Consider the following 144179-nt stretch of genomic DNA (forward strand, 5'->3'; position numbering starts at 1 on the left):
ATGAAGATCATTATTCACATGGTTTCAAAATATTTCATCTTAAGTGCACCACAACAACGATAGACTATAGGGTAGGGGTTGTTTTATCTGAAATGATAGATAGTGTTGTGTATAATCTAAAACTATTCCCCATAATAACCCAAAAAAAGATGTGTAAAAGAAAAAACGTGCAGAATATTTAAATTGTTTATTTTCCGTTTGGTATAAGACTTTTGAAGACGTGAAACTAAAAGAGCAATCAATTTGGCATTCAGCGTCCAAAAAAACTCAACAATGTTACATATGAAAAAAAAGGTACTAAGTAGTCTCACACAGACTGCATATGGTGGGACAACGTATTCCATATAAGCCTATCCCAAGAAGCATACGCAAGGAAAATGATTTCATATGTAGTTTAGAAAAAAAAATATCACTACAAAAAAATTCTTAAATAAATGACTAATTTTAGAGACTATATTTAGATACTAGTTTACAAAATAAAAATTATTGATAATTAAAATAATTTATATTATAAATTTAGCTTTAAATTGACTATTAACATTAGTTATCAAGGTTTTAGTTACCAAAAGAATTGATCTCTAATTAAATAATTAGTATCTAAATATATTTTTTGTCACTAAAATTAGTCATTGTTTAAGGATTTTCGTGGAGTGAATGATAGATCATGAAAGGAATTTGACTTTCTTTACTATAATTTATTTTTGGCTTAAACATGTTTGTAGTCTTCAAACTTGGACGCTAAATTGAAATTTGTTCATATCCCACATTTTGATACATTTTTATCTCCAAATTTTAAAAATGAATAGATATATAGTTCCTTTAACCCAACGTCGTTAATTTTTTTAAAGTATTAAATTGTGTTTCAAATTGACATTTGAGTAAGAGCATGTCAAGCGAGATAAATAGATCACATGAAATATCTTTTGACACGTAAAAATGTTTAACTTGGTTAGGTTATGATGAATATATTAGGATGACTATATCTATTCATGTTTAAAGTTGGGGACTAAATTGTATCAAATTTTGAGCTTGAAACTAATTCCACTTTTGCGTCAAAGTTGAGCGACTAAAAACATATTTTAACCCTTTATTTTTGTAGTTTTTATTTGTATTTTTAGCTTGTTTTTCTATATTTTTGTAAAATATTGGAACACTCAAGTGTTTCCCATTTTAATATATTTTTGGTTAAAATACCTTTTTGGTCCCAATTTTTGTCAAGTTTTTTCAAATAAGTCATAATTTTGGTTTTGTGTTCAAATAGGTCCCAATTTTCGTCAATTTTGTTCAATTGGGTCCTTTTTTGCTAATACCGTTTAAATCATTAACGACCATGAACAGTGACTGCCACGTGTCACTTCGTGGTTTTTTTTAATTTTTTAATTTTATTTTAATTTTTTAAATTTTTTTAATTTTTAAAATTTTTTTTAAATGTACACGTGTCAACCCAAGAGTGTGTCACATGTCACTTCGTGGTTTTTTTGAATTTTTTTTTAAAATTTTTTTTACATTTTTATTTAAATGTCCACGTGTCAACCTAGTAGCGTGCTACGTGTCAAAGTCAATGTTCTAAATTCAATTTGGTCCCTATATTTGTTATTTTTGTTCAATTAGGTCCCAATTTTTGTTAACATTAACCAATTTGGTCCCTTTCCAAATTAAAACCAAATTTAATTTTTATATTAAAATTCAATTATTTATTAAATATTTTTATATAATATATTAAAATTCACATCATTATAACTTTGATATACAAATTTAATTTGGTCACATCTTTGATAGGGACCAAATTGGTTAATGTTAACAAAAATTTGGACCTAATTGAACAAAAATAACAAATATAGGGACCAAATTGAATATAGAATATTGACTTTGACACGTGACACACTACTGGGTTGACACGTGGACATTTAAAAAAATTCAAAAAAAATAAAATAAAAAATTCAGAAAAACCACGAAGTGACACGTGACACGCTCTTGGGTTGACACGTGTACATTTAAGAAAGATATTAAAAAAAATTTAAAATTTTTTAAAAAAAAATAAAAAAAAATAAAAATTCAAAAAAACCACGAAGTGACACGTGGCAGTCACTGTTCATGGTCGTTAATGATTTAAACGGTGTTAGCAAAAAAATCCCAATTGAACATTATTGACGAAAATTTGGATCTATTTGAACACAAAACCAAAATTATGATTTATTTGAAAAAACTTGACAGAAATTGGAACCAAAAAGGTATTTTAACCTATATTTTTTTTGCTGTTAAAAAGAAAGTGCGTTCCTACATTTCTTTCTATCTCCTTATTAAGTTTTTCTATGTAAAAATAAATGAAATAAATTTTTCTTACTTTTAGTAAAATAATTATGATTTTCGTATTATTTTTTTATCTCAACAAATTTATATATGCCAATGCTTATATGTAAAGCTTGGATGCAAAATAAGTGTACAATTTATTTATGTTGGTGTGCATGTTATGAAACAGTGATATATAAGCTGGACGTGGGGTGTGAGTATGGAGAATTGATTGGAGACAACATTCTTGAAAGTCATGGCATGACATGAATACATAAGAAGGATTAGTTAGGGTTTTGCATAAGTTAATTATGAGATGTTACTCTAATTATTTATTTATTTATGTGCTCCAATTAGAACATTTATCACTATTTTGTATGTGCATGATTGGTTATTCAGTAGGGCACTTCATCATCTAGCTTAATCCATAGCCTTTCTAGTTATTTTAAAGGCTGAAAAACTGTTTCTTTATTCCACTTTTCTGAATCTATATCTATAGTGTATGTGAAGCTTTCAACTGCTATGGTAATAATACTAGATAACTTGCCCATTAAATTTCATTAAATTTAGCTTATTGTATATGTTATTTAATCTTCTGGACTTTAGTTTCAATAAAATAAGAGTCAAACACGTATTTTATTGGAGAAGAAATTGCATAAAATATAAAAAGAATCCATGAATGGGTTTCGGAAAGCGAATTACTTAGCATCTTTGATAATGATTGTCTCAAGAAAAAAAATTCGGCCAGACAAGAAAACATGAAAGGCCATATAGTTATAATAAGTGCATTGACTGTAGTGGGAGAGGGTTTATGTCAAACTTGGGTCACCTAATATGGAGATACTAATTGAGAAACCATAGGAATAATTAAACTAGGACCCCACTATAGTTTCTTGTAGAAATGTCCCCATAACAATAATATATCAATGACTTTGTCAAAGGATTGATGAAATAAATATCAATAACCTTTTGTTTTTCAGTTTTTAGTGTTAGACTGTGATTCTGATTAAGTAAAGAAGGTTTACGAGAAATTACACAAAAAAATAAAAATGATTTTAATTTATTTAGTTAACTTTGGTACAACCATATTTTTTTTTATTTAAATTTCTTACTTTGATTATAGTTTTATTTTATTTTATCTTATTTTAAACATCATTCTTTTATAATTCAAAAATATATTTATAAAATAATAAAAATAAAGTAAAAGTAATTTTTGTATATGTTTGGATGGTGTATACATTTTGTGATCCTTGAAAATGTCCAAGAGTATATCAGTTGATAAAAGCTTTTAGGTTTTATTGCAATAAGTTGACATGAAACCAACGAAAGAGTGTTTGTGTTTAGGAAGTCATAGTTTGGTGCATTGTAGGATGAAATACAATGATCATGGTGGGCTTTAAGGAAATATTTATCAAGTAGGTGAATATTTTGATAGTCTAGAATAGCACAATGGACTAGGATATTCATAGACCAAACTTAGGACTATCTAATACCTTCTTAGTATTGCCAAGGATAGGTAATGAGGAAATATCTCTTTTTGTGTGTCGATAAATGACAAATATTCTTGAGAAAAAAAATAAGTATAGTTGTACCAAAGTTTTTAATGGAAAATACTCAACTACCTAATCCTAATCATTCAAAGTAACGTTTTTATGTTTACAGTGGATTATCATAAGTGGAATATGAATTCATAAGTCTAACAAAATGAGATCAAGTCTTATGGTTATAGGTCCAACCCCCACCATAGTTTGTTGAGTTTTTTTAAGATTGATGTTTAAGATTTCACTCTTTTCATATTTTTCTTTCATATGTACTTGTTGTACAAATAGAAGAAGAATTTGTTGGGTAAGTGTTTTGGGGGATATCCTTTAGAATGTTGACTTATGGAGATTTATATTAATATCCTTAGGAGATATTAAATATATAAATAGTTCTCTATTCTAGTGTAGAACTCTGAATATTATACAAAACATTTACATTTGTAATATACTATGAATAATTACAAAGATATAAAGTATATATATATATATATATATATATATATATATATATATATATATATATATATATATATATATATATATATATATATATGAAGTTATATTATTATTAATGTTCTCTCTAAGAAAATCTTATTGTGTAAAACAAATCAATTCCAATTTTTATAATCAAATAACAATTAGTTTTATAATTTTTGAAGCATTACATTTGTCATGTCAAAAGAGTTGGGTAAAGAAGCCACACATGCATTTAATGCTAAGTTAAGAGCACTAATTTATTGTGTCTCTAAGCTCCAAGCATGGATAAACACAAGTTGAAGAAGAAGAATTTCACTTTGTTTCACAATGGTTCCAAAAGGATTCCAAAAGAAAGAATGTTGATGAAACTCTCACAACCAAAAATATAACAAACTCTTGTAATCTTAAGTCATAAGCCTTTGAATTTGTCATAGGATGTTACCTTTTTTTTTTAATTAGCAACCTTGTGTTGGCAAAACAAGAAGGGTTATGCTGCAAAGATTTTGATGATGACAATCACAAGGAACTTCAAAGCATATATTGGAAGATTATTTGAAGACTATTTTTCTATTGTCTAAATCCTCTTGTAATAAGCTATTGTTTGAATTCAATATGTATAAGTTAGTCTAGAAACTCAAAACATGCACTTAACCATTGTGGGATGTTTTTATTTTTACAAAACGCATTGTGATAATCAATTATTACTTATGATAATGGATTATTGTAAGTATTTTTTAGTTTTTCAGAAACCTCTCTAGATTATCAGCACGAAACCTTGATTTTCGTAAACCTCTATGGAATAATCAATTATCTTTGGCTGTAACTTGTCTTTTTATCTCCTTAACCTAGTTTTCGAAAATCTAGTTATAGAGCAGTTAACCCATTTCCAAAACAAACCTTTTTAGCATCAGAAATTTAGTGTTGTGACTGCAAAGAAATTGTTTGAGTGTTTTGGAAAGGGGCTTTAAAAAGCCTAATGTAGGTAGAACGATAACTTTCACCAAGTGGGTTCTCAGGGTGTTGAGTGTTACTACTATTGCTAGGAAAGTTGTTCATCCTCTGTGTGATTCAGAGGAGGTGTTATTCATCTCTTGTGTCTTTAAGAGAGGTGTTCTCTAAACCCTTTATCTTTCTTAGTTGATTATACTCTTATTTTAGTGATTTAGTTAATCTCCTTGTTTAAGATATTAACAACTGGACGTAAGATCTTTTGATCTGAACCAACATAAATACTTTATGTTCATCTTCTTCCATACTCTCTTTATTAATCTACAGTTGCTTTAAATTAAAGATCTTTTAATTTAAATGGTAAATTTTGGAAAATTTATTTTAATTAAATGAATTCACCCCACGCCCCCTCTTGGTTTTTGTCCACACGCAAATATTTCACTACGTGATTCTAACAATTAGTATTAGAGCTTACTTTGATAAGAATTCAAATTTTTGAAAATAGTTGGACAAAAAAACCTTTGCTAAGGGTGCTACTATTAATAGACCTTCACTTTTTGTTGGTGAAAATTATCCCTTTTGGAAAGTAAGGATGCAAAATTTTCTGGAATTTATTGATCGGGGACTTTGGGATGTTGTTTTAAATGGTCCTTTTATTCCTACGATACCTATTAATGATGTTCAGGAAAATAAACCCTCTGCTCAGTGGACTACAGATGAAAGTAGAAGAGCCCAATATGATATGAGGGCAAGAAATATAACTCCATGTGCTTTAACCCTTGACGAGTTTTACAGGATAAACAATAGTGCATAAGAAATGTGGGAGATTCTACGAGTAACTAACGAAGGAATTGATGATGTAAAATGTTCTCAGAAGAACTCATTGATTTAAGAGAACAAGATGTTCCGTATGCAATAGGGGGAAACCATCTATGATGTGCAGAAGCGATTCTTGAACATCATTAACCATCCCACTGGTTTATGTAAGATTTTCGATATTGATGAGTTAAATATAGAACATCTTAAATCTTTGAACATGTTTTGGCCGCCAAAAGTGACGACCATTATAGAGTCACAAAACCTTGGAACAATGTCCACGACAACTCTCTTAGAAAAGTTAAGGGAACAAGAGCTTGAACTGGGCAGATTAAATAAAGAAGTAGACCAAGGAAGGAAGAAAAATATAGCTTTCAAGACCGAGATTTTCAAAGATAAAAAGCACAAAGAAGAGGAAGATTCAGATGATGATGAGAACTTGAGCCTCATTATAAAGAAATTCACAAAGTTCATTAAGGCCAACAATAAGAGTCAATTCAAGAGCAATAAAAAGGAGAATGAAGGATCCTCCTCAAATTTTAAATTCTATGAATGTGGAGAAACTGGATATGTCAAGGTAGATTGTCCAAATGCAAAATGAAGTGAAGAAAGGAAGGGAAGAAAGTTCTTCGAGAGAAAGGCAAACATCGCATGTGAGGATAATGCTTCAAGCTGATCCAGCTCTAGTGAGTTTGATGAGGAATAAAATGTGTTGATAGTTGACTATGACTCTTCTAACAGTTAGGTAAGCCTTTGTAGTAATGATAATGATTATGATTCTTTGTATGATGCATTTCAACAACTACTTCATAAATCCAGTAAATTAGATGTTGCTCATAAAAAATCAAAAACTGATTTTAAGGATTTACAAAGTAAGTTCGAAAAATCTCTTGAAAAAGAAGAAATTTTGAAAAATAAAATTTCAATTTTAGAAAATAAAGAGACTGAAATTTTGAGTGTGGATCTTACAAGAGCTGCCTATTTGATTTGAATATTCTTGAACAACAACTTGAAGATGTAACAAAGAGTACATAGTTTGAAAGACCTAATTTTAAGAAAAAAGGGTTCAAATAGAGCTGCTCATATTCATATGCAACATTTTAATAAATAAATTTATAAAGATTTAGTAATTCAATTGCCAAAAATAAAATTTGAAAAAGATAAATTGTGTTGCTTGTCAAAAGGGTAAACAAGTGAAATCTTCTTTTCATTCTAAAATTATTGTTTTTATTTCAAAACCTTTAGAACTTTTGCATATGAATTTATTTGGTCCTTCTAGGATAAAAAGTTTTGGTGGAAATTTTTATGCTCTTGTTAATGTTGATGATTACTCAAGATTCACTTGGACTTTCTTTCTCACATTGAAAAGTGAAACTTTTAAAAAATTTGAGAAATTGATTCAAAATGAAAAAGATTTAAAAATCAAAGTTTTGAGAAGTGATCATGAAGGGGAATTTCAAAATGAATTATTTGAAATTTTTGTGAAAAAAATGGAATTTTGCATAACTTTTCTGCAAAATTTGAGAAATTGATTCAAAATGAAAAAGATTTAAAAATCAAAGTTTTGAGAAGTGATCATAGAGGGGAATTTCAAAATGGATTATTTGAAATTTTTGTGAAGAAAGTGGAATTTTGCATAACTTTTCTACACTTATAACTCCTCAACAAAATGGAGTTCTGGAAAAGAAAAATAGATCCTTAGAGGAATTTGCTCGAACAATGTTAAATTTCTCTAATGTTCCTAAATATTTTTGGGTTGATGTTTTGTGTATTGATTGTTATGTTTTGAATAGAATTCTTATCAAGCCTATCTTGGTAATTACTCCTTTTGAACTATTTAAAGGTTGAAAGTCTGATTTTGCTTATTTAAAGATTTTTAGATGTAAATGTTTTTGTTTTAAATAAGGGAAAAGAAATTTTAGGAAAATTTGACTCTAAAGTAGATGAAGCCCTTTTCTTGGGATATTCTCTTACTAATAAAACATATAAAGTCTTTAATAGGAGAACTTTAAATGTAGAAGAATCTATGCATGCTGTTTTCAATGAAATTGTGGACCTTGAGGAGAACCCTCTTGAGTGAAGTAAGTCAAATGCAGGTGATGAAGAATATATTAAGGAGACACTTGATGAAATGTACTTAAATGAGAATCCACTCCTTTAACCTGAAGATCTTGCAAAATGTTGGAGGTCACCATGAGGATTGTCTTCATATTTATGTCCTCATTTGGTATTTAATAATGGAATTTTAATCAATTTTTGTGCTTAAAAGATTAATTAAATTAGGATTTCTTATAATTGGGTTTATTGAGCACGAGATACAAAAACATGTTAAAAATAACTTTTTAGTTGCATAAATATTTTTTTTGGATATTTTGACATGTGTTAGTGCGCCTGCAGCTAAGTTGAGCTCATGGAGGTGTGAAAATAATTTGATTAAAGTTTCATGACACCTTAGAGATAAATCCAAGAATAGGAAATTGTCAAAGTCACAAAAATCTAAGCCAAGCAGAAGAGGAAACAAGCAACAAAAATTGGACCTTGCGGTTTTCTCTATCTTTATCTAGAAAAAATGACTTTGATAATTCATAAATATTTATGGTAAAAGATAATTTGGGAAAGTATATCCTTATATATTTTATTTGATATTTTTAAATAATTATCTTATTTAATTATATCATAAGATATCAAAAGATAATAATTACCAAATCCGTTTAAATATGGCGAGATCTTCTTAAATCTTTTTAGATCTCCACAACAACAAATATATCTTGAAGATATTGAATTATTTAGAAGATAATTTGAAGAGATTGTAAAGGGCTAATTTGGAAATTTAATGCAAATATTAGTTGGTGATAATTTATCATATATCTTTAAGTAATTTATTTATTTAATTATATCAGATATTGATATTGTCAATCAACTATATTTGTCAAATAGTCTATATCTCTCCAAATATTTTTAAATATTCATAATCACTACAAAGATAAATAATATTTATCTTTATCTTTATTTTAAAAGACATTTGAGAGATTTTAGCAACAAAAAAGTCCAATCCAAGTCCTATATAAAGAGACCGAAGGGGAAGCGGAAGAGAAGGAAGCTTGGGACTTCGGAGTTTAGGAACCCTTAGGGGGGCTAATTTCGTTTTCTTTCTCTCTCTCTCTACTCTTTTCTTCTATTTTTATTTTATTTTGCATTCTATGGAGTGATAAACTTCTTGGGTTGATTTCATTGTAATTTCATTATGAATTATGATGTTAGAATGAAATAATTTGTTTGTTCTTTTTATTATTGTTGAGGTTTTTTCATCTGTCTTTTATCGTTGAATCACGTGAAAAGTAATGGTTTTTACATCATAGCTAATTAGTGAGATGTTTCAATCTATATGCATATCAATCATGAGTTCAAGGGTTTTTAATTTTAATTGAGAATGTACTTTGATTAAATTTAGAAACTTTTCATGTGATTGAATGGGTTTTTGCCAATGATTGAGAATGTACTTTGATTAGAGGTGAAAACTTTAACTAGAATTAATCAAGAATGTACTTTGGTTAATTAGCTTTTGACATGATTTTAGAGGTAAAAGAATGGACATGATTAAGGATATATAGTAATATTTAATTGAGAATGTACTTTGGTTAAATTTGCTATGATTAATCTACAAAGTTCTTGCTTTTGATTGAGAATTTACTTTGGTTAATAGTGAGAATGCCAACAAATTAATTGAGAATTTACATTGATTAATTTGAAAATCTACAACAATAATTAATTGAGCAATAATCTTTAGATAACCGATGATGGATCAATTTTGAAAAACAAGTGGAATCAATCTATTTTCTTTATTATTATTTTTTTATCTTTTTATCTTTTTAAAATTTTATTTCTTTATTCCTTATTTTATTTGATTAACCATTTTGTATAGTTTTTATAACAGCTAATTTGTTAAAAATCAATTTTGTGTTCGTTGGGAGACGACTTAGGGTTACTTTACCCTTTCTATTTTCTTGACTACTATCTTAACAATACTGAAATTGTTATAGTATAGTAGTATTAATTTGATCACGTCAACGATAACATTATCACATATCAAAGGGAGTAACTACTAGGAACCTGACAAATTTTTTTATTAATGTAGCTTTTGTTTCATAGATTGAACCAAAGAATGTGGGATAAGCTTTTCAAAGGAATGAAGTTTGGGAACTGATACAAGAGAGGACTCACATCAAGTCATTGGAACCAAGTGGGTGTTTAGAAACAAGTTAGGTGAAAATGGAAACATTACTAAGAAGAATATACGAAGAAGGTATAGACTATGACGAAACATATGCTTCGGTTGCAAGGTTAGAGAATATACGCCTACTTCTTGCCTTTGCCTTTATTATTAAATTTAAATTGTATCAAATTGATGTTAAGAGTGATTTTCTAAATGGTTTTATTAAAGAAGATGTGTATGTTGAACAATCCCTTGGTTTTGAAGATTGTAAGTTTCATAATTACATCTATAAGTTAAAGAAATCACTTTATGGATTGAAACAAGCACCTAAATCTTGGTATGAAAGATTAAGCATGTTTCTGTTAGAAAATTATTTTCAGAGAAGAAAAATGGATTCAACTTTGTTTATTAAACGAGTAGGTGATCACATCTTGCTTATTCAAGTATATGTGGATGATATAATTTTTGTATCAATTTATAATTCTTTGTGTAAAGGTTTTGCAAGTATTATGCAGGGAGAATTTGAAATGTCAATTATTGGTGAATTGACATTCTTCCTTGGACTGCAAATTAAGCAAATGGAAGGTGGAACTTTCATATCTCAATCTAAGTAATGTAAGGAAGTACTTAAGAAATTCAGAATGGAAATTGCTAAGGAGGTAGGTACTTTTATGGCGACACCTTGCTATTTGGATAAAGATGAATAAGGTAAGGAAGTTAATAAAACTATGTTTAAAGGTATGATAGGATCTATATTATTTCTTATTGCACGTACATATGAGTTATGTGTGTATGTGCTAGATATCAAGCTAATTCTAAAGAATATCATCTTTTCTTAAAAAGAATTTTAAAATAACTTAACCTTGTGTTTGGATGATGCATTTCAACAATTCAAAGAAATTGAAATGTATTGTATTTGAAATTCTTGTAATTGAATTCCCTTCATTTTTTAAATAATCTGTTTGGATAGAGTAATTGAAATACCTTACATTTCAATTTCTTGTTTGGATAAAATAATTGAATTTCTCTTATGAGATAAAATTTCATTTTAATAATATTTATTTTAATATATAAATTTTGAAATTAAATTTAACAAATATAATTGTTAACTTAAAATATTTAAATTCGGTCAAATTAAGGTCTTCGACTCGGCCCGAATCGTGTACATCATCGAGCTCGTCTAGTTCGTCAGGCTAGTCCTGCCCAACCCGTTAAGTTTATCGGGCCAGTCAGGCCCATTAGGATCGTCGAACTGATCGAGCCTATTAAGGTTGTCGGGCATATCAGGCCCGTTTGAATCGTCAGGCCGGTCAGGCCTTCGGGTCAGTCAGGCCCATCTTAGTCGCCAAGTCGATCAAGACCATTTGGGTTGTTGGGTCGGTCAGGACGGTTAAGGACATCGACCCAACCTGACCCGTATGCGTCGTTGGGCCCCCTAGCCCGTATAGGTCATTGGGCCTGCCCGACACGTCTTAGTTATCGAGCCTGTCAACCCGTCTTGGTTGTCGGGCTCATCCAACCCGTCTAGGTCGTCGGGCCTGCCCAACCCGTTTGAGTTGTCAGGCCCATCCAACCCATGTGGGTCTTCAAGCTCACCTGACCCGTCTTGATTATTGGGCTCGTTTGGGTCATCTAGACCGCCTAGCCTGTTTGGGTCGTCCGGTCCATTTTGGTAGTCAATCCTGGCCAGCCTGTCTTGATCGTCCACCTGCCTGACCCGTCTTTATCGTTGGACTTGTTTTATCGTCAGGCCAACCCGGTCCATGTATATCATTGGGTTGACCCAACTTGTCTCGGTCATCTAGGTCATCTAAGCCAAATTGACACCTCTAATCTTGAACAATGATGAATTTCACAAATTGTGAAATTTCAATTTCCTTCTTTTTTGAGTGAATTTCAAATTCCACTATTTTAGTGATTTCAAATACCTTCTTAAAATTACTCAATTTCAATTCCCTTCTAATTTCTTCAACCAAACAAGTCATTTTATTTAGAAAAAATTTAAATTCTCTAAATAAATGAATTACCCTCTTAAATTGCTTCATCCAAACACACCCTAATGGAATTGTCACATTTGGACTTGAGGGAACTATTAATATTATATAATTATTAATAGTATTATTATATAATAATAATAATAATTATTATTATTAACCCTAAATTTAAAAAAGCGTGGACAAGGTCAGTGCTAATATTTTAACTTTTTTAATTTTTTTAATTAATCGTGAAAAAGTGTTGGCCTGATTGACGCTAGATTTTTATTTCATAAAAAATTAAATAACACGTGACACACGGTCTAGAAATAGGAACCAAACAATGATTTTGAAAGTGCGGAGACCAAATAGTGATCAAGTTTCAATCATGGATCATTTCCAAATTAAGATCAAACTTCATAGACTAAAAGCATATTTTTCCATAAATATATATATATATATATATATATATATATGTATATATATATATATATGTATGTATAAATGTATATATATATATATATATATATGTGTATATATATATATATATATATGTATATATATATATATATACATATATATATATATATATATATATATATATATATGAAAATGATATATTGACAACCATTATTTGACAACTTCTCTCACTATCTGACGTGGCACTATTTTTTGAATTTTAATTTTTTTTTTGCACAATTTCCACGTTGGCCATGCTTGAGAGTGAGAGAGAAAGGGAGGTTGATTATTCGGAACAGGAGCGGGTGAAGGGCAAGGAGAGAGAGAGGAGTGGAAGTCGTGAGAGAAGTGGAGAGTAGTTTGTTCTTTCTCCATCCCCAGGTTTGTTCTTCATCCTTCCCCCAAGTTTTTTCTTCCTCCATCTCTGAAGTGTCTTCTTTGTCCATCTCCTTAAGTTTCTTCTTCCTCCATTCCCCAAGTTTGTTGTTCCTCCGTTTTTGAAGTTATTTTACGACAGGGTTCGTTATTTCCCCGTTGGTGGAGCAGAAAAAGTATTGGGTTTACCCACTACAACAAATTTGTGGTTTAGGGTTTAGGTTTGTGGAAAGGAGGCATTTTTGTTTCCCATTTTGGAGAATATTTAATAAAATGTGGATTTTTTTTTCTAACAGTGTTGTTCAAGAGCGGAAGCGGAAGGTCAGTTATAGAAAATAATCACTCTAAAGTGGAATTTGCAGAATTGGTGTTTCTAGTTTATGTGCGAAGCAGTGGGTTTGTAAATGCGAACCTGCATTTTTCTCCATTATTTTGTTATCCCTCATTGTGGTGTGCATTGTAGTCATCAGGTTTTGAGAATTTAACATGTTCGCATTATGGTTGAAGTGGGTTGGAATAAGGTGTACCCATTTAAAGAAATGGATTTGTCACTCATTATCCCACATGTAAGTGCAAAGTAATGATTTGGGTTCTGCTAACCTACGCTAAATCATTTGAACAAAACCTTTTCCTTGGTTGACTTTCTTTATAAGTATCCTTTTCGATAGTCCCCTTGGTGGCATCAATAATTTATAAAGTTTGTTAATTAAGTGACGTTATAGGAAGTTATAGCGAGAAATTTTGCAAATTGTGCCATACGTCTTACATAAAAAAAAAAATTGCAGTTTATGTGCAAATTGGTGTTATCGTAAGTACGAACTTGCACTTTTCTGCATTACATTGTTTTCCCTCACCCTCATTAAAGTAGTAGCCATTAAGTTTTTACAATTTAACATGTGTGGTTCATGGTTGAGGTGGAATGTAATAAGGTGAACCCATTTCAAGAAAGGGTAGTGTCACTCGTGATCCCGAATTTAAGTGCAAACCAAGGTGTGTAGTTTTGCTAACCTACGTTAAATGATTTGAACAAAATTTTTCCCATTCTTCACTTGGCTTATAAGTATCTCGTTGGTGGCATGAGTAATTTATACACTTCATTAATAAAGTTAACTCACACCAAGTACTAATGAATTATATTTATAAATTTTGCAGATTTTGTCATACGTATTGCATAATAAAACTTCCAGTTTAAGTGCAAAGTCGTGTTATTGTAAGTGTGAACCTGCACTTTTCTACATTACATTGTTTTCCCTCACCCTCATGAAAGTAGTAGCCCTTAAGTTTTGAGAATTTAACATGTTTGCTTCATGGATGAGGTGGGTTGGTATAAGTTGAACCCATTTCAATAGATGGTTGTGTCACTCCTCATCCTGGATTTAAGTGCAAACCAAGGTGTGTAGTTCTTCTAACCTACGTTAAATGATTTGAACAAAATCTTTCTCATTCTTCACTTGGCTTATAAGTATCCTGTTGGTGGCGTGAGTAATTTATACACTTCATTAATAAAGTTAATTCACACCAAGTACTAAGGAATTATATTTATAAATTTTGCAGATTGTGCCATACGTATTACATATGAAAAACTTTCAGCTTAAGTGCAAAACGGGGTTATCGTAAGTGCAAACTTGCACTTTTCTGCATTAAATTATTTTCCCTCACCTACATGAAAGTACTAGCCCTTAAATTTTGAGAATTTAACATGTTTGCTTCGTGGATGAGGTGGGTTAGTATAAGGTGAACCCGTCGGAAAATAACTTCGAAAATGGAGGAACAACAAACTTGGGAAATGGAGGAAGAAGAAACTTAGGGGGATGGACGAAGAAGACACTTCGGAGATGGAGAAAGAAAAAACTTGGGGGAAGGAGGAAGAACAAACCTGGGGATGGAGAAAAAACAAACTGCTATCCACTTCTCTCACGACTTCCAGTCCTCTCTCTCCTTGCCCTTTACCCACTCATATCCCGAATCAACCTCCCTTTCTCTCTCGCTTTCAAGCATGGCCAACATAGAAATTGTGCAAAAAAAAATTAAAATTCATAAACAGTGTCATGTCAAGTAGCGAGAGAAGTTGTCAAATAATAGTTGTTAATATATCATTTTCCATATATATATATATATATATATATATATATATATATATATATATATATATATATATATATATATATAAACAAAGCACTGATCTTGTAGGAGAAATTACTATTGCACAACGGTGGAAGAACGTTGTGACAAGGGAGCCTCCCCCAACCATTTTTTTATTTTTTTTCTATATATATAAAAAATAGGTTAAAATACTCCCTTCATCCATGTTTTTGTTGAAAAATCTCAAATAGGTCCTAAGATTTTTTTTAGTCTCAATTAGGTTCATATTTTTGAAAATGTGTAACAATTAGGCCCATTCCGTTAGGATGATATTAACGGTGTTAAGGATATGCCACGTGTCAGCTCCACATTTTTTTGATTTTTTTTTAATTTTTTTTTTAATTTTTTTTAATTTTTTTTTTAAAATTATTCATGTCACGTGTCACGTCAATATTGTGCCACGTGTCACGTCAGTAAGGTGACACGTGTCAAATTATTGTCTGAATCTCAATTTGGTCCATATATTTGTTATTTTTATTACATTTCAGTCCATTTTTTAAAAAAATTTTAAATATATTTATTTTAACCTTTTACAAAATTGTTTTAAAATTTTATATTTAAATTTATAATTTTTTTATTTTTAAACCAACTCTAACATTTGTATATAAATTATTTAAAACAATTTTGTAACAAGTTAAAATAAATATTTTAAAATTTTAAAACAAAATATAAAATAAATTTATATTATTAAAATTGTTTAATAAAAATATCATTATAAAATTTATATAAAAGTTAAATTTGATCTCAATTTGGAGAAGATGAAATTGAAAATTAAAATAAAATGGACTAAAATATAATTATAATAACAAATATATGGACCAAATTGAGATTCAAACAATGACTTGACACGTGTCACCTTACTGACTTGACACGTGGCACAATATTGATGTGACACGTGGCATGAATAATTTTCAAAAAAAAAATTAAAAAAAAATTAAAAAAAATTAAAAAAATAAAAAATTCAAAAAAATGAGGAGCTGACACGTGGCATGTCCTTAACACCGTTAACATCATACTAACGGAATGGGCCTAATTGTTACACATTTTCAAAAATATGGACCTAATTGAGACTAAAAAAAATCTTAGGACCTATTTGAGATTTTTCAACAAAAACATGGATGAAGGGAGTATTTTAACCTAAAAAATAATATTTATAAATTATTTTTTTTATATTAATTCATTTTTATAATATTTTTTATATATTTAAAAAAAATTATATATTACTACTTTATTTATATATTATTACTTTATTTATATATTATTACCTTATTTATATTAATTTAGTTTGGAAAATCTTTTTTAAAATTTAAAAATTACGTCTTTTTCTCTATTATTATTTTTTATACTTTTTTATTTGGTTTCTCTCTTATGTGCTTCCATATCTTTCTCTCATTTTATTTTCATCTCGATTTTTACCATCAATTCCTTATTATTTTCAAAATCAAATTGCACTACGGCAAAATTGAAGAGTTAAGGAACATTTTGGATCGAACAATTTCTTCTTTTGAGTAAGTTCATCTTTTCCTCTTTGTTTTTGAAGCAATATGTTTCCCTCTTGTATGTGATTTTTCTACGCTTTAGACATATCTTTATTTGTTAAAGATTATCAAATCATGCTTTAATTGTTTATCAAACTCTTCTTTGTGTAGATTGAGCTATTTTAGGCTTTGAAGTTGTGTAAGGGAAGAACAAGATTAGGAATCTACTCTAAGGTAAGGGAAGCTAATCATTTAGAAGTTATTAGTTTTCTTAAAATATTGAGGAAGACTTGTGATGAAGATGAAAAAAATGCATCTACGTCATTTAAAATTGAGAAATTTCATGAGAATCTAAATATTGAAGAAAACGAAAAACAACTTTCTAATGTTTCTAAAGTTACATATAATGAATTTGAAAATACTTTAGAATGTGATGCGGGGAAGCATCTTCAAATTTGGCAATACCCACCAAATCAAATTGATGAGTTACGGAGGACTTATCTAAAATGGAGTCCATATCAAATGCATCTGACTAGAGGTAACTTTTGTTTTTTTTTATATATATTATTATTGATGATAAACTTTATGTTACTCTTTCATATATATTATTGTTATATTGTTTGGATTTTATTGTCATGAGTGCTTATTTTGAATAAAAAAATGATATAAAGAAATTAATTTTTTTTAATTAAAAGAAATTATTATTTTTAATTAAAAAAAATAATTTATATATGATAAATATAATTTGGCCCTTAAAATTTTTGGTCAAGTTCCGCTACTGTTATTGCATTAATAGGTTGAATTCAAAAGAAGAGTATGATAATGATGATTATATAAGACAAGAAATATACTTATAAAAGTAAAAATAATGTTCCTTTCTTTTGTATGGACATTCTCTTAAATATGGTTATGATGATGTGGAGAAAGTTACGAGGAGCGTGTTATGTATGGAGAATTTCAACCGCGAGAGGCATTCCTGAGCATTATCATTATAATTCCTCTTGTCCACCCCCATTATGGCAAGGCAATAATTTGATCCCTAACACTGATATCGCCACATTCTTCTCGTGTCAAACTTTATGTTGTTTTTAGTAAAATCTACACACTTCAACTCTCTTTGCAAATTTTTCACTCACAGAACTCTTCTTCCCATCATCCATCAGAAGATTCCTCTTCCCATTAATTTCTTCTAACGGGGATTAAGGAATGTTGCTTTGCACGATGCATTAAACAAAAAAACGGGTTGTAATGAAGTAGGGTTTAGATTGGGGACCTCATTCTCGATCACTCAACTGATATAATAAATTTTATTTTGAATTATAATAAATCAAATTTAAAATTTTAATTCAACCTATTGTAGATTCCATGTCTAATTGGGATAAAATCAATCCAAAGCATAAGTGAAAATCATTCTTACCTTACAATCCATTTTTTTTTGAAAATAAATTAAATTTAAATTCAATTATTAATATGATATCAAAACTTATGGGTATTTCTTATACCACCCGCTATTAGATTTGTATTAAATCACCCACAAATATATGGTCTCACGCAAAATGTGTACATCAAGTGTGGTCATCAAATGGTTTTGGATGCCAAACTTATGTATATAAATTTGGGCGGACCAAATATATTAAAATTAAATATAATATTTTTATTTAATATAAATTTAATTTAATAAAATATAAATTAAATTTTAATTTTAATTTTTTATGGATATGAATATTATGATACTTGCACCTAATCCATTTATAAACAAATATTAAAATATTCGTTATCTGTAGATATTTATTATTTGCAGGTACCAATTATACACCACGGTTACGAGTATTTTTTTCATCTCTAATCACATGGTGGACTTAAGATCCACTGATGTGTGTTTTAATGCAAAGTGTGTGAAAGATGTCACATCAACTAGTGATGAAAATTTACACTATATAAATGAGATAATGTTCGAATATGTTTATAAATAATTAAATATTTTATGAATGAATATCTACTCCATTAAAAAATAATATTTTTAAAAATGATTTCAAAATTTATTTTTGTAAAAAACTTTAGAAATATATATTTATAAACTTTTAAGAAAAGTAAACTTATGAAAGATTTATCTATAAAAAACTGTTTTGACTAACTTTAATATGTTTCATATCGATAAAATGTCCATTCACTAACACAAAATAAGTCTATTAAATTAATTTACGTTTGACCAATAGATATAAAAAATGTACAGTGATATTTTTGTAAATAAATTGTCAAAATTACGTATTGGTTTTTATGTGCGACCCTTATGGGTCAGATATAAATTTTGTCTAAAAACATCCTAGCACACTCATTTTTCCTTTTTCCTAAAATACTCAAATACACTTATAGAAGAATTGAGTTTGCATGATAGTCATTGATGTGTGTCTAAAGGTTGTGTTTTTTGTCATTGAAGTTGGTTTTTCTTATCTTCTCCTTTATGTGTGGTTGTTTTAGCTTAAATGGTATGATCATAATTTTGTAAAATTCACTAAAAATATGTAGAAAATTATTTTGACTCAAATGTTTTTGTGATTACTTCTATTAGGTTGTATTCAAATGTAAAGTGTTCACATTTGACATATAGGTCCAAAATTTAGAGTTGTCAAGATTTGATAGTTAAAAACTTCAAATGGTCATAATTTTTGTTACGGACTTCAGACAGAGAAGCTCCAAAAATGAAAGTTGTTAGAAATGGAGATTAGAAGTTTGAAATTTTAAAAATTTCACCATTTACTATATGTTTTAGAATTTTTCATCTATTTTTCTATATTTTACATCTTTATTTGAGATACTCATACTACATAGAAAATTTTGAAAATTTTTGTGAAGTATTCTTGTATTATATATTAATTTTTAATGCATTCATAGGACTTAAATCTTAAATAAATATATAAAAAATAACCACAAATTTACGCATATTGCCTCTAAAATAAACATTAATTTACATATCGTATTTTAGCAAACATAATTTTACGTTTTACACAATTATTTCTGACATGTACCAGATGTAAAAAAATTTAAAAGAATAGACATAAAAGTTTTTTGTCTATGTTAGTGATTGAATTTTGAAAATATGAATGAATAATTAGTTGTCCATAAAATTAGATGGATATATTTTATTTAATAGTTTTTTTTTAAAATAAATAAATTGGATAAATTTACTTATGATGAATTATATATATATATATATATATATATATATATATATATATATATATATATATATATATATTAACTTAACAAATAGAACTTTTGAACTAAGTTGAATGCTTCTATTTTAATTTCAATCCACCTAAGTAACCTGATTTTCCTTTAAATGTGATAAACTAGATTTATTGTGCTATATCAGATTATCATATAAATTCACTTAGTTGTTCTTATTTTGTAACATATAGTTATTACACTATGTGATCACTGATCATGTTAATTAACTACACGTCAATGGTAATGATGAAGAATATATGTATTATTAAAAAGTGTCACAAATATAATGCTACCATCATTCGAACTTGAACCCTTACTAGTTACCTTCACTCTTTAAGAAAAAATAAAAAATAAAAAACGAAAAGAGAGAGAGATGAGGTGTGTGTATATAATCTGTTCAGTTATCTCTGTTTTTTCACCCATGGTAAACACTGCATCTGTATCAGACAAACTTGTCTTTAGGCATCAAACTTTGAAGATAAGAAATGTTTGCTCATGGATGGATGATTATAGTGATTGGATTGTAAATTGAGTCTTGTGGCATTTAAACTTAAAAGTTTGATTTTCGGGGAAAAATTAAGCTTAATTTTGACTTTTCTATTTAACAATAAATAAATATAAATTGTTAACTTCGAGACATCCATTTTTCTTCTATTTTATGTATCAACTAAAGTGTTTAAAATTTATTATTGGTTTTAAACAAATTTCATATTTTAGTAACTGTACTGAAAACTCATTGCTTTTAATAATCAATTTTAGTTTCTATGAATTTAGTTTTTAATAAATATTTTTATGTCGGAAGAAAAAGTTAAACAATATTCGAGACATACAATATAAATAATTCAAAAACAAAAAGATGGAAATATTAGACTAATTAACTAGAAAATCAATGTTCCTGGGTATGTGACTTAGAATTTTAGGGGGATATTGATTATAAAATACACGTTTAATATCTATATCTCACTAATCCTAACTATTCATATATTAAGCACACATTTGTTATAATTAAACATTCAGGCAAGTTTGAACTCTGTTTTCCAACTAAATAAACGAACTTAATAGTATTTAACGACTTAAGTTGGAATATTTTATTATTTCAATTTATTTATTCCCTTAGATTCTAAACACGACAAATAGCCCCTCAATGAGTAAAAACAAAATGGAATAAAATTATTCTCATAGATCATACTAACTTTCTTGAAGATTTGATAGACCCACCAAAATATTTACCCTAGGACACAATAATTTTACAAAGTCTAACCATCCATATATGCTAATTAGGTAAAAAAATCATCCTTCACATCTTCACATGTATGGTGTAAAGAGAATATCGGAAATTCTACACGTAAAATTGAATTAGATTTAAAATTTAATTTTTAATAATCAAATTCTTATATATGTTTTGGAGGGAACTATTTGAAAATAAATTTGAATTTTGAACTGAGTTTTTTATATTTTTTTCTTTTCTCATTTAAGAAAAAATAGAAAAATATTTTTTGAAAAAATAATTGTAAAAAATAACATAGTTCAAAATTTGATTCCTCAGTAACTAAATTTTGATTGAAAAAAAATGTTATTTGTGTAAATATTTGACATATTTTTTCATTTGGGTAAATTTTAAATTAAGGTGTGTTGTTTGAGTGAACAAATCCCTAAAACATGAGACTGGACATTAATGAGTGATTTAATAACAGATGATACGATCGGTCCAACAAACAAAAAATCTTAATATAATAGGGTTCACATGATTTTGAGAAGAGTAAGGTTTATTTGAGGGCTAAGTGAATTGTGTTCAACCAATTAAAGAATGCAAACTACGACATTTTAGTCAAATTCGACAAATTTTGAGCTCCTTGGACAATAATGAGAAAGCTCTCACTAAGCGGTTATGACGGAAAGACAAAGTCTACATGGTTAGTTTTAGGGATGTCAAAAAAATCCGTACCCGCGGGTATCCATGGATGAAACCCACAACGGGTAGGAAACGAATAATAAAAATGGATACCTGCTACCCGCGGGTATGGATATTTTTGATACCTGCATGTTAACGGGGCAGGTACGGGTATCATAATATTCGTACTCGTGGATACCTATACCCGTTAAACTTTAATTCACAAAAATACTCTTATATATATATATATATATATATTAGTAAAAAAACATTCTTAGTCTTCAATCAGTAATGGTGGTCGGATTCTTACCCCACATCGCAATAGATTACTTCCAGATACTATAGGGGCATTGATGTGTCTCCAAGACTGATTATAGACCAACATGGAAGGTAATGAAATTAACACTTTTACTTAGGTATTTTAATTAAGTGAGTGTTAGAAATTTTTAATGAACTTCCTATGTTTTCAGGCTCTTCTAGATTAAAATTGGACAACATGAAACTTTGTACAATGTTGCAAGATGTGGACATTGATGAAGTTAGTAATTTCTTTAATATTTCATTCAAAAATAAACTACAATATAAATTGTTAGTGATTTTTTATTTGTTTGTTTTTCAGGAATCAATAGGAGAAAGTGGGATTGTTGATCCAAACACTAATTAAAGAATTTCTATTGTGTTGAACGTCATTTTATGTTTACTTTTATAATTATTTGGACTTGTATGAAATTGATTTTATTTGAACTTTATTTCAAATTTATGACAGTGATGTGTTTTATTGTATTTTATTTTATTTAAATTTATGGTTAAATATTTGTTTTTTTAAATATTTTTGTAAATATTTGTGGGTATCCATGGATACCCGTGGATATAAAAAAAAAAGGTGGGTACCCGCATAACGAATACCCGACGAATATGGGTACGAGTACGGAGCAAATATTTATCTAGTAGGTAGGATACAGGGAAACTACTACCCGTACCTACCTGCCCCGTTGACATTAGTTCTATTACTTTTGTTAAGACAAAGATGCTTTTATTTTTTTTCATTTTACCACATTAATATCTATTTAGTCCTACTCTCAAGACATATATATTTTGGTATGAATAATTGTATTAGAGATCTCATATTAATTAGAGATTAAATGAATTTACAATTTATAAATTAATGCAAATATTATCTTATTAAATCTATAAATTAAATGAAAAGAATCTATAAATTAGATTATTCACTTGATATTGTGAATAATTTTTTTTTCGTTTAAGAGTTTATATTAAAGATAATTTAAATACATATATTTTTTTATCTTTTGATATATCTTTTAAAACTAAAATTGTGAAGAAATTCTAATCCAACGCCTAAGCAATATCCTGAAATTTCTAGAACTAACAATCTTCACGTGTTTTTCTGTTGTGGCTGAAGTACACTTGTATTCGAATTTGTTACTCAACATTTCTGTTTTTGCAAATTCATTTATTTTATTGTCCGAGTGCACTCCATTGTTGTCTATTGAAAATAAAATTGGAATCCTGATTTAACTAGAAAATTGGTTAACGGTTTTGAGTTCAGTTTAATTAAATCATATAGATTTAGATTATCATAGAACTCCCACAAAACAACAAAATCCGATGAAATTAGTAAAAAAAAAAATTCAATAAACGGTTTAAACCGGTCAATAAATATAATTAGCTCTTTTTGTTCTTTTTTGTCTAATTTTAAATTTACATTTCATATTGATATTAGACATAATTATGTGCATGTACTTCAAATGTAAAAACCGTACATAGTAAGTTCGATTTCAGTCATCTAAAATTTGAAAAAAGAAATATAATTTTAAGATTAACTCTTCAATTTAAAAATTAAAACCAAATTATTTTAAAGAACCAAAAAAAGGTTGTTTTAAATTTGACTACCAGAATTGTAATCACTTAAATTTGAAAAATAAAAAATATATTTAAACTTTTTATCAATATCAATTTGACCACAATTTGACCACAATTTAACTACAATTCCATATTGAAACTTAAGGGTGTGTTATTGTGAAGAAATGAATTTAGAGAGTGTGAAAATGAATTTGTGTAGATTAGAGTAGATGAATATTTGTATTTTTTTTTTATGTAGTTAGAGGGTAAAATGAGTGGATTTGAAAATGAATTTGTGAAAGTTAGTTAGTGATTTGAATGATGTGCTAGATAAAATAAAAAATTATAATAGATAAAATTTGAAGATTACTAAAATACCCTTAATGATAAAAATATATGAAATGATTTTTGGATTAGTTAAAAATATTAAATTTTGAAAACTATTACTTATACATTTTAATCAACAAATTAATAAACAATAAACAGATAAATTATATTAAATTATTATTATTTTTATAATAATTACTATTATTTAAAATGGTTATTATTAATTTATATATATATATATATATATATTATTTTTATTATTTATTGTTATATTTAATTACTATATATAATATATAATATTTATTATTATTATTTAATTATATATATATCTACTATTTAATATATTTATATTATATATATTTAATTATTATTATTAGTTATTATACATATTTATATATTTTTTATATTAATTATTATATATATATATATATATAATAAAATTATTATTAGTTTATTATTGGTTAAATTATACTTTTAGTCCCCATTTTCGTAGCAAAATTTGAATTTGGTCCCTCAATTAATTTTTATCTCAATTTGGTCCCTATTTTGGGAAATTTGACTCAATCAAGTCCGTTAGTGGTGAAGTAACGGTGTTAAATGGGTGCCACGTGTCAGCTTCTGGATTTTTTGAATTTTTTTTTATTTTTATTTTTTTTTTATTTTTTATTAATTTTTTAAAATTTTTAAAAAAATTAAATTTTTACCACATGTCAAGCTGACATAGTGCCACGTGGCAGTGACAGTGCCACGTGTCACTATTTGGGAGGTGTCATTTTCTCATTCTCAATTTAGTCCCTGTATTTTATCTTTTGTCTCAATTTAGACCCAATTTTTGTAAAAATTATGCAATTTCGTCCCCCTCCAAATTGAAACAAAAATTATAAAATGTTATACAAATATTTTTATTAAATTTGATTTTTTTATTCAAATTGATATTTTTATTATATATTTTCAATAAAACCAAGTTTCTTTAAATTTGTTTCACATTAAATTTTACTTAAAATTGTTTTCAAATTTTAAATTTATTTGTTTTTTATTGTTACATAAACTAGTTAATTTTTCTTAAATTATATAATTGTTATTTTTATACTAACTAAAATATTTGTATAGAAATTATTGAATTTTACACATTTTAAAAATATGCAATTATTTAAAATATAAATTCAAATAAAAAACAATATTAAAGTATAATGTAATAAAATATCAATATAATTTAGGAATTTTTTTATTAACATTATTTTCTATTAACAACTTTAAAACAATTTTAAATAAAGTTTAACGTAAAATATAAATTAAAATAAACTTAATCTTGTTAAAAATATTTACTTGAAATATCAATTTTGATAGAAATATTTGTGCATATTTATATAGAAATTAAATTTGGTTTCAATTTGGAGAGGGACAAAATTGCACAATTTTTACAAAAATTGGGACTAAATTGAGACAAAAAATAAAATACAGGGACCAAATTGAGGATGAGAAAATGACAACTCCCAAATAGTGACACGTGACACTGTCACTGCCACGTGGCACGATGTCTGCTTGACACGTGGCAAAATTTTAATTTTTTAAAAAAAGTTAAAAAAATTAATAAAAATTCAAAAAAAAATAAAAAAAATTCAAAAAATCCAGAAGTTGACACGTGGCACCCCATTTAACACCGTTACTCCACCACTAACAGAAAGGACTTGATTGGATCAAATTTCCCAAAATAGGGACCAGATTGAAATAAAAATTAATTGAGGGACCAAATTCAAATTTTGCTACGAAAATGGGGACTAAAAGTATAATTTAACCTTTATTATTTATGTATTAATAACGGGTGTTCTCTCACTTTCACAGATTTCACACAACACACACCAATACCGATTAACCAATCGCTTTGTCACTCTCACACACACCACAACTTCACACAACACACACAACACCAGTTAGCTAACTGATGCTCTCTCACTCTCACACACTCCACACAACACATACCACAACTACACATAACACACACTAGTACTAGTTAGCTATCTGGTGTTCTCTCACTCTTACACACTACATAACACACACCACAACTAGACACACCAACACTTGTTAGCTAACCCGTGCTCTCTCACTCTCATACACTCCGCACAACACACACCACACACCACACACCACACACTCTTTACGGTTTAAATTTGTTAGGTTCTTCTGATAGACTTAGTAAAAAGAGACTACGATATTTTGATATCCAAATTTTTTACATTTATCCTATATATTTTATTTCATTTTTTATCATTTGTATGGTTCTTACTCTTGAGAAGTAAATTTTGAGTCTAATTTTTTCTTACAAAATTAACTTGTAAGGTGAGGTTTGTCCCCACTTATATATTGTAAATTAACTTTATTTTTAATCGATGCAAGACTTTTAACATACTTTCCCCATGTTGAGGAATATACATAATGAGCGCGAGACTACACATTAATGGATGATCCGATAAACGTTCCATAGTGGATGAAATAATAACCCAACAAACAAAAAACTTCATTAGAATAAACTCTAACCTATGACTTTGAAAATATTTAAAAAAATAGATTTTAAGCTTAACTCATTCTTACAACACCGTATTGTAAGATATAATTTCCACCTACTTATGTATTATAAATTGACTTTATTTATAGTTGACATGACACTTCCAAATAGGGATGGCAATTAGGACCTGGCCCGCAGGCCCGCAGAAAAAACGCGGGACGGGCCAGAATAGTGAGCCGCAGGCTCACGCGGGCTCAGCCCGCATAGGCCCGCGGCCCGCGCGGGCCGGCCCGCAAGCCTGCATAAAATTGAAAAAAAAAAACTTGCACTTGTGTATATTAATTACTTCTTTTATGGACTCTTGCATTAACATTTCAAATTCTTGTATAACTGAAAAAGACAAGTATTATGTAATTTTTAATGTGCTAAAATTTAAAGAATACATTGTGTATGTCATAGTATGAATATGATGAAAATGTTGAATTATCAATTTATCATCTAATTCCCCAAAGTCTTTACTTAATTTTGTGAACTTCTTAAAGTTTTCCAATTTTTAAACATTGAAAGTTTTATCATAAAAAAATAAAAAAAAAATAAAAAAAAACGGGGGGCGGCTCGCGGGCCGGCGGCCAACGTATATGCGGGGCGGGCTAGAGTATGCGGCCCGCATAAAATATGCGGGGTGGGGCGGGCCGGCCCGCGGTGTGCGGGCCTTATGCGGGACGGGCCTAAACAGGGCGGACCGGCCCGCATTGCCACCCCTACTTCCAAACACTTACATAAGTATATATATTGATTTTAACAATTACATTATTCTTAAAAGTGATGATAGATAAAATATCAAAAACATCATTTGTTTAAAAGAGTCGATAACAAATCTAAGATATATGAATATGATGAATCTCAAGAACATAACAGAAAGAGCCGATATCAAACCTAAGAAACATAGATTCATTGAGTATTTAGTGATACACTTTAAAGAATTATATTTTTATAGTCTTTTAAGATACAAAATCTAAGCTATTTTATGAAACAACAATAGGACTTGGGCGAATCCAAGTTGGTATTTTAAAAAGATTGATGAATGGTAGTATGTGGGTATGAAAAGGAAAGTGGATAGTGAAATTGAAATAGTAATGGTGAGTGTGATGGCTAGAAAGACACTCAATTTGACCTTGGAGGAACAACAATGATGAGTGAAGCTCAAGTTTCTAAGTCCAGCTCATTTCTCAAAACGTGATTTCCTTAGCTTAATCAATTGGGACGTTTCATATTCTTTCATCCTTTTCTCTTTATTTTATTTTATTTTATTTATTTATTTTATTCAATTGATTGGTTGTCGGTTTCTTAAATACCCATGTCACACTTTGACTATTCATGGACAACACAAGTTAACGCAGCTGGCAAAGGAATAATAATCCATATAAAACACCTTTTCCTAAATTCTGGTTTAGACAATTTCCCTTAGTTATTTTGTAAAATAAAATAAAAAAATCAGACGGATATTAATACAAATTAAAATTAGTTTATGAATAGGTAATTTATAAAGCTTCCCTAATATATTATTTTAATCTATTTTTAATTTATTGAGAAACTTATGTTTTTTTCTAAAATCCCTTAAAATATATCTAAACATAGGTAGAACGAAGGCTATATTTTTTTTGTTAAGAACCTAACATCTAATTTTTTTTTATCAATAATAGAAAATATATCAGTAAAATAATAGGATGTTCTAACCCAAAATATTTATTTATTTACAAAAGATAAAAAATATTAATAAATAAAAAATTGTATAAATTCTATCCTCTACATAATCAATTCATTATAAATTAAAATCTCCATATTGCATTATATGTTTCTGTTGCCATTCATCAATACCCAACATTTTGAATACCTTTTTCTACTAAACGGTAAATTTTGTATCAATTTAATTATCTATTTTATGACTTTCATTTATTATTTAATAAAATTCACGTGAATTTTATTCAATAATATAATTATTTTATAAATGTTAAGATGAAAAGTATAATATTAAATAGTATTTAATATTTCTATTTAACACGGGAATTTTTCATTAAAAAATTGTATCAATCCCATTTATTTAATTTTTTAAAGAATCATATAACTTACGAGTTAAATAAATTTTAAAAACCATGAAATACACCGTTTTCACATCATTAATTTATTATTATTATTATTATTATTATTATTGACCCTATTTTTCATCGCATCTATTTCTCTTCTTATCATTATATCATGTAACTCGTCTGTACAACCGCAAAATGGGGTTTAGATTCATCATTTCCTATTCATTAAGTTTCGTGGCATAAAATGTATAACAATAAGTGCTTCTTTTAATAAAAGAAAAGAATATAAAATTTTTAAATTAGCTTAATCATAAATTCAAACTAAGTCATGAATAATTTAATTGGTAAAAAAATCATACATTTGTTTTTTGTAAATGTTTTATCTTTAATACATGTATAATTTAATTTTAGTTTATGGAAAATTTAGTAATTATTTTTTTCTTTTTCTTTCTCTTTTAAAAATATTTTATAAGAGAATCATGTCTAAACATGCTAGAAATAGATTTATGAACATAAGTTTAGTGAAAACCGTTGATGATTTATTGCATGGACTCTATAAATAAACAGAATTTGTACATATCTTGTACAAGTGTATGTTTAATTTATGAGAAAAAAAGTTAAAAATATAAACAAAGAGTAAAAATAAAATGGATAGAAAATTTGATACATTTCAGTTTTCAATATCTATTTTTTCTTTTAATCTACAATTGCTTCCTGTGTTTTGGTTTCATTTTTTATTTTCACTTTTAATATATAATCTATCATTTTCTTTTAATTTGTTTCCCCTTTTAAAGATTGTTCAACATAGAGTGAAAATAATTATTCATATAAGAATAAGATGATTAAGAATTTTATTATATAGCTCACTTTTTCTTTTCTCCCAAAACACAATGCAATTAGTCATTCTCACATTTTTTTTCCCATTCTTTCACGTTTCAAACTACGGAAAAAATGTGGAAGTTTTCTTTTCTGATTGATGTGTTACAAACATATCGTAAGAGTCTATAACACCAGTGAGACAAACAGCCTTTTTCTCATTTTTTGCATGCATCCCATTTGTTTGATTAAATGCCTAGACAATTTGGAAAATGAGCAAAGTAGTCTCATCACCCCATCACAGTTGGTCCTGTTTTTCCAAAAAGTCTTAGTGCACATTTGTTGCCGTTTGGATAAATGATAGGAAAGATAGATTCTTGCACTTGTCTCTCACTCTAGCAATTAACCTTCCCTTTCACCCCGGACCCCACCAATACATTTGCACAATGAGTCAATTTTGATAACATAGGGGTCTAGGACCCACATGTATTATATCACCTCCTAGGTCACCATTTATAAATGATCAGTGTTGCAGAAACCCAAATGCTCAATGTTCTCCGTAGAGAGAGTGTTTGCACAGAGCTTAGAGATGGGCCACCGCTGCTGCAGCAAACAGAAGATCAAAAGAGGACTATGGTCTCCTGAAGAAGATGAAAAGCTTCTCAGATATATCAACACTCATGGACATAAAAGTTGGAGTTCTGTGCCAAAATATGCAGGCAAGAATTTACTTTCTTCTTGTCTGTGTTGTTTTTGTGATGATGAACAGATAAAAGATGATGTTGTGGTTTTGCTGATTATGTGCAGGATTGCAGAGATGTGGCAAGAGTTGCAGGTTGAGATGGATTAATTATCTTAGGCCGGATCTCAAGAGGGGTTCCTTCACTGCTGAAGAAGAGCAGATCATAATTGATATTCATAGAATTCTTGGAAACAGGTAAAGGAGATAAATTTCAAGCACAGAAAGTATGAGAATAAAAGTAGTAAAAGGGGAACAGCAACCTTAATAGACCAAAAAGAAATGTATTATATGAGAGCAGTATTGTTTGTTTTATAAGGTTTAGCACACAACTAAGATTAAGGAACTTCTACCTCTTTTGATATCCACTTAATCTAATCAACTCTACAAATCTTTGTCAAATTTTTCTTCATCCTCTCTCATGTTAAGTTTTATCAGAAGATTACATTTAAATTGTTCTTGATAGAAGTTAAAAGAATAAGACATGCTTATGTGTATGCGAAAAGAGAAAAATACAATGAGTTATAACACGATTCATCGTACATACAGAAGAGAAAGTAGATAATTCAGTGCAAGGGCTTGCATATTCATCAATGCATGTGTTATTGGTATGCTGCAGATGGGCACAGATTGCTAAACACCTACCAGGAAGAACAGACAACGAGGTCAAGAATTTCTGGAACTCATGCATAAAAAAGAAGCTCATTTCTCAAGGGTTAGATCCACAAACCCACAATCTTCTATCTTCTCATAGAAGAAGCTCAGCATCTACCATCTCCAATATGCATAAAAAATCCAATTCCATCTTCATTATGAGTTCACACACACCAAATGCACCAGTGGAAACTACTTTTCAAACCTTTTCTTCATTACCTAAACCTCCACCAAACATTGTTCAAACTCCCTCTACCATTGTTACATCTGAATATCAAACATCAGCTATTGTTTCAAATAAATTCTCGTCAGATTTGCCTTATGATCTGTTAGTCAACAACGGCTCCAACATTTGTTCACCTTCATATATGAACCCCACTGCAGTTGAATTGTCGAACAATGAAAACATTGCCAATTGGGTTTCAAGAGTAAATGTTGATGATTTCAGCGGTCAAACACTTGAAGAGGTAACACAAGTGCAGGTGCAGCAAGAGAAGGACAAGATCTGTGAGGATACTGTAACTGATGTGAGAGAAGCTAACAAGGACAATCTTGAAAGAAGTGTTTCTTTCGAGAGTTCTAACTTTGATTTTGGGTTGCTGGAGAGTGTACTTTCCTCCGAATTTATCTCTCATGATCTTAGTTGTATGGATGAACTTGCATGGAACTTTTAGACCATACTTCAAATATTTTCATCGTTTATGTATATTACAAAGCAATTAGTTTTGTTCGCACATATGAGTATGATATGAATATATATATGGTAATCTCGCGTAGACTGAGACTAGTTGGAAGAAAGAAGAATGAAATTGCATGGCATAAAATTTGAAAAATGGTTTGAGGTGGTAGAGGAATGGGGTTTTGAGTCTTGTGGTTGTTGCTTGTGGTTTCTTGTTAAAAACTTAACCTACCCAGAAGAAAGCATTCTTAATGGAAATCGTGGTTCTTACGTCCCTTATTTGTTTAACTATTTAATCATAGTTTCAATCGTTGAATATCAAGAGTAATGGATATCTTGAGACTTAAGTATTACAGTCAATTTGTAGTTACCCAAATTACTATAATTACTGATTAATTGATGGGTTCATTTTAGGTGATATTTTAATGCAGTTTTTTTCGAAGATTTTGTATATAGTATCTGTTTCAATCCAAAATATTTCTAAAAATATGGTACTAATTTTCCATTATAAATACCTTTCAAACATCAATTAATTAATCCTTTTAATATTCCACTATGTACAAGTATATATAAAATCTTTAAGAAATCATAACCACATCAAAGTTTTATTTTGCTAGATGAAATGGACTACATGAATCATGCAACGTAATTCAAAACGGTTAAAAGTCACAATTTTAGAAGAATTGTTTAGCGTGAAATCTCTCCTAAGAATATTTTGAGAAGTGATAGGTTGACACCCACATTTGACCACTTTTTTTACCATCTTCATAGATTACAAGTTAATTTGTCTTGAATTACAAGTTAATTTTAAAGTGGTAAAAAAATAGTCAAATATGGGTGTTAACCTATCATTTCTCGAATATCTTACATTATACTTTTGACTTTTCTTCTCTTGTTTTCAGAGACTAAAATTCATACCATCTGCGCATTTTGTTTCATCTTTTGTGTATATGTCCAAAGCATCATAAATCTTTTTCTATCATTTTTTCATCAATAGATGCTACACTAATATTTTCTTCCATATTTTGTTCTTTTATATATGACTATATATATTCATCTTAATATTTTCAGTTTTGTGACCAATTTTATCTCATATTGTCCCTTTAAAGTTGAATATCACTACCATGTAAAGTATAACCGTTTGGCCATAAAACTTGTTGATAAGTGTAATAGATCCCTTACAATTATAAGTAATCCAATGCTTTATTTCATTCAAGTGACGTGACTTGTATCTTGGTATCTGGTATGCCATCCTCATTAATTTATCAACCATATATAATATGAAAATTATGTTTTGATAAAGTTTTATTAACAAATTTTTAAAAAAGTACACGTATCAATACTTTAATAAATGAAATAAAAGTTTGATATAACTTAGAAAGAGAAAAAAAAATGTTTGGTGTGTGTTAAAAAACAAACTTTGTCAAACTTTGTTAAAAAAAGTTTGTCAGAGGATCATAATCCTATTATATAATTGATTTCATATATTTAAGCTTAGAACACTTTTTCATTCATGTTTACTTTTAAATTATATTTCATCTATTAAAATTATTAAAATTGGAATGCATGTATACCAAGAATTAAGTTAAGAGTTACGCATTGAATTTCTTAAAATCTTTTTTAATATCTAATACTATATACAATTGTGAACTAACAAATGACAACTTCTTGAATATTTTAATATTTCTGAACCATTTGCATTCAAAATTTACTTTCTACTACGTGTCAACTTTTCATAATTTTGAAGATTAAAAAATAAATAAAAAAGAAATCACTCTCACACTATTTTGTTCTCACACTCCGTGTCCCGCACACAATATCATCCTCTTTCAAACTTCTCTCTCTTTCTCAAACTCTTCAGCTTCTTCATCTCTCTCTGAATCACTCACACACAACACCATGACGAACACCACATCTCCAGCTTCATCTCTCTCTTTCTCACTCACACAGAACACCATCTTTCTCATTTTACATATGTCCTCACCTTTTTTACGAGACTTCATCTCTGTCTTTCTGACTCAAACATTCAGATATACTTAAGTGACTTTTCTTTCTGATTTCAGTTTTTCTTTAGTTGAATGAAATGAGTAGAATATGGGTCAGGGGCAAGAATGAGAATGGTATGTAAAGTATTTACTTTTACTCAACTATCGGTTATTTTCAACATTCTCAATGAAAAAAAATCATCTTTTTGGTTCTTGCTTTTATCTGACCGATTTTTGCGTTGAACCAAACTTTGTTCTGGTCTAAATGGTTGAAATGAAAAGGTCGAAGACAGGTAAGACTCTCAAACAGTGGAAGCTTTGAACAAGGTTTGATTTTTTTGGTTGCAGAATGACAACGGTATGTAAAATATTTATTTTTACTCAACTTTCGGTTATTTTCATCCTTCTGAATGAAAAATAAATAATCTTTTTGGTTCTTTTCTGTTGGATCTCGAGTTTTGATCTCGATTTTGCTCTTAGATCTACTTTGTATTTGTTTTATTTTTGTGTTGCATTGATGTTTTGCTCTCAGAATCATGAGCAACGTGAAAAACACAAAAAAGGTAACAACTTTTCTGGGACTTTTCGTTCTTCTACCATATTTAACTAATCTTCTTTGTTGTATTTCTCTGCTAGAGGGATGTTTTGCTCTCAAATCTACTTTGCTCTCAGAATCATGTCCATCGTGAAGAACGCCAAAAAGGTAACAACTTTTTTGCGATTTTTCGTTCTTCTACCATATTTAACTAATCTCTTTTGTTGTATTTCTCTATTTGATGGATGTTTTGCTCTGAGATCTACTTTGTATTTCTTTTATTTTTGTTTTGCATTGATGTTTTGCTTTGAGATTCATGAGCACCGTGAATAACACAGAAAAGGTAACAACTTTTCTACGATTTTTCGTTCTTTACCATATTTAACTTCTTTTATTTGTTATATTTATCTGTTCGATGGATGCTTTACTCTCAGATCTACTATTTTTTGTTGTATTTCTGTGTTGGATCGATGTTTTGCTCTAAGATTCATGAGTACCGTGAAGAACACAAAAAAAATATCATCTTTTCTGTGATTTTTCTAACTGTGCGTTGCACATCTCATAATCATGAGCACCGTGAAAAACACCAAAAAGGTAACAACTATTCTTCTTCTCTGCTATTTTCTTTCCGTCTACCATATTTAACTACTTTTCTTTGTTGTATTTCTTTGTTTGATGGATGTTTTGCTCTCATATGCATGAACACTGTGAAGAACACCAAAAAGATAACAACTTTTTTTCTTCTCTACTATTTTGTTCTTCTACCGTATTTAACTACTTTTCTTAGTAGTAGTTATCTGTTGGATAGATGTTTTGCTTTCAGATTCATGAACACAATGAAGAACACAAAAAAGGTAACAACTTTTTTTGCTTCTATGTGATTTTTTTATTCTACCATATTTAATTACTTTTCTTTTCTTTGAAGTATTTCTATGTTGGATGAATATTTTGCTCTCAGATTCATGAACACCATGAAGAACACAAAAAAGTTAACAACTTTTCTTCTCTTCTGTAATTTTTTGTTCTTCTACCATATTTAACTACCTTTCTTATTTGTTGTATTTTTTTTTGTTGGATGGATATTTTGCTCTCATATTCATGAACAGGGTGAAGAACACCAAAAAGGTAACAACTTTTTTTCTTCTCTACGATTTTTTGTTCTTCTACAATATTCAACTATTGTTCTTACTTTGTAGTATTACTCTGTTAGATAAATGTTTTGCTCTTAGATTCATGAACATAAAAAATGTAACAACTTTTTTGCTTCTCTGTGATTTTTTGTTCTTCTACCATATTTAAACACTTTTCTTTGTAGTTTTTCTCTATTGGATGGATGTTTTCTTGTGAGATTCATGAACACGGTAAAGAACACCAAAAAGGTAACAACTTCTCTTCTTCTCTTTGATTTTTTTTTCTTCTACCATATTTAACTACTTTTATTTGTAGTATTTGTCTGTTATACCAAGGTTTTTCTTTGAGATTTATTAACTAATTGAAGAACACCAAAAAAGGTCAATGCTTTTCTTCTTCTATCTTATCTTTTCTTCTTCTACCATATGTAATATGTAAGACCCGTGAAATTAATTAACTATATAATTAATTAATTAATAAATGTGAGTAGAAAGAGCCTTTATGGCATTAATTGTTGTTTGGTGTGACGTGGAAAAGTACTAGCTCAAGTGGTTGAGAGTACTTTGATTTGTGTGAAAGGACTTGGGTTTGAGTCCTATGTGTGCCAATTATGTGTTGTATGGTTTATTTATTATTTTGTTTTGGTAATGAAATTGTGAATGGTGAGTGATAGTATAATCATAAGAGTATAATGGTTATCACAAAATGTGATTTGGCATAGTGGTTATGCTTTGTTCTTATGAGTCGAAGGTCATGGGTTCAAACCTTAATGGGCATAGAGTAAGCTTTATTTTTTCTAACTATTAATTGTGGTAGGAATGTGGAAAGGTAGAGAGAACCTAGCAGAATGGGGCAGCCAAGAGGGTTGGGAAAAACCATCAGTGTAAGGTGAGGTTTTGGGTGTGTAAAGGGCTGAACTGAGAGGGAGTGTCCTTTGTGATATAATGTGTGTTATGATTTTGGAACATTGTGATTTTAAATTGAATTCTATTGGATGTGAAACTCGTAACATGTATGATATGATTGGAAAATCTGGTTGGTTTGATTTTGGATGCAAAGTCTTTCATACATTATATGAGAGGGATGAGGGTTTTACACTTGAATGGGCAATACTGATTTAATTTCGAGGGTTGAGACCCCAAGTGGTTATATAACATGTTTGATGGTTGCTATGCATTGTTTTATGCTTGGTAATGTGGGAAATATCGAATTGGTATGGTTGTGATTTGGTTGGCATTGTTTTGGGTGGTCTATGTGCGTGAAACAGAGGCAAACTCTATAACTTTCGCCCAAGCAAGTCCATCTCGCCTAAGCGAAAGTTGCAGAATCAAGTTAGGGTTGTTTGTCTCGTGGAACTCGCTCAGGCGAGCAGGGTCAGAATTGGGCGACTTGGTCTCTCGCTTAGGCGAGAGTGGCTTGCCCAAGCGAGATCGTGACGTGACCTATGCGTTCTGAGCGCGATTTCTCGTCTAGGAGAGGGGTTTTGGGGTTTTGGGTGACGGACACTCTCACCTAGGCGAGAGTGGCTCGCTTGAGCAAGTTATCGAATTGCAGTGGTGATGTTTTTGTCTAAACCTCGTCTAGGCGAGGTCTGTGTGTTGTTTTGGGCGAAGGTGTGACTCGCCCAAGCGAGAGAATCTCGCCTAAGCGAGATAACATGATGTGGTCACTGTTTTAAGCTCGCTCAGGCGAGGTGAGCTAGCCTAAGCGAGGCTGAGGGCTTAGCTTGGGCGAGCGTACCTAGCTTAAGCGATTTTATGCGAGTTAATATGTTTACATGTGCTTTTTTGTGTGATTTGGCTGTTTTATCTTCAGTATAGGATGTATATGCATGTGGTGTGGTGTTTGGGCTTGAAGGACTAAGTCCAATAGGGGTCTGGGATGTGCTTGATGGTTGGACACATGATGGGCATGGAACTGGTTGAGTTCCCGTCGGCTACTAATGGGCGAGGAGTCCTTAGTATGGTGATTGCCTGTGTCGGGCGCACGATGGGCAAGGAACTGTTATGTTCCCGTCGGCTACCATTGGGCGAGGAGTCCATAGTATGGTGATTGCGTGCGTGCTAGGGTCCAAGTATGAGACTTGGATGTTTTACTACAGACGAGGAGTCTCCTCGTCTGTAGGGCAGGACTATGAGCGAGATATGCTCATAGGGTTGGACCACAAATGAGTCAGTTTCGTGAGAGCACAAGGAAGTCCCAAGGCCTAGTACATGTATATGACTCATGAAGGACTATGAGGTCATGGTTGGGTTATTTGAAAAGTATGAGAATTTTAGTTATGTTATTTTGGGTTGGGAAACATATGTATATTCATGTTTTGTTTATTTATATTGTGCATAGCTCACCCTTTCTGTGTGTGTGTGTGGCGATGATCGGATAACTTGTTATCCGGGAGCAGATGATGTGACAGGTGGGCCAGGAGATGCTTAGACTCGTAGCGAGGGCTAGCAGGGGATATTTTTGTATATATATATATATGTTTATTATTTTAGCTTTGAGAATATTATGTAACCCTGTCGGGAGCCATTGACTTTTATTTCAGTTTATGAATTATGGACTCCTGGTTTTATGGCTATATATATATATATATATATATATATATATATATATATATATTAAAGTTTTAAATTTCCGGTGTTTTGGGAAATAGTTTATATTAAATGTGGAATTTATTTTATTTCGAATTTTATTTATTTAATATCAGTAATATTCCTTAGGGATGTTACATAATATCTAACTCATTTTCTTTGTAATATTTAACTGTTAGATCAAGTTTTTTTTGTCAGATTCATTAATTGATTAAGGCAAGGATATCCGTGAAGATTTTCTGTGAAATGGTTCAATGAACTCATTGAACAATAGAAAAAATGTGAAACATATTGAATCAATAGTTATCTGTAAGAGGACTTAGATTTTTTTAATCCTGTTTGATCAATAATTATCTTTCAAAAATCTCTTATTTTGTTATTAAAAGAGTTCATTGACAATCTTTCATTTTTAAAACTTCATTCATTTTTTTCTTTAATTAACATAGTGCAGTAACAATCTTCAATCTTCATAGTTGTATTTTTGAACATTATCAAGATATATTTTTTATATTCAATTAGTTTATCATATGAAATTATTTAATATATAATATTGAATGACTGTAATATATTGATAACAATCATTAATAATCTTTCATTTTTAAAACTTCATTCTATTTTTTTGTCTTTTTTTCCAAATTTTCTTCCTCACAAACCACACCTGCAATGTTTTTTTGGAAAGATGAATATGGTGGGTGTCTAAGAAGAATAAGGGAGCCAAAAGGTGTTTGTTGAAGCTGCGAAACTATGTCCAAGACATTAACGCAATTATTAAGAAAAAAGAGCACACAGGCCTATATGGGAAAATTTAATCTTGATGGAACATTTATGTTTGACAGAGGTCATAAGAGCCCACAAATTAATACGAAAAATTTAATCTTTGGGTAGAACATTTATGTTTGACAAAGGTTGGAAATGGCGTGATGGGAGAAGGCATGCATTGGAAGATACAACATTCATTTAATGTAGTGAGGAAGTGTCATATCCAGTGGCGGAACTTGGACCAAAATTTTAGGGGGGCCAAATTATATTTTTTATACATAAATTATTTTTTTATATTAAAAAAAATTATTTCCTCACATTATTTTCTCTATTAAAAACAAGCACATATGATAATAGAATCCAAAAAAATATGATAATATATATATATATATATATATATATATATATATATATATATATATATATATATATATATATATATATATATATATATATATATATATATATATATATATATATATATATATATATATATATGAAAGTGTAACATAAAGTTTATTATCAACAATCATATATTAAAAACAACAAAAGTTACTATAGGTAACTTTTAAAAACTTGAATAATTGAATCAGAAATGAAGTTTGTTTTAATATCTCTTGCAATATAGATTATCATAGTCCTTGCTATAAAAAATTTTAAAACCTATTAAAAAACACTCAAAAAAAGATAAAACATGTTGATGACAATCAACTCAATGTCAATTAGACTTCAATCTAACAATGAAAACATTTGAGTTAGGTCGTCCTCTTGGTTTTTTACTAAAAAGATAGTATGATAAACAATATGCAATATCTTTTAATAGCAAATACCGAATACTTTAACCATGAAGGAAATAAGCTAAACCATGTGTGTTGATATCTTCTTGGATAACCATCTTTACTAGACAACGGATAGTTTTCTAGATGCATTTGATATGGATCCCATTTTAGATAAGTCCTTCGTACCTCATCAATTTGGTTTGGTAGGTATTGCCAAGTTTGAGGACGTTTACCTGGATCACGTTCTAAAGCATTTTCAAATTCATTATATGTAACTCTAGGAACTTTAGAAAGTTGTTTTTCATTTTCTTCAATTTTTGGATTATCGTGAAGTTTTTCAAGTTTAGATGATGTAAATGCATTTTTTTCATTTTCATCACAAACATTCCTCTTGTAAAAAGAATCAATTCTTCTACTTTTTATCATAATTTTCTAATAGAAATTTGTCACCTCTCACCTATTTAGGAAAAGATAAATTATGAATATCCCAAATTAAATCTCAAAACTAAGACTCAATATATTAAGAAAATTAACACCTTGTAAATAATTAGCTTCCCTTATCTTAAAGTAGATTCCTAATATTGTTCTTTCCTTATATAACTTCAAAAGCTAAAATAGTTCTATCTACACAAAGAGAGTTTGATCAACAATTAGAGCATGATTTTATGATCAGAAAGATATGCCTAGAGCGTAGAAAAGCCACATACAAGAGGAAAACATATTTTTTTCGAAAAAAAGGGTAAAAAATGAACTTACTCAAAAGAAATAATTGTTCGGTCCAAAATGTTCCTTAACTCCTCAATTTTGTTATGTTGCCGTTTGATTTTGAAAATGATAAGAGATTGATAATAAAAATTGGAATAGAAAGAAATATATATATATATATATATATATATATATATATATATATATATATGTATATATATATATAAAAGAAAAAAAAACCTTAGGGGAGCCGTGGCTCCCCTCTGTCAAGCTTAAGTTCTGCCCCTGGTCATATAAAAAAAAAAAATAATTGGTGGTCTTCATAATTAATGTTTTGAAGTAAGTATCATAAGATGACATTCACTACTAGAAAATAATGTTTTAGCGATCGAAATTAGCGACTGAAAAATATAGGTTGCTATCTGCTACCGAAATAGCCACTGAATGATTTTTGTTGCAATCTGTGACCAATATAGCAAAAAAATATTATTATACTTACATAAATTTAATCAGCGACTGAAATAGCAACCTTAACATATAATTGCTACAATTTAGTCGCTAAATCGGTGGTTATATTTCTACAAATGAACGTAGACTTTTTAGCAACCACATTATCGACCGAATAAATTTTTCATTAGTGACCGATATCATAGTGGTTGCTAAATACATTTTTTATGACGAGTAGCGACTGAAAAGTATTGGTCGCTAACTAAAATGTTTTTAATGCATGAATCAGTGACCAAAAGTATAGTGATCGCTAAATTTGTATAATTTTGTAGTTAACGACCGAAAATTTGATGGTCGCTAAATATTTATTATATGGTAATTAGCGACTGAAAATTATTTGGTCGCTGAATATAGTGTTTTTAACGTATCAATTTGTGACCGATATGCGGTGGTCGCTAAATGTTGAACACATCACTTAGCGACGAAATTGTTTTGGTCGCTAAATTCAATATTTTTAAAATTGCATTAGATGTGTGTGTTTAGAGTTTGAGATTTAAGGGTTAGGGTTTTAAGACTTAGGGTTAGGGTTTATGGTTAAATGTTATATTAAGATTCAAAAATTTAATGGTTGCTAAATGTTTATTGTTTTTAGTTGAAATATAAAATTTAATATTTAATTGTGTCACTAAACATTGACATGTAAAATAATATTAGTTACGAGCTAGTTTGTCATTGATTTTCTTTTTCATACAATAGGTATTGACAATTTCAAATTTAATACACTACAAGAATGTATTAAATTAGCTGCGATGTTAAAGCATAAGTTAGTTTTTGGACGCTTTTAAGAGTGGGTCTCACGACTCTAATTCTATTTCAAAATGTTTACATGCTTTAGATTGGGTTAAGCTCACTTTAAACCCATTCTAATGTATTTCAACAATTAAAAAATATAAAATTTTAGGTAAAGATTATACAATATTAAAACAAGTTGATTTTAGAGTGGGTCAAACTCACTCTAAGCCCACTCTACTGTATATGAACGATTACAAAAATATAAATGTTAAAATCGGCTTAACTCAAATAGATGAAAAAAGTATGAAAATATAGAATGAACTAAACCCACGCTACAACCAACACAAATATATATATTAAATTTAAATATTAAATAACTAAGTGAAATGTCATGTTTGGAATTCAAAACAATTTTTTATTATATAATTATAGTGTAGTATCAGATGAGCCCACACTTATGTTTTATAATAGATTTTTTAATTAAAGAGACTGTAAGTTTGATCGAGACAAAATAAAATAATTTTAATAGAAAATTTTTCGTGTTCCATATAACTCTGACGATTTAAAAAAAAAAAAGTGAGAGGAATGTAAAGTTAAATCCCCCCTAAACACTTTGAAATTTTCGTTTTCCCTCTCTACTTCGCCATTTCCCGTTTCTTTTCCTAGAGTGCAAAATTGTTTTCTAATCAAAACGAATAAGATTAGTCTAAACCTTATGTAATAAAAGAGACAATATCCTTATCTATAATAATTTATGTTTCACTCAACCATATATCTAAAATTATAGTTATTGGTTACACCATAGTTGATCTCTATTTTTTTTTCTTGGATATCTTATGCATTATTCATGAGAACTCCTTTGTGAATAATATGTATATGGCTAATGATAGGCTTTACTTTCCTCTTCATATATATATATATATATATATATATATATATATATATATATATATATATATATATATATATATATATATATATAAAATAATACTATTTTCAAATTTTAAAAAGAATAATTATTATTTTAAAAGATTTATGGGTACTGTAATTGTAACGTCCCATTTAATCAACAAACATAATTAACGGAAACGTCGCACAAAGGTAACATAACATCGTAGTCCTGGAGTTTTAAACTTAACTCCTTACAACTCAAGGCACACTACGGTGCCACAAGAAAACAAGTTATAAAGTTTAAAAGGAACATAAAGAAATCTAAAAGTCAGACTGGTACATGGGCCATAACCCTAAAGAAAAGCCCAACAAGAAAATGAAGTCCAGCCCAAGTAGACTATGCAGTAGAATCATCTCTCCCCTGTTGACCATGAGTACCTCTCGCATCTGCTCCCATCAATAAATTGATGATCATCGCAAAAGTAGAAGAATAACATACAAGACATTCAAACAAGAAAAGGGTAAGCTAGAGCCAAAAAGATTTCATCAATGCAATCAGATATACTTTCACAGTCTAATATACATAAATCATCCAAACATGTTATGACCTTCCAAATCAATACACTAAGACTCAACTCGACTCATCCGGATACGTATAACTCGATCGGATTCAGCGGATGCTTGCACTTATGGTGGATACCTTTGCTCACCCCGAGCTATGTGTTACAAGTGTTACAATGAATCAAATTCCCCCACACACAAGGTTAGCCCTTAATGGGTTTCAGGCCTCCTGCTACTCTCACCACAAGAGTCAGTCTGCTCTAAGTGAGACTAACTTACTCCTTAGAGTGTCAGGATGCAATCCTTACCTTGAATCCTTACCAAGTTATATAGATGAGGCACCACCATGGACACCCACTAATAGGGGCCATGGAATTACGTCCCGACCACTGAGGCACGACCCTGAAATCCCACCTAGAGATTTCCAAGGAATTACGCACTGACACAGACCAAGCATACCAGACCAATCAAGAAAGATGTATCACACACATACATATACATCACATACCAGCTCTTTATAATTCACCCCTTTCATTTCTTTCCCATGGTTCCATACCTATTCATTACACTCAAACCATAGTTGTGGAATCTTATCTCATGCCAATACCATGCCACTCTAACACCAACCATCTCATTTGTTTCACATGCTGAGATCATACAATCATATCAATCCAATTTGTAACCACAACTTATATCATGCACATCATTTCGTAGGTCTCATGCATTATATAAGGTACATCATAAACCAAACATTTCATTGAAATCGCATGCCAAGATTTATCCAAGTTCATCATTCACAATCCATGAATCACATCACTCATGCAAATTCATTCATCACATACTTTATAAATGCATACCAAGACATACATATATCACAAAATAGTATTCATCCCAAATAAATGTGTGCCAACATTTAAGTACCTGCAATTCCATACAATCAAGCACGACCCACAACCATAATTCTTACACCAAAATTCCTAAGAAAATTTATTATCACAAAACCAAAATCATTGCAGTAATGCGTGACACATTTCTCAAGCTACAGACATCTAATCGACGATCCAACCAGTCAAACCATAAAATAGCATGCTATGAACCAAATGTCAAAATTTGAGCTCAATCCAACGGTTAATGAGTTGGGAAATTCAATTTTACTAAAACTGTGCATACCAAAAAAACACACAATCGCCCAGCGACCAAAGGCACTCGCCCAACGACTGTGCGACACATCCAGCAACGAGAAATAACGTCAGATATCACAGTTTCATGAACCTTTGAACCTCTAACTCAGAAATATACCAAAAACTAACGTTTTTTCCAATCTCTTCTCATATTTCACAAAACATTATTCGTATAAAACAGAAATAACAGGAAACCCTAGCTTCCCTTACCTGGGAAGGTTTTAACAGAGGATTCTGACACCACAATAGTGAGTACAGTAGCTCCAAGAACAATTTAGGGAGCTGGAAAACAGTGGAACCATTCAAAATGGGTTACCAAGGTGAACCCTAGTTAGACTCAAGACTACAAAGCTGAAAACAAAGAAGACACGGGGGGAAATTACTTACGTGAGCAAAAACAATGGAGTTGCGTGAGCTCGAAGAGGGAAATGCCCAAACCCTAGCAGATCTTCTGTTAGAAGGGAAAGAGGGTAAGAGCACTGTCTTTGCAAAGTGTGGCAAAATGAGGGGTTAGACTGCCTTAGGGGCTTTGGACACCCTATGGGCCAGCCCTAGGCCCAACTAATTTGGGGCAACCCTTTTTAAATTAGGGCAGAAATAAAAAAAGGGTTTTACAGTAATTTAAGTTACACCATTCCAAATCTATTTAATTTAAAAATAACAAACACCGGATTTAAAATAATTTAATTCTATCGAGCTCATATTTCTAACTTGTTTTTACAAACTAGGCAGAGAGACTCAATTTGGATATCTAATAGTTTAATAGTGTATGATGTGTTTGGATGAGATAATTTAAGAGAATAATTTATTTATTTAGAGAATTTCAAATTTTTTAAAGGAAAATGACAAGTTTGGATAAAGAAATTAAAAAGAAAATTGAAATTGAAGAATTTTAAGGACGCATTTTATATAAAAAATAGTAGAATATGAAATTCCCCAAAAAATTAAGGAATTCCCTCAATTCGAAGATTGAGCCGAGTCGGAATAGGTCAAAGTTCAAGCCGAGTCAGTTCGGACTAGAGGTCGACATGAGTCGGTTCGAGCCCTAAGTCGAGTCAAGTCGGTCCGTGCCCTAGGTCGAGCCGAGTCGATCTAGACTGAATGTTTAAACCAATTTACCCTAGTTGAAAGTTGAGTCGAGTCAAATTAGGCTAAATCGATTTGAATCGACCAAGGTCAAATTAATTCAAATCGGTCAAGGTCAAATCAATTCATATTGGCCCAAGTTGAATCAGTTGAGGTTGAATAAGCTCGAGTCAACTTAAACCAAAAGTCGAGACAAGTAGTCTCAAATTGAAGTTCGAGCTAAGTTAAGTTAGACTCAATGGTGTAGTTGGATTCACCATAAAATGGAAATTAAATTGTTTTATCCAAACAAGAAAATTGAAATTTAAGATATTTAGCCATAAATATTTTTTTCCATCTTATTTAATTTCTAAGACTTAGTTTTAGTAAGGTTTTATTTTAGTAGTTAAAATTGGTCGAATGATTTTGAAAGTTTGTTTTTATTAACAATGATAAATATTAAAATAAATAATTAAGGTAAAATATTTAATATTAAATAATAACATTCTATTTATTATTTAGTTTTAGTTTTAATTAGTAATTACAAAATATTAAATAATCAATTACTACATGTGTATTTTTTGATTAATTTTCAAATTGTATTTTTTCTACGAATACTTATTATTAATTTATTCCAATAATTAAATTTTGGTCGAATAGAATTGGAAACTATTTTTTTTGTTACTATATTATTGAATACTTAAATTTATAGTCATTATTATTTAGAGATAAAAATGACTAATTTTAAAAAGAAAGTACATTCTCTCTGAAATTTTAGTTTCCCTCTCCCATGCCACGCAAGCTTTCACTTCTATTTTCCCAAATTTTCTTTCCTCCAAGTACATTCTGTTTCGCCAAACCCTTCTCCTCCAAACCCCTCTCCTTTAACTTTTGTTCTTCGTTGTCAATCATCTTTGACCAAGCATTCATCTTCACTATTGCCATATCCCCTTTTTGCCACCTGCTAGTACTCGACGTAGCCATATGAAGGATCCAAGTGTTATGGTTTGCAAAAGAAAAAGTGCATTTTGCAAGATTGTTATTAACAAGTGTCTCATTTTTGCAATCCGAGAGGAGCTATAAAAAGTTTTAGGAGTTGAAAGCCTGGAGATTCAACTACAGAAAAGGAGCTCTTTTAACTATTGCATGCTCAAAGTGCCCTAGAAACAACTTAGTCCTTCAATAATTTGGGTAACTTCTCAAAATCCTTGGAATTTATTGATAAAGTTGTTCTTGTTTTCTCTCTAGATTGCACTAAGTTAACTTTTCCTTTTCTTTTAGTTTTATAAATATACTTTTTGTTTTTGTGTCTGAATAGTTATAGTATAGTCTTAAAAAGAATGAATAAATACGTATTACTTTTGTTCTTGCATTGGATTTGTTGAACCAACATTTCTTTAACTTGGTGTTAACTTTGAAAAGGCCTTTCTCATTAGAATGATCTAACTTTATTTGTTGAAACAATAAGCTTTATTTATTGTAGGAGGCAACAAACGTTTTTAGTGTTATTAAAAGACAAAGTGAACTTCTTTTAGATTTTTAAACCTTCGACTCTAATAACAAAGAAAGTTATGATCATGATCTATATATTGTGCCTTACTAAGCAAAATATATGTCTCGTCTCACGAAAGTTGTTGCTTTATTGCATAAAGTTGGGAGATATCGAGGGGATACCACTCTGCATGTTGCTGCTTCTAAGGGTTTCTCAAAGCTATGTGAGTTGATCATAGGAACGAAGAAGGAGAGGATTACTTGGTGAGACTGAAGAACAAAGAAGGAGAGACACCTCTCTTTCAAGCTGCTCTCAACTGGAAAAAATTGGCCTTTGCTTATCTTTCTAAACTTTTTGGCCACACCGCTCCATTGCAAGATCTTATGCGACACAATGGTGACACTATTCTTCACTATGCTATCAGTAGAGAGTATTTCAGTATCTTTCTCATACCTATCTTCTGTTCTTGCTATATGAAAAAGATGCATGTTATTCAATGCTCTTCTAAACCCATTATTGGCAAACTCAATGCTAAACATGGCTTACTCAAAAATATTTGTTAACTTTTTCTTTTTCTTTTGTAGTTTGAAGAGGTTGCTACATAGCAAGGCTGATGTTTTCCTTTCAAATCATTATTATGAGTCAGATTTGGCTTGGATGGATTTGGTTAGTCACATTAATTACTTTTATGTCACAATCATATTATCTACTTAGGTTGATTAACCATATATTTGATTAAGTCATAATTGGTGTTGTAACCACTTATTAATCATTACTAATGTGATCAATATTACTAATTAATTTAATATGGTAAAAAGAACATTACATACTAATGTTTTAATTCTGACTTTTCAGTTCTAATGCATTGCATAGTGAATATATGTGTTTCAATTTCAAGTAAATAACAATGAAGTATTCTTTGATATGTTATGTGTCTTACCATTGTTCCTTTAGCTTAAAAGTTACTTTGAAGTGAAACCTTAAACTCTAAAATTTTTAAAGCCCCATTTTTAGAATTTTTCTTCATTTAAAATGCTTATATTCACTGTCTCTCCTTTATTACGTATTCATTGTCTCTTTATTTTCCCCTTTACTTATTAAGTTTGTTTAGATCACTAATATTAATATTGAATGATGTGTGATACGATTCACACTATGGCAATGGAATTTGATGAATAAATCATTTTGGTTCTTGACTCGGACCATGAAACACCTTAGTTTATGAAACATCCAAATTGCATTTGTGTGCTTTTATATGTATTATTTAGTTTTATATATTAGGTTTTATTTTTGATTGAGAATTTCGTAATTCGTGGTTTTGCATTCACAATTTGGATTCACATGAGTGATTTTTTTTTTACTTATCTAACATACTAGTCTTGTCATCAATTGGTTCTCGTTAACTTTCTTTATTGTATTATGGTTCTCATTTACTTATCTAACATACTTCATTTATGATTCTCTTACTCATGTTGACAGCGAGGGAGAAGAAATAGATATCCAATTATTAAACCAAACAAACATGGATGAAGAATATGAGGATGAATACATTTCAAGTGAGGGTGACATGGATAGTGATTTTGATGAAACAAATACCTCTTCGGTAATTCATTCATTACAATTAATTGCATATCTTGTGTTAATTACATTAATATGTTTGTGATTTCTAATAATTGTAGTGAATGAGAGGCAAAATATCTGACACGTTTGGGTGTAGAAAACACAACCAAGTTTGAGTCTTTTCATTATAATTAACTTATTTTGTTTACTAACAGTTCATTGTTCCAATTTGTTTAATTTCTTACATGTTGTATACGTAATAAGTTCCACTTGCAAATGACTCAAAGGGGTAGAAGTGGTGGTCGTAGACCATCCAATCGTGGTGGATGAGGTGTTCGTGTTGATGATAGGGCTTCACCTAACACCAACTCTCCCACTTCATCTGTTCATCCAACCACTATGGAGTCTAGACGTCCTATCTATGAAGGACCATCACTTCCTATAGTTGAGGAAGAACATGCTGAACATTTAATAGAAGAGTCTATTCCTACTAGCTTTTCTATAGAGACCATACTGAATCAACCTTTTCCAGCACATGATTCACTTACACTTGAGTGTGAATTTGGCAATGTCATTGATCATAGGCCTTGGCTTCATGTAGAAAAAGAAGAGTAAGTATATTTTAATTTCATTGTGGAATTTCTTCAATGTGTCACTATTTACATATATCATTTTGACAATATGTTTGAACACAGATTTACTCCAACAAATGGCCCATCTACTATAATCTCACGGATCTTCAAAAAAAATTTGATGAACCAAATCCTAGTTGGAAGAAAGTTCGAATCGAGAATGCTAGTTGAATTGTGATTACATTTGAAATGTTATTTTTATTATTCAATTATGTGTGTTTGCTAACTGATTTTTCATGCAGAAAGAATATAGGTGGGATCCAGAACAAGAGCAAGCCATAAGATCTGTTTTTGAAATGAAAGGCGCACATATTTTAAAAAATGCAATGAATAAATTTAGGAATGGTTAGGATAAGGGGACTTGGATTCCACCAAGTGTTTGAGCAGCCTTGGATCTTCATTGGAGTTCTACAAAATTCCAAGACAATAGTGTCACAGCCAAGGCAAATCGGGCTATTCAGAAAGGAGTCACAACCTACTATGGTGGTTCCATATCTACTGCAACTCATTTTGAGAAAATGGTACTTATTATATTTTTTATATAGTTAGTTGAAATATAATATATTAGACTTAAGATGCTAAACTTTTACTTGTGTTTAAATATATGTAGACTAGGCAACTTGAACGAGAACCAACTGCTTGGGAGATTGTAGAAAGAACAAAGAAACTAAAGACTGAAGAATGGGTCAATGACAATACTTGTGACCTTGCAGTATGTTTAACATTTAATGTTATAATTTAGTGTTTGTTGTGTGTTTCCTTCTTGAGAGTAGTTTATGTTATTATTTTCAAGAAAAATATAAGCAACACTGAGAAGAAGTCCAATAACAACACATGCATGGAGGCTCATCTTCACAAAACTCTCATGTTCCCTCTATTGATGATAATGAAATATACTTTAGTGTTGTTGGAGGTGAAATTAAGAAAGGGAATGTGTATAGACTTGGTACATTAAGCAAAAAGTTTTATAGTTTTGCAGGTGCTCACTCTTCTACTAGCCAAGCTCTAGTGGTACATCAAATAGAAGAAATGCGTGAGACTATTCAAAAGTTGAATGCTGAACTTATGGCAAAGAATGCCAAGGAGAAGATGCAAGACCCGTGAAAAATTAATTAATTAAATAAATAATTAATTAATTAATAAATGCGGGTAGTAGGAGCCTTTATGGCATTAAATATTGGTTGATGTGACGTGGAAAAGTATTAGCTTAAGTGGTTGAGAGTACTTGATTGTGTGAGAGGACTTCGGTTTGAGTCTTAGGTATGTCATCTATGTGTTTGATATGGTGGAGTGATAATATAACTCTATATTTATAGGAATTGTCATGAGATATGAATTGGTTGAGTGGTTATGCATTGAATTGACATTTGGCAAGGTTGTGGGTTCAAACCTAGGTGAACCCATCTCTTTTTGCTAACAATTAGTTATGGCTTGAATTTGAAAGGGCACAGAAAACCCTAGCAGAAGGGCAACCAAAAGGGGCTGAAAAACCATTAAATCATAGGTCTTGAATAGCAATTAAACCATCATTAAGTTTAATTTCGTTTTGGCACTTAAACCTGCCATTAAGCCACCTATAAAAGGCTGAATTTGGGTGAGAAGAAGGTTTATGCAATGTGATTATTTTTACCTTTTAGAGGAGAGCTAATTTGAGAGGGTATTGGGGCAATTGGAGGCTAGTTTGAGAGAGGATCAAAGAGAGAGCATTACGCATAAATCAAATTATAAGCGAAGGAAATTCCAGGTTAGGGGAGTTGAACTTGTAAATTTTAGGTTTCGAGAATATTGCATGATTTTGATGATGCTATGCCATGAATTTCGTGTTGCATATGAGGTGAATTTGGGGTTTGGGTGTTTTGGTACTGTTTTATTGAAACTCTTACCTAATTGTATGAATATGATGGATTTCTACACTGAGTATGCTCTGCTATTGTGTGTAACGTCCCCACTGGAAATTACTTAATTAATTTAAATAAATAACCAAATTATTTAGTAAACTCATATTTTCATAATTCCCAAACGCGGGAAATTCAAAACCAATTACCGAGGTGCCATAATTCAAACCAATATTAATGTAATAACTTATTACAAATTCCAATAAAATATTCTAAGAAGGTAAAAGAAAGACATAATAATTTTCCTAGCTCCAACCCAAGCTATCCCCTCTCTCGGTCTCATGCATTAGCAACATCACCTGTATCATCAACTGCTCCTATGTAAAGAATTACACGATCATTGTCAACCACAAACAGAAAAGGTGAGCTCAGTAATATAAGAAATCACATAAACTTAAATAATATATAAACCGCCAGTTATATTATCATAATTAGACCTTGGCCAAGAAATTTAACCCCAAGGCCTTTCAACCTTCACAACACACAACATAAGTAACCATGGACTCAGGATTCATGATGCTCACACGAACCTGCCCGTTCGTGGTCCTGCCTCTACGAACCTCCCCGTTCGTAGTCCTGCTCTACGGACCTGCCCGCCCATAGTCTAACACATGTGATCTACCAGCCACATACCTCCCCGCACGCAACATCTCTCAAATGTGAGCACGGAACATACGAACCTACCTCGCTCGTATCCTCACATGAGAGTAACTGGGTATGAACCTCCCCGCTCATACCATCACATGTAAACCACTATCCATGAACCTACCCGCTCATGGCACAACATCTCCTGATCCACATTTGTATCAATGCGTACCACACATACAAACTACACTAAACTCGCTTGGGCTAGAAAACTTAACTTGAGCGATCCGGCCTATCTCGCTTAAGCCAATTCTTCCCGCCTAAGCGAGCGTGCTACAGTAGCTCACTTGCGAAGTCTCGCTTAGGCAAGCCTATCTCACTTGGGCGAGCTCTTCCTTCGCCTAGAGCATCACTTTCGCCTAGGTGGCGAGTTAAACATCACACAAAACAATCATGAGTTCTCGCTTAAGTGAGAACCTCTCGCTTGAGCGAGATGCCCCAAACTCGAGTCTCACAACCCTTGATTTCTCGCTTAAGCGAGATACACTCGCCTGAGCGAGTTAACAAGTCGCCCAAAACCCTGGGGCTCCGCCTGAGCGAGTGGCTCGAGCAGAATCAGGGTCATCACTCTACAACTCTCTCTTGAGCGAGCTTGGCTAGCCTGAGCGAAATTAGTAGATAGGTTTCATGTTTATGCACACCCAAACACATAAACAATGTCCAAAATCACATTCAACATTACCTAAACAATTCATCGCATAACACCAACATTAGGAACCTGATTCATACTCCAACTTGACCTTTAAATTTGAATTTTAACCATAATCACACATACAATATTGCAAACCTCATTATTTGCATATATTCGCATAAAGGATTACCCATACAACATTAAAACCATAAGAAACCCAATTTCACATTATATTGACTACGAAAATCTCATGGCAATCATACAATTTATTCATGCCCAACATAGAATGCACAAAATTGTCACCAAAATACATATAGATATGAAAAAGAGCTCCCCTAACCTAGAATCCCTTGCTCCAATTGGGTCTTCTAACCTTAGCTTTGCAATACCCCCAATAACTCCCCTTTGCTCCTCAAAACTTAGATTTCATGATTCTCTCTGACTCCCCTTTTCACCCCAAACTCGTGTTCCCCTTTCACTCTAGGTTTCAAACTTCACAAAACCCTTCTAATAACCCAAATTTCCCTTTTTATATGGTCATTTAATTATGGTAAATGGTAAAAACGAAAATTTGATTTTAAGTGTCTCTAAATGCATTTTAAGGACCATTATGGGTTGTTTTTCCCAACTCCCTTGGCTGCCCATTGCCCCTAGGGTTTTCCCACCCTTTCACATTCAGACCACTATTATAATAGCAAAAGTAAATAGATCAATTTCGTTCTGAGCAGGATTTGAACCCTTGCAATTCCAAGGTCAAGGCACAACCAAGTCATGTTTGTGTTAATTCCTCTAATTCTATAATTATGTTATCACCCAACATACTCATGCATATTATAAAATTAATAATAAATCAAATAACACATACATGACATACACAGGACTCAAATCCAAGTCCTTTCACACAATCAAATACTCTCAACCACTTGAGCTAGTTGGGTTTTGGGGGCCTATATTGTGTCTAAACTATGCTTATATTTTTGGTACAATGTTTTCAAACTAAATTGGTATGATTTGGAAGTGTGATTTGGGCATGGTCGCTATGTTGCGTGCGTAAACAGTGTAGGAGTTTGCATTTCTCGCTCAGGCGAGCCAGGTTTGCCTAGGCGAGATTATAGGAGACTCAAATACTGTTTCTGCTCGAGCGTCTCGCTTAGGCGAAGGAATCTGGTTCTGAGCGACAAGCCAACTCGCTTAGCTGAGCGTGTCTCATTTAAGCGAGAATCTGCGAATGTTTGGAGGTTGTGCTTGGGCCTCTCGCTAAGGCGCGAAGCCCTATTTTGGGCGAAAGAGTATCTCGCTCAGGTGAGAGTCCCTCGCCTAAGCAAGAATCCGAAGAAGGTCTTGCTGTTTTGGTTAACTCGTCGCCTAGACAAGAGTTTGGACTTTTGAGCGAAAGGTGGACTCGCCCAGGCAATTGAGGCTCGCCTAAGCGAAAGTTCGAGGTTGTTTTGTGTGAGGCATTCTCAGGCGAGGTAACCTAGCTTAAGCGAGGTAGGTTTGGGTGTTTAGGCGAAGGCTTCAAGCTTTAGTGAAGGATAGAGCAATTGCGTGTTTTAAAGCAATCAATTATTGTGGATTGGATTTGGTGTGTGTTTGCTTAGTGAGGCATGTTCTACAAGGCTTCTAGGATATCTCATAGGTGGGCTTGCTAGTGTTCCTTGAGTTGTGGCTCGGAACGTATCCCTTGAGTTGTGGCTCAGAATAGGGGTTAAGCACGTGGCATTCTCTGAGTTATGGCTCGAAATGACATCCCTTGAGTTGTGGCTCGGGATAGCGGATGAACACGAGGAACTCTTGAGTTGTGGCTCGGGTTGGCGAGTGTTGCCGGTGTGAGTGTGCTGGTTGTGGCCAATACAGATGGGTCCAGATAGATTGCCCTCCTCAGTGAATAATTGATGAGTTTGGTAGTCTTGGGACGTTACAGACTATGTTCGTATTGGGAACTCCACCTGGCGTTACGGTGTGTGATCCGTAGCATGGTTTGTCGCACGTGTTATATCGGTTGTGGCTGATAGGTGTGGCAGCAAGACATCGTGAGGTACACACTATAAGATGTAGAACACGGTTAACATGGTTGTGGCCATGTGGAAGGAAAGGATGAGTTTCCTTTGAGGTGAATTGATATCAACATGGTTGTGGTCTTGTGAGATGAAAGGATGTATTCCTTTGATATGTTTTGTTTATGTATATGATTGATATATATATATATATATATATATATATGTGTGTGTGTGTGTGTGTGTATGTGTGTGTGTGTGTGTATGTGTGTGTGTATGTGTGTGTGTGTGTGTGCTTATTATATTAGCTCACCCTATCTGCTTGTGTTTGGCGATGATCGTGTACGCGGTACACGTGAGCAGAGGATATTACAAGTGGAGCTGGTGAGGCTTAGGCTTGGAGCGTGGGCCAGCTGGGAGGATTTTATAAAGTTGTTTTATTATGGATTTTTAGATTATAAACTTTCTTTTTGAATATGGACTTGTTTTAAATATAAGTTTCTGATGTAATTGAGATATTGTTATTTGGTTTTAAATTTTAAATTTCCTGCATTTTGGGGAAATGATGTTATATTGAATAAAGTTATTTGTATTTTCATTATTTTATTATTTAAAATTCGTAATATCTAGTCGGGATGTTACAAAAGACTCGGGTTGACTTAGCTCAATTAGGCTTGGACTGACTCAGATCAAGATGGATCTAGGGTGACTCATGTAGACTTAAGTTTGGGTCGTCTCACCTTAACCTTGGTCAAAAGCAACTTGAGTAAACTTGGGGCCTAGACCAACTCGACTTGACAAGACATGGTCTCTTGTCGACTTAACTCAACATGGGCTCATGCCGAATTAGCTTAACTTTCTGAATGGCTTGACTCAGCTCAACCTTTATTAGGTAGACTCGACTACACCTTTGCCCTGATTGAGTTAGCTCAACACTTTGACCCGAGAAAACTCACCTCAACCTTCGACCCAAGCCCACTAGACTCAACCTTTAGCCTAGGCCAACTTGTCTCATCTTTTGATTGATGTAGATTTTGATATACTATTTGCCTTAGGTCGATTCGGCTCAACCCTTCGACATGGACTAACTTGGTTTGGCCCTTTGGGCTAGGATGACTCAACTTGACCTTTTATTTAAGCTGATTCAACTTAATCATTGACCCAGGCTAACTCACCTCAAATATCATCTTTAGTCGACTCGGTTCGACTTTTTATCTCTATTCCCAACTCAACTTGACCATGAGCCTGTGCCATAAACTTACCTTTGCATTTATCCTAGGTCTACTTGTCTTGGCCTTTGGCCTATGTTGACTCAACATGAACTTCGCCTCGGGCTGACTTGACTAGAACTTTGGTTTAGGCACACTCGGTTCAACTTGGCTTAACTTGACCTATTCAACTTGACTAGGCTTGGGCCGACATGATTTACTCTTTGGCTTTGCCTGATTTAGGTGGGCCAAGGTTTGGATTGACTTTGCTTGACCTAGGCACACCTTGATGTTAGATTTTCAAAAAAAGAAAAAAATTATCCAATTTAGAATTGATCTAGATTTAATGAAATGGATCAGACTTAAAATTCAAAATTGTGGATTTGGATTTAAGTATAATCCATTTAAATAGACTTAGAGCATTATAAATTTGGATAATATGGATTGGATTTGAGAGTTTGGATTTTTTTGTCACAAAAATATAAAGTTACTATGAGAAGACCCATAAAAAATTTTTGGCATCAAAAGTGCATAAGAATCATATTTGTTGCAAATTATAATCGGAAGATTAGTAATAAAATGTTAAATTATAATTGAAACAATGATGACTTTAAGTGAGCATTATATGGATGAAAAAATGTGCTGGAAGCGAGACAAAAAAATGTTGTATGTGAACGAAAGAAAGGATGTTAAGTAAGAAGGTCAGATCTTGTTTAACACGAGTTTGGACTCAAATAAGCGAGAGAGTTACATCTCGTTTAACACAAGTTTGGATGCACAAGAGTATAAGCTTGGTTGAATGGATTGAAGTCCTTCTGCTTATGTGAATACATGATATTGTGTTGCAATGAGTTTTTTTTTTCTTTTTTCTGATACTTCATCTTCTTTTATCCTCTTAATATTATAGCTAAATAATTTCTCTCACTCCATCAATAATATAATAGCATTATGCTCCCTTAAGGCACTTTTAAATTTCAAATGGCTAAAGGATGCTCTTTAATCTAGTAAAAATTTCTAACTTGAAACTATTAACAAAGGTTTATTCTTCTTTTTTTCACGATTTCAAATTTTCACCTATTTTACTCTTAGTTAGGCACTGGCATGAAATTTCCATCGATGTCATTCATGTTTCATACTCCATCAACATTGAAGTGCAACATAAAGTTCTCAAAATAAAGGACTAATGAACGGGAAAGTGCTAAAGATGTATAAAATATTGAAAGTAAGATACTAAAATTTACGTAATTCTAAAATTCTTATTCCAATTTTTTATTCGCTATGCATCTTAGGTAGTCCACATTTATAAAAGGAATACATTTGTATCTACAAATATTTGTTATATATCAACTTGATTTTAAGAATGTGTTCATTAACTAGATACACTTTAAATATATTTAAAAAAAATGTAGTTATACAACTTTAAGGTATTTTTTCCAAGAACAACTTCATGTACATTCACCAGTACAGTAAGGGTTTTTTGTCCCATTTATTTTCCTCATTTTGGCTCGGGTCTGGAACTGAGGCATATTGGGACGAGGCCAAAAGGTATCTCTTTTGGCTTCGATTGTTACCCGAGGCCATATACCCCCTTTTATGCCTTGGTTGTTAACAAACTGGTGCCATATACCCGCTTTTCTACCTCAGGTCAGCTAGGACCGAAGCCATAGGTTAATTTTTTTTTTTAATTAAAATTTTCGCAAACTCTTTGGCCTCGGTTATGGTAAGAACCGAGGCCATAGGTTACCTTTTTGCCTCAGTCTAGGTAACAACTGAGGCCTATTCTACTGCTTTTTTTTTAAATAAATTTTCTGTTTTATTGTGATTCCCACATTTAAACCTGCATATTTTTTTCACAGAGCAGCACAAACCAGAACAAAATATTTTCTCAAACATCCACAATCCAAAAACATTTAAAAGATAATTGATATATACACAATCAAAATACATATATCTTAATCAATACTATTGTACATTTGAATTATGAATTTTGCACATGCTATCCTACCAAACTTTATGGACTTCGCGGGAATTGGCAAAGGACTCTTGAATGTCTGCAAAATAAGACATTAAGTTAAGTTAGTATATAGAAAGACAACTTTAGTATACCAAACTTTAGAATATTGCAAAGTAATTGTTTTAATTTAAAAATATATTGTCGTTTCCCAATTAGTTGTAATACGAGCACGCACAATTGTTGTCGTCCATTACATTATATAGTAACCACACTCATATAAGTCGGTTTGTCTATTATACTACATTATATCAACAATTAATGAAGAAAATCAAATCAAACAATTATAAATATATGGATAGAAATATCAAACCTAGAGAGAACACCATGCAAGACATTTTGCCTTAACCGTTGATCTCCCTAACAACATGTTATGTCCAATAATTGAACTATGATAAAGGGAATAAATTAGGATACTTTTATATAACATGTCATTTTCATAAGATTGAGATTAGGTTTCTTACCAATCTATCACTTGTCTAAGATGGTTAGGGGGAGGGCGGTGCAAAGAGCAAAACCACACAACAAGGTTCTCCCTTAGGGAAACCACAAGTAATTGCCAATGACGTATGAGAAGAAAATAAATTCATTGTTATGCATTAAAATGATAGATTATATTCATAAGTTAACAAAAATGACTTACCTAGCAACATAAGGGACAAAATAAATTTCCTTTCCGCATTGAAAGCATTCAGTCACATATAACTAGATGTCATCAAACTTGTTGCCTTCATGAGTGAGTTTGGGGTCTACAAACCCATATACATCATTCAGTCCCATAGTTTCAGTGACACCAAACAAATACCTAAACATAAAATTGATTTTATATAAGTAAATAGATAAATATATCATATAACTATATATAATGATTGAAAGACTTACATCATTCATAATTGAATAATGGTAATACTCAGTTCCTCTTGTCCCTGTGCAAGCTCCAAGACATCTTGGAAATGCAAGTAAAGTGGGATGTCAAGATCTCTCCCAAAAATGTTAGCATCCCAAGGAACCTGCATCGGCTTATCAGCTATGATTTCTGCAAGTTGGAGCAATGCACCAAGAGGATCGTCCAAAGAGAGAAGAATCTTCTTTGATTGAGGTTTTTCCTATATTGATGCAATTTTAGTTAAAATGGAATATAATTTAAGTTTAAATATAATAAACATGTAAACTTAAAAATGTAGTATATTTGTGGGTTTAAGAGTCTGTACCAGGGGGTCAGTAACAGCCAAATCTCTAGGCCAAGCGAGGAAACACCGGAATGCTTGTGCCACAGTATACACCTCATCTGTTGGCACAGGAACTAAAGCAAACGGCATGAGAACCTCCTCTACCGTGACCTTAACCTCATCCTCTGATAACTCCATGCCATGAAGAACTGTGGTTGCCTCAAATACTTTTCCACGAGCCACTAGTGTCTTCTCTGTGCTATCCCAAATATATAGCTGACATGGATGAGTGTCATCCATGTCATCCCCGGGTAGAGCTGAACAACTCGCATTTCCGCTTCTACTTGTTAGAGTCAATGATTTATTAATGTCATTCAATTACTTTATTAAATATCATTTATTCAATCCATAACTTATAGAAAACAAATTTACCCGTGGGCGGCACAAATGGGTCTAGTTCTAGCGGAGGATCCACTGGCGAGTGAATGTCATAATGCTCAAATTGGCGCATAAGTTCTTCTCTCACATGCGTCGTGATCATTTCCTTCATTCTTTGTTCATAATCAGCACCATGACTGCATGAAGACTAATGAGAGGAAGAACAAAAAATTGGCATATGTGACTCTTTATCCAGCACCACGCACACGTCTAGGGTGCTCAGGTCGTCCAATTGTAGCAGCAAGTATGTCATGATGACCTTCTGGAATGAATCCTGTAACACCCGAGAAAAATTAAATAGTTAATTAAATAATTATTCAATAAATGCGGGTAAGGGGAGCGTTTAAAGTATTTAATGCAGATAGTTATAATGTGGAAAAGTACTAGCTCAAATGGCTGAGAGTACTTTTTGTGTGTGAGGACTTGGGTTCGAGTCCTATGTGTGTCATTTGTGTGTTATTTAATTATGAATTTTTAAGTTATATATTTTAAAGAGTGATGTGATCTCGTAAGTTTAAAATCTAAGGAATTATCACAATTGTGATTTGGTTGAATTGGTTGTGCACTTGGCTTTCTAATTGAAGGGTTGCGGGTTCAAGTCTTGTTAAGAACCAAATTAAACTTCCTTTTTAGGTTACTTTTATTTTTGCATGGAATTTGAAAAGGCCAGCTTAACCTACTTGTCTAAGGGGTTGGAAAATTATATTAATAATCCACTTAATAGCTATTAAACCCCATTTATGGTAATTTTCATTTTGGTAAATGAATGAGTGAATAGAGTACTCATAAGCTAAAGAGAGAGAGTGAATTAGTGAAGGGAGAAGTGTTGTAGTACGTGGGAGCCTTGGACAGAAGGATTCTGGTGAATTGGGATTGATAGCAGAGGGAGAGTGAGGAGGAGAAACTAACGTGGGAGTGGGAGCAAGGGCAAGGAAGCTTTTGATTGGAGTACACTCACACTAATTTGAATTTGAAGCGAATTCCAGGTTAGGGGAGTTGTTTTCTTGTCTTTTGTGATTGTATCTGAATAACTGTACAATGCCATGGATTATAGCATGATTCTCGCGTTGTTTCTGCACTGTTTGATTGGAGTTTCTGGATTTTTCTAGAAACCGCCTGGCGGTTCATCCCCTACCACCAGGCAGCACATCAGATTGTTGCGTTGTTCTTGTTTTGACATGAACCGCCTGGCGGCGATGAGTTTTTGCCAGGCAGCGCGACACAGTTGGCGTTCTGTTTGGTGGTGTTAATGTTGATTTGAGTGAACCTAACAAATTCCTGAGTCCTAGTGGATTTTATATAATTGTGTGATGGGTTATTGTCTTGAATTTCTTGTTTGGGATGTTTGTGATCATATTGGAATTTCGTATATGGGAAGTTAGGGTTGAAATCAAGGAGTTATTGTGAACCTTGGATTGTTGGGCTAATTAGAAAGTAACTGGAATTATGAAATGTGAAATTCATAATATTGTTAAGAATGGATGTTGAAAATGAGGTAAATATATGTGAGGTGGTTATCGGGGAAGAAGAAGAGTGAGTTAGGTTCGTGGGTAGTGCAGAAACGTGGGCAGATGACCTGATGCTGGTATGCCGCCTGGCGGGGCCGTGCTGTCCGCCAGGCGATGATGTGTGGCAGCCCTGATTGAGTGTTGTATTGAGGGTTACTGAGAGAGAGAGAGAGAGAGAGAGAGAGAGAGAGAGAGAGAGAAAGAAAGAGAGAGAGAGAGAGAGAGAGAGAGAAAGTCTTGGTGATTGAAAAGGTTGGTGTAGTGGAAGAGAGAAAAATTATGAGTGAGAAGTTGGGGAGGAGAGATAGCTTGAAAAGGAGCAATGTAGAGGGATAGGAAGTGGATTATGCTTGTATGTAGTGTAATGAATAAGAGGAATACAACTGGAATATTTTGATGCCTAATAGGAACTGAACATGATGCTAAACTGTTAGTTGATATTGTGGGTCAATGATAGTGAAGAGGAGTTTAGTTGAGAAGGATGGTAGATAAGTTGGAACTAAGAATTCTCGTGAGATGGGCAAGTGGAATGGGAAGAAAGAGTGAAGGATGAAAGGATACATGAACTGTTGATTTGGTATAGGAGGGTTATTGATGAGCATAATTATGTAAAAGTAAGAGATGAGAATGGGTTCTGTTATTGGTGAATTAAGACATAATGTCATGACATGAGTATAAATAAATCTCTAGTTGAAATATGTGAATGATAAAGATGGGCTATAGTGAAATCAAAATAGATTGGGGATTGGCAGGAAAACAGGTTTGGGTACTGAGACCTAAAGGCGAATTGTCCCTTAGAGACCTAAAGGCGAATTGTCCCAAAGGCGTATGTTCCGTGCTCACGGTTGAGAGATGCCACGTGCGGGGAGGTACGGGGCTGGTGGATCACATGTGTTGGACTACGGGCGGGTAGGTCCGTAGAGCAGGACTACGAGCAGGGAGGTTCGTAGAGCAGGACTACGAGCGGGAAGGTTCATAGAGGCAGGACCACGAGCGGGAAGGTTCGTGTGAGCATCATATTCCCGAGTCCGAGGCTAACCATTTGTGTGATTGAAGGTTATAACGCCTTGGGGTTAAGGTCTTGGCCAAGAACTAAATAGATTGACTAAAATGGGTGTATGACTTATTGTGTTTATATTATATGTGTTGTTTTATTTTTCTCAGCTCACCCTTTCTATTTGTGTATGGCGATGATCGTGTAATTCATTACACGGGAGCAGATGTTACTACAGGTGATGCTGAGGATGCTTAGGCGATGGAGTGAGGGCTAGCTTGGAAAATTAGAGTTAGGGCTTTTCACTATGTATTTATGACACGTTCATTTATGGCTTTGGATTTTGGAAATTTTAGAGCTTTACTATTACTACATTTATAAATTTTGGCGTGCGATTTTTATATTGTAAATTTTCCCGCGTTGGGAATAATAACATCGCGACTTTTGAGATTTAATTGTTTATTTTAATTATTTTTTTTAGTAATATTCCTTAGGGATGTTACAAATCCTCCTTGGGAGGTTTGCTCAACCAACGAATCCTACAATGTAACAAAAAAATTTATAAAAAAAAAATTACAATATAAAACATGAATGAGCTATTTAGATAAGAATTGTATCTTACAATTTTCTCAGAGATTTCTCGTGCAGATTCAAAAGTGTAGTTGCCCGATGAGCATAAACGGGCTAACTTTCACTTTTAATGACGTGATGGTGGTGAAGGAGGCCCAATATCTTCACCCTCAGAAGGTGGGGGCCTAGATTTTTTCTTTTCTGACATTATCTTCTCTTCAAGTTTTCTATACCCACCACGAGATAATATGTGAGGGTTTTATTTTGAGCACTTATGCTTTGAGCCTTTTTTCTCTTTACCTGTAACATGTAAAATCCACTTTATGAATTAGTTAAAATTTTGCATAATTATCAATTGTGCTATTGATGATTTCAAATAAACATACCTGTCATCCCTCAGATGTCCGAAGCTCAAGAAACTGACGCCATGTGTCTTCATCAATCCAAGTGTATTTCAACCATGGATTTTCATTCTTTTTATATCCAAAGACATACCTAGACATCAACTTGGTCTTAAAACCACGAAATTTCTCAACCACCGATGACAAACATTTTTGTTTAAGCGTCGCCACATTTGGAATATCAAATGTTAGCTGCAATATAGAAAATGTCATCAACAATATTTATCATATTATCAACAAAATCAAAATATAACGTTAATAACATTAATATTAGTTACCAATAAATCTTGCCATATCATTTCTCGATCAACTTTGCTGACATGATCAAAAGATGGCGTAAGGATTGATATTCTCTCTCGTCCCAACATTCCTAAATAACTTTTGAAGACGTCCCCATAACGACCACTAGGCATTCCAGTGTCGACGTTAATATCAACATGTGTTTTCTGACCTTTAGCTCTTTTAATTAAGAACTCTCTCAACCTAGTGGCTCCTCTGGTAGGTCTCTTAGTCGGTGTTTCATCCTCTGATGAAGTATAATGTTCAACCATGTATCTATGAAATGAAAACATAAAAAAACATTAATAAGCAACATATAAAATAATATATAAAACATTATTTAACAAAACACCTAAATTTTAACAAGAACATGAAATTCATACATAAAGTTATTGATTGGTCATATGTATATTCCTTCATCGTGATCTTCTCGAATTGCATGTACATCATCAACTAGATGGATTTCATCAACATTTATCGTTCTTCTAAATGGGTGGGTGACAACAATATTAAGATCACTCATATTCTCTTCATTAGGTTCAATATGTTTTTTTCCATGAAGAGCGACAAACCAATGTTCAGACGTAGGATCTTTAACATAGAAAACCTGAGATGTTTGTTGTGCCATGATAAATGGCTCGTGTCGATAATCCACCTTTCAAACATCCACTAGAGTCATTCCTGATTCATCTATTTTGACACCACTCTTATTGTCAATCCACTTACATTTGAATAGTGGAATAGTAAACATGGTATAATCAACCTCCCATATCTCTTGTATTACACCATAGTATGTCATTGATCCTACTGCGGGATTTTGATCTTTAGATGTAAAAAATTGTAGCGACTTAGCTTCAAGACTGACTCCACTATTTTGTACTGTGCTTTTATCATCTAGATACTTTGTATATAATGTGCAATTATTGATTTCATAACCTGTACAACAGATGACATCAAATTTCAACTCATTCGCTAACCACATCAAAGTCTCAGAGCATTGCGAATCTTTCAAAAAAACCTCAGATTTCAACCAAGGCATGAGTGTTCTATTATGCTCCATCAAATGCCATTTTTCTGATTGTCTTGGATTGTTCTCTTTCACAATGACTTTGTGTGCAGATAAGTAAGGCATTACCTCATTTGTGTTGTTCAATATGTATAGGTGTGCTTGCATCAACTCTTCGCGATCTTTGGTAACCACACTCGCACCTCGGATGCTGTTACTTATAGAACACTTGTTCAACCATGATCTGTGAGGAACTCCTATCAGTTTTGCTTTTGCCATGTAATCTGAACAAAACTCGACACTTTCTTCAGCAATATATCTTTCGATCATTGAAGCTTCTGGACGATATTGATTTTTCACATATCCTTTCAAAATCTTCATGTAACGTTCAATGAGATACATCTATCTTAAGTATAATGGTCCACAAAACTTGATTTCTCTCACCAAATGAACAAGTAAATGTACCATGATGTCAAAAAATGATGGAGGGAAAAACATCTCTAGCTGACACAAGATGATAACAATTTTGGCTTGAAGTTCATCTAACTTTAAAGGATCAATGACTTTGCTACAAATTGAAAAGAAGAATGCACCCAAATGCGTTATATTTTGTCTAACATTTTTGAGTAAAATTCCACGCATAGCTACAGGTAACAATTGTTGCATTAAGATGTGGCAATCATGAGACTTTAGGCCAACAAGCTTCAAGTCTTGCATGGACACTAAACTCTGAATATTTGAAGAGTATCCTTGAGGTACCTTGACACTCTTTAAACATAAGCAAAAACTTATCTTCTTTTGTCTGGACATAGTGTAACATGCAGGGGGCAAATAAGTACACCTACCAACCTCCCTTGGTGCCAAGTCTTCTCGGATCTTCATTTCAACCAAATCCAAACGAGCATTTACTCCATCTTTTGTCTTTTTTTGAATGTTAAGTAGTGTACCAATCAAGCTATGACACACATTCTTCTCTACATGCATGACATCTATGCAATGCCTAACTTCTAACTTCGACCAATATGGAAGGTCAAAGAATATTTATTTTTTTCTTCCAAGGGCTCGATGCAGATAACTTCTTGGACGTTTTACCAAATACATGATGTACTTTATTAACTTTTTCATGAATTTGAATGTTAGTTAATGGAGTTGGTGTTTTGTCATTCTCTTGATGTCCATTAAATGCTTTCTTTAACCTTGGATAAGGATGATTAGCTTGTAAAAACCTTCGATGGCACAAATACACGGTCTTCCTTCCGTTTTTCAACTGATGAGATGTTGTGTTTTCTTCACATATAGGACATGCTTTATGACCCTTGACATTGTACCCTGACAAATTACCATAAGTTGGAAAGTCATTAATGGTGCAAAATAACATTGCATGCATCATGAAAGTTTCAGAAGCAACAACATCAAATACTTCAACACCATCAACCCATTACAACTTAAGGTCTTCAACTAGAGGATTGAGATATACATCTATGTCATTTCCAGGCTACTTTGGACCAGATATCATCATAGACAACATCATGTATTTTCTCTTCATGTAGAGTGCAGAAGATAAGTTGTAAATGAATAATATAACAGGCCAACAACTGTGGTTTGTACTTAAATTTCCAAATGGATTCATTTCATCGGTAGCTAAGCCAAAACGAATATTTTTACATTCTTCACCGAACTTGGGAAATTCCTGATCAATATTTTTCCATTGCATTGAATCAGCTGGATGACGAAGGAGTTCGTCACATCTTCTCTCAGTTGCATGCCATCTAAGGTTTTTAACGTCTTTAGGATTTGCAAACAAACGCTTAAGTTTGGGCACGATTGGAAGGTACCAGACTACTTTCAAAGCAGATCCTTCCTTCTCTATTTTACGATTATCTTCACTGTTTCTTTTCTGCTTGTACCGTGATGACCCACACTTCGGACATTTTTTCAAATCTTCAAATTCTTTTCTGTATAATATGCAATCATTAGGACATGCGTGTATCATTTTATACTCCATACCAATCGGACAAAGAATTTTCTTGACGTCATAGTTTCGAGTGGGCAGAGTATTTCTTTTGGGAAGCATTTCATTCAAGAGCACGAGTAATTCTGTGAAGCTTTTATCTGTCCAACCATTGATCGCTTTCAAATTCATAAGTCTTAAAATCGCTGATAATCGCGTGAACTTAGTTGAACCAACATACAACGGAGTTTTCGCATCAGCAGACATCGTCTCATACACATGCGCTTGTGCAAAAGCTTCTGCGCCAACATCCCGTATCATGTCCTCCATATTGTCTTCTTCTACTCGCTCTTCACATCGCTCTTTTCGTCACTCTTCTCGTCGCTCTTTCATGGAGGAATCAACAAGATATTCAGTTCGAGAAACAGTTGAAATGTATATTAATTCCCTAACTTGAGTTGCATTCAATTTTCTTCCATTCAAACAGTTGACACAAGGACATCTGAACTTCACCTCATCATCACTTCTCCCCTCATAACGTTGCGCAAATTTTATAAATTCTTCTACTTCATTCTCATACTCAGCGCTGATACGTGGTAAATTAATTCAATCTCGATCCATACTGAAATTGCATGAACAATTTCAGTAATATTTGAATCAATGCTCACGTCGTAATCAAGGTGTGACCATATCCCATTTAAGAAGATTACTTTCTTTATTTTATTGGTACATATTACTTTTAAAATACATATCTTAAATTTCACGAAATTTTGCCAGCATTTCGCATTGGCCTTCAGGATACACGAAATGAAAGTGATTATAAACCACAATCAAATATGCACCCGAAGATCAATACAAAACACAATTGACAAATATTCATGAATTTTAAGATATGTATTTTAATATATATATATATATATATATATATATATATATATATATATATATATATATATATATATATATATATATATATATATATATATATATGCACTAATAAATTACTAGAAAGTAATTAATCTTCTTAAACTGTCCAATCAGACAATTCAAGATTCAATACATTTAAATTATTAGTATTGTATCCCCTTATATCTAATTTTAAAAAAAATGTAGTTTTTTCAAAATGAAAACTCGGGGACAATACATAATTTTCGTATTGAATCTCAAATGAGAAACTAAGGCTAACTCAGATATAAAAAAAGCAAACAACATATTTTAACAAATAATTAATCACATATATAAAGCAAACAACATATTGGCATCATAGGAAAATATTAGAATTAGGAACCTAGGAGTGCGTAAAAAGCAGATGACAATGGAAGATGATGCAATTCAACGCGTTCGAGAGCTACAAGAGATAACAAAAAACACAAGATAAAGTCATAAGTAACAAATAAAAGCAAAAACAACAATTTTGTTAACATCATATATTACGTATTTAATTATAGTGTTCTTACAATTCTCTTAAATTCAGGCTTAATGCTCTACATTTGAAAACACAATGCTCTTAAATTGAGACTCAATTCTCTCACAAAATTAATCAAAACACTCCAAACAATTTCAATCTCAATGCAAATTAACACTCACAATAACTAAAATTGAAAATTAACATATACAAAACGGAAAACCAAACAAAAACGCGTTGGAAATTTACCTTGGAGGAACCGCGACGAGACAGTTGCGGGAAAAAAAGGAAAATGTTTGTGCATAAAATGGAGGTGCAGGAAAAAGAGGTGCAACGACGGTGGCCGGAGCAGCGTGGCCGGAGGCGAGATAGTTCGGTGGCAGCACAACGTTGGTGAAAGAAGAAGAGGGGCTCGCGTGGTGGTGGAGGGTCGCTGGAACAGTTGTAGAGAGAGAGACACTGTCCAATCGGAGCGACAACTGGTCGGAGCAGCGTGGCCGGAGGCGAGACGCGACGGTGGCAGCACAACAATGTCGCCGGAACAGTTGCAGAGAGAGATGGAGGAGATGCAGCGCGCGCGAGGAAGAAGAAGAGGGGTTCGCGTTTTTGTGCCCTAATTAAACTATATGACCTCGGTTCAATTGATAACTGAGGCATATAGTGCTATTTGGCCCCAGTTCACTGCGACCCGAGGCCAAAGACGTAACGAGTAATGGCATTTTTGAAATTTCTGACCACGTTTTTGGCTTCGGGTCTGTTCAACCGGAGCATATAAGCACCTTTTGGCACCGGTTTTGTTTGAACCGAAGCCTATAACACCTTTTGGCTTCGGGTTTGACTTAAACCGAGGCATAAAAGTTGCCTGGAATTGCAAAAATGCCACCGCGTCATTATATGTTTCGGTTCCTTGCCAACCGAGACCTATAAGGCGAGGTAAAAATGCAATTCTGCCCTAGTGATTATAATTGGATGTTACTTCTCAAATACGATTTACAGTAATTTGGTAATGTTTAAAATTTGTGTCCGTAGAGGTAGACTTATGTATCAAGAATAGCTAAAAATGTAAACTTTTGAAGGTAGAAATTAACTAAGTAAAGCACAAGTAAGTGACACTTTTGAATCATATAAAACATCACAATTGGAAACTGGCCTCATCCATTTGCTTTCAGTACTGGAGAAGAGATGTAAACACCAACATAAAGAAGAAAAAAAAAAAGAACCCCCTATGATAAAAACAGGAAGAACACAAAAAAGAAAAGAAATAAAAAATTAAAAGGCCAATTGCATGCGAGCCCCCCATGGCTCAGCATCTTCTACTATATGTTTAGTACATTATATATGTGTAGCCTTTCCTCTAAGGCTTGGAAAAACAATCCCCGTTTGTGTCGTTATTTTAACCAACACAAGTTTCTCTGTGTCAATGAATATTTTGATGATGCTATAGTTTTTGAGTCATCTGGGTTAGTATAATCATTCTAGCATGGGAAAAGGGACGTTATTATCTTGAGTGCAACACAAAGAGATTATCTCTTCTAGCGTTCCATTCATGCAGTCCCTGTATCTGTCATATAACATGCAGGGTTCGTTCATTTCTGGTTTCGTTGACTTTGTCTCTGGCAATGTAATTTGAGGGAAGTCTTCCATCACCAAAGGTGTGTATGGTAGTTGGTAATGCATGGTAGAAAAAGAAGGTATTTCCACATCCTGCACCATAATTTAGAATTTGTTTTAGTCTTCAAATCCCAATGCACTAAAGTAGAAGGATCAATTGATACAATGAATTGAGAAGATATTGAACTAAATCGACACTATATTTGTTGACCTACGCACTAGGTAGAAAGACAAAACTTAAGAATTTTGACGTTAGTGATCTCCTCCGAGAGATATTGTCTCTTTTAAAGTGTAAACTCCATTATCGTTTTGTTTTTTAAAAATATTTCAAATGATGTAAAGAGAAAAAGTATTTAAATTCAACTTCAAAACAATGTAAGATAATAATAAATCAGAAACCGTTTATCGAAGACAATGGTTAATTTATTACTGATTCCTTTATCAAGAAAAAGAATGCATACGCACCCAAAATACAAAAAACTAATAGCTAGAGAGAAAAAAGTATAAAACTTCACATGTTATGATGTACAGAAAGAGAGGTAGGTAGGTGTTAAACGGAAGATATGAAATAGGAACAGGTGATTTGACAATGAAGGCACTGGTATAAGGCATGCCAAATTGAAACTAAAGCAGGACTTGAAAGTAGTGCAAGTGGCAAAAGAAAAGTGGGGTTAGAATTGTGGTTTATAGGCTTAAAAGGAAAAGAATAAAAGGTGTTTTGTTTTGATTCAAGGGTGGAAGTGGTAAAATGAGGTCGTTGAAGTCCCCAATCAAATGCATAGGTCGCTGTATGAAGATTGTAAAGCTAGTTGAATGGTGAGGGAAGGATTCAGAAGCCGGTTCTCACAGAGCAAGCTTTTGCTAAAATAGGAAACGATCCAGACATTACTTATAAAAAAGAGTGTGATTAAAGATAAAGATGTGCATATAGGTGTTTGATCTGTGTGCTTTAGTTTTAGAACGTATCAACCCGTGAGGAAAATGGGGGAGTAAAGACATCTTTACTTTGGAAAACGTTTTTGAGTAGTCAGTCAAAAGAAGTTATAGGGGATGGTGAAGAAAAGCTAAATTGGAGTCAGTCCAAATGGATTTTTGAGAAGTGAGCTTTATGAAAAGATAGCAACTTCATCATACTTCCAACTATTTTTCACTTTAAGATCAAAAGAAAACTCAAAGATATGCTATGTGGCCCCCCACTAGCATTGCAACATGTATATCAATAGTAAACTGACACATGAGGATGTTTGGATCATGTAATATGTTAAATATGTTATAGTGATCAAGAACTTGAAGTAATTTCTGTGCATTTATATAGAGGTGTGACAAAGAAGCTATAAATTTTATAAAGCAGAATGTTGCTGGAAATGCAGGATTGGCAAAGGAAGCCATCATGAACAAAAATGCCAAAGATAATGAGTAAAAGGAAAAGTTAAAATACTAATCAGATCAGTTTCATATAATAATGATCATGCTATGACCCACCTTGCTTTTTATATGTCCCCCATAAAACCATATATTCATGCCACGTCTACGTGACTAGTACTACAATACAAACTCTAACAATCATGAAAATTTGTCAAAGTTCTAAATTTGAAATTGAATCTGAATGTTACCTGAAATAGATTACTGGGGTATCCCATTCCCATTGTATATGAATTAGTTGCACTGTTTGCTTCATCGCAAGCAAAGTGTGGTTGAAAATCTTCTGCTATACCAGTGTCTGTGGGTGTGCATGTTCCTTGAGTGAGATCAGAGGAAGAAGCGTCACAAGGAAATTTAGGGTATTCGTGATTGAGAATTTTTTCCTCCACGGTTTCCATTTCTCTGGAAAACTCAGTGCCACTTGAGTCTTCTCCCAACATTTGTTCTTCTGAGATCCACATTGATTCCTTCTTTGCATCCTCGGCTTGCTGTTCTTCTTTACTAGGTTTCGCAGGCATTTGAATCATCTTCTTGAAAATGCGACACAACGAATACGAATCCTGTGATTGGATGAAAATTTTGTCAATACATGTGTATATGTTAGTTTGCTTTTCATGATCAAAGTTCTTTTTTTCTGGTTTAACACTGAATGCGAGAAAAGAGTGACGAACAAAAAAGCAAATTCAGAAAGAGTTTGGCAAAAGAAAAGGGTCGATGCAATAGTAAGTATCTAAGTCCATGGATCTAAATTTTTCACCATAGTGTGTCGATCACAAGCTGTTCTTTTTAAAGAAGAGAAAAATAAAAGTGTGCAAATCATATAAAGAAAAAGAAAAAATAAAGGGAATATATATTGCAGGCATGTGCATCCTTGTAGAACAAGGTTCAAAACAAAGATTGGGTTTATCATAGCTACTCCACATTCACGCTAAGCATAGAAAACGGGTCTGGTCTAGCGAACTTGACTCTGACCAAATAATTATCACAAACTTAGATGTAAACCAATCATATAAAAGAAGTGTACCTAAAATCCTCTATCAGTGTAGACCAATTTTGGAAAAAAGACTTGATTAAAGCAAGCACTAAGCGAGGATTTTGGTCATTGGTCTCGTCTTATGTGAAGACTTTTCACACTTTTTAGGGTTTCTCCTATATATATGTATATAATCACTCAATTATTATCAGCTACACTGTCAAGGTACCCAAAAGGAAAAAAAATGATCCGTTTTCATATTCAATAGAAAATGATGGTTGAACACTCCAAAATACGCTACACCTATATAGAAAAATAAAAATACAAAAGGAATGTGAGATGACGTGATGCATGAAAAGATAAAACTAAGTGAGTTTTGAAATGGATGAAGCTCATTATTATTCTAGACATTTACCTAACAAAAAAAAAACGATTCACTACCTACTGTTTCTTCCTTTATTTGTCATTTTCTGTTTTCCTTTAAGAACCCTAGTCTCACTCGCTTTTTAATTATATTTATGCTCATAAAACCTCAAAATTCATAATGAAGCTAATACCCCAGAGATACGTTCCATCTAAACCAGAAAGAAGAGAAAATAGTGAAGACTGATGAAGACAGAAAGCTTAAATGTGCAACTTTGATAGTCTCTTATAAATGATACATAAATTTTCAATAAGATTTCGTTTTGTTGATGAAGAAAATAGAGTATCATATGATGTAGTAATACCTTCAAAGATGAAAGAGCAGCACCAGGCACTGATTCAATCAAGCGATATTCATGCATAACCCAATTGGTTCTAATGCCATGTGGTGCTCTACCTCTATAGTACACCAATGTCTTCTTCATACCAACAGGCTTCTTTTGAGAGTGCACTGGCCTATCTTTCCCTGTAGCTTTCCAATAACCAGCTTGTGTTGCACGGTTAGTTCTTGACCCATTTGGGTACTTCCTGTCCCTAGGACTGTAAAAGTACCACTCCATGTCCTTGCTCGGAAGGAATGATTTATCTGTTGTTTTCACATATAAACAATTGGAAGTGAACATGTAATGTTAGTTATGTCATGACAGAAAAAACAAAATCATAACTTGCTAAATGTTGATACATCTATGTCATGATATCACATTAAATACCTGGCAAATCCCAAGGTTCACACTTGTATAAATCAACTTCAGCAATGATATCAAGCTCTATTGAACGACCTGTTATTTTCCTCTCCAAGTAGTAAGCAACAAGCTCTTCATCAGTGGGGTGGAACCTGAACCCAGGTGGGAGACTCATTGGAGCCATGGCAACAAAGTTAGATCAATGTTAGAGAGAGAGAGAGAGAGAGAGAGAGAGAGGGAAATTTGGAAATTGGTGGCACAGGACATGAACCAAAATAGGTTATATGAAATGGAGCTAAATAGGCCACTGTTGAGATCAAAGTAGTGGGGACATGCCCCTAGAATTGATGTAAATTACAAAGTGTTGGTTTAGGTGGGAAGCAGAAAAGAAATAAAGCAGTTATAATGTGGTTATGGGGAGAGTAATTTTGATGGGAATTGAAGGGCTAAAGTCCGAAATGGAAGAACTTTGGCTTTTGAACAGATTCTATGTGTAAGGTGTTGTGTGAAAACCTAGAGGGAGAGGATAAGAAGCTTCTCTGCTTTTGTCTGCTCACAAACTAACAAAAATCAGAGTCCCTCTCAAAAGGCTGTGTGGGCCACAAACCGTCCATCCCTACAACACGCAATACTAGGTCTATTTTAGTTAAATAATCGCTGTCTGTCACATTTTGTTGTCGTATAATATATGGTATCTTCATCATCATTCTACTGTTACGTATTCCAGACTTAACATACATACATAGTATAATTGATGCGTATGTACCACTTGTTTTATAGGTGTACGTATCAGCATGTGATTTATGATGTCAGGGTGTTTTCTAGATATCATAATTAGATTCTTGGCATTCCATGCAAAGTGGAGCGAGGTATACAGAATCTTATACGTATTGTAACATCATGTGCAAGTTATTGTACCAAAGCTGCCCATGGTTTTCTTTTATCATACAATAATGTGAAAAAAAGAGAAAGAAAACTACAATCTTGTGGTAGAAAGATTCATACTACCTAACCATGTATTGTTACATCGCGGTATGTTTTTTTCTGGAGACGGTAGGCTTCTACTTTTAAATTCTGAGAGTATCAGAATATCTATTAGGCTTCTTTTATGTGTATGTTAACTGGTTTGTGATCAACTAGACTTGTAGTTATATTTTTAAGAATAGATTTTATTTTTTTGAATATAGTATTTTGTAATTTGTTCAATGGATTTAGCTTCCGTGTGCGTGTTTCGAATTCTTATACATATATATATATATATATATATATATATATATATATATATATATATATATATATAACATCCTGCACTGAAATTTGATAAAAATAAATGTGCATGTAGCTAGGGCATAAGGGATTCAGATATACCACTTAGATTCAAAGTAAAAATCCGAAAGCTAATTATTTTAAGAAAAATACATTAATTACGTAATTAACTTTGTAGAATCAAGTAGATTCAAATATATCTATTCAGTTTACATGAGTAAAATTGGAGCAACGTCTCTATGCTAGCCAATGGTAAATAAGTCAGGACTGTATGTTATATGTTAATAGAGTGTTTATTAAATATATTTTAAAGTTTTATATCAGTTATATTTTAACGTATAAAATATACTTTTTATTTCGACTCAAGTCTTAACATCAATTAAATTTTTATTTTACGTAAAAAGTGGTATTTATTTACGAAAGTGTGGACGTAAGACAATCAATGTAAAAAACATGTAGAATTCATGTTTATGTAGTAATGGTGATATTTTGATTTTGTGCAAATTAACGTCCTTTCATAATTCTTTGATGTGATTATATGAAGTGAAAGTTTTACAGTGAGATTCTTATGACACATTTTACAGAAACTGATATGTCAAATTAGATTTGTGGTGCAACTCTCCTATGACAAGAACTAATAATTAACAATCATTAATAAAAAAATTAGATTTGATTTCTAGATATAATTAAATACTCTCGTTAAAGGGTAACATTAACGTAAATTGATAACCATGGTTACTTATCCGTGAAACAGAACTTTAGGCTAATTAATCAGTACAATAAATAAGTATTACTAATTACACTAACTAATATATATTAGTGATATGTTACACTTTATACCCTTATTAGCCATCATTTTATTTTGGATAAACTGCATTATTTTATGATTAGGACTTCATGTGTTGTATATTTTTTCTTTTGTTTTTCGTCTTTTGCTGAACCTGAACCTGCTACTTTTGAATGTATATTTGTTTTATATGAAGAGATTTTCTATTATCTGAGGCTCTTGAAGAACGATTTCAAGACAACACATACATCGAGAACAAAGCTAGGTGGCGTTGTAGATAGATATAAACACTTTGGGAAACCTTAGAAGTTATGTATGACAGATATCTTCGAACTCATTCCAAATATGAAAAGAAAAAAAAAAGGTAATTTAAAAGATTTTGAGAATAACTCAGTCCTGAAAAATTTTGGCATACTTGTGTCAGTCTTAAACATAAAGAACTTGAAGGATTTTGAACTGTGCACGAGTGTGAAGATTGTGGCACGGTCATGTGCATGGATTGTGATAGAACTTCATATTTTCAATCTTTTTATCACTTGGCTTCATCTTTGTGCTTTCTCTTAAGATGGAGAGTTCTCTCTTTTCTAAATGTTTGAATTACAACTAGTTTGATTTTTAAGTGTCAATTTTCTAGACACATATTTATATTTGTACATAATTATGAAATAATGAAATCTATCCTTATTATTTCAGTTACAGGATTATGGAGTTTGAAATGTGAAAAAAGTTTTAGATTTTGTTGAGAGCACTTGTTATATAGCTTAATTAGTTTAAACATAACTGTAGAGGTAATTTAATTAATTAGATGCAGTATTTTGTATTTGAAAAGGGAACTAAGTTAGAATATAACAATTTATCCTAAAAAGAATTTAATCTTAATAATTAGGCAATCAATTTCAATTTATTAATTTATATCAAATAATAAATAGTGAATTATTATATTATCATATTATAAGCCAGATTTTTTATTTTGATAATTTTGTTTGTATAAGGCCCCTTTTTATTCAGCTTCTTTTTAAGGGTTGCCCTACAGCAGTGGGCCTAAAGGCTGGTCCATGGGATAAAAGTCTTTCGTGTTGCCCTAATTTTCACACTCCATTCACTTTCAGAAACCAGCCGTCACCCCTTGCTCTCACAGAACGCTCTGCTAGGGTTTCTCCCCAAGCTTTCTCGAAGTAGCTCTGAACCAGTTCCTACTCCACGTAAGTGCCCCTTTTCTAGATCGTATGAGTTCTAGTGTTTTTCCTTTGTATTTTCATAGTTGGGGTTTCGTATTAATCTGCCCTTGTCCCGTGTACCTTCTATTTTCAGCTCCTTAGTGCGTTCCTAGGGCTGCAGTGCTCGTGTCGTGTCGTCAAGGCTTCGGTTGACCATGTTTCCAGGTAGGGAAGCTAGAACCCACTTGTGTATTTCATTTTTACTGTTGTTCCACTGTTGTACTGAGGGTCTTTGACTGATTTGAGGCTCTGTGTGCTTAAAATGCATTTGGTATGTTGTTTTGGTTTGGTGAGTACGGCTGTTGCAGGAGAACAGTGGCGAGGCCTGTTACTCTCGCCTAAGCGAGCTAGTCTCGCTTAGGCGAGATGAACAGGGACTCGCCTGGAACCTTTTTGCGCGAAAGGTCGCCCAGGCGACCAGCTCGACTTTTTTAGCGAGCGAGTACCTCGCCCAGGCGAGAGGGGTCTCGCCTAAGCGAGATCCCGCGTGTGCTCCTGCCCCTTTTTTTGAGCCCTAGCCTAGGCGAAGAGGGACTCACTTGAGCGAGCACGTCTCGCCTGAGCGAGGCCCTTCAGCTTGAGCGAGGGGTTGGGTGAGACAATGTGTTGTTTGGATGCTCGTTTGTTCTTGGATGATTAGTATTGGTTTGTAAATGAATGGTATGATGAGAAACATGTATATAATGGAATATTATGTATGTTTGGCATGATTCATGAATTGTAGATGACGGGTTTGGTATGTACTTGGCATGTGAAATAAATGAGGTGGTTATTATTAAAGAGGCATGATAATGAGATGAGTTGAAATCCTATGTGCATGGATGGGTTATGAGGAGTTGGATTGAGTTGGAATTTGAAACATGAAAGGCATTGGTTTTAAAGGTTGACATAATGAATATACCCTTGCATGACGAATACTATCTGTCTGTGTGATCATATGTTGTCTGTGTCAGTGCATAATTCCTTGGGGTATCTAGGTGAGGCTTTCGGGGTTGCGCTTCAGTGGTCAGGACGTAATTCCATGGCCCCTGTTAGTGGATGCCTATGGTGGTGCCCCATTTGTATAACTAGGTAAGGATTGCATCCTGACACCCTAAGGGGTCAGTTAGTCTCACTTAGAGTGGACTGACTCTTGTGGTGAGAGTAGCAAGAGGCCTGAAATTCATTAAGGGCTAACCTTGTGGTGAGGGAAATTGATTCATTGAAACACTTGTAACACATAGCTCGGGGGTGAGCAAAGGTATCCACCACAAGTGCAAGCATCCACTGAATCCGACCATGGTTATACGTATCTGAATGAGTCGAGTCGAGTCGTAGTGTATTGATTGAAAGGTCATAACATGCTTGGTTGTTGTATGGATATTGGATGATGAAAATATATTTGCTTGTATGATGAAAATGTTGTTTGGCTCTAGCTTACCCTGTTTGTTGTATGGTTGTCTTGTATGTGGTTCTTCTTTCTTGCGATGATCATCAATTGGATTGATGGGAGCAAATGGGCAAGGTTCCCGCAGTCAGTAAGGAAATGACGATTCCGCTGCTTAGCCATCTGGGCTGGATTTTAATTCTCTTCATGGTTTCCTTAGGGCTATGGCCCATGTATTGTTTCATGCCTTCTTGATCTACTCTCTATTGTTAGACTTTTATTTAGTTTTCCTTTGGCATCGTGGTGTGCCCAGTTTGTAGGGATTGTGTTAAGAACCCTAGGACTACGCTACATTTTTATCTCTGTGTGACGTTTCCTTTAATTTTGCGTATTAAATTAAATGGGGCGTTACAGTTTGACTCCATTAAGGCTTAAAATACTTTAAAAAAATTGTTTGGTTTTTATTAATTTTTAAGTAGAGCGGTCAAAATGGGTTGGAACCCGCGAGCCAACCCAGCTCACCACGGGTTCGGGTCGGGTTGGGTTGAAATTTTTTTACAAATTTCAATACGGGTTGATTTTTAACCCAGCTCATTTAGAACATGGCTCATCCGGGTTGAACCCGTGGTGAGCCGGGTTGGCTCACCAACCCGCAGATAAAAGGGTTACACAAATTTTTTTTATTAAGTTAGGCTTTACATTTGGGTTATGTTAGGTTTTTTTTTAACCAACACATAAATAACTTGTATTTTTTTATTTTGCTTTGTGTTTGGATTGTATTAAAGTTTATTTAGATTTTAATTAGAATTATAATTTAGTTTTGACTTAAAATAAAATAAAAAAAAATGTATTTTTATTAATTAAGTGAATCCGTGACTCAAATACCCGTTCATATATTAAACACATGTCCTAATACAGTATTAATTAATACTTATTTTTGCACTAATATAAACTTTGGTTGCACTTTGCCTTTACGAAAGAATACAAAATTTAAAGCAGAGGCCAGGGTAACCTCTAATTATGTAACCCACATAATAGATCGAAAAAAAAAATCATAAAAAAGAACATTACATAATTGAAAATGAGTGCTTTACTCTTTTGTGTGTGTGAAAGAGAGATCAAGTTTGAGTTTGGATTTGAGACTACAACAAAGACTTAATTAATATGAACCAAATAAGGAAAAAATAATAATTATATCTAAATCATGTGTGTAAGTGAAGCAGGTGTATTAAAATAGGATGAAAACACAGAAAATTAAAGTGGCAGAGTAAAGAATCTACATAGCATGTTGCAAGAAGTGACATGCTGCAACATTTGTAATAGTTTATTTCCAAAGCTGTGTATTGCAATATTCCTTCCTGAACATTCACATATTTTAACGATGAGTACGCGCTATAAGTATAATATACGACTAGATAATATTATTATTGTATTTTGGCTTTACTTTTATACAGCGGTGGCTATAATCTTAATGGATGTTGGACAAAAGGGATCCATAAGTTATGGTTTCTATGATCAATTATTTGTTTATAAAACTTGTCATCATCGCGTATCTAATCAATCAATGTTAAATCAAGAACAGCACTTAGCAACATAAACTACTAAAAGCAGATAACATTATAAGTAATGGGTATTCTTTGGAGAAGATTCATGAGAAAGATTCAAAGAATAATAAGATATGAATTAGTTTATATAAGAGATTGGTAATATTTTTAGCTAAAAATTTTAAAATAGTATATTTATGGATTTTTTTCTTTATATATTATTTAACTTTATAATTTTACTTAATGTATAACTTGAACTTATACTTAATTTCATATGTGAGAGACAATATGGCTAGCTCAATACTTAAGAAATTCATACTCAAAATAGTTTTGAAAGATGAAAGTGACTACTATGGCGAAATCTTGTTTTAGCTTTATTATTGCGCACAAAAGTAGTCTTGCGTTTCACTTTTTCCGAAACGAACTAAATTGAGTTGTTTTTAATACAACAATGTCGCAAATAAATTATGCATGGCTTTTGAGATGGAAGATTGCAATTTATCTTTTTTTTTTATTAGAAAAGGAAACGCTATTTTGTACGTGTTTTTGCTTAGGAAAGCACCTAAATTCAAGTATACAAAAGGGCTAAAACAATAAAAACGTATGTTGGATGATTTCATCTGATTGTGAAAAGCATATTATATCCATTTTAATAAGTGTGTTGTAAAGAATATCGCAATATTACATTAACATTATATATGTAAATATATTCAATTATAGCATTAACAATTTTGAGAGGGTCTAACTTGATCAAATTTTGCAATATATACGAATAAGAATAAGAGACTATTCTTATTTTATTATACAATTTTGTGATGATAAATTAAATATAAAATCACATCTTAATATCTTAATATAATATTATTATTGAATCTTTCGAAAAAGGATCACTAGAAAGAAACAACATCAATGAATCATGAACTCAACTTACATATACGAGATTAATACCGCTTTCGACCAACAACCTTAAGAGAATAGATTTGCGGGTCTTCATCTTTATATGATATTTAATTTTCTTATTTCTACAAATGTAGGATTTAGACTCACACTTAAATTCTCAACAATTATAATCTATTTCAACGAGAATGTATGTCATCCATTATCAAATTACTTACCAATATTGTTTTAAGTATGAGATATTGATATTTTTTTATCTGAAAAGATATATATTAAAAATGTCACATTAACTAAAATTAAAATTATAATATATGAAAAGGTAATTCTCAAATTTGAACGTATTTTGAGAATATAAGTTCATTATGATAACAATTGAACTGATCATAGTGAGAGTAATTCCTACTATCGTGATTCAACCTGAAACATACGTCAGAAGAACACTGCAAGCATTTCATGTGAAAATATATATCAAGAAGGAAAATCATAGTTTAACAAAGTTTTTCTTTAACAAACTTTCACAAACTACTAATTTAAGTAAAAAAAGTACTACTTTATTACTTTATTTTGGTTTAAAAATAAAAAAATTAATCTATTTTAATTTTATTTATAGAAACTTTCTCAAATTTATCAAAAAAAAATTCAAAACATAATTTTCCTATCAAGAATAGCTTCTTCAACCAAGATCACATTCAAAAAAAAATTATAACCTTGGAGGAGAATGATGTAGAAGAATAGATCCATTGAAGAATAATGAAACACCGTTGGTGGGCCATGAGTGGGTCCAAGAGATAATTCTCTTGCCTTTAAATTTAGCCCAAGAGGAAAAGAACCCTTTTATCATGCATCGGTTCCTGACTCCAAGAGGGGTCCACTTAGCATCTGAAAAAATCTACCTGGCACACACCTTCTGATGATTTCTTTTCTTTTTTTTTTTTTACAATTTTTGCCCTTTATCTCTTTTTCTGCCATCCAAACTCACTTTTTCTTTACTGTTTCCTTTGTTCCTTGTTTATCGTCCTTTCCTTAAAAAATCATTTTCATACGAGTAAAGACATACCAAACACTTTAATCATTACAACACAAAATCTTTGACTGCTTCTTTCCTCATCACACCCCCACCTATACTATACTTCACTCTTAGTTACCACTCGCTACTCACTACTCATAGAGAGAATGACTATTATTATTTGTATTTTTTCTTTTGTTGTTGTTGTTGTGATGTTGACATTATTAAGCATTAATAGGGATGCAACATTGTCTTTGCGGCTTGAGTACCTTCTTAGCATAATTCTTGTTCTAAAGTGATTAAATCCAAAACTTGTTGAACTCAAAAAGTAAAAGAACTAACCAAAGGGTTTATACGTAGCGGAAAAAAATTTAAAAGAGTTAAGGTCAAATCCTTTTTGGCACATAAATTTTGGCTAAGAAGAAGTAATCACGTTCAAGTAAAACGGCTATATGAATGTTACCACTTTTTATTGGTTTGAATCTTTGCTTAAGTAGCTTTTTGGTTTTAACACTTCAAATGTGACGTGGATTGAGTTGTATAAAACCAGTTACCTTGGAAATAAGAGAGAAAGGTTCTAGTGTCTTTTGCCGAAAGACTTTTCTCTATGCTCTTAAAAATTCATATTCTTCGTAAATTTTCCACTCTTCCCCTTACAACCCAAACCTTATGTGTAAAAAACTTCACGGAATATCTTTTGATTTGCATAAAGAGATTCCAAACTTATTCATTACCCCCAATCAAATAGTAACCACCATACACTCCTAGATAAAAAAGCAACACCTACCTATCTTTAATCCAACAACTAATTTATCGAGGTACAAATATTTATTTCCTGAATTTAAGTTCTCTCAATAGATTTTCCTTTTCACTCGCACCATTGAAAATAAAATCCTTTTACAACATTTAAGAAAAAAAAAAACAAAAAACAAAATCTGCCATTCATGCTATGCCTAAATGATACCCTCCATTAATGACAGTTTCAGTTTTCCCTACTAAAATTTTTTATAATTTATCACTCTTTTTTGTCATATAATTATTTAAGAAAAGATCTTTTTTAAATATTTTAATTGACCAGGTAATTCCTTTCTAAATAATAATTTCTTATAAAATTATGAAACTTATAAATATTTCTTACAAAACTTTCTATAAAAAATATTTTATACAATATATTTTATAAAAAAAGTTGATAACAAATTTTTACGTATCATTATTCATAACAAAATTTTTATTATTTCTCTAAGAAAACATTTTCATAACAAAATTGACACAAAATTTATATATTTTTTTAATAGTTTTAGCTTCTTAACAGAATTTTAAATTAACTTGTCTTAAGATTATTAAATTTACCAACCCTTTATATAGTAAATTTATGTTGAGATTAATTACTCTATATCATTATAAAAGTTATACATTTATTGAGAGAAGGAGATTATTTTAATAAAAGTATTTAAGAAAGAAGTTATATATATAACCCTAAACAATGGTTGTAGTATAATAACAAGATTGCCAACATATCCAGATAATGCACTGATAACTTTACAAAAAATAGCACCAAGACAGAGAAGAGCAAAGCCATGCAACCTTTGAGACGAGATCTTAGTTGTTGGTGGGGATGCATGAAAGCAAAATAAAGAGTGAGGTGTAGTGTGTACTCTGTATGTAGCGGTGGTTGGCTTTGGATATATGAGCATAAATATATGAGGAGAGAGTATTAGATTCCCGAAAGTTGGCTCTATGTGGTACTCACCATATCAGTTTGTGCACAAAAGACAAAAAAACTGCTCAGATTCTTCTTTCTTTCTCCACATAATTGTCACTAAAACTTTCATGTGGGTTTCAGGGATTTTATCTCTGCACTTTCAGGGTTTCAGATTCATGCTTGTGACATGTAACACAAGGAAACGGTTAAGGATAAGTTCTACATAATGAGTTTTCAAGCCTTTTGTGAGACTTATCATGAGATAGCCGGCAATTTGGACCATATTTCACCTGAAGTTTGGAACTTAACCAACTCCTCTCATCATACTTTCCCTTTCTCATAAAAAGTGATGACACAGAATGGCCATCAATATGCTGTCACACATTCTTTATCTTTACACTTGGTGAAGATTTTTTACATGGATAATGATTTTTTAACAATTAAATTTGACAAAAAAAATTTTAATTTTGAAGTATTTTTTTTTAAGTGATTTTAAAATATAAAAAAATAAAAAGTCATTTAAAATATATCACCTCAAATTTGTAAGAGAAATTTAACAAAATTTAATCATTAAGAAATCATTTTACTTTCCATATATATTAACCAATGAATTGCAAAGATAAATTAAAACAGAACAAGCTCAATCTAATTGGTATGGCCAGCAAAAGAAAAAAAAAACAAATCAATCGGTATATTTTTGAATTAAATGACCTTTCGTTTCTTATAACGTAGAATTTTATGTTTTCATTATGTTTAAGTTGGAAGATTTGAGTGGTAACCAGTTTAGTATTTTTTTAAATAGCATGGAATGGAATATAAAAATAACAGTAATAAAAATGAAAACCAACAATTTTTATATTACAGTTGGGTAATACCTATTTTAAAACTTATGACTAATATTAAACTTAAAATCGTAATAAACTTTCTTTGTCTGATTATATTTTATTCCTTTACAAGCCAGGAGTTCATTTGCAATTATAAGAAATATTCTAATTCATATACTAAATAAGTTGAGTTAAACTCCATTTGTTAAAGTTAAGAAAATTGGGACTTTGTATATTAAATAGAATAAAAATGAAAAGATAATAGAAGTTAATTGTAATTTAGGTTATAAAATAAATTATGAATTATTGATTATGATTTACAATATCAAACAGTGTAAAACAAGTGTCTCGTGGATAATTTATAATACTCGACGAGTTTGATTTTAACATTTGAAAAAGTCTCCGACACTGTTGTCTCTGACGGAAATTTGACCATGATGTGGATGGTCAGCAATTTTTGGATCTCGATGATTGTTCACAGTTACGTGGCTTTTCGGTTAAGTCTGAACCCTTTCAGGGCAAGATTTACCAAACTTTTATTAATTTGAATCGGATAGTGATATTTTGAATTATTTTTTTATTTTTTATTTTAATTATATTTAAATTTTTTATTAAAAAAATTCATATTTCATGTGAATTTTATTTTGAAATTTTTTTTGGTATGAAAATACCTACATGTTATGAAAAAAAATTTCTAAGAAATTGCTACCAATTTTTTTATAAAATATTTTGTATAAAACACCTTTTACAATAAATTTTGTAGGAAATACTTGCAAATTTTATAATTTTATAGGAAATAATTACTCACAAAGGAATTATTTGCCAATTAAAATTCTTAGAAAAAATGACAGAAAAAAGTTTTTTCTTACAAATTTATTTAACAAATTTGTAAGAAAAATCTCATATAATATAAAAATTTTTAGTAGTGATTATTATATAAAAAATATAAAAATAGATGATTAAAAAATAATTAAAGATTTGATTAAAAGTTTATTAAAAATAATAAGTTTAAATATTATTATTCTTTAAATTAATTGATAAAATATAATTTGGTCATCTATTCGTAGGGATGGCAACGGGGCGGGGCGGGGACGGGTTTCACTATCTCATACCCATCCCCATAAAAAAATTTCATCCCCATCCCCATACCGAAATCCAACGGGTATCAAACTTTTGTCTCATCCCCATCCCCACCGGGTAACGGGTATAATCTCGTACTCATACCCGTACCCGTTTTCTTACTACTTTAATATTAATTTTAATTAATTTTTATAAGATAATAAAAAATTACGGTAAAGGAAACATAATATTATCAAATATTCAATATTAGGAGTATGGTTGTTTCCTCGATATCAAATACTGTTAGAATTATGGTGCTTGATTTAGTCCCACATCGCTTAGAATAGTGAGACGTGGTTCTCTATTTTACTATATAAGAGACTCTATGTAAAGCTTTAAGATACACCAGAAATACAAATACTTCCTAGTGTAGTCGTGGACATAGGCATACACATTGTACGCCGAACCACGTTAAATTCTCTGTGTCTATTTTTCTCTCCTTTATTCTTTCCTTTATTGCCTTGTTCCTAACAATTGGTATCAAGAGCCATTTTTCTTAGTATGCTCTGTGGTTGCAGCATTGTCTGATCTTCCACATCAGAAAAGATTTGGTTTCTATTTTTCTTCTTGGGGATCTCAGTTTAGAGAAGTAGTGGGAGCTTTGGTCAAAAGCCGCAGCAGGAGCTTTGGTCAAAAGCCGCAGCAGGAGCTTTGGTCAAAGGCAGCAGGAGCTTTGGTCAAAAGCCGCAGCAGGAGCTTTGGTCAAAAGCCGCAACAGGAGCTTTCGTCAAAGCAGCAAGAGCTAGCAATGGAAGATGAAATAAAGTCTCTTCAGAAGAATAAGACATGGTCTTTAACCAAGCTTCCAGAAGGAAAGAAGGTTTTGCAAAACAAGTGGGTCTATCGGTTAAAAGAAGAACCAGATGGCAGCAAACGATATAAGGCCAGACTCGTAGTGAAAGGGTTCCAACAGAGACAAGGAATTGACTTCACAGAAATTTTCTCTCCTGTTGTCAAGATGACTACCATTAGAGTTATCTTGAGTATAGTAGTTGTAGAAAATCTTCATCTGGAGCAGTTAGATGTGAAAACTGCATTCCTACATGGAGATCTTGAGGAAGAAATCTTTATGGCACAACCAAAAGGTTTTGAAGTACAAGGCAAAAAGAATCTTGTATGCAAGCTTCATAAAAGTTTGTATGAGTTGAAACAAGCACTGCGACAATGGTATAAGAAGTTTAATGAGTTTATGAGAAACTCAGGATTTCACAAATGTGAAGAAGATCATTGTTGTTACGTGAAGAAATATGTTGATAGTTATATCATTCTTGCCTTGTATGTTGATGACATGTTGATTGTTGGTGCTAATATGGCAGAAATTGATAGGTTGAAGAAACAATTGTCAGAAAATTTTGAAATGAAGGATCTTGGTCCAGCCAAGCAAATTCTTGGTATGAGAATTTCCAGGGATAGATCTAAAGGTATTCTAAATTTATCTCAAGAAAAATATATTGAAAAATTGCTTAACAGGTTCAATGTTGGAAATGCTAAAACCAGAAATACACCTTTGGGAACTCACTTAAAGTTCTCAAAAAGGCAATCTTCTCAGACAGAGGAAGAAGAAAATCACATGTCTAAAGTGCCATATGCATCTGCAGTAGCACATGCAGTGGGAGTTGTGAGCAGGTTTCTATCCAATCCCGGAAAGGAGCATTGGGAAGGAGTGAAGTGGATATTGAGATATTTGAAGGGCACTTCAAATATGAATTTGTCCTTTAAAAGAAGTAATCTCACTTTACAGGGGTTTTCTGATGCAGATTTGGGAGGTGATTTGGATGGTAGAAAGAGCACAACAGGTTATATTTTTACGTTGGGTGGCACAGCTATCAGTTGGAAGTCCAAACTTCAAGGAAGAGTCTCCCTTTCAACCACTAAAGCTAAATATATAGCTATCTCAGAAACAGCAAAAGAGATGATATGGCTGAAGAATCTTCTAAAAGAATTAGGAAAAGGGCAAGATGAACCTTCATTGTTCAATGACAGTCAAAGTGCCATTTGTCTTGCTAAAAATCCAATTCTTCAATCCAGATGCAAACACATTGAATTGAAGTATCATTTTATCAGAAACTTGATAAATGATGGAGATTTGATTTTGTTGAAGATTCCAGGTAAAGAGAATCCAGCTGATATGTTGACCAAGACTGTCACAATACTAAGTTGAGGCTTTGCATTGCCTCAACTAGCCTTCGAGAAAATTGATGATGAAGGCACTACACTAGGTGGTAATGTAAATCAAACCCCAAGTGGGAGAATTGTTAGAATTATGGTGCTTGATTTAGTCCCACATCGCTTAGAATAGTGAGACGTGGTTCTCTATTTTACTATATAAGAGACTCTATGTAAAGCTTTAAGATACACCAGAAATACAAATACTTCCTAGTGTAGTCGTGGACGTAGGCATACACATTGTACGCTGAACCACGTTAAATTCTCTGTGTCTATTTTTCTCTCTTTTATTCTTTCCTTTATTGCCTTGTTCCTAACAATTTGTTAGGAATCCAAGTGTGATTCTAAGTCCCACATTGGCTAGAAATGAGAAAGTGGAGCACTATATAAGAATAAAGACCCATAAACCCATTGCCTTAAGGTTTTGGGTTGAGAGTGGTGTTAGTGTCTTATATGGTTAGGCTCAGATCTCATTGGTGTTGTTCTCCCCAATGAAACCCCCTCTGTAAAACCTCACAAGTGGTATCAGAGCCGATGGTTAATATCGGCTCAAACGAGTGCAGTACCAGTATGGTCCTAGTATCGAAAGTCTTCCTGGCAAAGGTCCCAGGTTAGGGTTCCAGGTAAAGCGTGTCCCGTTAAGAATAACGGCGGTACAAAAAAGGGCAGAAAAGGAGTACTCGTGGTTGGGCAGCTTCCGCTGGAGGGGGAGTGTACCAATGTGGTTGAAGAGACTCACCCTTGAGGGGGAGATTGTTAGGAATCCAAGTGTGAGTCTAAGTCCCACATTGACCAGAAATGAGAAAGTAGAGCACTATATAAGAATCAAGACCCATAAACCCATTGCCTTAAGGTTTTGGGTTGAGAGTGGTGTCAGTGTCTTATATGGTTTGGCTCAGATCTCATTGGTGTTGTTCTCCCCAGTGAAACCCCCTCTGTAAAACCTGACAAGTGGTATCAGAGCCGATGGTTAATATCGGCTCAGACGAGTGCAGTACCAGTATGGTCCTAGTATCGAAAGTCTTCCTAGCAAGAGTCTCAGGTAAGCGTGTCCCGTTAAGAAGAACGACGGTATAGAAAAGGAGTACTCGTGGTTGGGCAGCTTCTACTGGAGGGGGAGTGTACCAATGTGGTTGAAGGGACTCACCCTTGAGGGAGAGATTGTTAGGAATCCAAGTGTGATTCTAAGTCCCACATTGGCTAGAAATGAGAAAGTGGAGCACTTTATAAGAATAAAGACCCATAAACCCATTGCCTTAAGGTTTTGGGTTGAGAGTGGTGCGAGTGTCTTATGTGATTAGGCTCAGATCTTATTGGTGTTGTTCTCCTCAGTGAAACCCCCTCTGTAAAACCTGACAAATACTTTGAAATAAATTATAATTGTTTACATTTTAGATTAGAATACCAAATAAAATTTAATGAGAACCAAAACATCTATTAAATTTGCAAACATTAATGAAACCTAGTTGATAAATTTAAAAAATATTTTTAAAAAAATATAAAAGGAAAAAAATATTTTTAAAAAAATATAAAAAGAAAAAATATTTAAATTAAAATATATTTTAAATGTTTGTTTACTTCAATTTTTAAAATTATAATGAATATATTTTTTATACACTAATAAAAGTTATAGTACATCACTTGATCAAAATGACGCAAAGAACAAATAATAAACATAATAATAAAATTTTAACATATATCTTATATCTTTTGAACCACAATATATGTTGGATGGTGGTAAAAAATATTCATGACAATTACATTAAATTTTTATATTGTATTAAATAAAAATTATTTATACAATTATAGTGAAAAAATTAAAGTATGATTGTAATGAGTTAAAATAAAAAATAATTAGATAAAATTTATCGAAATAGTATTCTACATGATGAAAATAAACAAAAAAAAAATATTAAAAAATTAACAAATGTGTGTCTTATAAACAATTTGGAGACTATTGGAAGGAATCACACATAAGAAAACAAATATATAATTAAGGGTATGATAAGATGAAAAATATCTTAGAGATCTAAGAAAACTTTTCAAATATCAACATATATACTCAATGGTTGATAAAAAAAATGACGCAAAGAACAAATAATAAACAATAAAATTTTATCATAGATCTTGTATCTTTTAAACTCCAATATATGTTGGATGGTGATAAAAAAATATTCACGACAATTACATTAAATTTTTATATTGTAGTAAATAAAATTTATTTATACAATTATAGTGAAAAAATTAAAGTATGATTGTAATGAGTTAGAAAATAAAAAATAATTAGATAAAATTTATCGAAATAGTATTCTACATGATGAAAATAAACAAAAATAAAAATATTAAAAAATTAACAAATGTGTGTCTTATAAACAATTTGGAGACTATTGGAAGGAATTGCACAAAGAAAAACAAATGTATAATTAAGGGTATGATAAGACGAAAAATATCTTAGATATCTAATAAAACTTTTCAAATATCAACATATATTCAATGGTTGAGAAATAACAAAAATTGTTTTAGTGAAATAAAAGAGTTCTTCAAATGAAACAAAAAATAATAATAATAAGTAAAGATTTTTTTTATATTACCTAGTAAATGAAATGTTTATGCTATTAAACACTTAATTTGAGAGTATTAAACATTCTCATGTGAAAGAAAAATATATAATAAATAAAAATATTAAAAAGTAATAGAAATATTCAAATGTTGGACATAAATTTTTTTTAATTGACATACATCATTTTAACATAATTACATAAATGTTATGATAAGATAAAAAAATATATTGAAGATGCGAATGAGTTTCATGACAAACCAAATATTTAGAAGAAATAAAAAATAGAAACAATATATATATATATATATATATATATATATATATATATAGGGTTACTTAATTAATTGTGAATATTTTAAAAATTTAAATGATGATAGAAATATGACGGGGACGGATATTATGGCGGGGATATATTCATCCCCATCCCCATACCCAATTGAAAAAATCGGGGATTCCCCATACCCATACCCGGTCAATGCGGGGATTCCCCGTCAAAACGGGGACGGGTTCGGGCAATACCCACGGGAACGAGTTTGTTTGCCATCTCTATCTATTCGTGTAGTAAATGAAATTAATTTTAATTGTCTTTTATAAAAAATGAGTTTTAAAGTTGAGATTACAAGTAAATTGGTTTTATATGTCTAATTGATGTAGAATCTATTATATAATAAAAAACACATATACTAGCAAAATTATTATATTATTCATTTTTTTATTGACATGTATATACATTTATAATTATTTAATATTTTTTTATTATTTAATCTGGAATGATATAGTTCAAATCTTGCAAAAAAATAATTTGTTTTTAGTTTTTTAATTATAATTTCAATTATAATATAATTATAAGTAATATTATTATATGTTATATTACTGTAAGTATTATTATTATTTATAATTATTAGTCATATTATTATTATTATTATAAATTTTATTAAAATAATATTACAACTATTATTATTAGATATTATTATTATTATTATAATAATTATTGTATGTATTATTAATATTACTATTATTATTAATATTATTACAATTAATATTACAATTATTATTAATATTATTATTAGTATTAGTATTATTACTATTATATAATATATATTATTATTAATATTAAATTTGTTAATATTATTAGCAATAAAATTATTAATAATGTTATTATTAGAATTATTAGTAAAACTTATATATAATATATTAGTATTATTATGATTAATTTTATTACGTATTTTTACTAATTATTATTAGAATTATTAGTAAATTTATTAATATTATTATTGTTATTATTAAATTTATTAATATTATTAAAATTTGTAACATTATTATTATTTTTATTAGCAATATTAATATATAATGTATTAATATTGTTATTATATATTATTATTATTATTATTATTATTATTATTAAATTCATAATACTATTAGTAATATTATTATTGTTAGTATTATTTGTAATATTAATGTACAATATATTAACTAGAAAAATTATTAATATTACTATATATGATATTTTATTATTTATAATTATTAGTAATATTATTGTTATTATTATTATTATATATATATTATTAGTGGTTAAAGTATTAATATTATTATTACTATTCTTACTATTATACTATAATATATATATATATATATATATATATATATATATATATATATATATATATATATGCTTAAATATACATTTTGTCCCTATTTTTTTGATTTTATTCAATTTGGTCTCTATTTTTGTTTTATGTTCAATTAAGTCCTCATTTTCGTCAAATTCAGGTCAATTTGGTCTTTTTCACTAACGGTGTTTAAATAGTTAATGTTTTTGAACAGTACATGCCACGTGTCAGCTCCTGGTTTTTTAAATTTTTTTAAATTTTTTTTAAATTTTTTTAATTTTTTTTTAATTTTTTTAATTTCAAAAAAAAATGGTCCACGTGTCAAGTCACAATTGAGCCACGTGTCAATGCAAGTGTCACGTGTCAGTTTGTGATAGTATTATTTTTTTTTTCAATTTAGTCCCTATATTCGTTATTTTTATTTAATTTAGTCCCAATTTTTATTAAAATAAATCAATTTTGTCCTTTTTAAATTGACACTAAATTTAATATCTTTTATACAAATTATATTAATATCTTTTCTAAAATTGACCTTTAAAATTATTATTGTTTAAATTCAATTATAAATTATTAAATTTAATTATAAATTGAATAAATTCTTATATTTAATTTCTAAATAGAATATAATTATTTAAAATATTATAAGAATATAATTATTATTTTTTTTCTAATATTTATATTCTAAAATATTTTTAAAATTGATATATAAAAATATTTTAATTATTCAAAATATTTTAGAAAAATAAACTAATATTTGTAAAATTAACATTTACATATAAAATATTTTGGATTTTAATATTTAAAATGAAATAAAAATATTAAATATTTTAAATTTAAATGTAAATTTTACAAATGTTAATATATATTTTTTAAATTTTAATAATTATATTTTAATAATATTTAAATAATTATATTTTATTTAACAATTGAATCTAAAAACTATATTTAATTAATAATTAAATATTATAATTTATAATTAAATTTAAAAAATAAGTAATTATAAAATCAATTTTAAAAATTAAATGGTTCTATTTTAATAAAATTTGGGACTAAATTAAACAAAAATAACGAATATAGGGACTGAATTGAACAAAAATAATGAATATAGGGACTACCAAAAAAAATAATACTACCAAAAACTGACACGTGGCACTAGCATTGACACATGGCACAATTGTGACTTGACACGTGGACACTTTTTTGAAATTAAAAAAATTAAAAAAAAATTTAAAAAAAAATCAAAAAAACCAAGAGCTGACACGTGGCATGTACTGGTAAAAAACGTTAACTATTTAAACACCGTTAGTGAAAAGGACCAAATTGACCACAATTTGACGAAAATGAGGACCTAATTGAACATAAAACGAAAATAGGGACCAAATTGAATAAAATCAACAAAAATAGGGACCAAATGTATATTTAAGCCAATATATATATATATATATATATATATATATATATATTATTAAATTTATTAATATTATTAGTAGCAAAATAATTAATAATATTATTAGAATTATTAGCGTACTATACCTTGGCGGTCAGAATCAACATAACTAACTATCCGGTCCGAACCGCCTACTACTAGTCATATCATAAAAAAAATAGACGATTAGTTGACTACACAAAATAATAACACAGATAACTGCTAACGCCACCTACTCCAAAAAATAACGCATAAGTAAAAGCCACTAACCCAAAACTTAGGAAATTACAATGGGGCTTCTAGTGTCAAATCACAAGTGTGGAACTTGGGTCTAGCCCAGGCTCAGCCCAGGCCTGAACATTGGCCCAAACGCAATAAAGACGGCCTAACCCATATAGGAGGAAAAACATAGTTAATATCTCTATAAATACACGTGGACCCCAACAATCAAAGGTACGCTCTCATTGATTCACTAATATCTGATTTGACCTTTGAGAGCCTTTACTGACTAGATCGTGAGAGTCTTTTCTACAAGTAACCCTCTAAGGGTCCAATCTGTCAACATTAGAAGAAGACGCATCCAAACCGAGAGTAACCAGTCTGAGAAGTCAGTGATTGAGGTAAGATATGATTTGTGTTCCCTGATATTTTGTTATTGTTTCCACAGGAACAATTACTAGAATTTATTAATATTATTAAATATATTAATATTTGTTGTATTTTAATTTGCTTTGTTGTTGATTTATCTTTACATCTAAATAATTAGTCGGATTCAAATAAGTATTTACTAAAATCAGTAAAATAATAAAACAAACAAGTAATTCTTTTTACTATGAACTAGCATACACACATGCGCTATCGCGCCTGTGTATACGCATTTTATAGAATTGATGATAATAGTGTAATGTTATTAAGTTAATATATAAAATAAATTTATATTTATTAAAATTGAAGTGAAATGTTGAAAATAAAGTGAAATGAATAGAGAAATTAATTGTTGATGAATAAAAAAAAAGAAAAAAAGATTTTTTTTTATAGAAAATAGATTAAAATAACCATTAATTTTAAAAAATTTAATATATAATTATATTATAAAGGGTAGAATTGGTATTATGAAATATGGACACAAAAGAGACAATTCTCTTTATATATTGTTATAGATTAAAAATGAAGTGAAATGTTAAAATTAAAGTGAAATGAATAATTGATGAATAAAAAAAAGCAAAAAAAAAAACAGTTTTATAGAAAATAGGTAAAAATAACGGTTAATTTTAAAAAATTTAATAAATAATTATATTATAAATGATATAATTGATATTATGAAATGTGGACACAAAAGAGGGAATCCTCTTTATATATCTTTATATATTATTATAGATTAAAAATGAAGTGAAATATTAAAAATAAAGTAAAATGAATAGAGAAATTAATTGTTGATGAATAAAAAAAAGAAAAAAAGGAAAACAATTTTATAGAAAATAGGTAAAAATAACTATTAATTTTAAAAAAATTAATAAATAATTATATTATAAAGGGTAGAATTGGTATTATGAAATGTGGACACAAAAGAAGGAATCTCTTTATATATTGTTATAGATAATAATTTAAATTTAAAAAATAATAATTAGTATTATTATAATAATAATAATCACTATTATTATTTTTCATATTTTTGTTTTAAATAATAATAATAATATTATTATATATATATATATATATATATATATATTAATTTTATTATTATACAAATTATTAGAAGTATTAGTTGTATAATAATAATAATATTATTATTATTAACAAAATTATTATTATATTTATTATTATTATTAGTACTATTCTTATCATAAATAATATTAGTGTTATCATTATTATTTCAATTCTGACAATTCTGACAGGAGATTATATTTTAATTATTTGTATTTTTATTTGTTTTATTTTTTATTTATTTTTAAATCTATGTAATTAGTTAAATACAAAAAAGTAGTTAAAAAATTAGTAAAATAATAAAATTAAAATGTAATTTTTTTATTATGAATAATCATTTAAATTTAAAAAATAATAATAATTAGTATTAGTATTGATATTAATACAATAATAATTATTATTATTATTACCATTTATATTTATATTTTAAATAATAATAATATATTAATATCAATCTCAATGTTATTATTATTAGAATGGTAGTATTTGGATACACATTTTATTTTTATTTACTACGGATTTATATTTTAATTACATTCATTTTTATTTTCTAAATTGTTAATTTATCTTTACATCTGAGTAATTAGTTAAATTCAAAGAAATAGTTACTAAAATTAGTAAAATAATAAAACTGAATTTTTTATTATTATGAATAATTATTTAAATTTAAAAAATAATAATTAAAAGGATAAAATTGTAAAAATAAAATAGGACACCATGTATTATATATGTAGTTGTGGTATTAATATTAATATTTTTTTTATCACTACAAGATATTATTATTATAATTAGATACACATTTTTTTTATTTACTACATGTTCCAATTACTTGAACTTTTTATTTGTTTTGTTGTTGATTTATCATTACATCTTAGTAATTAATTTAAAAAAGTAATTACTGAAATTAGTAAAATAAAAAAAACTGAAAAATAATTTTTTTATCACGAATAATTATTTAAATTTAAAAAATAATAATTAGGAGGATGAAATTGTAAAAACAAAAGAAGACACAAAAAATGTGTATATATTTTTCATATATGTAGTTGTATTATTATTATTATTATTATTATTATTATTATAGTTAGATACACATTTTACTTTTATTTATTTCGAGATCATATTTCAATTATTTAGATTTTTTATTTGTTTTGTTGTTTATGTATGTCTGGTATAAACTAATGTGGTTACCAATAATATTAGTATTAATATTAACATTAATATTTTTAACATAAATTCATTATTATTATTATTATCATTAGTTTGTTATTATTGTTATTATTATTATTGATAGTGTTGTTATTATTATAAGTGTTGTTTTAATTATAAAAAATATTATTGTACTAAATAAATTTTAATCTTTTAAAAAGTTTATAATTTTTATTAATATTGTTATTAGTAATTTAGTGGATAAATATATATTTTTTTAAATTTTTTTTAAACAAATATAATATTAATTATATTATTTTTCTAAAAAACAAAAAAAAAAAAAAACACGGGGTAGACTAGTTTATAATAAAACATAAACATCCTCCATCTTTTATGGATTGAGAGCACGGATGATAATTGGATAGGTGGTGATTTGTCTATCAAATATGTAAGCTTTTGAAAAGTTATATAATTAAAAAATATATATTAAAGTGGTTTATTATTGATTATTTAATAGATTTTACTTTATTTATAAAATTTTCTTAAGATTAAGATTTGATAAATAATTATTACCAAGATATTAAAAAAGTTTCGGAAGAGATAAAGTAATTATAAGATATTAAGACTTAAAAATATTATAATAACTAGTAAAATAAATAAATGAATTTATAGCTGATTTGATTATAACATTATTTACTGAGCTAGAAATCCCAGTTTGATTCCTAATGAGAGTCTCATTGTGACTTTAATAACCGAAAACGTAATTTTAAGAGGTTTTTATGAAAATAGAAAATTTAGTGAGTATTTGAGTGCATGGTTAAAAAGGCAGGCTTTATGAATAATAATAATAATAATAATAATAATAATAATAATAATAATAATAATAATATATATATATATATATATATATATATATATATATATATATATATATATAATATGGAAATGATCTCTGTCTGTGGATTGTTCCACCGGTATTATAAGAAAAATTAATATTTTTTATGGTCAAAATTCATTAGTAATATTTAAAATTTATTAGTAAATCAAAATTATCGACAGATAAAAATTTGTCGATAAAACCCTCATTGATAAATTTTATTGACAAAAATTTAGTTTTGTTAGTAATTACTAACGAAGAAATTTGTTGGTAAAATCCTCATTGCTAAATTTCATTGACAAAATTCCTATTCCATCGGTAATTACCGAGGAAGAAATTTGTCAATAAAATTTGTGGGTAATTAACTATGTTTTTGCAGATTGTTCCACCAACACTACAAGAAAAATTGATATTTTCAACAACCAACATTCATTAGTAATGCTTTAAACGTGTTAGTAAATTGAAATTACCAACATCCAAAAGTCTGTAGATAAATCAAAATTATCGACGTCCAAAAATCCTCATCGTTAAAATATAGCCGTAATATTTAAAATTTGTTGGTAACTCGAAATTAACGACAACTAAAAATCCTCATTGGTAAGCTTTACTGACCAAATTTTTGTTATGTTAGTAATTACCGATGAAGAAATTTGTTGATAAAATCCTCATTACTAAATTTTATCAACAAAATTTCTGTTTCATCAATAATTACCGATGAAGAAACTCATCAATAAAATCCGTTAGTATTTGTCTGTAACATTCATCAGTAGACATCGTGATTTGTTTCATCTTCTTCCTCCTCCCTCCTTCTTCTTTTTCCTTTTATTCTTCCATTTTCACCAATTACATCATACATCACCTTTCTTCCCCTTGACAACTTCCTCTCATAACCTTCTTCACCTGCATTCACGCATAGATCACCACCCTTCAATTTCGTAATCTCCAAACCTTTAACCTCCACACAAAGCGAAGAGGATCAAAAGAGGAGACATTTTGTTGACACTAGCAAAGGCTACGTAAGTCACTGATGGCCATTCAATTTTGACTCCATCAGACCATGCACCCATCCATTAACTAAAATAATACAAAACCAAAACTAAAATTGTTATAGAGGGAAGAAGTAGTGTTGCCGATGGCGTCCTTGACGACAACGACCAGGTGTGGCGATAGTATTGGTCCCACTTAAAGAAGAAAATGAGGGAAATAGAAGTGAACCTGAGATGAATAAGAGGATAACATTACTAGTAATGCTAACGACATCTTTAATGACGACCTTGCAGACGAGGATGCACAACATTGAGTTGTAGTTATGGTGTTGAGGTCTCACACGTGTGAATAGGAGCAAAAGAGGAGACATTTCGTTGACATTGACGATGGCATGTTGCCGATGGCACTGCCACAGTTGGAGGAGGTGTAGTTGTGTTTGCGTGTGGAAGAGCAAGAAATCCTTAGGATTTTTTTTTTTTTATTTTGAAGAAGAGAAAATCGAAGTATGGTTCATAATAAATATAGATTTGGGCGAGAAATTTGTCACTCTTTTTACTGAAGAATTTATTGACGAACAAATTCGTCGGTAATAAGCATTTTAAATTACCTAGGAATTTTATCGACAAATTTTAAGGTTTGTAATTGTCAATAGATTTCACCGATAGAAGAATTCGTCAGTAAATGAAATTTGTATTATTGAAAAATTTTATCAACGAAAATAAATTCATCCGTAAAATTCGTTGATAATTTAAATTGTAGAATCCATCAGTAAAATCAATAATTCAAATTTACCAACGAATTTATTTGTAAAATTTTGTCGAGGCTGGAGGGGTTATAGGACTCTATGTGAGTCTAAGTTTATTTCATTAGACAATGTGGCTGTAGAACCGATTGTAGAACTCTTGTGTGAGTTTGAGTTTTTCCATTAGTCAAGGAGGTTGTAGGACTTTATGTGAGTATGGGTATTTTTTCATTAGTTGGCTTGGTTATAGGACTTTGTGCAAGTTTGACTTTGTTCCAACATAGACAAGGATGGTGCTCGGAAGAGCGATATGTGTTCCATTAAGCTAGGGAGGTTACTTAGAAGAGTGATATGTTTTCAATTAGTTATTATTTTTCAGATGTTTTAGGATTTTAAACACTTTGTGATTTTCTTTACAAAGTTGAGAATTTTACTTTATTATGTTAACTTACCCTTATGTTTTGTGGTTATGATTTTCACCTGAGATTATCATTATCTTTTTACGTGGGAGTAGAGGATAATTTAGGTGGTGATGCACAACAATGAAGATTGGGACCTTAGGAACATTCAAGAGATGTTAGACAGTCTTAGAGTTTTTGTTTCACATTTATTTTAGGTATAATTATTAATTTGGTTCCCTAATATTTTAGGTGGTTCAATTTGGTGTCCCAATTTTTTTTATTCAATTTGGTTCTGTTATTGTTTAAAGCGATTCAATTTAGTCCCTTCCCTTATATTCTAGTAAACATTGTTTAGATAGTGGTGACTAGTCATTATGGAACAAAAACATGGCAGAAATGTTAAATGAGGAGTGTAATATGAGTGGAGAAAACATAATTTGTGAACAATGTCCTTTTAATGGAGAAAATATAATTTGCCCTAATTTGTTGGAGATGTTGGAGGTTGTTCTTCTACCTTTGGTTGCTGCTTGTACATGGTGAGTTATGTCAAGGGGTCATTCTTCTTCTTCTTGCTCATGTAATTTGTATGACCTACAAAATTTAATTAATTAATAAATGCGGGTAGTGGGGCCTTTATGACATTAAATGTTGATGGTTGTGACGTGGAAAAGTACTAGCTCAAATGATTGAGAGTACTTGATTCTGTGAGAGGACTTGGGTTCAAGTCCTATGTATGCTATTTATGTGTTATGTAATAATATGCTTGATCATGATGAATGATAATATAATCCTAGAATTATAGGAATTATCACGAAACATGAATTGGTTGAATGGTTGTGCATTGATTTGGCATTGGTATGATTATGGGTTTGAAACTTGGTAGATCAAAATTAAACTTTCTTTTTGCCAAAATTCTCTTTGGCATGAATAGGAAAGGCTAAAAACCCAAGCCATCTTAGATGGGCAGCTAGGATGGCTGCAAAACCATTGAATTATGGTCATTGAATAACCATTAAGCACCATTGCTAACTAATTTTCATTTTGATGAGTAAAGGGGTAATTATTGTGTAGTAATTATGGGAGAGAAAGGAATTGGAGTATAGGGAAACACTGCATTTCGTGAGAGCTATGGGTAGAAGGTGTCCAGAGTGTTCAAGCTAAATTGCAGAAGGGTTGAAGAGCTATTGATTGGAGGGGCAAAGGGAGGCCATTAGAGATCACAAAAGAACTCTAGCATTGTCTCTTAAGCAAGGATATCCAAGTTAGGGGAGATGAGCCTTGTTAATTTTATGTTTAAGATTAAATGCATGATGTACAACATAATATTGTATGATTATTCTCTATCTTCGCTTGAAATTTGTGTTTCTGGAATTTTCAAGAAACCTCTTAGCGGGTGATACCGCCAGGCAACTCATGCTAGTTTCTATGCAAATTTTTGGGTTCCTTAGAGGAACCGCCTGGCAACATGAACTGGCTGCCAAGCAACACATGTTGTTCAACCCAGTTTTCTGGGTTTCTGGATGATCTGCTTGACGGTAGGGGTGTCAAAACGGGCCAGCCCGGCCCGTTTTGGCCCGGCCCGTTTTTGGCCCGTTTTAAATGGGCCGGGCCGGGCTGGCCCGACAAGGCAAAATGGGTTGTTTTTTTGGGCCCGGCCCGTGGGGTGGCGGGCCGGCGGGCCGGCGGGCTGGCCCGCCATCCTTTTCCTGATATGTTCATTTTGTGGCCCAAAATCAGATTTTAAATCTTTTCATTTCAAATTTAGTTGACTACATTAATTTGTATATAAATGTAATAGTACTACATATGCATTAATACAATAATAACCTGCGCAGTGACTATAATAATAGTCAGGGTGGTCTGTTATGTAACACAACCAAAGATACAAGTTACAACAGTGAAAAGTCAACACAAAAGGAAACATTTGAAATTGTGAATTGTCAAGTGAGAGTGTGTGTGTGTGCAGAACCCAATGCCTTTACCGTTTTATCTTTGCATTTCAAACACCAACATGAAAATAAAAATTAAAAATACCCAAAGAAAATAAAATATTAATTTACTTCTTCCGTCTGTTTTTGTCTTATGGCCCGCGGGCTGGCCCGTTTTGGCCCGTGGGCTGGCCCGACGGGCCAGCGGGCTTGACGGGCCGGGCTGTCATGGGCTGGCGGGCTGAAATTCGTGGCCCGGCCCATACTTTTTCAGTCGGGCTGGCGGGCCGACCCATCGGGCCGGGCCCATTTTGCCATCCCTACTTGACGGTGATGAACACCCGCCAGGCGACGCGAGCAATGTGGCTTGATTTTGATGTTTTGGGGTTTCTAGGCTATTTTTGATCAAGAGAGAAAGTGGTTTAGATCATGGATGGAGTGAGAGAATGAACAAATTATGAATTTCAGTGTAATGCAAAGGAATTGAGTGGAATTGATCAACGATGAATATTAGGGTTTAAGAATTGGGGTTTTAGATTTTGATCATATTAAGGGAAGGATGTTAATTGAGTTTTGTGTGTGGGAAGTGTATGAACAAAATATGAACTTAATCATGTGAGTGCAGACTATTAAGTCGAAAACTTAGAGAAATTGGAAATTTGGATTTGGTAAGGTTCGTAGCGACACTCCCGTTACCGCCAGGCAACTGATTAGAGCAGTGGGCATTGTGTGTTGGCGTATAGTGGAGGTTGGGAAAGTAATCTGGATCATGTGGAGTATAGTTTTAGGAGTTGGGGATGTTATGGGGATCTACCTACGTTGAAAATGTGGTGTAAATATTATTAAGGTATAATTGTGATGTTATTGGAGTAGGGTGAAGATTGAGGTAATATCTGGGGTAAAGGATAGAGATAGAATATAAGTGTTATGATGTTAATAGTGGTATATGGAGAATTGGTAAGGTTGACCTTAGGAAATTCAAAGGATTGATATACTTGAGTTGGTGAACCTATATGGGTGTAGGATATTGGTAATGAGCTAGCAAGTGAGGGAATTGATACAAGTAACTTTGCTTTGGTTGTTTAAGGTTTGTCAATGTGATTGAGAATTGAATCTGTACTGTGTGCTTGAAAATCAATACTACGCGAGTACTGGTGTAGCAATTGGAAGTGGTATTGGACCGCTAGGCGATAGTTGCAATTCTAGAAGGTTGTTGTGATGCTTAGCGCTTGGGGGTGAAGAACGTCCCACTAGGCGATACCTATAGACAAAGGAAACCGAGGCGCTTGGCGCCTGGAGGCACGTATCCCCTGCTAGGCGATCTGGAAGCGTGTTTCACTTGGCAGCTCAAGAGCAGCGCCAGGCGATATTGCAGAGCCAAAAACTGTGTTTTGATTGCTGTTGATGTGCGTGGTCTACAAAGCTTTGGTAATACCTCGAAGGTTGACTTGCTGGTATTCCTTGAGTTGTAGCTCATAACGTATCCCTTGAATTGTGGCTCGGGATAAGGGTTAAACACGTGACATTCCTTGAGTTGTGGCTCGGAATGATATCTTTTGAGTTGTGGCTCGGGATGGCAGATGAACACGAGGAACTCTTGAGTTGTGGCTCAGGTTGGCTAGTGTTGCCAGTGTGAGTGTGTGAGTTGTGGCTCGTATGAATGAGTCCTGATAGATTGCCCTCCTCAGTATGTGACTGATGAGTTTGGTAGTCTTTGGACATTATGAACTATGTTCGTATTGGGAACTCCACCTAGTGTTATGGAGTATGGTCCATAGCTAGTTTCCCGCACGTGTTCTACAAGTTGTGGCTTGTAGGTGTGGCGGCAATACATCTTAAGGTATTCATCTAAAGGCGTAGAACATGGATAACATGGTGGTGACCATGTGGTTTGGAATCAAAGGATGGAGTTCCTTTGATGTTTGTTTGTTTATATATATCTGATTTGTATATGTTTTATATACTATTAGCTCACCCTATTTGCTTATGTTTGGTGATGAGTGTGTGCGGTACACGAAAGCAGATGATGTTGGAGGTGGATCTGGTGAGGCGTAGAGTCAGAACGAGGGCTATATCTGGGAAATTTTCTACAAAGTTATTCTTTTTATGAAATTTACATACTTGTAATCTTTGGATTATTGAACATGACTTTTATAATTGAGTTTATAAATTAAGGTTTTGAGATACTTTATAATGTAATAAAGTTTAAAATTTTCCCGCGTTTTTGGGAAATGAAATTATAATAAATGATGTTTAATGATTTATTTCTATTTTATTTTTTTTAAATTCGTAATATTCGGACGGGATGTTACATAATTCATGAGAGATGTGAACTAAGAGCTTTTCCTTTAATAGTGATGGCTCTAGATAGTTAGGTGAAGTACCCACTTGCCGTTGTGGGGAGCTTGTTATGCTGAGAATGGCTAGAATCATTAAGAATGGTGGAAGACAATTTTGGGGATGTCCTAACTATAAGGTTAGACCTGTGGAGTTTTGTAAATATTTGCTAGAATCGTTGTGCTGAACGGTGGAGATGCTCGCAAACAATCCAATAGTCGATTTGTTCAGTGAAAATCGATTAAATACGCTTAGCGGGAAGACTTAAAACAACCAAGCTCCGTTTATGTGATCCAAATTTAGAAAAGATTTTTCTTTTTAAAGGATAGGATTTGATAACCCTTCATTATTCATATGAATGAGGGGGTTGTAATTCGAAAGATAGAGAAAATTTTCTTCTTGAAAGATTGATGGTGATGCATGGACATGATACATGATGATGATGCTAATACATGTTTTGAATTTTTGTTTTGAACATTGATGATAATATGTGCACATGTTATGATATATGCATGAGTATGGTCACACATGTTATGATATTTTTGTTTTATATTTTGAACGATGATACAATTATATGTGCATGATGTATGATTATGCTAGCACACGTGATTTTTTTTTTTTTTAAAATGTGAATGATATATGCATGATGTATGGTTATGCTGACATATGTTATCATCTTTTTCCTTTCAAATGATAGTATAAATGTGAATAATGCATGATTATGCTAATACATGTTATGATTTTTTTTCTTTAACATTGATGTGAATAATATATAAATGATGCATGGTATTTTTAACATTGTAGTACTCAATTTTGTCAGAAAAAATAAAATGTTATTTTCTAAAAAAGTTTCAAAATTACCTATTTGATTAACTCTAAAAGTGGGCAAGCAAAAAAGCAAAAGAGGATGAAATAAAATACAAAACCCAAGATAAAGGTATTATTAAAAAAAATTTAAAAAATAAAAAAAATTAATTAATTGATCAATCCATTAGTTTTGCAATTTACATCCCCCTCCACTTACACCTTTCAGCATGGTCCATCCAACCAAGAAGTCCAACAAGATTTAATACATGCGCCTCCATCATTTTCTTTTCATACTCCTTCTCTAAGGGTTCAAGCCCTAACGCGTTTTAATTGTGCACCTCCCAGAGTTTCTTTTTCACCCTCTTTAGCTAATTAACACACGTTTTTAATATGTACACCCCATGGGTTTTCGTTATTCGCCTCCTTTTGGCCCAATAACTCAAATTTTTAATATGTACAAATCCCATTTTCTTTTTATACCCCTTTTGGCCGAATAACTCATGTTTTTAATATGTACAACCGTACTTTTTTTTCATCATCTTCGGCCCAATAACAGACTTTTTAAATATGTTGACCAATTGATTTTCCTTTTTGCAGTCCCTTTTGACCCAACAACTCCTGCTTTCATTATCTACATCCCTAGATTTTTTTTTTTCATTCAACTTTACCATGGTAGACATGTACCTAACACGTTTTATACTTTCACACCATCCATTTTTATTTTCATCCCTCAACCCAATGTTTTTTTTATCCACACCTTTTTGTTTTATACACCGTGTTTGTTTTGGTTGTCTAATAGCCCATTTTTTCTTTACCCACACACCCTTGCTCTTTGAACCCCTCTCAAATCCTCTCCCACCACAGTTTGGTGGGCTTATAACAGTGACATTTTCAAAGTATCTCCAAATTGCAAAAATGGTTATATGGCAGGAAAAGGGAGGCAATGTCTGCGGACAGAAAAACAGAGAGTGAAAGTTTTGGGAACAGAAAAAAAAAAAAAAAGAAAAAAGAAAAATCAGAGAGCTGAGTGACGGTGAGAGGACCAAATGTTTTATCATCAATTTTTTATTCCATTCATTCCAAACCACAGTGATAAGCACCACTAGCATTGAAACGTGGAGGAATCCGACGTTTTTTTATTAGCAAAGTATATTTATATTTTTATATTATATATATATATATATTTTTATATTTATATGTTTATATATTTATATATTTAGTGTTGAATGAAATATGCTGAGAACAGGACGAGGTGTGATTTATCCATTGTATATAAACAATTTTTTCAGGATACAATAAGAATTTCTTAAAAAATTATGAGATACTCAAAATCTAGCAAGATAAACTATTTTATAACAAATACTTAGGATTTATGATAATAGAAAGAAGAGAGCAAAAGGCATGAGAGTGAGAGAGCTCTTTGGGAGTATAGTGTGAACAATATTTATAGAGGTATGGGTCATAGACCCCTCTATCCTCGGCTTAAACTATGGAGAAACCAACAAAATGGGAACTACCAACGTGTTGCGGAGGATATCTTGCAATGTTCAACCACTAGCGAGGAAACACACAAACTGATTAATGTATCTTATTAATGTATTATGATTTATGTTTGTGATTCTGAAAGAATCGTAAATCTTAAGATTAGAGTAATTTTTTATAATAAATTATTATTATATGAAAACTACATACTGATTTACGATTTTCATATATCTAGAAGGTATTTTCGTATATCTAGAAGGTATTTTCCTTCTAATCATGCTCTAAATTATAGTTTTTATTTTTCTTTCTTTGATTTCAATGAAGTATCAAAACGTTTTAAGAACACACATTTAATAAATTTTTATTTCTTTTATATTTTTATTTATTTCTTATTTTTATCATATAAAATATTGTTTTGATTATTTTTATATAATTATTTTTATTTTTTATTTTCTAACTTAATCTGATAACTCATTCTGGTAGTGTAGTTTTACGACCACAATTTAACAAAAACTTTCATTTAGTTCTATATATAATTTTACTGTCAAAAATGTAATTTTTTATCGACATCTGAATTGAAGTTTAAAATAATTTATATATGAATTTAAATTATAATTATTTTAAATTGTTTATGTAAGATTTTATTCAATTAACATATTATAATCTTTATTAATATGGAGAAAGAGATCTGATTACAATTTAGAGAAAAACGGTAAAAAAATATTTGAAATATTTTTTAATTCTTATTTGTTTTCCTTTTACTAATGGGAATACTTATATGCATGTACGTGTGCCAACTTTTTTTTATCACAACAAAATATTTATTATTCTAATTATTATTAAACTAAAAAACTATTATTAAATTATAAATAATCTTGTATAAAGAAACAATCTTAAAAATAGATAATTTTTATAATTTTATTGGGTTGCGATGCAATGAACTCGTCGTGGTGGGTCATTGTTTCGTCAACGTCGTGCCTGCTTTGTCCTATGACATTATCGTCATGGTGTGCTGTTAGGAGAGACCTAAAATGAGGGAGTGTGGAAATGAGATGAAAGTTAGTTTTAGAGCTATGTGAGTTTGTGAGTGAGTGAGTGGTATTTGATTTTTGTTTCGAAACAAGAAAATAAAAGAAACACAACACAACACAAATAAAACACATTTTTTACTTTTAAAACGGTCTGGGACTGGCCTGTTAAGCTCCCATGCTGGCCCCGTCAGATTGGTTGAAACGAGCTAGTGGACTGGATTCTTTGACTCGATCCGCCTTTTTTTGTGGGCTCCCTAGATTCAAATGATGTAATCCAACATTCACATTGTCTAGTCAAGGGGTTTGCTTTTATTCGTAGTTGAATCACACACATAACATATATTTGTATGACGAGTGTGAATATTGCACACTGTTGCATGAGGTCTATCCAATCCTAAATTCATATTGTTAACCCCTAGTACTTGACATGTCAACTGGCATATGACAAAATTCATGATAAATAAGATTTGGTGGTAAAAAAGTGGATCACATGAGTTCAAATTTTTGCCCTCATTTAATGTTGAAATTTGGGGATTTAATAAAACTTTTGTTCTTAATAATTGATTTAATTAGGATTTGTGATTATTGGATTTATTGAGTACGTAAGGTAAAAATGGCGCAAAAATTGATTTTAGTTGCATAAAATACTATTGGATATTCTAACGGTTGTTAATGCAGCTCAAATTTATTTTGGGTCATAAAAAGTGTGAATTTGAAATATTCAAAGTTACAAAATAAGTGCAAAATCAGAAAATTCTGGAAAAGAATAATTCAGGAGCTAAATGCACCCCCAGTTTTAGTGTACACACTCCTCCTGAAATGGACCACCCAAAAACCTGTTCTGCACCCCTCCTACCACTTAAATTCCATTCAACCAGATCATGCCATGTGGCAATCATCCATTAATTGAGTTGACCAACTAGAAGAAGCCACGTGGGCATAATCCTTGCACATGCATGTGAACCAATCAGAGCCACCATAACCACCGTGCTTGCAACAAATCTAAACCAATCATAGCCACCGCAACCTCCATTGCAGCACCTGTTCGAACCTTCGCGCACCAGATCAAAGAAGAAGAACGATGCAACATCATTGCAGCACCCATTCACGCAGCCACCATGATGCAAGAGTGTTCAACCTCCACGCAGTGTTCCACCATCACACCTTCGCCGGAGAAGAAAACGCAGCCACCATTGGACCTGCAACAAGCCAACAATAATGCTCTCCATCATGTTTGAAGCGACAGCCACAAGCTTCCATTGATGCCGTAACCAAGCTTCCATGAAACCCTAATTTTGGAGAGAGAAAGTGTACTGCCACATGTCAGCCTCTGATAGGACAGTCAACAGGTCAAATCTGGTCAAATGGTCAAAACAGCAATCAACTCTGGTCACATTCTGGTCAAAACTGCAAAAACAATCAAACAAGAGGGGCAAAATTGGAAATTGGACAGAAATTAAGTTGCTAATTAATTAAATAAAGATAAAAGATTTTAGCAGCCGAACAAATAAAGTCCAAGTCCAATTGAAATCTATATAAAGAGGCCTAAGGGAACAGAAGAAAGACACTTAACAACTCTCTAGTTTTGGCAAATACCGTCATCCACCACATTTCTCTTTCTTCATTTCTTTTCATTTTCTTTCCTTCATCATATTATCATGTATTTCATCCAAGCCATGAAGGGCTAAGCTTTTAGGGTTGATTCCACTGTAATTTCTTAACTAGATTCTGAGGTTAGATGAATTAATGTATTTGTTCTTTTGATTTTTGTTGAGATTTATATTTCATCTATGTCTTTTATCTCTGAATCACGTGAAAAGTAATGGTTTACATCATAGCTAAATAGTTATATGTTTTAATCTACACACATGTTAATCACATGAGTTAAGGGTTTTTAACTTTAATTGAGAATTTACTTTGATTAAATTTAGAAACTTTCATGTAATTAAATGGGTTTTTGCTATAATTGAGAATGTACTTTGATTAGAGGTAAAAACTTTAATTAGAATTTATCAAGAATTTAGTTTGATTAATTAAATTTTTGCTTGATTTTAGAGATAAAAGAATATAAATGATTAGGCATAGTTTTAATTGAGAATGTACTTTGATTGAATCTACTATGACTAATCTACAAAGTTCTTACTTTTAATTGAGAATTTACTTTGGTTAATAGTAAGAACGCCAACAAATTAATTAAGAATTTACTTTAATTAATTTGAAATCAACAACAATAATTAATTTAACAATAATCTCTAGATAATCGATGAAGAATCCTATTTTGAAAAAGTAGTGGAATTGACCTATTTACTATTACTGTGTCTACAATCTTTTATTTGTGTGACATTCATTCTTTGCATATCAAAACCCCATATTTTTATAGTTACTAGCTTTAATTGCATTTTTATAAGAATCAAATATTTTAAATCAATTCCGTATTCATTGAGAGACGACTCAGGGTTATCTTAACCCTATCTAGTTTGTTGACTACTAACTTAGCAATATTGAAGTTGCTATAGTTAAGTAGTGGTAATTTGATTACTTAACGACAGCGTTCTCAAATTTGGTGCCGTTGCCGGGGAATACAGTTAGTATTTTCTTTATTTTGATTCTTATTCATTTATTTAACTTTTTATTTTATTATTTATTTTTTTAACGCATTTACGTTTAATAGAGTTTGAGTTTTTTTTTTGTATTCTTTAGTTATTTTTGATATTTCTAGAAATTTTATGTTTTTGTTTTGATTAAAAATTTCTCTTTAGAAATATTTTGAGATTAGTTAGGAAAACTCTGGCTAGGAAAGACTTAGTATTTAAGTTGTTCATTGTGACGCACCTCTCTTTCTTGGGAGTGAACCCAACAACATCTTAAATTCTTTCTTTCTTGAAATCTTTTTACAAAATACTAACAAGAAAAAAAATTAAAAAAACGAAAGGAACGTCTTCAGACTGCATAGTGCATGACCCGAGCCAACTTGGGTAAAATCTATCAATTTGGTCCGAAACTTGAACGGAACTTGCGCAAAGCACATAAAAGACTTGAATTCGAGTGTTCTACTGAGAGAAAACATTCTACATCTAAAGCTACTACAGAAACAATACCTTCATCCCCTCCATCCACAAATATATCTTTTGATCTTTCATCAGATCCAAATCCAAACATAATGGAGGAGAGAACCATCAAACAGTTGGCCACATCCAACAATCCCATCATCAACAACAACATCCAATACCCAAAAGGCCAATGTGAGCTCAAGACTGATCTACTAAAGGCATTGCCACAATTTCATGGGTTATCAGGAGAGAATCCACACAAACACTTGAGTCAATTCCATATGATTTGTGAAAACTTTAGATCTCCTACGACCGCGTTAGAAACTCTCAAAACGAGGGATTTTCCTTTTACTCTTCAAGGAGCGGCACAAGATTGCTGGTACTACCTTTCATTAAGGATGACTAATTAGGCAACTATGGAAAGAATATTTCTTGAGAAATATTTCCCTACATCTTGAGTGGCCACCGTTTGTAGAGAAATTTATGAAATTAAGTAGCGAGAAGGAGAAAACCTTAGTGAATATTGGGAAATATTCAACAAACTTTGTGCATCTTGTCCTCAGCATCAAATGCAAGAGCATTCCTTCATTCAATACTTTTATGAAGGAATGATTTTGTTAGATAGACAATGGGAAGATGCTGCAAGCGGAGGATCTTTTCTAGATCAATTGCCACAAGCTGCTAGAGTTGATTGAACGAAAGGCAACTGATAGCCAACAATATGAAACAAGAGCAAATTGAGTGACATCGTTAAGGGGAGTTCACGAAGTTGAGACTTATGCAGCAAATGAAAAAAAGAGGGATGAAAGAATAGTTGGGTTAGAAAAGAAGCTTGATGAGATTGCAAGCTTGTTCAAAACTTCAACTCCAAAAATAGCAAAGGTGTGTGGAATTTGTACTTCAACAAGCCATTATACTGATGAATGCCATAGCTTAACAGGAACTATTGTGGAGGAACCATCTCAAGCTTTTACTACCAACATGGTTGGAGGAAATAGAACATCTCAGAATAATTATGACTTGTCCTCCAATAGGTATGATCCAAGTTGAAAAAATAATCCAAATATTAAATGGGGTAATCAACAACACAAGCAACCTTATGTTTCTCCTCAGATGAGACAACAACCTCAACCAAATGTTGCATCACTGGTAGAAAAATTTATGAATGTTATGGTTGAGTAGAATGGTGAAGTAAAAATGATGATTACTGACTTGACTCAAAGGGTGGAGAAGTTAGAATATAAAGTTAATCAAGGATCAAGTCAACTACCTGCACAAACTATGGTCAACCCGCGTAATATAAGTGCTATTACTTTAAGATCGGGTAAGCATGTATGAGGGCTTGAGGAAGCCCAAGAGAATGAAGATAAGGAAAACGAATTTGCACCCATTGATAAAAGTGGAGGATCAGGCGAACCAATACCATGTACATTTGAGACACATATACCCACTAATGACTCCAGGTTAGTATCCTCTAATTCTTCTTCTTCTTCTTCTTCTAATTCTTCCCAATCTTATCCTCCCATTCCTCCCTATCCAAATCGTTTGAAACCAAAAACTAAGAAGTTGGAGGAGTTGGACAAGGAAATCTTGAATACTTTCAAGAAGATAAAGATAAACATCCCTTTGTTGGATGTTGTGAGGCAAATTCCGAAATACGCCAAGTTTCTTAAAGAACTTTGCACAAATAGAAGGTGTGTTAGGGATAATGAGGTTGTGAACTTGGGAAGAAATGTATCAAGCTTGATCAAGAGACCTATCGAAATACCACAAAAATGCAAGGATCCAAGTATGTTTTCTATCCCTTGTGTAATAGGAAGTACTAAGTTTGACAGTGCCATGTTAGATTTAGGGGCTTCTATAAATGTGATACCTTTGTCAGTGTTTACTTTTCTTCATCTTGGACCTCTTAAGACTACAGGTGTGGTCATTCAACTAGCCAACCGTAGCACAGTTAACCGTGCATGTGTGTTAGAAGATGTGTTTGTCCGAGCGGACAAGTTAATTTTTCTTGCAGATTTCTATATCTTGGACATGAAGGATGATGAATGAATGAGTTCAACTACAATTATCATGGAAAGATCGTTCATGATGACAACACATACCAAGATAGATGTACATGCATGATCATTGACTATGGAGATAGGAGACGAGAAGGTGCAGTTCAATGTGTTGGAAGCCATGAAGCACCCGACTGAAGACCATTCTTTGTTTTGTATTGATTTACTAAGTGATGTAATGAACAATTTTGCTGTTGGTTTTTTGGACGCTTTTTCTGGTTTTTCTTCTTCTTTGGATTTTTCTTTTTCGAATATGTCGTACACAATTTTAGACGACAAAGGAAACTTTAAAACATGTGATATTGAGGACGCGGTTTCACTAGTTGATACCTATGTGGCATCCGAGTGTGATGCTGAGGTGGCTGAAATTACCTTAGGAAATAAAATGTTGTCATTTGTGGAATAACCACCCACTTTGGAGTTGAAACCCTAACCATCTCATTTGAAATATGCTTATCTTGAGAGGGATGGGAAACTCCCTGTTACCATTCATAGACCAAATGTTAGACATATTGGCAAGTAAGTCTCATTACTATTTTCTTGATGGATTCTCTAGGTATTTTCAAATCTGTATAGCCCCAGAGGATCAACATAAGACCACCTTTACTTGTCCATTTGGTACATATGCTTATAGGAAGATGTCATTTGGCCTTTGCAATGCTCTTGGGACATTTCAGTGATGTATGATGAGTATTTTTACAGATTTGTTGGAGCATTGTATTGAGGTTTTTATGGATGATTTTAGTATATATGGTTCATCTTTTGATCATTGCTTGTCTAGTCTTGCAAAAGTCTTGGAAAGATGTGAGGAAACTAACCTTGTTTTAAATTTTGAAAAATGTCATTTTATGGTGGAATAAGGTATAGTTTTAGGACACATTATTTCCAAGAATGGGATATCTGTAGATCCTGTTAAAATTGATATTATTTCACAGTTAGGTTTATCAAGGATATCTGTGAAAGAGGTTTGACCTTTTCTTGGAGATGTAGGATTTTACAAGAGGTTTATTAAGGACTTCAGCAAGATAACCAACCCTCTCTCCAACTTGCTGCAAAAGGATGTACTATTTGACTTTGGAGAGAGGTGCAAATATGCTTTTGATACATTGAAAAAGGCGCTTACCACCACTCCTATCATCCAACCACCTGATTGGACATTACCATTCGAGTTGATGTGTGATGCATCAAACTTTGCAATAGGAGTGGTGCTTGCACAAAGAGATGGGAAGCTACCACATCTGATATATTATGCTTCCAGAACATTGGACACATCGCAGGCTAACTACACCACAATTGAGAAGGATTATTAGCTGTTGTGTTTGCCTTGGACAAATTCAGACCGTATATACTTGGTTCCAAGGTAATTGTTTACACTAATCATGCAACATTAAAATTCCTTCTGAAGAAAGCAGATTCGAAGCTAAGGTTGATTAGATGGATGCTACTGCTCCAAGAGTTTGACATTGAGATTCAAGACAGAAGTGGGGAACATAACTTAGTAGTTGACCATCTTAGTAGGATTGAAAATGGAGAAGATACCATTCCTATTCAAGATAACTTTCCTGATGAAGTCCTCCTAGCATTGACTGCTGTGAAAGGTATGTTTCTTGAACCTTGGTTTGCTGATATTGTTAACTATTTGGTTGCTTCTGCTATTCCTCCTTCATTCTCCAAGTATGAAAGAACCAAGTTAAAAAGTGAGCCAAAGTACTATATATAGGAAGACCAAATCTTATGGCACATTGGTAGTGACCAAGTCATAAGGAGATGTGTTCCAAATATCGAGATACCTTTTGTGCTTGAGTTCTGTCATTCGTCTCTTTTGGTGGACATTATGGTACACAAAGAACATGTAGGAAAGTGTTGGATTGTGGATTATATTGGCCTACTATCTTTAAAGATGCACAAAGGGTATATGAAAATTGTGAACAGTGTAAAAGGGTAGCAAGATCCATTACAAGAAGGGATGAAATGTCTTAACAACCCATGCTATATTGTGAGGTATTTGATATTTGAGGTATTGATTTTATGGGACCTTTTCCTCATTCTTTTGGATTTTCTTATATTTTGCTTGTTGTAGATTATGTCTCCAAATGGGTGGAAGCCATAGCTACAAGGACTAATGATTCTTGAGTTGTCATGAGTTTTGTCAAGTCTAACATTTTCTGTAGGTTTGGGATACCAAGAGCCATCATCAGTGACCAAGGGACTCATTTATGTAATAAGCTGCTTGAGAACATGTTGAAGAAGTATAGGGTGACATATCGAATTGCTACACCATATCAGCCCCAAACTAATGGGCAAGCAGAGATCTCTAACAGGGAGATTAAAAAGATACTAGAGAAAGTAGTGAAGCCTAGTCGAAAGGATTGGGTCACAAGATTGGATGATGCACTTTGGGCACATAGGACAACCTACAAAGCACCTTTGGGTATGTCACCTTTTCAGGTGGTTTTTGGAAAGGCTTGTCATCTATTTGTGGAGATTGAACATCAGGCCTATTGGGTAGTGAAAGCCTGCAACATGGACTTGGAAGAAGTAGGGAAAGAGCGGAAACTTCAGTTGCAAGAACTAGAGGAGATTAAGCTTGTAACCTATGAAAACTCAAAGTTCTACAAGGAAAAGACCAAACAATTCCTTGACCAAAAGCTTGCTTTAAGGAAGGACTTCAAGGTAGGCCAAAAGGTTTTACTATACAAATCCATGATAGGTCCTATGAGTGGTAAGTTATGCTCCAAATGGGAAGGTCCATTCGTTGTTATAGAAGTATTTCCTTATGGAGTGGTGGAGATCAAGAAAGAATCCTCATAAAGAACTTTCAAAGTTAATGGACATCGTCTTCGAATATTTAATGAAAATCAAGATATGTTGAACAAGACAACGGATGTGATGAACTTGACTTCTCCCGCATACCTTTCACCTTGAGGAGGTAAGTACTCTTCATACTTTTTCTTTGCATTATATATTGAATACATTGAGGACAATGCATGGATAAAGTGTTGGGGTGTGGGGAGAAAATTTATTTTCTCCCTTTTCTGATTTTGTTTTCTGTTTGTTTTCTTTAAAAAAAAAAATTCTTGCTTTCAATAAAACATGTTGACATTGGATTTTGGGATTTCATTCACTAATTGGAATGATCATAATTCTGGGAAAATAAGAGTTATGTGCTATGAGTGGATTGTTTTTGTGATTTACTAATTGAGTTGATTTGAGAGTTTCTGGAATAAATCTTTTGTGAAAGAGTTTTGACCTTGTGAGTTTTGAGCTTTACTGTAAAGGATGGACTACCATGTGTGACTTGCTCATGTTTTGTTTATACTCAAATGTTTAGCTTGATTCTTTTGTTTTGTATCTTAGGTGAATATGCATGATTTGATATGAGTGAGGCATTTCTTTTTTTAGCTATTTGGCCAAATAAGCTAACCATGACATTGATCTATTGGTAGACTCTTTGATCTTTAAACCTGTTTTTCTTGTTTCGAGCATATTGCTAAACCTTAAAAAGAAAAAAGACCATGTTTTTCCTTACCTTAGGAAGAAAGAAGGAGCTAGTGGATTATGTTATGATTGGTTGAGAAATAAAGTGTGGGGGTGAGTATTTCACCCACAAAATTATAAAAATGGCAAAAGGAAAAATGTTGATGACATAGTGTTGAAATGAGAAATGATTGCTATTTGAAAAAGAGCAACAAAGGATAAAAGAGAAAAAAAAACAAAAGGGATTTGTTTTTGAAACTATGCTCCATTATTCTTTCTACCTTACTATTTCAAAAACACAAAAATCCTAAAAAATTTTCCTACCTTTGCCTTGGCCCCATTATAACCTGTGAAAAGTCCTCATGATCTTTGAATGCATATTTTTTGAAAGCTGTAAATATTAGAGTCTTGTTAAGCATTGAGAGTGTTTACTTGCATGGATATTTTGAGTGGAAACACAAGCCCAGACACTTGAGCAAATTTTGGTGAGAAAATATACATTTAACTTGAGTGTTTCTCTTTCATATTTGATTATCTTGTAAACTCAAAAGATTAATTCATATGTGGAAAAAAAGAATCTTTCCGTTTGTATGTGCATGACAACTTGATTTCTAGAAGATTGATTTGTTTCCATTTGTATAAATTCCTTTCATCTAGTGAAGATATGTAATAAAATACCATAATAAAGTTTTGAAATTGTTCAATTTTGCCCAAGAGTACAAAAGAATAAGTGTGGGTGTGTGATGAGTTCAAATTTTTATTCTCCAAAAATTTAACAAAATAAAATAGTTTAGGTAAAATATATTATTGTGTTTCATTGTCGAAGCCTATACTCCTACATTATACAACAATTGCACAAGTAGCATATGTTTCGTTGCATTTCATTTATCCACAAAAACTTATTAAACCCAATTACAAATGCAAACAATTACTTCCCCCTTTTATTTTACCTTAAAATTCAATTTCTTACATCATAACAAAATCACTTATTGGTGTACATTATATTTGTATAAGTAAATAGCATACCGAAATCTAATAAGAAGGATATAATGTTTTAAATAGTTTCCTTTAACTTTTCAATTGACATGCTTTCCAATTTGCATGGTACTGGAAGTGCTTTTTGTTGGTTTAATTACTCTTTTGGTCCCTGTTTTCATCCAAAAATGTTAATCCTTGTCATCATCATTATCCTTGTCATCCTCATCCTCATCATCATCCTGCTCGTCTTCCACATCATCATCATCATCATCGTCATCATCATCACCATCATCATCATCATTCTCATCAATCTCTTCTTTCTTTTCTTCATGTTTATGTTCTTCCAATTCTTCAAGATCAACATCAAAGTCATGTAATTGAATTGGATTTAAGTTCAACAACAAAAACAAATGTGCATTTAATTTTAACTATAGGATGAAAAAAGTACTTTACTGAAAAGAAGTCACACTACATAATGAAATATAAATTTAATTTGGTTTATCTCATCGAGCGGTACTAGCCCATCAGTCATTCTAAGTTTGAAATCCTCAAACTTAGGGTTTGTTTCATTTAAACGTATAGATCCTTTAGGTTCTTGTGATGTTTCTCCTATTACATTTTGGCAAGTCACATAGGCAGGTCAGGGTTTTCATATTTATTGGATTCTCACTAATTACTTAGTTTTTCGTTGTTTCATTACAATCTCCTAATCTATCCTCTAATCAAGATAAAAGAGTTTGAATAATAATTTTGTGGATATGCTTATTTTAGACCAATAAATCTTGTAGGTTTTGCCAATGGTTCTCCTATTACCATTTTGTGAACCCACTTGGTTAAGGTCTTGATGTTTAGAGTGCTTTTCTTAAAAAATTGGCAACCCCTGTTAGATTTACTCAATAATCTTGTGATTTATCACTGAAATGAAAATAAATGCACTAATAGTTAGAAGAAAATTTTTTCTGGCAAGTTGTCGCATCAAATTTCTTGGTTATTCATAAAAATGCAAGGTTTAGTTCTCTTTCACTTGCTTTCTGGTTTAACTAAGAGATAGTAAAATATATCTACCAAGAACCATAAAAAAATTTAATTAACTTCAACTCTATTTTTTTTATATTACAAAAAAATGAAAAGGAAGAATCCTCAATATCAACTATTTACAAAAGAAGAAGGATTGAAAAGATAATTAAAAGAATTCTCAATTGAAGTCATTGAACTACCCCTCACAAATATTGTTTCACCAACTTCTCACCTTGATTAAACCCTGATAAAAGGTTTCATTTTATGCATATTATTTTTGATTCATGGAATAAAGGGAAAAGATTCCTAACCATTTTCCCTCTACCATAACAAAAATTAAGGAACAGTGAAGATATTTTCAATTGAATCATGAAATGAGGTTATAAATTGAGGTTGATATTAATTTTCTCTTCCAAACATGCACCAAACAGAGCTCAACTATGGTTGGAACTTAGATTGGTAACATATCAAGTTTGACGAAAAGGCAACTAAAATAAAAACATCACATACTTTATTAGATAATTCAACACTCTGATTTTTTTATATTGAAACTTATTTAATGGAAGAAAAAAATTGGTGGTAAAGGACAACACATGTGATAGTAAGTTCAAAATTTTTTAAAGGTTTTAAATCATTTGTGATTGTTATTTTCTTATGGATATTTTTTGTGCTATACATTTTTTCACTCTCCAAAGTATCAAACCTACCGACATATTTGATAGATATATATATTTTATATTCTAAACAAATATACTTAACTAATGGATTATCTTGTTGGTAAGGTGCACTTTCTCTTCCGTATACAATCTATCGGTAATTATCCGACGACATTGCATACATAAATAATGAATTAGTGTTTATCGAGAAAATTCTTTTGGTAATTCAAGGTTTTCTTATAGTTTTATAAAACTTTAATAAAGGATTTTAGAGCTTAAAAGCCAAATGATTTTGTACATGACAATGACGAGGAATAGCATATATAAGATGCACAACTCCAAAAGATGACAGGAAAATGAGGTTCAATTTCCATCTTAAAGAGGATAAAGATGAAAAGAAAACCACAAAGTTGCAGAGACTTCAGTAGTGTATAAAAAATTACGTACCTTCAATTGAGTCTTTTTCAAGTAACCATGTGAGAAACTGGAAAGGATAGAAAGAAATGTATCGCATTATTAGGTTGCTTGATTCTGAGGGAAACCAGAGAAGAGTGTACAGTAACAAAAGTAGGAGAATGAAGATCACACACAAAATCAGAACAGTAGTGGCCAACCAACTGAGATCGCTTATAACAAGGTGGACACCAGCCAAGAATGCAATTGATAGGGTTGCAAGAGTGACTCCTAAAAGGGGTCTTGCCACTTTAAGGGCAAAAAGAGCCAAAGTTACATCTCCCAATTGAGCCCAAATGAGTATAATAGTAACACTAATGCCACCATACATGGATATTGTGGTGCATAAAATATATGGTTTAAACCACACGTGAATTAGCATAAGAGCCATGCCTTGTCCTGGAGAAGAACTATTAGTTCCACCAGGCAAAGTAAAACCTCCGGCAAATGCTACTGTAGTTATAAGAGTTGAGACCAACATAAGGGTGTTGATTCTGTCTTTATAAAATTCCGCATCTTTGGATTTTGGTTTGTAAGGAGAAGAAGGGACGTAAATGGAGTGTGACCCTCTTTCACCATTTTGTATACCAGCAGATTTTAGTTGACACCATGTTAGCCGCTGCAAATATAAGTTTGTGTTACAAATTCAACAACACAACAATAGAAAAAACATAGGTAGTTTAAGTGTGTAAGGGAGTACTGATGAATCTACTTAATTTTCCAAACAATTAGACAATTAATGTGCTTGAAATTTACCACATATTTAGAAAAAAAAAGTGAGGGCAAATGAGAAATTAAAACAAAAACCTTCCCTAAAAAAATCCTCAAAGATGAATTTTGATCAACTTAGAACCCAGTTGAAGATATAGTCACATAAAAATATCTATTAACTAAAAAAACATACTTAAATCTTTAACTTTTTTATTAAACACAATACTCTACATATACTTACCTGTGCAATGGGTGGATTATTTTGTTGTTTAACTTGTTCAAAAGCATCAAGCGCTGATTGGTTGTTGTTGTTAAGCAAATTGAGATTAACTCTTGTGTCCCATGTCAAGGCTTGTACAATTTTTGGATGGCAGTGTGACGCAGCCAAATGCAAAGGAGTGTTTCCATCGTAATCCTTGCTATTTATCATATCTTTAACTCCATCATTTGCATCTTGCAAGATGTACCTTACCACATCAAATTGTCCCATTATAGCTGCAATGTGAACAATATTTCGACCTTTCTTATCAATTATTTCTATGGGATTTGGAAAGTTTTGAAGCAATTTCTTTACCACTTCAATATGTCCACATGCAGAAGCCATATGAAGAGGATAAAAGCCATTTTTATCTCTTTCCATATTGCAAGTATCACAATTTTGAAGCAAGCACTCAACACCATTTAGGTAACCCATGGAAGCTGCATAGTGAAGAGCATTTCTTCCTTTTTGATCTTTAACATGAATCCATTCTCTCTTTTTGTTTACTATTTTCTCTAGAATACCTGTCATGTGTTAGGAATACCCAATCATGAGTCGAATATTGCTAAAAAATACTAAATGTATGAATTATTTTGGAGAAAGAAAGAGATATTGGAAAAATATGTCCAATAAATAAAAATGGTTGGAAAAACAAGTTAACCAATTACAATATATCTTGTTATAAGTAGATCATATTTAATAGTTTCCTAAAGAAAATCCCTTACATTTTGAAAAAAGTTGAATATTCGAAAGAGAAAAAAAGAATAACATAACATACAAAATGTTTTTCTTTTCTTTCATATGAATTCTATACTCAAGATTTTCTTTATCATAAATAAATTTGTCAACTTGACGTAAGTACCAAATTTTGAAAATAAAAGAATTTAATCCTTTAATTTTAAAATTAAAATAATTTTCAATTAAGCTATGAAATGTTTTTATTCTGAATCAAAAGTACATGTATATAATAACAACATTTAAACAAAATGTCAAATAATAAACAATTACAAGTCAGGTTGTTTAATTGAAAACCTAATTAAAAATTATTAAATAATTCAAGATCTTCCATTTCAATTTAACATTTTTTAATATTTGATTATTCCATCTACACATAAAGAAAGTGGAGAAATAATGATTCGTATCTTCAATTGTTTTTGTTCTATTATGGATAAGAGAAAATTTAGTTATACAACAAAAAATACCTTTATTCTCCTTTAAGATTGCCACAATGGCCGGTGATCGGACTCCTTGATTTTTCGAGAACGTCCGCATGATTATACTTGGTTTGTCCATTTCCATATCCATATTTGCCATGCGCCCTTCAGCTATACATAACTTCAAGTAAATATTATAACAAAAAAAAACTTGTCATATGTAACATCTTAGATTTGATGACGCTTTGATTGCTTTGATTTTTACATATCAATGACCATATATTATTTATCCCAAGACTCAAAGACCAAACAAAATTATCTTTGTACGATTCTTACGAGACAAATCCAAAATTATGTTAAAAATATGTTTTGTCAAAATAATGAAAGCAACTATATAAAAAAATCTATCAAAAGAAAAGGATAAAATATTATTATCAAAGAGGGAGAAACGATGTTGTAGTTATGTCCATCTTCACTGAGAATGCATCAATTGGAGTGTCTCTAATTAGGGAAACTTTACAATAGCAATAACTTTAATTTCAGTTTAAAGCTGAACAAAAAAAAAATCAAATTTAGAAATTTAATAATAATTATCCAAATTTATATTACTTTTAGTTTATTTAAAGGGATTTATCTTAAATTCAAATCTATATTTTTGGATTTTAAGCTCAATCCATTTAATTAGATTTGGATTAGATATACATCAAATATTTTTTTGAATTTTAAAATTCTAAGATTTCCCATAGGTCGAGGCGAGTCAGGCTTACCCAAGTTGAGGCTAGTCAGCTTAAGCAATATAGAGCGAAATTAGGTTGGGCCATGTTGAGCCAAGTCAGTTTGAGTTGGATTGGGTCTAGCTTAAGTTGAGTCATCCTGGGCCTAGATAAAGTCAAGTCTAATCTAGATATGGTTAAGTAAGGCCTAGATCGACCCAAGTCTAACCAGGTGCAAGTCTAGTTAGACTCAACTAGGATTAAGATGGATTGGGCCAAGTAGGGCCAAGTTATGTTGGACTTCTATTTGATTGATACATTGAGCCTACATTAGATCAGAACTATGTCAAGATGAGTAGGCTTGATCCCATATTTCGTCTATTAGGTCAATCCAACATCAAATTTAATCTAATTGAGGTAGTAGATTCAATCGAGATTTGATCATATTTAAATTGGATTGAAAAAAATCCAAATAAAGTTGATCTAGTTAAAAAGGATTTGAATTATAGATTGAATCTATTTATTGGATTTGAAATAGATCTAGATTAGATTTTCAAAATCCAATCAATAGTCAGTTGTAGGACAATTGCAAATAACTATTTAAAACTATAGTATTATAGGTGTAAATAATGGTCATATCTTGATTTCTGATTAATATATAGAGAAAGACGAAACTTGAAACCCAAAGCAAACACATAAGAAAGTGAAGCTTAGATGAGTTCAAGTTAGAAGTGCTAGGAGTCACAAGTTGTTAGACAACAAAGGTCATTAGATGCATTCAACAGTGCAAATTATGTTTAAGTCAATTGTGATGAGTAAATGTGATGAAACAAGGCATTAAACTCTTATAAGTGCTAGATAAATAAAATCAAAAGGTTAGACGACGCAAGCACAAAAAAAGACCATATGAGTATCAGCGTTAAACAAGTCAAAGTCAACTTAATAAGTTGAATGTTGAATATCCTTTTTAAACGAGTGCTTTCATTAGAATACTCCAAAGAAAGAATGACTAGACGAGTTAAACGATAAAAAGCATTAGATGAATCAAGTTCATATGGAGTGAAAGAGAAATGTCAAATCACAAGGTGATACAAAGATTAAGCCTAAATTGATCAAAGAAATACAAACTTTGAAATTGATCATCAAGTAATTGCACACCAAGTCTCAACATTATGAGAAGATATTCTAATTGAAGATTTGATTGAAGATTTAATTTGAAGAATATCAAAGATGATTAATCGAGATATAGAAGAAAAAAAATTCCCAAATTGAAGATCACAAATGTTGTCATATATTTATCAACTAATCACGAAAAAGAGAAATACTCTACAGATCAAAGACTACAAGAAAATCCCCAAAGATCGAAGCCACAATGTATGATATTTGAAATTAAAATATTTTATTGGCTAAAAGTGAAGGAAGAAATAATTCACAGGAAGCAATATACTTTGAATGAAATATCAAGAACTTCCAAATGAAGAAAGTAGAAGATATGAAGAACATGTTGAACTCAATACGCATCAACAACCAAATGGCATAACATAGCTATAATTACAACGACCTAGATAAATAAGAAGAATGAGAATGAAGAGAGAAATATAGAAGTGTTGAAATAGTGTCATATCAAATTCTTGAAAAGAAAAGAGAAGTGTTGAAATTTTATCATATCAAACTCTGTGAGCTTAAATATTCATTTTTGTACAAAGTGATATTGGGTTGTGTGTAAACCATTGTACTCGCCTGCGTGAGAGATTATTTTGATAATTGTAATTATGATTTCTCTATGTAAGGGGGAGATTGAGAAAGGGTACCCAGAGAGGTTAAACTTGTTGTAAGCTAGAGAGGTTTATACTCGTATTTCCATGAGAGGGTTAAACTTTTGATACCTGAAGAGCTTGATACTTGTTGAAACCTTGAGAGCTTGATACTTGAGCTAGTCAAAGGTGTTAATTAGTGATTTTTCTAAATAGATGGCTTAGTAGACTTGATGTAACCTTAGGTGGAGGTGAACCTATATAAATCTTTGCGTGCATTCTTCTTTGCCTTACTCTCTTTATTATTTTCATTTACAATAATATGTCGCATAAAACAATTTTAAAATGTCTACGAACTCTATTCAATCACCATTCTAGAGCCACATTGCAACAATAATGGAATCCTATTTGTCAAGTAGACAACAATACTTTTAATTTCCCCCCATAAAGACTTAGGCAATCTAGTTTGCAGAAGCATACATCTAACCTTCTCCAAAATGTTTGAGTTCATCCTCTCAACCAACCATTTTGGTGTGGTGTATCTGCAACTGCCTTGTGCCTCTTTATTCCTTTTACCTTGCAAAAGTCATTAAGCTCCACTAAAACCCATTATTTGTCCTCACCATTTTCAATTTGGTCCCTTACTAGTTACTCACCATGGTGTGTTACTCCTTAAACCTTTGAAATGTCTCATTCTTACCTTTCAAGATATAAATCCACACCCTTCTTGGGTAATTGTCCATGATGATAAGGAAATGAGACCATTCACTATGAGTTTGAGCTCACATTGGACCCCATATGTCTGTATGACCATACTCAAAGGGTCTACTGCCCATATGTTTGCTAGTTTTAAACTTTAGTTTATGAGACTTTTGTAGTCACTCCATCTTATCACCTCCCAATAGGTTTTGTTTCTCCAACTCCACCAAACCATTCTCACGAATGAGTCCCAGCCTCACTATAACATTACTTTGTCTTGCATTGTTTGACTAGCAACAAAGGCAAGTGTGACCACTATTGAATCGTCTAAGATGTACATATGTTTTTTCTCCCTGTTAGCAATTGTAGACGCTTCACTTAGAATCTTGGTTGTGTTAAATGAATTTGATCAAGCATACTGGTTGACAAAAGATTCCTCTCGATCTTCATAACAAACTTCACTTCTTGCAGTAACATATCTTGATTATCAAACAATCTTTAAGTTGATATACCTCGGGCTTTTGACTTTACAAGCTCTACTGTTTCCAGAAGGACCAGTTCACCTTCTTACTTCTAAGGTCTTAAAGAACTCGTTCGATGGATAATGAGATAAGTGCATCTTCAGTCCATGACCCAACTTCTCTATGCATCAGACACATATGCAATTAAACCCCAATAGACTCGTAGCTATTAGAAGCAACAACAACATCAACAATTTGCTTTTTGAAATGAGATTTCTCGCCTTTCCTTTTTTTTGTGTGTGACAACTCATCTTGAAGTGACCTTTCTCATAGTAGTTTTAACACTATACTTTTGTTGGATCATTTGATAAGTATTGCTTCGTTATCTCCCTTAAACTCATTTTCTCTCTTCCCCTTAAACTTAGACACATTCAAACTGAACTCATTATCCTCTTTCTTAGAATTTTGAAACTTTTTGAAGCTCCTTAGTCCTTATAAGGTTGTCATTTCCTTCAAAAGTAATGGCACACTTCTTCCTAAACAAGAAAGTATCTTTGAAGTGTTCGTACATCTTAGGTAAGACATTAAGAAGAAGTAAAGCCTTATCATCATCCTCCAATTATACCTCAAGGTTCTCTTTTCGTTTAATATTATTGAATTTTTTAGTTGTTCCACCATTGTTCTTGTCTCTATCATCCTGATGAATGTAGTTGTTGCTTCAAAATCAGTCAGTGTGAAAATGACTCAAGTTTCACCCACGTCGAAGTTACAGTCTTCTCCTTAGTGACTTTTCTTAGTGCCTTATCACTAAGACACAAAATTATGGCACTGTTGATCATTCCAGTCTTCTTTGTTTGAGATAGAGATGTTGGCATGTTTGCATCTTCCTTTAGAGCCTTGGCACAACCTTGTTGTATCAGGATGAGTTTTATCTTGATCCTCCACAATCTGAAGTCGTTGTCCTAAAAAAACTTGTAAATCTTAAACTTGGCAGTTATTTCTTCGATTTCTTGACTATCTTTTCTTGTTCCCACATATGAAGCCAATTGCTAGGTTCCGTAACAATAAAAATGAAAGATACCATACAAAAGAAGATTAAAAAGAAAGCACTTTTTGATCTTGGAAGTTTCTATCACAGAGTCTAACACAATTATAATGTACAAATCTTAGCTTGTAAGAGTATTTATATATAAAATCTAAAAACCCTAATAAAAAGTTGTTAAGACATATGCTCGTAATAAAAGCTTGCACCTGATTCTACCACACTATTACTAGATTGTTTCTAGTAGACGATCTAATTATCCTTCTGTCAAACCCTTCCATTAAACTAGGGGTGATCATCAATTGAATTTTTAATGATTCAATCCACATTCTTTTGAGATCCAAATAATTGGATCAACTTTTCGATCAAAATCCATTTTTTCAGTAAAACTAGTTTGGATTTTTTTAAAATCCATATCCAAATATTTCAATCAAGATTTAAATCCAGATCCAAATATTTGGATCAAGTTCAAAATCTAGAATCCACTTTTTATAACATAAATTTAAATTGAATTTTCTAAAATGTGTGACCTTAAGGTTGACATGATCGAATTTGATAGAATTTTAGTCGTGACCAACTCGGTCGAATTTTAGCAAGGGGACCGACTCGGCTAACTTTCAGTCGTGGTTGACTTGGCCGAATTTTGGTTGATGCCGACTTAATAAAATTTGGCTGAATTGGCTGAGACCGTCTCAGCCAAATATGTCCAAATTTCGATCAAGCCCAACTTGGAGAAATTTGATTGCATATGACTGAATTTCAGTTTGGGACAAAATTGTTGAATACAACAACCTTTAGCTCAGGGCCGACTCGGCAAAATTTGGGTTAGGATCGACTTGACTGAATTCCATTAAATTTTGGTTGGGGCCGACTTAGCCTAATACGACCAAATTTCTGTCAAGGGCTAACTCGATTGAATTCAATCGAATTTTGTTCAAGGCCGACTTGGCTGATTACTCCAAGATTTGGACAAGGGTTGACTTAGCCAAATTTTTGCCGAGGCTAACTCGACAAAATTTGACCAAATTTGGGTTAAGCCGACTAGGCTGAATACAACCAAATTTTGGTCTGTGGCCGATTGAGCCCAATGCGGTCAAATTTGAGTCGGGGTCGACTCGGCCGAATACAGCCAAATTTGGTCTAGGACCGACTAGGCCAAATTTTGACCAAAGCCGACTTGACTAAATTTCAAGAATAGATATTCAATCCATAAAATATATAAAATATATATCAGATTTTTAAATTAAGTTTTTAAAAGGAACGAATTAAAAAATTGTTTGTAACTGCATGTACCCTTACAAGGGGTGGACAAATTTGAACTACCGTTTCCACAGTTATTATTTCCATAGTGTTCTTACCAACGGGACCGCCATAGGAGAATTCTCCATCGTTCATTATTGGTTCTGCGTTGTCTTTTACCAGGGATGAATATTTCTCTGTAATGCAAATATATCAAGTCAATAAGATATTTTAAAAATAATATATAGACAGGAAAATAAATATAAGTTTAGATGAATTTTCTTTTAATAGACATGTTATATAATTTTGTTATATATTGGAACATATTATGATTATTATCATATAAAACTGTAAGATGCAGACAAACTATAATTGATATGAGAACATATTTATGACCTTTAGTTTTCTCACAATGAGATATATGGATAAAAATATTATTTTAATCTAAATGGTTTAAAATTAAAAAAAAATTATAAAGTATATAGAACTGAAATTATTTAACTAAGTAAAAATTTCAATTTATAAACAATTTTTAAAGAAATTTAAATAAATTATATCTATAAATTCACATTGAAATTTTTAACTTATTTACATTTCAAATTTTTACAACTTAAAAGGAACCCACCTGATACAATTTTTGGAGATGTTTTCAAAACATTTGTGTATTAATTGGAGAGAGAAGAATAAAAAGGTTGGTTGGATATAATTTGAGAAATCTTTATTGGAAACACAATTCTGCAATAAAATATTAGTTCCAAAAATCGAAAAGGCCCAAGTTAATAATACCTAGCAATTCATTATTCTGTAAAGTCTCATAAATAATCAATTTTAACTTACGAAGGTGAAACTCGACGAAATTAGGACAAAAATAAAAGCTAGCAGAAATGGAATAATTTCATAATAGTGGTAGATGTTGTTATCTTGACTTATGGTTAACATATGTTCCTCATTCCCAGATGAAATGATTGTGAAACTAAGGAAAATACAGCAAGCAAAGATATAGGAGGAAGTTTGTACCTTCATTACTTGGAATTATTCTGGTCAATACATCATCAACAATATCCTCGTAGCCTTTCTCAAATGCTAAGAGCAACACTGATTTGTATTCATTGTCTGTAATAGAAAATGCAGTTTCCTCGACCAGTTTCTTGAAGTCTTGTGAAATATCTAAAATCTTCATTACATCTTTGTGACCATTCAGTAAGGCCTCATGAAAGAAAGTATTGTTCTGGCTGTTAGTTACAAAGATTGCCTCTTTTGCTTTTTCAGACTTTGGATCTAAGTCATGGAGAAGTGCAGGCAACATAATCTTAAGAGTAGAGATGTTGCCAGCTCTTGCAGCAACATGCAGTGGTGTATCACCATTACTATTTTTTGCTCTCAACAGGTTTGAACCAATTTCAACTATTTTCTTCACACACTTATCATTCCCGTACAGAGATGCTATATGCAGCACAGTGTTTCTCCTAGGGCTCTGTTGCCTTAAAGTGCGACTGTCTATTTCTGCCCAATCGGATTCAGGGTTATTCTCTTTTATTGCTTCGTATGTTGTCTTTGGCAACAACCACCAACCATGTGCCTTAGCTTCATCACTGCGTCGTTCTTCTGAGCTTTGCAATGTGTTTTCTTCGATCACATTCCTCGAAGGTTGTTCTTTTCCCTTGTAGTTATTTTCCACGTCATCATCATTCATACATGTCTTCCCTCCACACCTTAGAACATTCATCATGCTCTTTTTCTTTAACAATATATCAAGATCTGTTCTTGGCCTTTCTGCTCCGCTTCCACCTACTTTTTTCTGTCCAAAAATACAAAACTGCACAGACATATCAATCTACCCGTTTTGAAGAATAATTCAAATAAATAAATCACAACATACACAGAACACAAAATTCTCAACTTCACCTTCAACTCTTCATATCCCACTGTACTAGAAGCTTCCCTCCCTTACAAAGCTCGAAGGTTTTAGATGCAGAGTAACATACACCAACAACTTGTATATGTAGAATCACCTTGAGAGAAGTTGTTAGGAGGCTTCAAAGAGAAGGTAAAAAAGTAAAAGAGAAAACGTGTATTATTCCCCAAAACTGTATTATTTTTCAAAGGAACTTCCAAACAAAAGATTACATAGGATAACACTTTCTTTCTCACTGGGCATTCTTTCTTAAGAACACCTAGTACCTTTTTTCTCCACAAGAAAAGAATATATAAAATAAAGTCTCGACCAGCTCATGTGTGACAGATCCAATCATCAGCTTTAAAATGTGATAATTTCTTGTGACAATTAGTAAAATTAATTTAAAATACAATTTTCAAATAACATATTAATTCCAAAATTGAAAAAGGCCAACTTATTAGTGTCTAGTAATTAACTATGTAAAGTTTCATAAATAATTAATTTTGACATTTTACTATATATACATTTTATTTAATAATAAATTTAGTAAATCCCTTAATTTAGGAAGTATAAATTTCCCTTACTAAGGAGAAATGGTGGAATTCCAAATAGTGGTAGATATTGTTTTTGAAATTAATATATGTTCCTCATTTGCCCGACCAAATGATTGTGAAATTAAAGAAAATAAAGTACAGAAAAAAAGTAATAGGAGGAGATTTAACTGTGTGTAGGAACTTTATACCTTCGTCACCAATAATTATTACGACACACTTTGGATATCGTCATTCAGTCACTCGGATAAGCCAACACCAGTATATATATGCTCTTATGTAAATTGATAATATCTCAGCCAAACACTTCTTTTTCAACTAATCATAAAACATTATACTAAAGCCATCAATAACTATCTAGTTACGCAAAATCATGTCGATGATTTAGATTACGATATTAACGGTCAACTTAAAAATTAGGTCAGTAATAGCCTAGATTCATATAAGGTCCATAGGTAAAAATCCAACGATATAGAATTGTATAAATACAGTAACCTGCAAATAATGGTAGAACAATTTTTTATATATTTTGTTTCTCAAAGATTTGGATTCGATGTTTGTACTCGTTTAATGAATCTAGTCTACTTGAAGTGAATTCGTTTACGGTGGGCTAGAAAACTTAATTTTGAATTTGATTTTTAAGTGTTTGAGTCTTTTATCATCACCATTAAGAGCAAATTTCATACACAATTCATTTATATATAGTGTGGATCAAATCCATAAAACTCTTTAATTCACTAGACACTCGCGTTATGTCATGCATTTCTTTCTAGATATTATATTTTTGGTATTATTTGGTGTTAAAGGTGGACCAATGGAAGAATTAGAAGAAAAAAAATAGAATGATATGAAGAAGAGACTGATGACGAAGGGTTTGCATGAATGTAATTCGTACAATAATAAATTATAAAGGATAAAATACAAAAATGAGAAAGGAAATCAATCAAAGTGGTTGTATTGAAGAAACCCAAAGTTCCCTGATTGTAGTAATATTCATCTTATCAGTGAATTTTTTTTCCTTAAAAACCAAAGTTTCTTCTTAGCCTAAGCCTCAATACAAGCCCACAAAAGTCCTTAGTGATCCATGCTCCTTGAAGGATAGATGGTAAGTTGAAATGAGATGCAAAACCCAGTGAAGGATCGAAAGCATTGGTAGAGTGAAACACCTAAAACATGGTAGGGAGGGCTCAAATAGGGGGAAACTATATGGGATTTCTCAAAACTCTTTGATTCAGTTGTAAAAACAAAGCCTACTTACCTTTTGCTTTCACCAATATAACTGCAGACTAGTTCTTTTTGCATGATCTGTTTTTTGTTAATATTGTTACAAATTCTCTTGGTTTTGGTTTGTTGGAGGACAAACAACGTTTTAAAGTAGGGGCATGTTGATAAGTGTCTTCATAGCATCAAAATACATAACAAATAATATACTTATTTTAGGCAGTTGTTTTCTTTAGGAAACATGTCTTATTTTATTAAATCATTATGCATCATACCTTTTGGGAAGATAAGTCAAGAAAGATAATAACATCACACTCATTCACAATAGAACAAGGGAAAAACGAGTCACTTGGCTGACCCACACCAGAACAGCTCAACCACAACAGTTAAAAAAACAAAACACAATTAAAGGTCTTTTTGTTGGGCTAGAAAAATGTTGTTGAGCCACACAATTGAGCTAGGGATAGGGATGAGGAACAATTAATGAATCTAACAGCAGAATGACATCTCAATCATCAAGACATTGAGCCAAACATTGGGCTAAGCACAAAAGCAAGAAAACTCAAGAATGAAGATAGTGTGGCTGAGCCTAAAAAACTTGGTTGAGCATCACCCATACCAGGCTATAAAATAGTGTCTCCTCCTCCTCTTGAAATCATCAAATCCACAGGAAATAAGACCCTTTTTCTCTCTCTTTCTCCCTAAAAATCATTAGAAGTAGTGTATAGTGAAAGAAGTGAAGGGATTCTAGTATTTTGAGGAGCTTAATCTCCACCATGAGTGGCTAACTCTAAGTGGCAACAATGTTTGCAATTGAATTTTCCATTTAATGTTTCAATTTCTTTTCTAATTTATCTTTTGTTGTCTAGATTTATTGTTTGTGAACTATTTTGATTAATATTGATATTTTAACTAGTTTAACCTAAGTTGGGAAACTAGTTTGAATTGTGGTCCAAGCAGTTTCCCATACAAGTACTAGTGCTTGTCTAAGTAGCCAAAAGGGATGTTGGGCAGAAAAAGTCTTAAGCATTAATGTAGGTATTTATTCTACCACGAGTTGAGTAATCATCTTGGGTTTTAATTTCCTAGGTTCTACACAGCATGGATGCATCTAGATATACTTAAACAAGTACTTCTAGAGTAATGATCTTGGCAGATTCTAGATAAAAGAAAGAAAACAAAAATTGAATTTGGGGAAAGACAAAAGCATTCAACCTTGTTTTCTAAATTATCATTCATATCTTATAACTCCAAGTAAAATCAGAAATTAAATGTGTCATAGTTGTAATCTAATTATTGGTCACCTTTAACAAGTCTTTGTGGATATGACTTTTGAATACTACTTTAGTGCAACAGTACACTTGCCGTAAAAGATTATTAATAAACAAGCATCAGTTTATCAACATGTTTAAGAATGAATTGTCTATTCATGATAGTATCCCAAATTCCTTGATCAATTGATTCCACAAGAATTTTTATATGTACTCTCCAAAACTGGTAACTGAAATTACTAAACATCGAAGGACTATGAGTAGAAGCATCTTTTGCGAAAGAAAGTTTATTTTCAACCATGACTTTCAAAATAGATTTTCAGGATAAAAAACTTGATTAATTTTCAAGAATCTACTCTTGAAACCAATTGTAAACAAAAAAAGGGAGGTTGAATTGGACTTGTTAAAACCAGTGTTCAATTAGAGTTTATGAAAAATTCTTGTTGAATCCAAATTGACCAACTGATCTAGGTTAGCAACATTACTGAACCACAAATTTTAACAAATTAAACAGAACAATTAACATATTGAAAAATTGTTAGAGAACTTAATTGGTCATTAAAGATCAATCAAGATAATATCAAATAGACTTATTAATTTATTGTTTACTTGATTACAATGAATTCTATCATAAAGATTTAATTTATTAACTTTCTTGATATAGTTTGTTAAGATGGGAGTTCATGAAAAGATTAAAATAATGCACAAAGAGTTTTTATACTTGTTCACTCACAAGAACCTAAATCAACTTAGCCAAAGCAAAGATCTTGGATTTGCACTATATCAAAAAATTACAATGTTTCTTACAAACAATTTCTTGAAATATACACCTAAACATAACCTTCTTTAAACACACACAAAAAGAATATACAACACAACATGAACACCTTCTTGTAGACTTGGAATCACATTAGAACCACTAAAGAATACAATAAATATAAGAATGACAAATATTGGATTATAGCTCTCCCTAGCTTATCAAAGATCTTCCTCTAATATCAAGGTGGAGAGAATCACAACTCCAAACCACACACATATATTTAGATTGTAGCTCCTCTGAGTCTCTTTGAGAAAGTGTGTTAAATGATATGTTCAAAATATTTCTCACTATTTCGAAAAGTCACACATCTCCAAGACAAAAGGATAACATATAGACTACGATAACATTGAATGTAATAATGGGAAGTTACACCAAGGTACCGTATTTATAGATGTCCATTCCCCATCAAATTTTAATGTCTTATTAGGAAGGGAGTGGATTCATGGAGTGAGAGCAGTGTCCTCGACTGCCCACCAAAAGTGGTTCATGTGGAATTAAGATGGGCATCTCGAGGTTACACTAGGAGACCAGAGTGACTATGTGGTGTACATCGACCAATTGAGTCAACTATTAAGAGGTTTAGCCATTCACATTTAAAAAATTATTCGTGTAGGTTTAACAACTACATCTACATGAATAATTTAATGAAAGCGCTTATAAATTCCACATTTTAACAAACATTACAAAATAACATACCATACACAAATTTTGATTTAGAAACAATTAAATTTGATCACGTTTTAGTGTTGCAATATCAGTGACCCAAGAAATCTGTATGTGACCAACCATGCCTTTATTAAATTTTACGTTTATAATTCTTTTTTTATATGGTAATCTAAAAACCAAACAAGGAAATCTCAACAAATAGTAGTTATGTGAATTTATTATTAATGATGACCGTGTAGTTATTAAAATATATTGTTAAGTAAATTTTTAATTTTTTAATTTAAAAAAAAATCATGATTTTAACCGTTTTTAAATTTTTTAAATTCTTTAATTTATTGACAGTTACAATAATCACTAAATATTTAATAAATTTTTAAAATTAATTCAGAAACATGGTTAAAATCGATTTTGAATTTTTGATTCCCCTTCCTGCCCTAATTGCTATGTTTTTCTGCTATTGCCAATGACATTGAATTGTTATTTGTGCTGATTGATCTCCGTATCTGCTATCTATTTTTCGATTCCTCAATTCTGCCATTGTTATATGTTTGGTCTTGTGAATTGTGTGCTACTATTGCTGCTAGCATTCTATTTGGTCCTGATTTCTGCTATTGCTATTTGCTTAGTATTGTATTGTATTAGTTTGGACAATTTTCGATTGTTGTTATTATGATGCTTACTACTGTTATGTTGTGTTGTGTTATATTGTATCTGTTATCTTCATTTTTTCAGTTTGGGTTTTGTGTGATAGGAACCTCATAAAAGTAATGGATGATTCAGTTAGCAAACCTAATGATGGGGATGTCCATGAAAAACCAAATATTGTAACCGATAGTGTGATTGGGGATAACCACACTGGTGAAACTGATAAGAAAAAGAAGAAGTTATCATCCTCTGATTTTTGAAATTCTTTACTAAGATTGGGGTTTGTGAGGATGGAAAAGAAAAGCGTAATGGGTGTAACCAAAAATTGGATATTCATTCTCTAGTAGCTATAAATGTTCTTGAATGGTGGAAGAGTAATAGTGAACGATTTCCAGACCTTGCTTTGATGGCTAGGGACTTGCTAAGCATCCCGATTACTACTGTCGCATCTAAATCAGCATTTAGCATTGGTTATAGGATTCTTAATAAGTATAGAAATTGTTTGTTGTCAACAAGTGTGGAGGCAATTATTTGTACTTCCAGTTGGAAGCATGGTTTTTGTGATGGTAAATTGTATATTATAGATGTCTTCAGTTCCTTTTTGTTCTTATACACAATTTTTTATATCGTAATTTTTTGTTTATTTTATATTGTTTAAAGATTATGAAGACAATGACAAAGATAGAAAAGTAGAGGAGACTTGTTCCAATACTGCCTCTAAAGATCCTGGAAGTGATACAGAATGACATTTGGTATTTGTTTCTAATTTATTGAATTGTTTTTTCATTGTAAAGCATCCTCACTTATTGAATTGCATTTTTTTAACAGAAGTTGGATTGAGTTTAGATTTGTTGGGTTGGAATCAGATTACTAGAATGTGAATTTAGAATGGGAAGGCTGATTGCAATTGTTCCAAAAGAGTTGTAGCAGAATATAGGCAACACTGTTTCAGCATTGTTTTAGATTTTATTTTGTTTCTTGTAAGGGAAAATTTGTAATTTCCTTGGATAGTCAAATTAGTTAGTTCAGATTACTTTGTTAGGAGCTTTATTCGTGAAACTACTCTTCAATGCATGCATTTCTGCTCTATTTTCAATATGTTGCTCTGTTTCCCCTCTACTATTGCCATTTTTTTAAATAACAGGTCATATGGGTTGGCACGTTAGCCCATTAGCCCATCATGGGACGGGACAAGCTGAAGTTTCTGGCCTTTTTTCTCTTAACAGGCTGGCTCGTCCCGACCCGTTGAAAATGGGTCGAAAACGGGTCGGGCTGACCCGTTTTGCCACCCCTAATGCATTATATATTATAAGCAGAAAAATAATAATTTGATAATATAAACTATTCACAAATTGTTTCAATCAAAATGTTATAGCTAGTTAATACAATTTCAAATTAAATTTATTTTGATATATGTAACGTCCCATTTAAATAATAATGTAATTAAATGAAACATTACACAAGATGATATTAGAAGCAAAGGCCTGGAGTATAGACACAACTCTTTACAGTTATCCAAAAGAAACCAGGATAGAAATTAAGGCACACCACGATGCCAATGACCAAAACAGAGTAAGGGGTCGATAGTAATCAAATTAATACTAAAAAGACGAGACCATACATGGGCCATAGCCCTAAAATAAAGCCCAATTAAACGGAATCCAACCTAGACAGGCTATGCAACAGAGGCATCATTTCCCTGTTGACCACGAGGAGTTCTTGCATCTACTCACATCAATAAATTGATGATCATCACAAAAAGAGAAAACCACACACATAACAATCAAACAGGCAAAAGGGTAAGCTAGAGTAGAAAGTGATTTATCATACAATTACTTACAATTTCATAATCCAAGATACATATGTCAACCAATCATGTTATGACATGCAAACAATACACTAAGACTCAAGACATGACTCATCCGGATACATATAATTACGCCCTGACCAATGAGGCACCACCACGAAACTATCGTGGAATTACGTCCTAACCAAACAAACATCATGTTTCCATCAATCAATATAGAATCATTTTTCATGCCAAAACCATGCCACTTTTATAACTAACCATCCCATACATGTCACATGCCAAGGTCATGTTAAACTTATCAATCACAGACCATAAATCATTTTACTCAAATATATTCACTCAATTCATGCTTCACAAGATTAATCAATCCAAACATATGGCAAAACATCCAAGAACAGAGAAACAAACAGAACAAGCACACCTCTCGCCCAGCTTCTCACTCAGGCAGGAAGGTCTCGCTCAGGCGAGAGAGTTCTCTCGCTCAAGTGAGCTCCTTTCGCCTAAGCGTTAGCTCAAAAAGAGGAATAGTGGCTTCCAGCGATTTCTTGCTTAGACGAACCCTCCTCGTTGAGAGAGACTGCACCTCACTCAAAATGGAGACTAGTTGCTTAAGCGACAGCTCGAGCAGGAAACGTGGGCGAGCCTCTATTAGTCTCGCCTAGGCGAGACGTGCTTGCTTGGGCAAGAAAACCAATGCTCACCACTGTTCTCTCGTGTAACAGTCCAACAAACACCACCCAAACAGCTCAAAGGCATTTCATAAGCCCACAACAACATAACAACCATACAATCGTGAAATAACAGCAAAGCAAGCAGAAAAACATAATGAACAAGTGAACCCTAACTTCCCTTACTTAGAAATAGCTAGCCAAAATGACTTTAACACCTAAGCACAAGGGTACGACAACTCCCAGAGTAGACTCAAGGGCTGGAAACACTAACCCAGACGAAAAAACGAGGTTAAACCCATAAATCTCTATTGGTTCACGAAAAATAGAGTTGAAGAAAAGAGTATAAGGGCTAGAGGTCAACTTACGTGAAGTAGAACGAGCTTGTGCGAACTTGATAATGATAGAGATCAAATCCTAGCAGAGAAAGTGGCTAAAGATTCTAAGAGAAAAGGAGGTTGTTTTCTGAAAGTGAGAAGGATGAGTGAGGTTAGGACAATTTAAGGTCCTTGGCTCCCTATGGGCCAACCCTAGGCCCAACTAATTTGGGACAACCCTTAAACATTGTGGCAGAAATAATAAATGGGCTTTACAAAATATATATATATATATATATATATATATATATATATATATATATATATATATATTCACTTCATCTCAATAAAACTTATGACAGAATCAAATGTAGAAAGGTTCATAACACTCTTTTATTCTATAATTTACTTTCTTTAATTTTACCATAAAGAAATGAAGAACATAGTTTGATCAAGTCAATCTTAAATTATTTACATTATGATAAGGTGATTTAGTGACTAGAAAAAAAAATAAAAATCATAGATTTGATTTCCACTAATAAAATTAACAACGTAAATTTATTAATAAATAAAACATATATTAGTAAAATTTCAAGAATGATTATTTACGGAACTTTGCTGAATAGTTAATTAGTAAGTACTAATAAGTTAGGCGTTTTCAATTTCGGAATTAATATTTTATTTCGAAATTGTATTTTAAATTAAGATTTCTCAAATGTCCAACCGATTTATTCTTCTCTCTCCATGGACTAAATACACAAATGTGTTTAAAGCATCTCCGGTAATTGTTCAGGTGAGCTTTTCTATTTCTTCAAAGAATCTCACGGTCATTTGGTAGGGGGAATTTGGGAACATATATTAATCACAAGTCACGATAAGAACATCTACCACAATTTTGGAATTCCATTTCTGCTAGCTGTTTTTTGTCCTGAGAAATGGAAATTTATCATCCAAAAGGGGTTTGGTAAATTTGTTAATAAATAAAATATATATCAGTAAAATTTCAAAAATAACTATTCGTGAAGAATTTTTTTTATCAATAAAAACATATATATTGATAGGAGGTAATCGGATTATCTCAATTTATAAATAATAAATATAAAATGTTATGATTTTTTTTTCATTATTCTCGAGATAGAGTGATATCCGACATTCATCACAATTATTCATGAAGGTAATAGATTACGAGAATTATGATTCATATTTTTAAAGAAAAAAAATGTTGTTTAATACTATTTAACCACTATTTGACAATTTGTACAAAAATAAATTACTTTTAATAAAAATTAACTTCTATATTTAAAAAAAGAAAAGAAAAAGGACATAATTATGAAAAATAATTTCAAATAGTAAAAAGAAAAATGATGTGAAAATATAAAAATACCAGTGTCATCTTTAAATAAGTATGATATGTGACTTATCTTTTACGCTCTCTTACATACATTCCCTCTTTCAAGCCTCTCATTTAAAAAGGATCTGCCGTACGGGCAGCAGGGTGGACACTTTATTTTATATATTCTTTTCTTGTGGAGAAAAAGAAAAGATGGTTGGTGTTGTAAGAGGAAATGCCCACGTTTCTCTTTTACTTCTTTACTTTCTCTTTGAAGGCTCCTAACAACTTCTCCCAAAGTGATTCTACATATACAAGTTGTAGGTGTATGTTACTCTGCATCTAAAACCTTTGAGCTTTGTAAGGGAGGAAAGCTTCTAGTATAGTGGGATATGAAGAGTTGAAGGTGAAGTTGAGAATTTTTGTGTTTTGTGTATGTTGTGATTTATTTATTTGAATTATTGTTTAAAATGGATAGATTTATATGTGTGTGCAGTTTGGTACTTTTAGACAGAAAAAGAAGGTGGAAGCAGTGTTAAAAGAAAAGGAGCATGATGAAGTTTCTAAGGTGTGGAGGGAACATATGTATGAATAATGATGACGTAGAAAATAACTGCAGGAGAGAAGAAGAAGCTTCAGGGAATGTGATTGAAGAAAACACATTGCGAAGCTCAGAAGAACGACGCAGTGAGGAAGCTAAAACACATGGGTGGTGGTTGTTGCCAAAGAGAACATACGAAGAAATAAAAAGGAAAAACCCTGAGTACGATTGGAAGAGAGAAATAAACAATGACAGTGACACTATAAAGCAACAGACTCCTATGGAAAACACGGTGCTGCATATAGCAGCTCTCTATGGAAATGATGAATGCATGGAAAGGGTAGTTGAAATTGGTCCACATCTTCTGAGAGCAAAAAATAGTAATGGTGATACACCACTGCATGTTGCTGCAAGAGCTGGCAACATCTCTGCTCTTCGAAAGTTGGTGATCGCAGTTTCTCGAAATTCAAAATTTGAACAACTCAAAGAGGCACTCAGTGAAACCAACAACCAAGGAAATAATTTATTTCACGAGGCCTTGTTGAATGGTCACAAAGACGTAATAGACATTCTAAACTTATCAGAGGGGTTGAAGAAATTCATTATGGAAAATTTGTTTGTTAGTAGAAACAATAAAAAGACATCAGTTGTGGACTTGGCATTTGAGAAATGCTATGAGAACATTATTGATGTTGTGTTGAGCGGAATAATACCTAATCCAGGTACAGAGTTGCTACTTACCTTTAAACTTCCTAACTCGTCTTTGGATAATTTTAGATTGAATTTCATAATTTAGATTTTATTGTTCATCCTTAAATTATAATTAGTTATTGATATTTCATTATTTTAGGACTACGAGAATTGTACAAAGGTATTCTTGTTTGATTTTTTAATCTTAGAATAAATAATTATAGCTGGTAAATAAAAATAAAAATTATCAAACTGTCACATAATTATAAAATGTTATTCATATTAAGTTTTTTAATTTTACATTTAAAGTTATGATAAGATGATTTTCAATCGGTGCTTGGAGTAAAAGCTTTTACACTGTTGACTATTGAACTTCAGCGTTATCGTCATTGAAATTGGTAGGAAAATTATTTTTTAACTGCTAAATTTTAATAATTTTTTCTTATAAACTTTGATAAGATCTTTTAAATGATTATTTATTTATTTATTTTTAATATTTTAAAACTATTTAAAAAATACATCTTATATTAGAAGAGAAAATTATCAAATCATATTAGAAGAGAAAATTATCACATTTTAGTAATCAAAATTTTATTGTCCAAATCGTTAACACTACATCTTTGATTAATACTTTTGTTAATACATACACCTCGCAGGACGAATTCTCACTGCCGATTTGTCCATGGCAAACGCAAGAATGGCGACGTGTGTAGAAAATCATGGAATCCTATCACCACCCTTCGTGGCAATCTTAAAACAGAAGCCAGGTAACTTTTGTTGTAATAAATTTATAATATATAAATAATTATAAATTTCATCTTACAAATTAATTTTATACAATTAAATTAAATTATTTATAAGATTAAATTAAATTTTATATTCATTTATCTTAATATAATATCAAAACTTATATGTAATTATAAATTATTTCTTGTCTTGGTCCATTGTATTTATCCACAATAGAATAATAAGATAGACCAATTAAAGCTATGAACCAATTTATTTATTATAAAGAAAACCTTCATTATAGAATTTTAAAAAATATAGTAAGAGAAAAGGGAGAAAATATTGTTTTCTATGTTATGCTTTTTCCCCTTTTAAATATGTACTCTTTTTTTTTTCAAAATTTCTTTTCTCTTTTTATCAGATCGAATGAGTTCAGGATGATATAATGTAATTAGTTAATTTGTTTTGTCACCAATATTTATTTACTAGACGTTCTTCTTTTCAATATTCCTTCTTTTGTCTGAATTATAAATTCGAGCATTCAATATTTCTTAACGAGATTTTGCACATAATTGGTTATTCATAACATGTCAGGTATTCTAGAGAAAATAGTAAGCAAAAAGAAAGAATGGATTCATTTTAAGGATGACAGGGGAAGAAATGTTCTTCACTATGCAGCATCTACAGGTTACCTCCATGGTGTTAAGTACTTACTTGAAAACTGTGAGACCTGCAATATGGTTGGAGACAACGATGGTCTTTTTCCTCTTCATCTGGCTTCTGCATGTGGACATATTGAAGTGTTAAAGAAATTGTTAGAAAACTGTCCAAATCCTAGAGAAATAGTTGATAAGAAAGGTAGAAATATTGTTCACATTGCAGCTATAATGGGAAAGTTTAATGTGGTAAGGTACGTCTTGCAAGATACAAATGATGGAGTTATAGATATGATAAAGGACAAGGATTGCGATGGAAACACTCCTTTGCATTTGGCTGCCTCACACTGCCATTCAAAAATTGTGCAAGCCTTGACATGGGACACTAGAGTGGATCTCCATTGTCTTAACAACAATAACCAAACAGCTCTTGATGCTTTTGAGCAATTTAAAGAAGAAGATTATCCACCCTTCCCACAGGTAAGTATATATAGAGTAATCTATTTACAAAAAAATCAATATTTAAATATGATTTTCTAGTTTATAGTGATTACTGTGAGAATATACGTTCAAATGGATTTTTCATTGATTAAAATTCAACTTGGATGATTATGTTCAGGGAAGAATATTTGTTTTATTTCCCATTAGTCCTCGGTCTTTCTTTCTTTCTTAATTTATAGTAAATTTCAAGCACATAAATTGTCTAATTGTTTGGAAAATTATGCAACATCATCGGTACTCCCTTAGACACTTAGATTACCTATGTTTTTTCTATTGTCGTGTTGTTGAATTTGTAACATAGACTTGTATTTGCAGCGGCTAACATGGTGTCAACTAAAATCTGCCGGTATACAAAATGCTGAAATAGGATCACACTCTATTGAGGTCCCTTCTTCTCCTTGCAAACCAAAATCCAAAGACGCGGAATTTTATAAAGATAGAATCAACACCCTTATGTTGGTTTCAACCCTTATAACTACAATAGCATTTGCCGGAGGTTTTACTTTGCCTGGTGGAACTAATAGTTCTACTCCAGGACAAGGCATGGCTCTTATGCTAAATCACGTGTGGTTTAAACCATATATTTTATGCACCACAATATCCATGTATGGCGGCATTAGTGTCACTATTATACTCATTTGGGCTCAATTAGGAGATGTAACTTTGGTTCTTTTTGCCCTTAAAGTGGCAAGACCAATTTTAGGAGTCACTCTTGCAACCTTATCAATTGCATTCTTGGCTGGTGTCCACCTTGTTATAAGCGATCTCAATTGGTTGGCCACTACTGTTCTCATTTTGTGTGTGATCTTCATTCTCCTGCTTTTGTTACTATACACTCTTCTCTGGTTTCCCTCAAAATCAAGCAACCTAATGATGCGATACATTTCTTTCTATCCTTTCCAGTTTCTCACATGGTTACTTGAAAAAGACTCAATTTAAGGTACGTAATTTCTCATACACTACTGAAGTCTTTGCAACTTTGTGGTTTTCTTTTGTTCTTTATCCTCTTTAAGATGGAAATTGAACCTTGTTTTCATGTCAACTTATTTGGAGTTGTGCATCTTCTATAAATATATGCTACTCTTCATCATTTTCATGTGCAAAATCATTTGACTTTTGTGAGCTCCAAAATTCCTTATCAATGTTTATAATCAAGTATGTCATACTTTTCATACACATATATATCATTAGAATAAGAATAAAATTAAACAATAATTGTATCAAAATATTAATAAGTATCAAGTCTTGTATGGTGATGCACATATTTTACCGATTAAAATGACCTTTTCTACTATATTAGTCCCTATATTCTTATCCTTGTAACAATGATGTTGATTCTTCCTATTCTGTAAAAGGTATACAAGTAGCATGATTATGCTAATGACATTTTTTTTTCATACAATGAATTTAATGATTTATTGAGTTTCATAAGTGAATATGAGATTCCTTTATTTGAATTCAAATGGAAGATTTTTTTGTTGTTGCACATTATCTCTTTCATAAGTTTATAATGAATCATTATAACAAGATTCCATGAAATTATGTTCGTGAAACTTACTAATGCTTCTTTGGAATTCATCCCTATCTGAAGCTTTGATCATGTTTCGTCCTAAATGAATGTTAATAGTTCTTATATCTAATGATGTTAATTAGCTTTTATGTGGCACACAACGTTGCCATGTGTTGACACATGTGTCTATATGTGCCATTTCCCCCTCTCCCTCACCCTTCCTAGTTGTTCCTTTCCCTCCTCCACCCTCCCCAGTTGTTTCTCCCCTCTCCTACGCTCCTTGCAACTACCATTATGCCTATAAGACCTGAGAAAATTAATTAATTAATAATTAATAAATGCAGGTAGTAGGAGTCTTTATGGATATTAATGTTGGCTTGTATGACGTGAAAAAGTGCTAGCTCAAGTGGTTAAGAGTACTTAGTTATGTTGAAAAGACTTTAGTTCAAGTCCTATGTATGCCAATTGTGTTATTTTAAGTTTTTATTATTTTAATAATATGTTTGATCATGATGAGTGATAATATAATCCTAGATTTATAAGAATTATCACGAAACATGCATTAGTTGAATTAGTTGTGCATTGACTTGAAATTGGCATGAGTGTGTGTTTAAACCTTGGTAAAGACAAATTAAACTGCTTTTAAAGCCGCCAGGCGACTCTTCTTTTTTGTGTAATTCTGGGTTCCCAAGAGGAACCGCTTGGCGGCATGAACTGGGCCACCAAGCGAGGCATGTTCTACAACCCAGTTTTTGGGGTTTCTATATGATCTGCTTGGTGACAATAAACACTCGCTAAGTGACGCGAGCAATGTGGCTCAATTTTCGTTGTTTTTGTGATTCTGGGTGATTTTAATCAGAGGGAAATGTAACTTTAACTATGAATGAATACTAGATTAAATTTGAATTTTGCAGCGGTTTAATATAATTGAGTAAATAACGATAATGATACATTTTTAGAGTCTGGAAGAGATTGGAATATTGTGTTTAGGATTAATGGATGCAGGAATTATCCTAAGGAAACTGTAATTACATAATAATGTTAGTATCAGACTCCTTTGGCAGCTTGATTGACGGTTGGATCGTAGGGATATTTAGAGAGATGAATTTTGGGGTTTCTTGGGGTCTTTTCAGGTGTTGAAAATTTTGGGAATTTCCCAGAATACTATGCATCGCCTGACAGTACTTATTAAGCCGCTAGGCGCCAACGCAAAATAAGAAACCTACGTGGCTGTGTGGGAAATTAAGGGTTTGGGGTTTTTTGTGGTTATTTGTTTTAGGATGGTGAATCATGGGGCCATTAGATCAAGGGTGAGTGAATTGAAAACACCTAAGTTATATGTAAGTTATGATTTGTTAAGTATATTGGAATATGGGGAATTATGATGTGAGAAATTTTGTGTTGGAGGTTGAGATACCAATTGTGATGTATAACTTGGTTGCATTGGGATATAGAATATTCTCTGTTTGAATACCTTAGGTAATGTATGGTGGTATCTTGGGGTGAAGTATAAATGGTTGAGGCTAGAAGTGCAATAAGTTAATTCATCCTGGGAAACTTATTATAATTATGGTAATGTGAGGGAAATTGTGCTTAAAATACATGTTAATAATGGATGAGAGTGTTCCTATGATTGGATTGCACTTGGGAATAGGTTAAAGTGTGAGAATAACTCCTAATGGAAAAACCATAAGCGTATTGTCACCATTAGGCAATAAAGTTGTGGATTCTAGAGTATAGACCATAGAGAAGGTTGTATCAACCAACTTTGACTGGAGGATGTGATTGCCATAATGGAGCAATGGGTGGAAACGTTTTACAAGAGACTCAAACCAATACTGCGCAAGTACTAATACAGTGCCTGACGTGGTGTTTAACCATCAGGCGATAGTTGCCAAATCAATGAGGTATTGGAACGAGGGGCGCCTGGCGGTGAAGATTGTCCCGCCAAGTGATACCTACAGAAGTAATGGCTGTAGAGGCACTTAGTGCCTGGCGATGGATATGTATCGCCAGGCGGTCTGGAATTGCGTTTTGCCTAATGGCTTTAGAGCAGTGCCAGGCTATATTAAAGTGGCATAGTGGCTGTTTGGTTTTTATGTGCGTGCTCTACAAGGCTTTGGTGATACCTTAAAGATCAACTTGTTGGTTTGTTCCTTGAGTTGTGGCTCAGAACTTATCCCTTGAGTTGTGGCTCGGGATATAGGGTAAAACACATGGCATTCCTTGAGTTGTGGCTCAGAATGACATCTCTTGAGTTGTGGCTCGGGATGGCGGATGAACACGAAGAATCCTTGAGTTGTGGCTCGGATTGGTGAGTGTTTCTGGTGTGAGTGTGCGAGTTGTGGCTCGTACGAATGGTCTAGAAGATTGCCCTCCTTGGTATCTAGCCAACGAGTTTGGTAGTCTTGGGACGTTACGAACTATGTTTCGTACTAGGAACTCCACCTGGCGTTATAGAGTGTGGTCTGTAGCAGGTTCTCGCACGTGTTCTACAAGTTGTGGCTTGTAGGTGTGGCAGTAAGGCTTCTTGAGGTATTCACCCAAAGACGTAGAGCATGGAGAACATGGTAGTGACCATGTGGCTTGAGATCAAAGCAGAGAGTTCCTTTGATGTGTGTGTGCTTATATATTTGAATTATATATATATATATATGTTTTATACTGTTAGCTCACCCTATCTTCTTGTGTTTGGCGATGATCATGTATTGTGTTACACGTGAACAGATGATGTTGCAGGTAGATCTGGTGAGGCATAGAGCTAGAGCGGGGCCAGACTGGGAGAATTTTTTTTCCATTTTTACTATGTTTTGAATAATTTGTAAACCTTTATATTATCAAACCTGGATGTATATTTGAGTTTTATAATGTATGAATTTGAGTTATTTTTACAATTAAATAAATGTTTTAAATTTCCAGCATTTTTGGGAAATGAAGTTATAATAAATGTCGTTGATCTTTTAATTTGGTTATTTTATTTTAAAATTAGTAATATTTGACCAGGATGTTACAATACCCCTAAGTCATTTGAAATTTGAATGAACTAAGAAAACTTGAAAAAGCTCAAAACATTCCACCACATACGAATACCATTTTCTATCCAAGGCGAGGTCAGAAAAGTGGGCACCCTTATCCCTAACCTAACCTATGAAACCCAAAGTAATAAGGGGGAGGTCCAAGGTTCCCATCAAGGTTAAGGACATCCTTCATTGGTGTAGCCACATGATTGTAAAACCCTTCATTCTCATCATGTAATCAACATTGTCATCTCCTTTCACTAAGGACTCTTCCTCTAAATCTGATACACCTCCTTAACAAGCATCTGCCCCTCCGCCATGTCAGATGATGGTAGTCATCATTGTCTAGAAAAACCTTTACATTGAAGTACTTATGTACCATCACCACATAGTTTCACTACAAGAAATTATCTACTTTGCTAGAGAAATTAGCTAGGGAAATAATTCTTAATAATTTCTCACTAATTTGCGAGAAAATTGTTGGGGAATAAACTTGGAACTAAGTCCTAGCAAAATAGCTACAAATTTGCTAGAACACCCATTTATCACTAATCTTTTCTAATTAAAAAATGAATAAAATTAAATTAATTTTTATATAAATGTTTTAAAATTATTTTTATTTATTTTGTTGGTAAGAAAACTAAATTTAGTCTTTTAAATTGAATTTGGTTTTCAAAACATAATTAAAAAAAATATACAAATAATTGAAATAAAAAATATACAAAATATAAAAAGAGTAAAGTTGATTTAGTTTCTCTCTCTCTCGTGATGAAGAACATGTAGAATACTATGACTAAAAAGCATGTCTAAGACACATCAAAGCATCCTATAGTTGATTGTAATGTTTGGATAAAAATAGGTGGTAA

The 144179-nt window shown here is 31.9% G+C and overlaps 4 protein-coding genes across 6 annotated transcripts; 2 read left to right on the top strand and 2 right to left on the bottom strand.

Annotated features, from left to right (window-relative positions):
* Positions 1–29956: 29956 nt before the first annotated feature.
* Positions 29957–31522, top strand: LOC114194740 (transcription factor MYB86). Its single transcript, XM_028085124.1, has 3 exons — positions 29957–30142; positions 30231–30360; positions 30782–31522. The coding sequence occupies exons 1-3, from the start codon at positions 29974–29976 to the stop codon at positions 31488–31490; spliced, it is 1008 nt and encodes a 335-aa protein (XP_027940925.1). The 5' UTR covers positions 29957–29973; the 3' UTR covers positions 31491–31522.
* Positions 31523–67860: 36338 nt separating this feature from the next.
* LOC114162369 (NAC domain-containing protein 67-like) lies at positions 67861–72071 on the bottom strand. Its single transcript, XM_028046238.1, has 4 exons — positions 71849–72071; positions 71444–71724; positions 69934–70302; positions 67861–68413 (listed from the first exon to the last, which is right to left on the bottom strand). Exons 1-4 carry the CDS (start codon positions 72003–72005, stop codon positions 68180–68182), a joined length of 1041 nt encoding a protein of 346 aa, XP_027902039.1. The 5' UTR covers positions 72006–72071; the 3' UTR covers positions 67861–68179.
* A 42157-nt stretch (positions 72072–114228) lies between these two features.
* LOC114180636 (protein ACCELERATED CELL DEATH 6-like) lies at positions 114229–126598 on the bottom strand. Of its 2 annotated transcripts, none has more exons than XM_028066944.1 (7): positions 126382–126598; positions 125494–126274; positions 124596–124673; positions 118617–118739; positions 117397–117938; positions 116439–117063; positions 114229–114667 (listed from the first exon to the last, which is right to left on the bottom strand). In XM_028066944.1, exons 2-7 carry the CDS (start codon positions 126203–126205, stop codon positions 114507–114509), a joined length of 2241 nt encoding a protein of 746 aa, XP_027922745.1. In that variant the 5' UTR covers positions 126206–126274; positions 126382–126598; the 3' UTR covers positions 114229–114506. The 2 variants fall into 2 exon arrangements, with proteins under 2 accessions (XP_027922745.1, XP_027922739.1); XM_028066938.1 differs by having other exon boundaries at positions 125494–126292; positions 126382–126578.
* A 9368-nt stretch (positions 126599–135966) lies between these two features.
* On the top strand, positions 135967–143208 carry LOC114181057 (protein ACCELERATED CELL DEATH 6-like). 2 transcript variants are annotated; one of them, XM_028067382.1, is made up of 6 exons: positions 135967–136078; positions 136169–136935; positions 137560–137670; positions 138224–138765; positions 139102–139726; positions 143024–143208. In XM_028067382.1, exons 2-5 carry the CDS (start codon positions 136224–136226, stop codon positions 139723–139725), a joined length of 1989 nt encoding a protein of 662 aa, XP_027923183.1. In that variant the 5' UTR covers positions 135967–136078; positions 136169–136223; the 3' UTR covers position 139726; positions 143024–143208. The 2 variants fall into 2 exon arrangements, with proteins under 2 accessions (XP_027923183.1, XP_027923192.1); XM_028067391.1 differs by having other exon boundaries at positions 143036–143208.
* Positions 143209–144179: the final 971 nt, after the last annotated feature.

Source organism: Vigna unguiculata, chromosome 1 (assembly GCF_004118075.2).
Source record: "Vigna unguiculata cultivar IT97K-499-35 chromosome 1, ASM411807v1, whole genome shotgun sequence".
Taxonomy (NCBI): domain Eukaryota; kingdom Viridiplantae; phylum Streptophyta; class Magnoliopsida; order Fabales; family Fabaceae; genus Vigna; species Vigna unguiculata.

What these genes read in the sequence shown, in the direction of transcription:
- LOC114194740 (XM_028085124.1), top strand. Translation starts at nt 29,974, where the DNA reads ATGTTCTCCGTAGAGAGAGTGTTTGCACAGAGCTTAGAGATGGGCCAC. An exon ending in TTCTGTGCCAAAATATGCAG is followed by an intron (nt 30,143 to 30,230) that starts GCAAGAATTTAC and finishes GATTATGTGCAG; the next exon opens with GATTGCAGAGATGTGGCAAG. An exon ending in CATAGAATTCTTGGAAACAG is followed by an intron (nt 30,361 to 30,781) that starts GTAAAGGAGATA and finishes GGTATGCTGCAG; the next exon opens with ATGGGCACAGATTGCTAAAC.
- LOC114162369 (XM_028046238.1), bottom strand. Translation starts at nt 72,005, where the DNA reads ATGGCTCCAATGAGTCTCCCACCTGGGTTCAGGTTCCACCCCACTGAT. An exon ending in TGAACCTTGGGATTTGCCAG is followed by an intron (nt 71,725 to 71,848) that starts GTATTTAATGTG and finishes TGAAAACAACAG; the next exon opens with ATAAATCATTCCTTCCGAGC. An exon ending in CTGCTCTTTCATCTTTGAAG is followed by an intron (nt 70,303 to 71,443) that starts GTATTACTACAT and finishes ATCCAATCACAG; the next exon opens with GATTCGTATTCGTTGTGTCG.
- LOC114180636 (XM_028066944.1), bottom strand. Translation starts at nt 126,205, where the DNA reads ATGATGAATGTTCTAAGGTGTGGAGGGAAGACATGTATGAATGATGAT. An exon ending in CTCCTATGGCGGTCCCGTTG is followed by an intron (nt 118,740 to 124,595) that starts GTAAGAACACTA and finishes AGTTATGTATAG; the next exon opens with CTGAAGGGCGCATGGCAAAT. An exon ending in AATCTTAAAGGAGAATAAAG is followed by an intron (nt 117,939 to 118,616) that starts GTATTTTTTGTT and finishes AACACATGACAG; the next exon opens with GTATTCTAGAGAAAATAGTA.
- LOC114181057 (XM_028067382.1), top strand. Translation starts at nt 136,224, where the DNA reads ATGATGAAGTTTCTAAGGTGTGGAGGGAACATATGTATGAATAATGAT. An exon ending in AATCTTAAAACAGAAGCCAG is followed by an intron (nt 137,671 to 138,223) that starts GTAACTTTTGTT and finishes ATAACATGTCAG; the next exon opens with GTATTCTAGAGAAAATAGTA. An exon ending in ATTATCCACCCTTCCCACAG is followed by an intron (nt 138,766 to 139,101) that starts GTAAGTATATAT and finishes TTGTATTTGCAG; the next exon opens with CGGCTAACATGGTGTCAACT.